We start from the raw sequence: 121,896 nt of genomic DNA, 5'->3' as shown, positions 1-121,896 counted from the left end.
CGTTGACTTCGGAGAACGATGGCAACAAATCCGGGGGATAACACCTGAGCTTGACCCTTGACAGTTTCCCATTTGTAATCGTAGAGTGACTCTCGAGGTCTAGTCCCTCCTCGGTTCGGTTCGGCACATCTGTCCAGATCATTCCCTGAGCAAACATAAACCATGATTAAAGAGTCGCCACCGAACAGCAGCCAAGGACCGGTTGTCTCGGGGTTTCCGTATTTGGAAGTATTGCCAGATCAATGAGTGAACAAGATCGTTTGCTCGGATCCAGGATGAAGACTGATTGGTTCATCGTCTAGCATCAGACTGGTGTAGATTGCGACGCAGTGTGGCGGGCATAGATGGCATCGTGTCTTTCGAGTTTTGCGGAACCGGGAAGTTGAGTGTATACTCTCGCTTCGTCAATGGCGATACTTTGCAGGTGGATTCGGCAGGGCTGATCATATCGTGTGCGAGAGCAACTTTGACGAGCCAGAGAAGGTCCATATGCGGCTTTCGGACTGATAAAGTATCAGCGTAGCTGCAGTCTGCTGTAGCTTTGATGTCAAGCCTGCAAACAGTCATTCTATTTCGCCTCGTAGAATCACAATTGACTTGCTCTTGATCCCGTGGCAATCATGTCGCCGCCCAAAGATATTCTTGCCAACGGCCCTCCTGCTCTTTCGTTGAAACCTCAAATGGTGAATGGTACCGCGATAACAATTAACTCTGCCAAAGAACATGAAAACGAATGGTATCGCTCGAGTTTCTCGGCCAACGGCTACACAATCAACGAACAACCACTGCATACACGAAGACCAATTCGGATGCTGATTGTCGGTGCTGGAGCCGCCGGCCTACAGATTGCATACAAGGCCATGAGACAATTGCAGGATGTCAGCTTCACCATCTACGAGAAGAACGCAGATGTTGGAGGGACATGGTTGGAGAATCGATACCCTGGTTGCACGTGCGATATCCCGAGCCACTCATACCAGTTTTGTTTCTGGAGAAATCCAAACTGGAAGAGCTACTATGCCAGTGCCGAAGAAATCAGACAATATCTCAAAAGCTTTGCCGTGGAGAATGACTTGGAGAAGTTCGTCAACTTTGGACACAAGATCGAGGATGCCAGGTGGGACCAGAACGCTGGCCTCTGGCGAGTAAAAGGCCGCAAGGAAGACGGAACCGAGTTTTTTGATGAAGGGGAAATACTGGCTTCTTGTCATGGGGTACTGAAGTAAGTTAGACAAGGCCTCGGATATCGGTGATGGCCATTGCTAATACAGTCCTTAAAGCTCGTGGAAGTATCCAGACGTTCCTGGAATACAAAGTTTCAAGGGCAGAATCCTTCACAGTGCAGCCTGGGATGACAAGGTTGAACTGAAAGGCAAAAGAGTCGCAGTTGTCGGAGGCGGTTCTTCTGCGGTTCAAATCATCCCATCCATCCAATCCGAGGTCAAAAAGCTGTATCCCTTCCTGAGATCTCCAGTATGGATCACTGCTGGGTTCGGGGCAAAACATGCTGCACCCGGGGGAGTCAATTTCGACTGTGAGTAGAGTGGTGTTCTGTAAATCGTGACAATCAACTAATTCTGATGATTTCAAGATACCCAAGAACAAAAAGCAGAGTTTGCAAAGAATCCCACGGCGTTGGACAAATATTGTCGCGAGGTTGAAGGTGAGCTCAACAAACGATTTACTCTGGTACGATTGGCCCTGGCCTCGTTGTAACGATTTCCCACGATTGACGTCCTTAGATGCACCTCGAAAGCGAAGATCAGAGACAGTCTCGAGAGTTTGTGGCCGACAGCATGTTCAACAAACTCGAAGGCGACGAAAAGTTCACCAGCCGTCTCATCCCCAAGTTTGCTCTTGGATGCCGGCGGATGACTCCCGGCTCCGACTATCTTCAATCACTGAAGGCGCCCAACGTCGAAGTGGTCTTCGATTCTGTGGCTGAGGTGACGTCGACCGGTCTGATCGACTCTTCCGGCAATCTCACAGAAGTGGACGTGATTATTTTTGCCACAGGTTTCGATACTTCGTTCAGTCCTGCTTATTCCGTGACTGGGCAGAATGGCCGCAATTTGAGAGACGAGTGGAAGGAGATCCCCAAAGCATACATGAGTATCATGGCTGACGGATTTCCAAACATGTTTCGTAAGTACTTTGGCGGACGTCATACCAAGTTGAAGCTGACCGAGCGGCCAAAAGACTTTCCAGGACCCAACGGTCCTGCTTCGCACGGGTCTGTTTTGCCCGTCCTGGAGTGGCACACCCGCTACATGTTCAAACTTGTTTCGTACATGCAACGCATGGCCATCAAATCGCTTGTGCCGTCTTCTCGATCAGTGTCGGACTTTTACGTCCATAGTCATGAGTTACTCAAGCGGACGGCATGGTCTTCGTAAGAACTCTTGGTCCGAAGTCAGATTGGCGACCTTTGATGCTGATTGATGATAGTGCATGCCGGTCGTGGTTCAAGAATGGAAAAGTCCACGGACCAGTGACGGCGATCTGGCCCGGGAGTCGCCTGCATTACTTCGAGGCATTAAAAGAACCTCGATTCGAAGATTTTGAGATTGATTACTTGGGAGATGGAAATAGATTCCAATACCTAGGAAATGGCTACACCCAGACCGAGCTCGACTCTGAAGGAAACGCCGTCTGGTACTTCGATGTGTTGAAAGAGGAACTTGACCTTGGCTTCAAGGCATTCTCGTCCATGCCTCACGGACAGTGAGTGGCTTGGACTGATGGGATAGACCGACCAATGAGTTGCTTCATCGTGCGTCGCCAGTCGCCAGCGGCATGTCAAACATGTTTTGGAGCTCGTTGAGGCTCCAGGGGTCCGCGATTGTCGGATCTGGTATCTCCGAGTATCTATACCAAGGGTCAGCTCAAGGTTTAGGCCGGGCCAGCAGGGAACAAAGTACAAAGGGTCATTGTAGACTTGATCAAGATACATGCTCGACGCATCTGCGAGAAACAAGTCATCGAATGAAAATGGCCCTTGGTCCTGACATGCAGCGTCCTCAGAGTCTTTGGGCAGATTTATCGTGCTGCTTCGTTCGTCTCTTGCCGGAAGGCTCTCTTCTCCCGAGATTTGACTGTCAAGTATCGCTTGTGCCGTTTCGAACAGCCTCCAGGTAAAGTCTGCGCCCCAATAAGTGTTGCGTAGCTCGGAAACAATCATCATGCATTCTGAAAGTTTGGAACGAGCAAATTTCCGGACAAGTTGGCGGGTGGATTTGCAGTCATACAAGTGCAACTGCATGGCTGGAATCATCGCCGTGAGGCTACGAGAATCAGTATTGTCGCGGCTTGTACTAGGAGGAGCAAGTCAACTTACTTCATAGGCCGCAAGTAGTGCACCATGTCAGACTCAACGAGCTTCTCTATGATATGATTTACTCTGGCTGCCGCAGCGCGGGCGTTATGCAAGCCCTTCAGCTCCTCAGGCTGTTTGGAGTCAGAGTCATCTGGGCATGTTTGGAAATTGATTGCAGGGCGGTAAAGAACGATGACCGTTGCCCTGTTTGTGTCAGTGAATTTCGACAATGAGCACCACGAGTTTTGGGGTAGGGGTGGGGAAGGTATACTCGAGAAGCATCTCATACTGAAGCCGATTCAGGGCAATGGAATAGGCTTCCTGGTGTAATGACTGATTGACCGTAAGTCGGCAGGCGTTCAATTCTGCTTCGAATGCTTGAACATGGCCGCGTGCGTCGTCGTTGGTGGTCAAGCGATAATCCATCCTTATAATTCTCCCTAGGACATGACTCAGATTGATCAGCTTAATCCAAATTTCTGCATGTCGGTCCATCGATTTTGGGAGATATCTATTAGCGGTCTCAGGAGCGAGTTGTTCGAGCTCCGCCGTGACATCAAGGGTATCAGGCATCTCGACGTCACAATCATCGAGGTTGATGCGAATAGGCCTTCCTAGACCAAGGGACAGCCATCGATCCCTGATGAAGCATGACCACCAGATCCTGCGGTAGAGTCGTTGACGGGATTTTGCCGAGGGATTGGACAGTGAGACACGAGGTCGTCGATGGAGACCCATGACTTGACATAGACCGATGGCAATGCCTAGCCAGTGCCAGGGACCATTGCGGTCTTCGGCATCAGCATACCAGAAGCCCAGGAGGATGACAGACTGGACGATGCAGATCTTGTCGTCCTCGTAATCGCTGTCATATAATGCCTGACCAGAAATGAGTGAGCGACATGTGTACACAAGGTCGACGAAGAGGTTTACCTTGACCCGAGCATACATGGCACGTTTCATAGCCTTCCGGGATGAATACCCAGCTGCTTGTAGTGTTTCGGGGGAGGCAAACTAGGACTTGTCAACGTTGAATGAAGAAGGAGGGGGGGAAGCAATGGGTACATTTGCCGCAGCCAGCAGGACGCTCCACAACAAGAGAAGGTTGGTGCTTGGAGCGCCACCAAGGGTGAATTGTGACAGGAAATGGCTGGCATCAATGATGGGAAGCAGGGAATGGACGTGAGTAAAGTATTTGGCGACCAGAGTTTCGCAGAGTGAGGTGTTGGGGAGGTCAAAGACTCCTTTGCTCTGGAGATAGGTCCAGTCGTGAGTGTGCCACTTCTTTTTGCGCTCGGGGCTTCTTATCGAGGGCCAAAGGGTACGTTCTGTATGGGGTCTTTGTCCCGAGCAGATGTCCATGACAGAATGAACCAGGCCTTGTCGGTCGCCTTGAATAGGATCAGCACGAGTCTGAGAACAGTCACATAATACCCAATACCTGAATAAAAGAGTCGTTCGTTGTTGAATGGACTATTAGCTTGCAAGGCTTCGGCGAAACTGGTTGGATTGTGTCCTTCGTCTGTAGCATTGTCGCTTGACTGTGTTGACTGGAGCTGTCGTATATCAGGGCCGGGCAGACCATCAGCCATGTTCTGAGGAACATGAGGAACAGCGAGATCATGTCCTTGGGGTAGGCTTCCTTGTGCCCAAAAATCTAGCGGTTGTGAAGGAATGCCATCACTTTCTCGAGGGCTTGCGGCGTCTGTCCTGGGCAATGGTCGAAGTTCTCTTCTGTATTTGCTACTAGAAAGTATGTCAGTGGACTCAACCGACCTCATACATGGGATACAGACATGTGTTTCTTCCTTGGGATAACTTGGCATCCATTGGCATCAAGACCTTCTCGCCGACAGCTGGTGCAAGGTTTGCCGGTAGATGTAACACTGCAGCGAACCTTTCTGGCCTTGCATTGTAAGCAGGCGACGGCAGACCGATGGCGGCCCTCTGCATGTACAAAGGTCAATATGCCCTCGCTTTCCATTAGTCTTGGTGGAACAGATCTGGACCAAGTACACATGCACCTCCAGTGGGCGTGGCTGTGTGGAGAGAGATGATTTGTCAAGAGAGGGAGGAGGGAGGAGGGAGGAGGGAGAGAGAAGGTGATGGTGGATCCAGGCTTTAGCTGTACTAAGTTATACATACCTAGATAAGTACTTAACTTAAGGATATGAGCGCCCCTCAGCCCCAGAGGCCCCAGCAGCACACCCGAGGGTTGAGGGGTCTCCTCGGTCCTCCTTGGCCACGAAAGTCATCCGCCTCCATGTTCTTGGCATTAGGGGCGGCTGATGGGCCTCTCGGGTGCCCTCGGCGTCCTCACGAGGTGGTACTTTAAGCACGAAGGCCTGGCCACACCTACGGCCAGCTACGCACCTTTGTGCACGACCAATCGCTTATACCACGGACACCATGGAAGGTATCCCGACGACTTGGCATAGATGCTAGGGATTACAAGAGATGGCTGAGTCGCGTGATATGGAAGTGACCTGTGCTGACCTGTGGCCTGTCCAGCAGGTCACTACAGGTCACAGATCAAGCAACATTTCATAGCGACATTCACTACTATATAGTAGGGCCTTATGCCCGTACCTTTGGCTACGGCTCGTAGTCAACTTCAGTCTTGAATACAGAGATACCATTTGTATTCCTCTTGATCATTACTCGGTTTACTTGCATACAGCCCACTGTCCCACTTATCAGTAAACACTGACAAGTATCGTGAGCCATCCGGATCAGGATCTTGACATTAATCACGACACGCGTTAAACAGCGAGATACTTAGGTTTAGAAACGGAAATAGACTTTAGAGAGGCTAAGATTCGCCGCTAAGTATAGTGGTGGAGGCTCATCGTGGAGGCCTAAAGGGGGCCCCTAAGCCCGAACTAGCTTCTAAGAACAGGCATTAGATAGTACTCCGTATAGCTCCCCCGTACTCTACCGTGGCTCCCACGGCGCTCCCCCGTGCTCGGCTGGGTATCCGTCACGTGTCCGAGTAAAGCGGCGGCGATCCTTTTCCTAAACGAGAATGGTAAGGGACAAAGCATAGTTCGGGATGAACTTGATCACACGTCAAAGATATAGCTCTTATACCAGTCTAGTCTACATGGAAGGAATGATTGTGGAATTCGCATACATTGATTATGTGATGGGATATCTTAGTACCTACTTTTCTACCTTTGACGATCCAACAGACCAACAAATTCCAGATCTTGTCTTGTCCCTAAGGAGTTATAGTGATCAGACCGCAACACCGAGCTGCTCACGAGCCGCCTTCCAGTACGCAACACGGGAGTCATCAATTGTGGTCTCAACACATCCAGTGATAAACGCCTCCTCCCAGCCCTTCTGACCACCATTGATGACCTGCTGCTTCTGCTCCTCCGTGCACTTTGTACCATAAAACCAAGCCGCGGATCCAAAGGAGTATTTATCCGATTGAACTGTAGCCAGGATCTTATCGAGATCAGTTCCCGCGGCAGTGATTTGATCCTGAATCTCTGGAATACTCTTGGCATACTCGCCGACGAAGTTGGGCATCAACATCGCACGTGTCCCTTGACCTGGTCGTCCCGGTTCAGGGAAGTGATTGCGATTGTACTTGAATTCGCCGGATTCGTAGACCATCCACGAGATGAGGGCGGCTTGTTCGGCGGCGGTGTCGACTCCATATTTGGCGAATGATTCGATCATTGCAGCGGCGACTTCTAGGGACGAGGCTGCGCATTCCGCGGCGAAGGTGGCGCCGTTGCAGTTGGCTGATTTGGGTGCGATGGCGATAAGTTGTTGAACGGGGTCGTGGACCGTAGAAGAACTGTCGGTGGTGGTGGGGATGATGGTGTTGTTGTTGTTGTCTCCTTCATTACGGCGTGCGAATTGGGTTGGTTGCTCATCTGGCTTTGGAAGAGCAGTTGCTGTTGTTGCTGCCATGAGAAGCATGGCGATCATGTGTGGGACTTTCATCTTTTCCTGTTTGAAATTTAAGGGTCCTAGAGTTGATTGATAGGGATGAGATGAGCTAGGTTAGAATAGGACACGATGGTATGTCAGTTGCGGTGATGTATGGTGTATGTTCACGGTTTGTGGTAGAGAATTTTGTTGGAGGATTGGATTTCCACCCGGACCCGGCGCGCATGGCTGCCTTACTTCAATATATGTGTGGCATTGCTTGCGGATAGGATGGACAATGAAACCAAACACCTCGTTTGGGCGTCCTCAACTTTCTTTGTGAAGTCAAGGATTAAAAGGCAAACAAAGAAAATTCTGAGCGGACATTGGACCAGCCACAAAGAGACACCGACTCCTTTCAGGCGAGAGATACTAAGGAAGAAATGTCTGCTCACAGGTTGCGCTGCTGCGAGTCTCACAAGTCAGTCATGTCCCAATCAAGTCTCTGTAGTCTCGTGTTGTCGGTAGTCTTGTGTAATGTAATATGTTATCTCATGTAAAGTTGCAGCTGTAACCAACGGAAAGGAGATTGAATATCATTAACTTGCTCCAGCCCAGCAATATCATAACCCTGGACAAGTCCAATGTCCTCCACAGGCGCACATTATATATGGGTATCATTATTTCCGAATCTGTGTTTTTTGTTGCAAGGCTCGCTCAGCACAAGTGTTCACGCATATCCGACACCAGTGGACAACTAACACCCCTTGCAAGCTGAATAGTGCTCTGTACGCCTTAATCCGAACCGTCATTCATCCTCACCTTCTGCATCTTCATCATCTGTCTCCGCTTCTGCGTCTTGGTCGAACGTAGTGCCAACTTTGCCATCTTGTCCGGCATCTTCGAGGTCGGTGTCAGGGTCTTCTGCCTCATCGCTGGCATGGCCATCTTCGTCGTCGGCCTCTTCGTCGTGTTCAATTCTTCTACTCCGACGATTTCCTCCCTGCGTCTTCCCGTGGGCAACAGGCTCAAGGCCGGTGAGGTGATATTGTCCTTTGTGCTTGCGTATCAGTCCTTCTTTGATCGCCCAGGCTTTCAAGCCAGTATCGATCTCTTCCTGGCTCGCAGTGAAACCGTCACGCTCCAGGTGTCGACCAACATGTTCCATTCTATCCTCCCAAGACTTTTTATCTGGGCTGTTGGTAAACACCTGGCCGCAGAATCCACAGCTGCTTTCTGAAGGTGCATCTCTGTTCTCAATCCAGCAGCGAATTCGGATTGCTTCGAGCTCTCGTTCGAACATGTCTTTATCCTTCTTTGAGGCTCCCTCCTCACCCTTCCTGGTGTTGACCCAAGGTGCATGCATACGTCGACAATGTTGGGTAAACAAATCTTTTCTGTTAAAGTCATTAAAGCCACGATGATGACCCTGAGCATTCTTCGGCGAGCATGCCCCGAGGTCACACCTGAAAAACCCCAGCTGCAGGTGTTGGGATGAGACGTGACGCTTCCACTCATTCTTGTTCGCAAATGTAGATGCACAGCCGTAGTGGTGGAATGTACAGGGAAAGGACTTGGATCCGGATTGGCGTTTCTTCGCCGAAGGTTTCTTTGCCTTTTGCCGAGAGATGGTCTGCGAGTCTCTGACATGACGTTGGTTATGCTTGGTGATTCTCGGTGAACCCAGGACTTCTCGCAAGGACGGGTTGGCTTGTGCTCTGGAAGCTGACAGCGACATACTGTCGCCCTGGCGAGCCTTGGTGGTGGATCTCCGGGTTGATCTACGTCTGCCAGGAGTGAACTCTGAGTCGTTATCACTTTCTCTCGCTCCACTGTCCTTTTCATCGTCTACTGCCATGTCGTCGTCCGAGTTTGACATGCCAATGCCCGAGTCAACAGGGCTAGCGACGACCTCGGAGAGCTCCAGCTCTTCTGGATGGAGATTAGATTGAAGACTGTCAATCTCCTCTCCTTGGTCTTCTTCGGCAATTGGATCTGGCGCCATTTGAAAGTCTCTCAATCTCACCGGGGTGTGACTCATCGAGGGACCATTGAGAGAGGCGGGAGGTGCAAAGTGGGTTGCAGATGACCAACAAGAAGTAAAACCGTGTGACAAACCCGAGCCCACTGAAAGAGGATCTTGGATGGTAGATGAGGATGGCATGGTATATGGGCTGCGAACGACATCTGGGCTCAGGCCGTATTCGCTTAAACAGGAGTCGTTGCTTGAAAGTGCCACACCGGTAGGGTCGGTTGGCGACAGATAGCGTAGGTGTCTATACAGTTCCGGATCCTCGTATGTCGGCGCTGAAGTTGCAAGATGGTGAAGCTGGATTGGTGGGGGGCTTTGCAAAAGGGTCAGACCAAAGTCGTGTATGTGAGGGCCAGGTGCAGTCATATGGTGGGGTGGGGTAAGAGGGAGATGGTATTGCTGGGTCATGTAGGCTTCTTGGACTGTTAGAGCATCGAGTTGTGGATCGATACTGGCAACATCTCTATTGAGGGCAAGGTAATGATGTTGGGTATTGTAGATATACTGATCCTCAGTATACTCTGGTCCTCTGGTGCCCACTAGGTCTTGGTACTGTGCGAAGGAAGCCATAGTTGGCTCACACCCAACAGAAGGAGTGCAGTTGAAGATTGGGTTTGGAGGAGGGTCAATGCAAGGAACACTGAGAGAATTGAAAGTGGTTGACGCGGACAGTGGGATGTGGTCACACCAACTGGCAGATGAGGTAGGAAATCAGAGACGGAGGAACCAAGACTTTGTATGAAGCGGAGCGTTCTCTATTGCGAACAGCATGGGAGGGTGTTCCACGTCTGGCACACCACCATTGAAACAAGCCCAGAAGGAAAGCACGTTCTCTATTTGTTTCCCACTGTCTGAGAGGCGGAAAAGGGGCGGAGACCTTTTGACGGTATTGGGCATTATGGATGAGACCTGGTCGAAGAAATGGAGAGTGGCAGGTCAAGGATCAGGCCTCGACGACCACGGTGGTACAGCTCGAATATTGTCGAGAGTGTCAATGCAGAGCCGCATCGAGCTGCACGGCGAGCATGGGTGTACTAGTGGGCTCCTCTTAGTGTGCCAGAGTGCCAAATTCCATGCAATCGTGGTGAACAGTAAGAGGATCTTGTGGTGGGTACCACGAGAGAATCACACCGATGGACATGGGGTCTTCCACCGGCATGCATGACAAGCGAGATCTGATTGGGGCAGCGCGCGACCGGTGTAGCGTCTTAGTGCGATCAGGCGTCACTAAGCTGGTATTCGTAGTGGCACTTTTGATGCCTTCCGGCACTGCAAACCTTATACTGCTGTCCCAGGAGCAATCAAGAGTTGAATAGGTGCCGAGTCTAGTGCTTCTGTAAGGCGTTGTGGATGCGCAGCCGCGACCTCATTGATGTCGGTCGAACCCCGCCCCCTGCATCGCCCCATCCCCAGTGACAGGACTGCATGACAGAAGTCCATGAAAGATGGATGATGATTGGCCACAGTGCCATCAACAAGAAAGGAATTGGTAGTCTCGTGGTCGCGAGACGCCTCGATGGTCGATCGATGGCTACGCAGTTCTCCACAAACATGTGTAGAGGAAGGTGGTATGGCCCGAAGGCGTACCGAGTGTCCTGGCGTACCTGGTCTAGAAATGGTAGATGGAATCCCGTCCTCTTGTCGTCAAAAGCTCGCCTGTAATGGGCAAGTGCAACGATGGCTATGTAATCTGGGCAAAAGGCCCATTGAATTCAAAAAAGACATGGGACCCGAAGTAAAGGTTCGGAGTCGGTACGGCTCTTGAGCAACGTGAAAGTTGTGGCTTTTCGGGGAGCGCCAGCCCAAGCGAGGGTCTACCCCCTCACCCCTTCCAGCGCGAGCAATGGAAATATAGCAGGGATTGGGTGCTAAGAATACCCTGGGCCAGCCGACAATGGCGTCTGGATACGAGAGAACATTGAGGGAGTGGTGGGTCGACTGTGCGTCTTTTGTTCTCTAGCCTCTGGGTGGCTGCTCAGAGGGACATTGTCATATTCCTATTTGTTCTTAAAGCTTTATTACTGAAGAAGATGGTGATGTATGTAGTTGGCAAGTCGTCACAGAAGACCGGGGGTGGTGTTCTTAATTGTATCTAGACTCGACTGAGTGCCTGTTGCCTGTGACCCCAGTACGCTTTGTCGAAGTGTTTTAGATGGGAACAAGGACAAGCAGGCAAAAAAGGCAAAAGAGGTCAAAGCAAGCGTGGGAGCGGCGGACGGTGGACCGGACCTGGCTGTCAGTTGCGGTACAGTAATTCCTAGACCCAGGCACGCCAGGGTGGCCGACCTCGCACCCAAAGCTCGATGAAATCACCTGTCCTATTCTGTACGTTGACAGCACCAAGGGGACCAAGATCTGGCGATCATTGCCGGCAGGGGCAAGTGTGTGGGGCCAAGGGGCCGAGGGGCGGGTGAAGATGCCCTCGGCCCCAGGCTGCTGGGGCCTGATTGTGCGCATCTTGAACCTGGTTGTAAACTCGCGAAAGCGGAGGAAAAATTGGACCTCGCGGCATGATAGCCTGGGACTAAGGACGGTGGCATGGCACCATGGTCATTGAAGAACGATGGTGAAAGATTGGGGGCGGTTTAAAGTAGCCTGCCCCGAGATGGTGGAAAGTAGTGTGGTTGGTCAGTAGATGGGACACGTAAGAGAACAAGGGACAACGAGAGAAGATGTTGAGATAGTGGGGACAAGTTGATGAGGTTGACGAGATGGACGAGGTGGTGTGAAGATAGTTTGACGTTTGACTGCATCTATCGAGTGTCGAATGTTGCGGCAAGTACGCCCCCCAACATTACTACTTGGCTCTTAGTGTAGAACGTGCCTTCCTCTTGTCAAAATACCTCTGAGCAGCAACAACAAAGAACATCTCATCTAGGCATCCAAACAGGTTACATATGTCAAATAATGGCAAGGCCGACGCCGACGCCGACGCCGACGCCATCTGCTCGATCCACCTAATTACCAATTGATTACCACTTAGAAATGGCACCAAAAACGCTTCAAGCTCCCAGGTTGGTCCTGGTAGTACATAGGCGAGGGACAGTACTCCGTACGCATACTTCCGGAGTACACCGTAGAGAGCGTGGATGGTGGGTAAGGTCTGGGGTAACTACGCGTGGTTAGAAGCCTGAACGCCTGTCGGCCTGTGTTTGTGTCCAGAGGCCCATTGGCTTCCGGCCCTGGGGGCTTGCGCTCGCATCGGCCGTGGCCGCCTACGACGATTATGAACTAAGCAGGCCTACCTTATTAGGTACTCACACGCATAATGGTATGCGAATTGGACTTTGTGGTCGAGGCTTCCCCAAGCCCCTCCACCTTACCTCCTTGAGACTACACAGATCTATCTCCCGCCAAAGTTGATGAGAAATTTAGTAGATGGCCGGGGTCCTCAACTTCAACCATCATTAAGAATACAATGCCTGCCCAAAAGGCACATTGTAAGCCCTCCTGTCACGTTTGCTGGGAATTTGTGGTTGTAGATCACAAGAAAACGTGGGCGATAGTGGAGCAATTTCTAGCCGGTCTGCCGCTACTCAAGTACATACCCATACGGAGTAAGTAAGCGCACCCTCTGGCCTAGCCCCCGGCCGCCTCGGCCCATCAAGGCTCCCAGCGGGACTTCGGGCCCACTGGGAACCTGTGACAAGTCTCACTGATCCTCGTGCCCTCTCCGCTGTCTGTAGCCTTCGGCTTTTGCCGGTCCTAGACCTGAGCCAGGTGTCCACACATCAAACTGTGTGATCCACAGACCACGATCCCAGACGCTTGGGTAAAATCATGATTGCATGGCAGAAAATGTCTCCAGATTGTTGATTCGAATGCGCTAAACCCCTAACTACTTTTGTAAAGGACCAATAATTCTGTTGGATGTGAACGTCATCTACGAAAGAGAGAAGATCTCTCGGTCCTTTAAGCCCCCAGCTGGCCAGCGCCCTCCCCAGCCAACAGCTCTTGGCAACCGGGTCGCGGCAATCACTGGGTACCTTAGGCATCTGTGGCACCTATCAAGCAACTGTCACTGCTTCCAAAGACCCGACATACTGCTGCTGTACCTACCTGATAAGGCACGTAGGCACCTACTTTTACCCAGTACCTACTAGTGATGCTCTGTTTTACAAAGATACCTAGGTACCTGAGGTAAGTACCTAACCTAGGTAGAGATAAATTTAATCCCTGTGGCCACGCCTGGATCTGTATTGACCATGATCGATGCGATCCAGAACCATACGAGTAAATGCAGTCTTTGAGGAGATCATGTTTCACTAACTGAAGACTACCCAAAATCGTGTCCCTGAATCAGACTTGTACATACTTGTACATACAGTATCATGGCACGCATGGATCCCAGGACTCCAGCAGCCTGTCGCAATGCATCCATCGACCACTCTGGATCTATCCACACATCCCACCTGTCTCCCAGTGGTCACTCACCCCCTCCTAGGCGGTGGGTGAGCTCTCACACCTGCGTGACCTGCTGTCTTCCCCCGGCTGCCCACCCACGCCACCCTTAGGTATGTCGCGACCTGCATGACGCTAATCACTCTGTGTCCTTTTCCCTCCTCTTTGACGCCCGTTTGGGCCACCGCTTTGACTGATCTAAACTGCATTGCTTGCACAATTGGCCGTCAGTGTGGACGGGCAGGGTCTCCAGACGCCAAGGCAGTCCCCCCAGTCAAATATCCTCGTTGTTAACTGGCCCATTCGTAACTCATCATCTCCTGATCACCCTTGAAAGTGCCAATCGACCAGGTACAACCCAATGTTGACAAGAGCCACAGAGCCAGAGTGACTCCAGGGCACATGCCCAAACTCTTGCCAGCGCCGTGCAATCATCTTCTTCTGCATGGTCACTGCTCTGACGCATTGTTGCCTTTTCTTCAGCACCAATTCTGCCTTTCGAGATGTTGGCTACATAAAGAGGAATCACATGGGCCAAACGAACACAGTTAATCAATCAATCCCAATCTCTTATAATCTCCTACCATGAATTTTGAGCATGGGTGTTGAGCAGGCCAAGGGTGCATTGGGCGCTACGAGCCAGCAGGTGTTCGAGTGTGAATGGATCAACTAACCAACCACTTTCTTGCCACCTTTTCTTCCATATTGTTGAGCGCATCCGAAAAAAACATCCATCCATCCATCCCTCCCTCCCTCCCTCCCTCCCTCGCTTCGACTACTCACACATACTCTGCATTTCCCCACCACTCGTATGCGTAGCGGAGGGCTAGCTAAGATCGACTGCAAAATTCCACGTGTCTCCAGGGGTCTGATCCATCCGACTTGGGACCTTGGAACCTGCCTTCAAGCCACCAAGTGCCCCTTTGGGTCCTCGACAGTGACTGAGACTCGTCATGCACCCTCCAGCTGTCGACCTCACTCCATCCAACTCGCGCATCGATCAAATTTGGCGAGGGACGGATGCGAGCTGCATCATCCCTCCCTTGCTAGACCCTGTCATCCAGCTCATCACCCATGCTTACAGTACTTCTTCCCACAACTACGGTTTCCTCTTGCCTTTAGCCTTTTAATGTGGCGGTCTACTGTCCTCTTTGGTCTCGACTGGATCATGAACTGCGTTGATCTTGCTCGAAGAAGCCCTTCGCCCATCCATTTGGGTCTAGATCCTCTCTATGCTCATCTCATTCAATTTTCGCTCGCTACCATCGCTCCCATTGCCCCTGCAAGCCAAAATCTCTGTCCACGTCCAGTAGCAGCAAATCTGTCTTCCATGCCATCCACCACCTCAAGACATCTTGTTTCACCAAGACTTCATGCCAACCCCGGTCGTTGCACAGCGCTGGCATGTCGAGTCCCCTATCAAGTCCCCTATCTCCAACCTCCCGTTTGTCTGGTCACATATGCGCGCGTTAGTGCTCAACCGGCTCATTTCCCCCATGTTGGACCAAAGTTGTATGCCTCCTTCAAATCTCGCGCACACGAACTCGAATGCCATCCTCGTCGTACCAATGATAGTCGTCGGAACTAGTGGGGTTGATAGTGTGCCTCTGCTCAACAATGATTTCATCGCCGGCTCTCATGCCTAAGCCCTCGGACGCTAATGATTCTGAGCTGGACCGGGGTCGCCGATGATTTCTGGCTCTCCCCAGTGCATCACCATCGTTACGAATATCCCCCTCTCGTGCTAGACCATGGCCCAGAGATGATGAATGAAAGGATTGTGGGCTGTAGCGGCCACTGCGGTGTATTGCACCCTGTCTTTGATGGCTTTCAGCTGTATGGACCAGGTTAGATTCCATCTCAACAACTGTGGGGCCCTCTTCGAGGTTCACAAGCCTACCAGCGTCACCAACATACCCCATGTTGTTTCTGCTTCGCCCTCGACGGCCCGATCTTGGTCTTTGTTTGCACCGATTCTCATGCATCCGCTCTTTCTCAAAATGGCCCGCAACATCATGTGGGTCTTGTTGTGTTGAACGACCCCTTGCCAAATGACCAGGTTCTTCCTCATGGTCACCAGGGTGTATCTTTGATTCTTGTCGCCTTGGGGCAGGCGATGCCCTGGTTTTGGGTCGTGAATGATCTGGGCCATACCGCTCTTGGTTCTGTCGATATGAACCTGGCTCATGCTCGAGAACGGAAGGATCTGGAGACTGGTGTCGAAGAAGCAGGGCCTTTCGTTCTCGGCTACCAGAACGAGGAAAGGATTGTCTGGTCAGTTTTGTTAGCACGCGAGATTTTCATGTGACAAGCGAAGCACTCCAGCCTACCTTCGATACCGTATGTGATCATTCTCATGGTAAGCAGGTCCATCTCGTTGAGCTATCCGTGGTGTTTTACGGTCATCGTCGAAGTATATTGCATGATCCACAGGGGACAGCCGCAGGTGATGGATACGTCTCGATAAGTCTATGCGAGATGTGTCCGCTCGGCGATATCTCCCTGAACGATGCCGGTCATGAAGGTCATCGGAGGTCAAGGAATCAGAATCTGAAGGCGAGAACTCATCATAGCCATCAAAGGGCCTGTCTCGTTGGGGAGAATAACGACGAGCTCGGGCCGGCGGGCCCCTCTTCGAAGCTGATCTTCTTGAACGAGTTCTCGATCTGCTTGATGGTCGAGGACGATGGTGACGCGACCTATTTAAGTCGACGCCATCCAATGAACTGTCATCATCACTGTCTGTAGCCTCTGCCTGACACTTGCGGCATATTGTCTTTACAGGGAGCTGTCCTGCTGGAATGGGATGTCTGTAATGATAACGAGCCGATCTATAACGACCGCATATCTCGCACTTGTACCTCATTTCTTGCGTTGTAGGTAGTGGGAGATGTCGTTGGATCGAACTTGGCACTACCGGAGGCATTCCAGCATGCGGTGGGATGGGAATCGTACCTGGAGGACCGACGGCAAAGGGGTTTGGATGCCCAAAGATAGGCTGCTGTGACGAGAAAGGGGGAGGATGGAAATTAGGCACAGTAGCGTTTGCTGGGACGGGGAACATGGCAGGATGATGAAATGGCCAAAATTGTTGCTCGGGTGGTCTCATCAAGCTCTGCGAGTTCTTGTCTGCGAATTGGCCAGGATGATACTGGTAGGGCTGGCTATGCTGACTGAGTGGAAGAGGTAGGGCGTACTGGGTGGTGGATTGAGGCAAAGACTCGGATTGCGAATGCGGCACATTGGGCGATGGCGAATAGCCTGGAGCAGACGTCAGACCGGAAGGGTGAGACGGAGGCATGATCAGTGGATGTTCAGCTGTCGTGGACTGCTGTTGGTCTTGGTTGGATGGGTTCCTAGAGAAGAATGAGCGAGCGGTTAGGGGTAGAACCATCTTTGATAGCATCTCCCTCAAGGACGGTCGTTGAGATTTGTCTCTGACGAAACAAGGGCGGCCATCAGGACCCCGTTGAATCCAGACAGATCCGGGCATAATACAGGTGAACAATGATTATCGAGAAAGTGAGGGTGAAAAGGGTAAAGGAAATGGCAAGGTCAAACGCAAGAACTGACCTAGGTTGCTCCTGGGATCGGTCGACGAACCCGTGATAAGCATCATATGAGGCGTAGTAGACGCTGCCGTTGACCGGATTGTAGATGGCTGGAGGAGGCCACATCTCAGTGAAGCAGACGGTGCAGTGATAGTGAACAGTTAGAATGGCAAGGGAACACGCTAACCATGAACCTAGTCAAGGAAGGCGCGACTTCTTGGACGCTTTACATGACATCGGCCGAAGCTGGTGGATTAACAGTAAATTTGGTGGCATTCTGATGGCCGTGGTGCTGCCAATTCCGTCACCAAATCATGGAACAACATCTAACGAATTCAGCGAGCCGATCTCGAGCAAATGCCAACAGCTAGATCAGAGATCAATTCGCAAGGGAAGTAAGGAAAAAGTCTTTGCCTCAAAGCGCGGTGACGTCTGGTCACAGAAATCAGATCACAGAGTAACACGTGGAGCTCATTCCAACACGTGTGATATCAAGTAACTTGTAACCAATTCCAAAATAAGCATGATTTCGATATCGTGACCTACTATGCCACAGGTTTCTGAGATTTATACCTTTGATTCAACACGATACCCAAAATCTCATCACTGTGGTCCAGTCGCGACCATGGAACGAAGCTCACAATCGACATCATGAACGGTATGTATTGCCTTTCACCATTCAAGGCAATGGGTAAAAATAGTAGCGTGATGCACTGTTACATTTCACCAGTGTGGCAATATCTGTGCCATGCTGAAAGTTTCATACACTTCAAGTGGCATCTCTCTCAAGCCCAGGAAAACCTCAAGAATCATGTACCCTCTTGACACCGCATAGAGTAGTACAACGGGCAGTATTAGTCCCACCTCCCATACTAGGATAGGCTTTGCCCTCTCTTGGTCCTTCTCAAATGCGTCTAAACGCTTGACGGTAGCCCGGTGTGCTACTGTCTTTTTAGGACTCCCATAGGCATCTTGGGTTTCGCGGGCATTTTCACTGGTAACTCCAATCTCTTCGTCGGCCATTGGCTGGGGCAGTTGTTTCGTCAAGTGCAGCAGTATTAGGTATTTATCCCATCTGCCATATCGCTGGCGAGCTGCTATAGTCTCAAAAACCCAAAAGAGAACGGTTGTGCCCGTGACAATCAGGCTTGAAACGCGCCATAATAATGCTTCGGTTCGCGATGGAAAGGTGAATCGCCATCCGACCAAGTGGATTGAGGCGTAGGCCGTTGTCATACAGAAAAGGACAAACTTCTCAAGGGTGCTAATATCGGGGAATCGATCGTTGGGGAAACGTCTTAGTGGCCTCTCGCGGTTATCGCAACGGAGATTGAAGAATCCCATAACATCGTAACCACATGTGAACGACTGCTTAGCAGGGGTATGTCGGTATGCGGCTGCGGCTACGTCGCCAGCTTTGATCAAGATCTCCTTGGTAGCAGCCTCCGTAGTAATGATAATGCCCTTTTGGATATCACTCGGCTTATGAAGCCAACAGATAAATGTACCGAAGGTGCAGAAGACTATGGCGCCAGCGGATAGCTCTAGAGTTGATGTAGGGAGACGTAAGATTGCTCGACCAAGAAGCTGGCAGAGAAGCCAACTGGCTTGTGTCAATGTGAGGATTTTGCTGAGCGTATCGGCCTTGGACTTATCCCAGATTTCTTCTGCAGTAATGTTGGGGTATTCCAGGTATTTATTCTGCACCAAGTACACCAATTGGCGGCTGTTGATAACAAATGGTGTGCTGTCCTTAGGCTGGAGTAGAATACCACCCATATCGACGAAGAAAGCGTGTCTGAGAGTCCATTGCGGATAGCCAAGGTTACGAAATCGTTTAACTGACCGTCTCGCCGAAGCAAATTGGCCAATTGCAACCGACAGAACCAGCTCTGGGCCTACAATGGCCCAAGCCATCCATTTCACCTTCCTGCTTAGGACTTGAAGCTTGGTATCTTGTGGATGGGCAATGTTGAGACACATAGCCGTCCATGTACAGAGGAAAATGGTCATAAAAGATCCCCAAACTATGTCAATGGTGCCTCTGCCATCGGGGCCTGATACCCATCCGGCAACCAGTGCAGTCGCATTGCTGACAGTGGTGATGTTAACGGATGAATTTGGGGGAACAGCTATATGATCAGAACTTAGCATGGCGGACGCTCTTGGGGGCGAGTTGGTGTGCTCATCGCCTTCAATCAGGGCTAATATATTGAACACAGGCCATACGGACGCAAATCAGTCTGACACTGTCTATGTCTCGCGGGAACGCAGTAAAGAGGCTGTCTGATGGGCGGTACAGTCTTACTACACAAGCCAACCGTGGATCATGTCGCAGTCTAATCCTGGGGGTCATGTTGGACGGTAAAGGTGGTGAAGCACATAGAACAGACCTTAGCATGGCGCAGCCTCATAGCCAACATGTGGATTTACAATCAGACTACTCAGTAGATTCACTAGAGTTTTCTCACTTTCAGCTCTTGAACGAGATTAAATTGGAGTGCTATAACTTAGCACCGATTTTTGCCGCACTGCGGCTCAGCTGAGACTGAAGAATTGGGAATATAGGTATGACCACTGTGATTTCAAAGTGAGAACACCTAGGTACTTGGTATGCGTCTATCTATAAAATTAAAATGAGAGCCGCTTTATATCACTTCTTGTTTAGTACCAGCCCACTTAGCGCTTAGATACCCGACCATCAACGTTGCGGCTACGGGGCAGGCCGAAAAGGAAAGCTTAAACAAACACATGCTAATTACAGTACTCCGTACAGCGAGTGTGCGTGAATGAGTTAGCAGGGATTAGAAGTGATAGGGCTATCAACACTCCTTGTCAATATCTACGGAGTAGCTAGATAGAGCTAAGATGGATATGTTTCAGATGTTTTACAGTGTTCTAATTGAATCTGATCGAGCAGCAGGCTTGCGCAAGGTCCCATGTTTTACTAAATTACACACGTCTACTTTAGGTAATGTGATACTGTAGGACCTGCTGAATAGCACTGCAGTGCCGCATTCCCAGATGACATCTTCTCTTGGCGGGTGGTTGTCGTTGTTTTAAGGACGACATGTCCACGTTCAACTCAAGCTGCTCGCGTCACCATGCTCTCCAACCCCATCGTCCGTGTCCACGCTCACACCACCTGAACCAATTCGTTTACAACAACTGCTCAAGTTCCTCGCAAATGGTGAGACATTCAGCTCCGTCTCAGCCGCCGACTGTTGCGCAGGCTTCCCCCCTTGACGCCGACAAGCCAAAGAACGAGGCGTACTGGCCCATAATCGCGACCAAAGATCAGCTACCAGGATGGCTTCGAGATAACGACTTTATTGTCGGAGGGCACCCAATGCCAACATACTCTTACAGGCGGTCCTTTCGTCTTTGGGGCTGCTTGCACATGGAGACCATGAACATATGGACTCATACTGTCGGATCTGCGGCTTCTGTGGCCACGGGATTCGCTGTCTATGTCTATTCTGACCAAGGGCCCCCAACTCTCGACGTCAGCGTGGGCGACCGATTGGCTTTTGGCTCTTTAATAATTGCAGCTGCAATTTGTTTTGGGCTCAGCACCATATTCCATACGCTCAGGAGCCATTCCTACAACGTACATCACTTTTGGGGTAAGCTGGACATTCTCGGCATCTGCGTCCTAGCACTCGGTGGAGGTGCATCGTCGACCTATTTTGCATTTTATTGCAACAAAACTATCCAACACGTCTACTGGGTGCTCAATCTGTGCGCCGGTGTAGCTGCAGCCATCACACTCTTCGACACCGGTGGTGGGGGTAGCAAGATGCGAACTCTGCGCGGCAGCGTTTTCTCCCTGCTTGTAATCTCGGCAATGCTACCAATATTGCATCGCGTGGGTTCCCTCGGTTGGACTGAAGCTCGTACTCAGATTGGTGCGCAATGGTACCTCGCCGAAGCATTGTCTTTGCTGCTTGGTGTTGGCTTGTTCGTTGGTCGAATTCCTGAAAGGCTAAGCCCAGGCTCTTTCGACATCTGGGGCCATTCACATCAACTGTTCCACACCAGCGCAGTCGTCGGTACTGCCTTCCACCTTGTTGCTCTTATTGTGGGGTTCCAATACCGCCAGACGCATCTATATTGTTAGACCTGTGGGTTACCCAGTGCGGAGGCCACTCTCTGTGAGAACTGACGGTCTTCCGCGAGTCTTCTGGCGCTGTAGACTATTTTCTAGCCGCCGAGGGTCTCTCTCTTTTAAAATTCGCTGTCCTGTTGAGTTTAGCACGCGATTTTGTATCACTAACTGGCGGTGATTGCGGAATGGTACATGCGGGTGCGAAGCGCGGAAATCATCGATCAACTTTGCCTGGCTGCGGAGGCGCGATTTCATTGGCGTATGCCAATATTTTGGGGGGCATGTTCCATAGGACTAGGAGAGTTTCCACGCTTATTTGAAAGAGAAAAGAATGCATTTTGATGGAGTGAGAGTAGCTACAGGTAATAGGTAGATGTTGAGGTGTCAGATAATTTGTCGTGGCCGTGGTCTATGTAGGTTCCCAAGTCGCGGGCCCACTCTCGATTATTACATATTGCCGAGCACTGCGAGGCACTTTTTGGGGCCCGGCTGCCCCCTTCCCTTGGGCACTGAACACGTACGGAAAACTCCGTCCCACACCAAAAAATAAACTCAGTTATGGATTATTATGGCCAAAATATGTCCCACATTGCCCTGGTGGTCTAGGTATGATCTTCTGTCTACACAATCTTTAGTTCACAAGCTAACTTTGTTCAAAGTCGGTTATGACGTCGGTCTCATAAATAAAATATGATCCTGTGCAACACACAGGGGCTATCCGAAGGTCACGAGTTCGATTCTCGTCCGAGGCATATCTTCCTTTTTGCCGCTTATTATGATGCCTGCTTTCTGTCCTCTGAGATCTTATCAATATAGCAGTTTTCAAAAGTTTTTGGTTTTTGAGGTGAGGAGAGGTGGTGGTGAGACTACGACCTCTATCTGTACACACTAAGCCCTAGTCACCTGATTGGTCGGTTGATCTGAGATTTCTCAAGGTACGCACACTATGATTTCAGGGTCACTGGGAATTGCTTGCAGCTGGAAGGCCAGCGGTAGCTTCGATTCTAGCGTCGTCTAGGCACTGTTATGACTGGTGTTGCGTTTCGAAGCTAGTGAACTCGCGGATGGACATGACCATATGGATCTCCTTGACAAGCGCCGTGGCTTGATTCGAACCTCATCGCCGTGGTTTTGTGTAGACGTGCGACTACCGCATCCTCAGTTGTATGCTCTTTCCTCTCTTCTGCCTGCGCGGTGGCCTGTGCTATCTCCTACCTCCTTAATCTCCTTCGTTTCCGCAGGCTATATAAGGCTGTCTACCCTTATCGCTGAAGTAGGTTTCGTCGAGCAATGCATTTACTATTGGGTTGTTGAGATAGGATGGATAGCCTTACCTGCCACTTGAATACTTCTCGCGGCGTTGCTGCGCCAACCAGTATTGTGGTGTGCATAGAATAGCTGGCTATAATGACAGAATAATCAGAACTCCGTTGATGTGGACAGAATTACAGTGATTAATGGGGTGCGTACCTGTACCTAGGTATAGAACAGCCAAATGGTTTGTCCAGTGTAGCCGGTGCCGAAGAAAAATCGCAGGTACGCGGTTACTCATGACTAACTTGTCCAGTGAGGTCGCCTCGGATACATGGTGATGCTTTCATTATGACTGAAGACAAATGCCTAGTAGAAATATTACTGAAAAAAGAGATGTATGGTCAAAAACCTTGCGTTCATCCGTAGGTGCTACACTTAGATATATTGAGACATGAAATACTTCAATAAACTGAATAGCAAGACCAGCACGATCTGTCGCCTGCTCAACCCTCTGTTAGGATGACATCGTTGGATGATGGATTTGGGCCCGATCAGCCATCGCTTGCTCCCATAGCCACTTAATGTTCTCGGCGAAATCATCGAGTCGGTCGATGGGAATGCTGACGCCAACTTTATCGCTATCTTCAGAGTAGAGCACTTGGCCATGCTCGTTCTTGATACTTATTCCATCGTGGTGAAACTCAAGCATACGTCTGCAGAATTGCGATTTACGTCGAAATAAGCTGCGGTTATTGGAACAGCTGATCTTCCGCACGGATCCATCAATCCCTTCGCATTTGAAAATTGACCTGCCAGTCCAGGTACCGAGGTCAATTTTGTGTAGCGTGTTGATGCTGTAGACTTGAGTTTTTCGCCTTTTGATCTTTCTAAAACGCTCTCTGCCTTGTACCATATCCTCCGCAATACTTTGGAGGATTTCGCGTCTTGATTCAGTCGCCAATAGCGCCATGTCAATATTCTTTGCCGCAGCCTTCTCCAGAAAGAGACCGTGGATGGCCTGAGGGAGATTGGCAACATCCTCTGATGCATCAAAACAAACGGCAAGATTGTACCCAGTCGGTAGAATTGCGGCGTATGTAGTCCACTCTGACTTAGTGAACTTCCTCAAGGCATCTTGTAGTGGTTCATTCTTGTTTGCGATCCATTGGTTGTGTGCCCATAACCGACGTTGTTGACTGAGTGGTTCTCCCCATGTCTTGGGGAACCGGTCCAGTCGACTGAGGTGCGCACTTTTCTCAGCAATAAGTGCCACCGACATAGCATCTGTCGATTCTGTTTTGGAAAATGAGCGCTTCACTTGTGCTCTAGCTTCGAGGCTTTGTTTCTTTTGCTCCGCGAATTCTTCCTTAGCATTGCGCAAAGCGTTTTTGAACCCCGCAGCTTCGAGTCTCGTTTCAGCACTTGCCATTATATCTTGACAGAGAGTGTGTCGACCTTTCGTCGGGTCTAGCTCAGAGGTAAGAACTTTCAAGGTGGTATCAATGTAGACCCAGACTTGTATCCAGCAGAGGAAGTATAGGCGACGGAGTCTTGTAAGTTGACCTGTGTGTGCATCGTAGCCGGGATGATATTGTGGTAGTATAATGGTATGTGAACTTTCTGTATCATTGCCGACAAACTCAATTCGGGCAATGCCAATCTTGTCCAGAAGATCCCGAGTAGCTCGAGTGAGGGTATGTGATAATGTTCGCTCACTAAGCGTAATTGTCAACAGCGGCGCAACCGTGGCTAAGTAGGTTTGTAGAATGTTCTTCACATCTAGATCAATCTTGTGCGATGTTTGACTGGGCCAATACAGGACATTGGTGAAGGATACCAAACGCATCAGATCATCCAAGTTGCTCGACAGAGAAAGGTTTGACTCGCAAGTAAGACATTCTTGAAGATACCCGATGATCAAGTCACGAGTTGCTGAGTTTCCATCAAAAAACCCTGTGTCCTCTCGAATAGACTGCTCTGTGACGGCTTCCCCTATGACTGCGACTATGCAGTGACCATGGAGAGTTTCGCAAACAGCTTGCTTAAGATGATGTGATCCAATGTACCGAATGTTTTCCTGTGTCGTCTCGTCAATCGGGAATCTCTTACGTATTGCGTCGTAGATAGTCTCGGTAATTGCGGATAGCCGGAGCTTAACCTGTAAATCCATATACTGAAACACTGACTGTGCGAGCGTACGCATCACAGTGGTGTCGATAGTGCTCAACATGTCGGTGTCTCTTGTGCTTGGGATACAAGATGGTCCGCGGCCTCCAGCTTGCTGATTGAGCAATGACAAAGATCCGAACTGTGCGATCAGGAAGCGTTCAAAAGAGTCTGTAATTCTTCGACTGCTTCTCGTTAAACGATTTGAGCTGTATGTCTCGAATAGCCAGCCGGTGGCGGTGTCAAAGAGGGCAAAAACTCGGATTCTCCGGGAGGCCTCTAGGTCAAGGACCTCATATCGTCGCTTAAACTCATTCAACAAAGTACCTCGGGCCTTGGGACCTTTTGTTGATTTGGCGCATCGTTGGAAGGGAGTAACGGAGGTGGTCTGCCCAACGTACCGAACCCAGACTCTTTGGTGATTGTCCATCCCTCTGAGCTGGAACGTCCAGCTTTCAAGTTGTGGGAAATCACATCCATCTCGTTGTAGGTCCTTGATGATGTTTTGAAGCTGTTCTTTAGTGAGAGACCATGATCGGTAGTAACACATCGACCCTTTCTGCACTTCATCTGAGTCGCAAGATCTCTTGATCAGGAAGATTTGAGCTAATTCATGATCAGAGACGGTGATGGGCATCGATAGGAAGCGCTCAAATATATCTCTCTGCGCCCCACTGTCGTGCAATTTGGGGAGGAAAGCGTCGAATGAGGATATAGACATTGTTCTGGTTTCCACTCCCCGGAGGTCCAACTGACCCTTTACATCTTGAAAGGTCCTCACACGGAAGGCCTCGGAAGATTCAAGATTTGCGTCTCGGTTTCGCAGGGCCGATGCTCTAGCAGAAGAAGAGCGAGGAGCTCGCCGGTGGTCAGGGGTCCGAATTAGCTCAACAGATCGGGAACGGCCATGTCGACGCCTGCGAATGAACGTTAGGTCATTGAAAGGCGAGGTGGAAAGATGGGCACAGGCTATTAACAAGGGGAAAGATTATCACCTACCGAGATTGCCCCATTGTATCGTAGAATTGTATTTATCCTAGCCAGACTTCGATGAAGTGTAACCTTGTCCGTGTGGAAAGCTACGATGCTTCCTAAAGGACTTCTATGCGGGGCCACGAGCGTCGGGAGTGAATAGGGAAGGCAGCAATGTAGTAACTTACTAGGTAGATACGTACAATGGAACAATGGGTGCATTCTGCGCATAAGGGTAACTTCGTCTCATCGACAAAGTCGGCGCCTCCTGCACCGTGACTATGTGCTGTAGTTAAAGCTTCCAGTCGAGTAATTCGCTGAATAATAAAGTTCCCTCTTGCAGGTTCTCACCCTTTCTGTGTCATCAATCACTCCATTAATAGGCCCCATCCGGATTTCACATTTGAAGTGGTTAAATTCTTTGGGTTGGCATGCTAACAGTAAAAGACTGTCCGGTCTCTTGAATACTAAACCGTTATGCTGAGGATTTAGACCTGCATACTAATGGTATCAATGATACTCTGACCGCGGCTGGGTACCAGTGTCAGCCAGTCAATCAGGGTCCTGGCCTAGAAGTGTTTGCTCTGGCTCCTCACGGTGTGTTATTGATATTCCGAAATCCACCAAGATACTCAGCCTTGTTAAATTTCAGCCTCGTGCCAAGAATTGATTGGTCCTGCTTCCAACACAACGACATAGTTGAGAGTCACAGCCATCTTACAACAGCCGTTTCTGTTCGAGAGGATCACTAGTCTGCTTTTCTATCCTGTCACACTGCCAGAAGTCCAGAATATTCTTGATTACGCAGTCGCAGCTCGTGAAGGAGTTGACAGGACGCAAAGACGGTGTGAGTTTGCTTGTGTATCGAACAAATATTCGCCGCGGGAATTGCATGGACAAAATACGATCGCTTACATACACGGGATAAAAAAGTTGCGATAGGAACAATAGATTTATATCTACGTCCTTGTTCAAGCTGAGTGCTTCGCGGCTGACGTGTCGTGCAGGCTGTAGATTAGGACAAACTGGTCGAGGAAGCGATGAAATTTCCACATTCGAGAGAGAGTGGTGCAGAGAGAGAGATCCTTACAAGGAGGGCAAAAAAGAGAGGGGTGCCTTCCTTGGCTCCACAATGTGCTGGTCTACAGTATGTTCCCCGCCTCTTTAATCATGACTATGCCTAGACTTCAGTATGACCAACCTCCCCAGGTATAGGCTGAGGGTCAGCCTTCCATTCTTGCTCTCCTCCTTGTTCCTCCTTTCAGATTCAATTTGAGACACCGCGTCAGCGTCGATGGAGTCATCTCTGAGATTAATATCCTTGGGCAAAAGTTTTCTGAGGATATAACACTTCTTCTGCAACTTGGAAAGCTAGACTGTTGATGACGAGGCACAGTGGCTACTTAGTGCAGCCGGCCGGTCGGACAAAGGCACAACAGTAACAGTAGCAGATCGCTACTTCCTTGAACTTTTTGTGGGGTTCCTGCCAACTTGGACTCCAACTGCGCCTCCAGAAATTTGGCGACACACGTCTTCAGTAACATCCGAGTAGACATTCGTCCATTCAGGTGCCTTGGGCACAGTCGAAACGTGGCTTTTCGCCTTGACCTGTTTGTTTTCTGTTGCCTCAATTGCATGATTTCAGCACAAGTCGGACCATCTTCACCCTCCTTCGCCCTCCGAACCTTCTTCCCAACCATTTAACGAACAAAGAACCCTCTTGACACCGCTCTACACTCGCCCTGCTTTGCACGCTTTGCTAGCACAATATCATGCCTAGCAAGAGAGCACAAGATACCGCGTTATATCGCAAAGATGTAGCCCTGAAAGGCGAGGCCCTCACACCTGCTGAGAGAGAGAGAATTCTCAAACAGTATCTACCGGACCTATCCTTCTCCTCAACCACCGCCGAAAGCACAGCACACCCCAACGACGTGTCGCAGAAGCCACGAAGCCATAAACGCAGGCTGAGGCCCTTTCTCAAAGCCAAACTACACTTCTTTGTCTATTTCATCATTCAGTTGATTTTTGGAATCTACATCCGACTGCGTCAGATCTATCATGCCACCGTCGACAGGTTAATCGCCATCCGACACTACCATCATCGAACACCAGAGTATATCCAAAGAGATGTCAAGAACTTGGACCGAATCCCCGAACACCTCAGTGTGATTCTCAAGTTCAAGTCTGAGCAAGATGGGGGACTAGAGGCGCTGATGGATGAGGTGGCAGAGTTGACTGTCTGGTCAGCTTCTGCAGGCATTCCTGTATTAAGTATATACGAGAAGTCTGGCATCCTGAAGACATACATCTCCTCCCTGGAAACACTCGTGAATCAGAAGTTGGTCTCATACTATGGAGCCCCGCCAGCAACCCCGACCCTGCGAGTTCTGGCACCCAATCACCCGTCGATGGCCGCCTCTCCAGCACCCTCGCCGCGTCTCCCAGCACAGACAAATGGTGCAGGTTCAACACAACCGAGTAGACCGCACATTGATCTTCTCCTCCTCTCCGCTACTGACGGCCGCGAGACTCTTGTCGATCTGACCAAGACCCTGGCAGAGATGGCTCAGTCGCGTAAACTCAATCCCAAGGATATAACCTCGAATTTGATCAACACAGAAATCAGCGCAACCACGTCTCTGACGGATTCGAGACCAGATTCCAAGAAAGACGGCTTGACGGGAGAGCCCGACCTAGTTATCATATTTGGGCCACTGGTCAAACTCGATGGCTATCCACCATGGCAGATTCGACTGAGTGAGATATTCTGCGTGGGTGATTCAGGGGCCGATGTGAGTGGGAGTGAGAGCACCAGAGTGGAGTATCAAGGTTTCCTGAGGGGTCTGTGGAGATATGCTGGAGCAGAAATGAGATTTGGGAGATAGTACCGGTAGTGGTAGTAATCACATCTCTTGGAGTTATGCACCTTCTGTTGTGCATCTGCCGAGAAGGCAGTGCTATTGATACATGGTCAGTTCTTCTACGCGCTGGCAAGGGAAATGTCACATACCTCGCGAAGCACATAGCTTTCGAAAACGTATGCAGGTTTAAGGTGCCGTCCGTGAGTGCTGAGGACTCCTTAATCGAACTTTCGGAGGCAACACTGTCTGACTGCCCGGGCCGCCAACCCGTCCTTGCATAATTTGTAGGAGTCGAAGATCGCATAGGTATCATTTTAATGTCTGCTAGGTCTCAGTCATCAAGATCGTCGTCAAAGCCAGTATACATTTCCCACATCTCGTCATTTCGGTCGGAATTTATGAGCGAATGTAAAACCCTTTCATAGGTCCACATGGTAACCGCCGAAGCTGGTGCTGCCTGTCGCGACCAACATCAGTAAACCCAGCAATGTGCAAAGGCAACCGCGATCGTAAAAAGATCTCTTTCCTTACCTTTAGAAGACTGACGGTTAAACCACGGTACCAGCCACGGTAGCCTTCTCGTTTCCAGATGGCCGCAAGCCCACGAATAACACCTTGATACTCTGGGATGTTGGTGTGAATGTATCTAGTTCGAGTTGGTCCCTGGACCTGCAACCGTTTTCGGACCAGGTCAAGCGGAAAAACCGCAGTCTTTGCGAAAACGCTGGCAAATACTCCAGCAGTTGCATCTCCAGAGCCAAATGGCAAGGTCTTGCCCCCAATGTATTGATGTAGAAACTCGTAGCTTGTGAAAAAAAGGCCCATGTAGGGAACAATCTGCCCGAGAGCAGCGCTCAGACCGCGAAAAAAGCCTTTGGGGCCTTCATAACGAGAAATGTCCCGAACCGAATGCCAAAGACCCGCATAAATGCGCTCCTGACCCTGAGCAGCAAATCTGGTGCGAAGAAGATCCAACGGGTAAGTGGCTGCAGTAGCAACGGCGCCGGCACCGGCGCCACTGATAAAAGATTCCACGGATGGAGGAGCTCTCAGAGGTAGGAGCCCTTGAGCTTGCGTGATGGAACGATACGCAGTGAATTGGATTCCACCATACGCGACATACATAGCCTCGGCGGGGATGTTGCCTTTCCATAAGGCCCGAATGCCCTCTTGCCGGGCGATTTTGGCTAAGGTCCGAAAGGCACCCTTATAGATTGGGCCTTTGATGCCATCACAAGACAGTGGATCCGATAGAGAGTGTGGTTGTAGCTGAAGTCGGATCTTGACCACGTCAAGGGGTGCGATGCAGAATCGGGACACGAGTCCTGCTACACCTCCCGCAATGACGACTTGTTGTCTCGTGCCCTAGTGGGAAGAATTAGTGACCGAGGACGGACTTGGGTAGGTGGTCAGGGGGTTTGTTTTGGGTTCACGAACCTCATCTTTGAGTCGCTCGATCTGCTGCACCGACATATGCTCGGATATGTGGTAGTAGATTGTTGCAAGGGTCACATAGAGATATTCCAAGGTGACAACGACGAGCTGCTTGGGGCAAAGTCGGCGGGGGATTTCGAGATAGTGAGTTGGCCTCAGATCGCTCGCTCTTTCCCAATTAGAGTTGGCGACAACGCCAGGCAAAAGTTGGCGATGAAGGAAGGAGCGTCGACACGTGACCATCCCCCCACCGAGGGCCTGGACGCGACACTTCAGCGCGTCATTCCCAGGCATATATTGCACTTTAATTAGACGGCGATTGTGGATCAACCGTGGATCTGAATGAAAGCCATCTTCAGGTGCACGCCACATACCATTCCTCCTGTCGATTCGTCTTGATGCTAACCATCTCTGCCTGTATCTCATCATGTATGAGTAAAATGCAGCAGTCATGTTCAGAAACCCTCGGGAGAATGCCACACTTGACGCTACAACCTCCATCCTCCCTTCGGTCGGTCGCCCGCCTACTCCCCCAGCACTGAATGCCCGCCCTCGACCACTTACCTCCTCGCACTTCCCATCCTCGAACACACCTGGCCGGTCCCAGCAACCATCAATGTCCAAGACCCCCGTGCTAGGCCGACAAGTAGGGTCCAAGATTCCCAGCGCCAAAAAGGGTAGTTCCCGTCCAAACCAGAGCATTCTCAATTTCTTCGCAAAATCCGACAAAAGCGAGATAAATGGAACCAATTCTGCCACCGAGGCTCCTCTTTTCTACAAGGATGTAAAGAATACGTCGGATGAACATGAAATCCTTGCAGATCCTCTGCCTCAGACACACGAAGAAATAAACGGCAGATTCAATGAAGTTGAAACTCCTGTCAAGCGAAGGCGGATTGAAGATTGGGACCTTGATACTGAGATCCGCACACCTTCACCGCAAAGAAAGCCATTGAACAATGACGAAAATGTCGACATAACAGAGTCTCGGCCATCCGAACACTCTAGGCTCAAGACTCCGAAACGCCGAGGTGGGTTTGTGGACGATTCGAGCGATGACGAAGGCGAAGTGGCTGTCAAAGCGCCTACAGAACATGGAACTAGCGTTGAAACGCCTGCTCAAGAGCAAGACAATTATACGAATGACTCACCAACTATTCCAGACAAATTTACAACCAAACGTTCTATCGGCAAATCACCAGACACCCTTGATCCTAGCACCATTGAAGAATTGCATAATCTTACCGAGACGTCAGAGCAAGTCCCTAGCCTTGTTCGCGAAGGTACAAGCATATACCACGCAGGAGATTTTGGGGACGATGATTTTGAGAACGATGAATTTTTCGAAGAGGGTGAAGAGTACATGGAACGAAAATGGATGGAAGAACAACGAGATATGGAGACAGGCTTGGATGAAGACTCAAAATCGGAAAGTGAGGATGAGAGCGTACAAACGCCGCAAAGTCATCTTGACGTTGAGACGCCTATTCAACATTCCCCCAATGATTCCATTTCTGTTTGTCCAATCTGCAGTGGTACTTTAAAAGGGCTGTCCGAAACGCAGGCCTCGAGCCATGTTAACGCCTGCATCGACGGAACTGCTTCGCCATTGCCCTTGACCCCTGCAGAGAGGCAGTTGGAACCAACGGGCTCAGATGGACCAAGCCTGAAACCACATACCGGAGGTTTAATGTCTAGGCGATTCCAACGATCCGCTATTGCACGCCCGGCTCAAGCGAATCCCTTTGCCTTGAGCAAGGAATCGAAAGGCAACTCTGCGTTCTCCCGACTCATGTCTGGTCATGCCGAAGATGCTGCATGGGCAGAAGCGGCTTCAAACGAAAACCAGTCCAGGGGCAAACCGGCATATCAACGCACCTGTCCTTTCTACAAGATCATGCCTGGCATGTACATTTGTGTGGATGCCTTCCGCTATGGAAAAGTGGAGAATCAAAGCGCTTACTTTCTCAGCCACTTTCACAGTGACCACTATATTGGTCTTACATCCTCCTGGTGCCATGGCCCGATTTATGCAAGTAAGGTGACCTGTAATTTGATGGTACAGCAGCTCAAGGTTGACCCGAAATGGGTCGTTCCTCTAGAGTTTGAGAAGAAAACTGAAGTCCCAAACACCAAAGGTGTCTTTGTCACCATGATCCCAGCAAATCATTGTCCTGGCTCATCGCTTTATCTTTTTGAGAAGGTGATTGGCAAGAACTTTGACGGCTCTCCAAAATCAACTCGCATCTTACACTGCGGGGACTTTCGCGCTTGTCCAGCCCATGTCAGTCATCCTCTCCTGCGACCAGAGGTTGTCGACAGCGTCACGGGCCAAACAAAGGAACAGATCATCGATACTTGTTACCTGGACACCACATATCTCACACCCAAGTATGCGTTTCCCAGTCAGCACGATGTCATAGATGCCTGTGCAAACATGTGTGTTAGCCTGTCCAAGGAGATCATCGACACGGGAGATGGGTGGGAGAAAGCCAAGGCTGAAAGAGCTGGAAGCAGCATGAAGAAGTTTCTGGAGCAGGGTGAGCACAGTGCTGTCAAAGACGAAGACGCCGACGCCGACGCGTCAGATAAGAAGCCAAAGGCGCGGGGCCGGCTTCTCGTGGTGATTGGCACTTACTCGATAGGCAAAGAGAGAATTTGCCTGGGAATTGCCAAAGCACTAAATTCGAAGATCTACGCACCGCCTGCCAAGATGCGAATCTGTGCTTGTCTAGAGGATGAGGAGTTGAACAGCCGACTAACGAAAAACCCGTTGGAAGCACAGGTCCACATGCAGACCCTGATGGAAATCCGAGCAGAGACGCTTCATGATTACATGATGACCTACAATGGACATTTTGCCCGAGTGGTGGGTTTTCGACCAACAGGATGGTCATACCGCCCCCCAACATCACGCTTTACAGAAAATCCTGCCGTCAACTCAGTGCTACACTCAGAAGGCTGGAAGACACGATATTCGATGCGAGACCTAGCACCACAGCGAGGTAGCACACGAGAATCCAACTGCTTTGGGGTGCCATATTCAGAGCATAGCTCATTTCGGGAGTTGACCATGTTCTGTTGCGCATTACGAATCAAGCGGATCATCCCCACCGTCAATGTTGGAAGTGCCAAAAGTCGTGAGAAAATGAAGGGATGGATTGAAAAGTGGGACTTGGAGAAACGTAAAAATGGACTGTACAAGGTCGAGGTTGGAGCTGAAGGCTGGGGTTCGGGCGATGGTGCTCTTCGCTACGGCGTTTGAGATGGCCCTGACTAATCGTGGTTGTATATATAATAACACTCAGTCAACGCTCTTAGATGAGTAGATACAAGCACACGGTCGATTGAGACTGTCGTGTGATGGATCCTTCCCAACCCAACCTCCATTTCCTGTAGCTGACCGCTTAGAGGATATCAAATTTGGGCGTGAGCAATTCCACGCATATGAGGCCATGGCACAGCACAAACTTCTAGTGTGATTCCCAGCAAGGGAGAGCTGAAGTCGTGGAGGCGGCGGCGCATCGGAGTAGTAGTAGCTGCTCCTCATAGCTCGCACAGTTGCCTGTCTATGTTGAGCGGTCTGCTGGGTCGGTATACAGGAGGAGGCGCAGGAGATCGCTCGATTTAAGACGGCGCCGTGGCGGTTCTGTGATGGAGACCGGGAATAGAGATGACCCTTGATCCTCTCTCCATCCGACGTCGTTCACGATCCTTTACTCTTTTGTGCCGCAGCTTCTCTCCGACAAGCATCCTCTAACAACGAGCGATCGACCTTATCCGGGGGCAGATGAATGTAACGCACGACGGAGCCACGAATGAAAATGTTCTTGACCGAGCTGAGATGGGGGTATTTCAATTCATCCAGAACCACCACATCATCAAGTTTTATGTTCAGGTACTGGTCGACAGATTTGAGGGTTCCACGGATCGAGATGTCGTTTTTCAACTCAACGGTGACGGTCTGTTGAGTCAGGGTCTTGAAGAAGCTGTAGGCGAGAGGAGAGACAAAGATGTTAGTGGACTAGGCTTGCAAGGGATCGTGGTGGGTGAGATTTGTTTGCGACTTACCTGAAAAAGAGCATCTTGAATGACTGGGGTCGTTGCGAGTTTCAAGACTGAATCAACAGGAGAGGCTGACGCCAGACGTAGTCGAATTACTTGACGCTGTTGTGATGTCGCGTCGTTTGGGGCTTGTCGGCGCAACGTTCAGAGAAACATAGATGTGGGGGACGAGATTCGATATCACGGGACTTGCCAAGGAGAATTTACTACGTTGAATCAATAAGAAAATATGATGCACATATCTACGGTGGTCCAGAGGCGCACATGCCAGATCTGGGGCGATGACATAGAATCTCATTTCTGGCAGAGGCTTGCATGTGATTGCGCGTCGTCTATGCATGCAATCCAGGGCTTCATGACTATTCGTTCAACCACTCCAGAGCGATCCGCGGTAACAAGAAACTTGATCAAGTTGGTCTGTATGCCCAAAGGTGGCTGATGTCGCTTTTGTCTGCCGAAAGGCTACTGGCTCGGCTTAAAGATAACCGAATTTCAACGCCATGACTCTGTGGCAAGCAGGCCTTGTTGGCTACATCATCGACGGACCTTGCGAACGAATCACGAACGATCAAAGCAACGCCGTCCCCCAAGCAGACCGACGATCACTGGGATGATCTTAATCACATCTCACTGGAACTCCATCAACGCAATCTAGATATGATTCGAATCTGCCAAACTTGCCACGGGTCGCCAGGTTCCACCCTGACAAGCCAGCTGGAATGCTGCGACTTCTGCGCAATTGTGTGCAAGATCGTCTATGATTCATGTGAACCAGACCATACTTAGACTACATACAAGGGCCTGATCCAGGATCTTGGGCCATGCCAGACTTGGCCGTGCCCAAGCACATGTCTGGATGACATGTATGATATTTAGCACTTGCCTCTGGTCACTCTATCTCTCACTCTGTTCGCATTCGCTATTGCCTTCTGGGTCGATTGATTGCTTCGCTTGGAAGATACCCTGAAACCACTGAATTCCCCCAGGGACTTACTGTTCACAAGACAACCGTTGCCCATAGGCAACATCGTCCTGTCGTTTTGTTTCCAATCCATGTCGCAGACGCAATTGCGCGCGCGTGCACATGCATGTGTTGAGTATGCCGACCAAGTGGAGAAGCTGTCTCTCGACGCGCCTAATCTAGCAGACGACAATGATCTTCATGGAGTCGCAGTGGCCGCCAAATTCATAACACCGTTGGACCCAGTGATTGAGACTATCGATGGAAACAGATTGCCTGCGGTGCCTGTGCAGGAAGCGCATCGCATCAACATACTCAAGGATAAGAGCGAAGGGCGACCGAGTCGAGACCACACACCACCTCATGGGCTGAGTCGATTCCAGCGCCCCGAAACACCCACCTCTGAAGTCAACGGCGACGACATTCTCGAGGCTGATAAGGAGAGTCAATCGAATCGTCTAGACGAGGCTCTTCCGCCGGCTCACACTCATCCACTATTTCCCCCACTACCCTTGTACGGGCCTCCTTCTCTACTTCGAAACCTCCAATGCTATTTTTTCCGAGTTACCTCCTTCTTCCTCTCGACCGGATTCTTGGCCGTAATTGTCCTTGGATCCATCTTCACATCCATCACTAGCCTGCTGCAGTACATCTGGTGGTGGATGACGTTTCGTGACCCTGACTCTAGACGGCCCCATTACGAGGAAGAGCAACGGCGAGCCAAGATTAGGGAAGAACAAGATGCTGAATGGAGAGAGAGCACACAAAGAGAAGATGCGGATAGACCGAATCGCAAGAGGCCGAGAGCGTCGTCATCAGTGGATGAGTATGAGCCCCTTGAGGGTGGGCCTGATAAGCTGGTGTGCGATGTGCAATACTATGCACGGAGAGTGGGCCTTGACATGGAGGAGTTCAAGGTTCAGACCGAGGATGGCTTCATTATTTCACTTTGGCACGTGTACAATCCGAAGGAGTACACACCAGCTCCGGGGCAGCGACGTCGGGCGACTTCACCCCAGATCTTCACTGACGAAAATGACCATGTATACCATAATGTCCAACAGCAATATCGTGACGGATCAAGAAGATACCCGGTCCTTCTGATTCACGGTCTTCTACAAAGCGCCGGTGCTTACTGTGCAAATGACGATGAGAGCCTGGCGTTTTTCCTTTGCAAGTCTGGCTATGATGTTTGGTTGGGAAACAACCGATGTGGGTTTACACCAGAGCATAGCCTCCTCAAATATCACGACCCACGGATGTGGGCGTGGAACATTCGGCAAATGGGGGTGATGGATTTGCCTGCTCTGATCTCACGCGTCTTACGCGAAACTGGGTTCGAGAAACTGGGATTGGTGTGTCACAGCCAGGGTACGACTGAGACCTTTGTCGCACTGGCCAAAGAGCAGCGGCCGGACCTGGGGGACAAGATCAGCGTGTTTTGTGCGCTTGCCCCTGCCGTCTACGCAGGACCCCTTATTGGAAAGATGTACTTCAAGTTTATGCGTGTCATCTCACCAGCCATGTTCCGAATCTTTTTTGGAATACACAGCTTCATCCCGCTCATGATGACGATGCATCGAACGTTACCAGGAAAGATATACGGGGCAATGGGATATCGGGTCTTTTCGTTCTTATTCAATTGGACAGACGATCGGTGGGATTTGGGACTGCGAAATCGTCTTTTCCAGTTTTCGCCTGTGTATGTGAGTTCGGAGAGCATGCGGTGGTGGTTGGGACGGGAGTGTTTTGCCAAACACCGGTGTATTCTGGCGACACGAGAGGAATGGCAGAAGGAGGAAGTCGAGGACGAGGCAGAAGAGGAGAAGCGTGAGGATGCCATGTCTCACGACTCCGAAAGAGGACAAAGGGCTTGGTATGATGAGCACGTGCCTCCTTTCGCACTCTGGGTCGGGGGACGGGACGAATTGGTCGATGGACGACGTCTGCTGCGACGGTTTGAGAGAGGACGGGAACCTCATGTCAAGCTGGTTCATTCCAAGATCATAGAGGAATACGAACACCTTGACGTGCTATGGGCGATCGATGCAATGGAGCAGGTTGGAAAGGAAGTTAGGCATATCCTATGCCAGACGATGCCCGAGAGTGCACGAACGATCTGCAGAGAAATCAAAGGGGTCGAGGATGCATTGGAAGATGGTTCAGGAATTGGTGTCCAAGAGCGATGATTTGGAGAGTGGTTGTCAACTTGTGGAAGGCGCCACGTCATGGGACGTCAGGCAGGACATGGTTGATCCGTTGCAGGGGAGGCAGTCATGCACATGGTCGGATAGACTAGAAACCCTGTATATGACAAGGGCAGAAAGAATAATGAACGGATAGAAGATGTAATGAAACTCGACAAGACTCGACAAGATGAAGGAAGTTGTCTGCGAGGACGTCTTGCATAAAGATTATAATGCCAGACTGTTGCTCTTTTACCTAAATCAGAAGCCTATGCGGGGGCGGGAGATACCTTGGTGCCCGTGGTGGACTTGTCCGGAATTTGCTTTTGGCGGGAAGATTCGTGCTGCTAAGGAAGTAGGTAGGCACCTAAGATATACCAAGAAAGCCTTGGCCTAGGCACGCTTAGGGGAGTTTCGATATCGTGAGGTGGAAATTAAGTAGTAGGCATGTCCCTTAACTACTGCGATGCTGGAAGTTGCACAGGTCGCCCTACTTGCTTGGCCGGGTGTGACTTTCTCTTCTCGATGCCTAGATGCGGTATGGGAGGGATGGGTAGGCGCTGTTGGCAATTAGTAGGTACCTACCAAGGTAAACTGTCTCTGTCACTACATGACCCTGAATCAGCATCAGCATCAGCCTCAGCCATTCGCTGGAGCAAAGTCTGAATGTGGATGGCTTCCCATCCAGCCAACGAGAATCGTTATCGCCGTGCAGCAACCTGATAGTCTATTTGACCTTGATGTGGTGCCTGACAACGCCAATCAGGACATGTTGGCACGCCGTCCAGTCTTGAGTTTGTTGTGGCTACGGACTCTATCTACGACTACGGAGTAGGCTGCACAGAGACCCCTGATGGTTGTTTCAAGAAGGAATACTGACAATGCGGAGGATCATGTCGCTGACTCTGACTGTTCCTAGCAACAACTGGCAAGTTGATGAATGGAGTCAGTGACGTGTCTAGGTTACAGTCGTAATCAGCAACTGGCAAGAGGACGAGTCCATCGAGGGTGGCCACTATTTGCCTACATGCTTACGGAGTACGCATACCACTGTCGCTCGCCCTGGCCCTGGGCTCGACCCCAACCTCGGAAGGAAATGTATAGAAAACGTGGATGCCAATAATAAATCTCGACCTTGTGGCATTTCAGGTGCAGCTACAAGAATGAGAGTGTGTCGAGGAGATAACATACCTACAGTGGTCCAGTATCCTACCAATCCACCTACTGGAGTCTAGGGCCTGGCCCGTCGGCGGCCAACTTTAGGTAATGATCTTGTGCATCCAAGACCCCCGCTAATCGACCTTGGCGGGTAGGAAGCATTGCCTTTGGTTCTCTTCCTTCTGGGCATCGTGTGGGCGATTCTCTTCTCTGTAATATTTAATAATAATACCTACGGAGTATTATGTCTTCCCCATCCCCGTCTCGTATGTCCAAGCTTGCCCCTCTCAAAAGATCGAAGCCCCCGGGGCGCTTCTTATCTTTTGCTTCGCTAAACTCCAGCCAGTTACAGCTTTCCTCAACGCCTCCATAATTCCTCGATGCCTCTGTCAGTTGATCGCATCGCCTAGTCGGTCCCTTTTACCCTGTCGTTTCCCACCCTCACTACGCAACCTAAATCAATGATCCATCTCCACCCGTGTGAGATAACCAGCTTCAACTTTCCAAACTCGTTCTAGCATTTTGACTTTCAGCACAGGTAATGCTATTGAATCCCGCGTGGTGATGATCTTGATCCTGGTCCTGGTAACCAACGCTTGAGAACTTGGACCACTCGACTCGGTCCATCACGACCTTCCCCCCCTGTCGCTTCACAAATCGTCCCTCGACCTTGTGTCCACACTACGGTCGAGCTAACCGTGGTCCTTCATCATGGAGTCGATCCTGTCATGCGGTCCATGCGATCGACCTCACGTCCAAATCCCATTTATCAGTCCGGTATGACCATCTTACAAGATTTCTAATCTTTCATTCACCGACCTCAACCTCCACTTGACTTGTCGCCCACTGTGTGAGAGCCATACATTTTTATCCAACACTGCGACACACACTCACATCTCACCCGACTCTTCTTTACTATAGTCGAGCGTTTACAATACCCCAGACGTCTACCTTAGCTTGTTCCTTTTCATGACCAAGTCTGCGCCTTCATCATGGCCGCAGAGCGCAAAAGCAGCGTCGTCTCTGCTGTGCACCGCAGGTCGGTAGCTGAGGAGCATGTCACTTCCGTCCTTGCCCCAGGCGAGGTTCCTCTTCACGATCGAGAATACGACGCCGATGAAGCTGCTCTTGCCGCCCTAGGTTATATGTATGACAACGCTCCTGCCAACATTCACAATCCCCTCCAGCTTTGCTAATATCTATGCCAGTCCTGAATTCAAGCGTGAATTTTCCCTATGGACCACCTTCTGCGTGTCTTTCGCCGTCTTGGGCCTTCTACCTTCATTCGCCTCCACCCTTTGGTTTGGTATGGGATATGCTGGCACTCCTGGGATGACCTGGGGATGGGTGATTGCCATGTGCTTCATTCAATGTGTGGCCTTGGGTATGGGTATGTTTGGATCGCTCCGCCTAGCTTACATGGCTTACTTCAGTTACTAACCATGCTCCCTCAGCCGAACTTTGTTCAAGTATGCCTACTTCCGGCGGTCTCTACTATGCCGCAGCCGTCCTCGCACCACCTGGATACGGCCCTCTTGCTGCTTGGATCACCGGCTGGTCCAATTGGTTCGTCCAAGTCACTGGCGCTCCCTCGGTTGACTACGCTCTGGCTTCCATGATTCTGGCTGCTGCGTCTATCAACGATCCCAGCTATGTCCCTGAGAACTATCAAGTGTTCCTCCTCACCACCCTGCTGATGATCATCCATGGCTGTATCTCCTCCATGCCCACACGTTGGGTTGCCACCTTCAACTCTTATGGTAGTAGTTTCAACATCATGGCTTTGATAATTGTCATCATCACCATCCCTGCCGCCACCACACGGGAGGACCAGGGTCTACCTCGTTTCACCAAAAGCAGTACCGTCTGGGGCAACTTTTACCCAGGCACCGATTTCCCCAACGGTGTCGCCCTCCTCATGTCGTTCATCTCCGTCATTTGGACCATGTCTGGCTATGATGCTCCATTCCATTTGGCCGAGGAATGTAGCAACGCAGCTATTGCCGCCCCTCGCGCAATTGTCCTGACATCAGCCGTGGGCGGCATCATGGGTTGGTTCCTCCAGCTTGTCGTCGCCTACACTGTCATCGACATTGACGAAGTCCTGGCCTCCGAACTCGGCCAACCATGGGCATCTTATCTCATTGAAGTCCTCCCGCAAAAAACCGCCCTGGCCCTACTCTCCCTGACCATCGTGTGCGGCTTCTCCATGGGCCAAGGCTGTATGGTGGCAGCATCACGAGTCACGTTCGCATACGCACGAGACGACTGTTTCCCATTCTCCAACCTCTGGAAACAAGTCAACCCGGTGACCAAGACGCCCGTCAATGCCGTGTGGTTCAACTGCGTGATCGGCATTCTTCTGGACTTACTCCTCTTCGGCGGTACAGCCATCGACGCCATCTTCAGTATCGGTGCCATTGCCGCCTTCGTTGCCTTCACCATCCCCATTACCATCCGCACCTTTTTCGTCGGAGACCGATTCCGTCAAGGCCCGTGGCATCTAGGGAAATGGTATTTTCCCATTGGATGTGCCGCGACGTGCTTCACCGTTCTGATGATCCCGATTCTATGTCTCCCGCCCGTGACAGGAAGCAATCTCGATGCCTCTTTGATGAACTGGACCTGTCTCGTCTGGGGTGGGCCCATGCTGATGGTTTTGATCTGGTGGGTGGTCGACGCGCATAAGTGGTTCAAGGGCCCCAAGGTCAATATTCAGCATCAAATGCTAGGAGCCGAAGGGAATGTCATCGACGCCAAGGATGCCAGTTCCGATTCTGGTATCGATACCAATCCTGGGCCCAAGGATATTGAGGCCAGTAAGTTGGTTTGAAGCGTGGTACAGTTCAAGTTGGATGATGAATCTATGGTCTTAGGAGAATAGTCTAACCACCTACCCGTTAGGGGGGCTGCATGTAGTTGAATTACTATCACAAGTGATAACATAAGAATGTCTTTGGTGCGCCTCAAAAGTATGACTTTTGTTCCATGGTGATATCATTCTCTTTGCAATTGGCCCTACATGGGCTAGGACTCATTCATAGCGCACTGAGCCTGCAACTGCATGGCACAATTCGACTTTCACACCGGCGCCTAATAGCACCGAAATCCACAATCGCTGGGTGTCGCTAAGTCGGTCGTTTGCTGACTTGACCTCGGCGAAGAGGATCTCGCCTTTTGCTTGCGGCAGATCCGCAGCTGTCGTGTTGTTGGCCGTAGCTGTAGCTTGAGGTGCTTTGTGTTTGTTGCGGTCGTTGTTCTTGTTGTCACCGACATGATTCTCGTCGTTGTCGTTATCGTTTCTATCATTGTTGCTGTCATGGTCGTCATCGTTGCCATGCTCATTTCCTTGTCCGTCACCGTCGTCGAATTTCTTCCACAGCATCAAATCCGGAACCCCTCCACCTCTTGCCTGATATTCTTGGGCCATGACCAGCATGACAGTACCCAATGCACTTGGGTCCCAACACTCGATCAACTCAAACAAGTCATCACGATCAAACTCATCCCATCTCACTCCGACAATACAGGTCCGGGCCTCGAAGTGATGATTCCACACTCGTCTGACAATCTCGAGGCCATCACCATTGGAGATCTCATTGACGCGCCGTGTGATCTCATGTACCCGCGAACTATAGAACGAATCCGTGTGTAGATCTAGTGGACATGTTTGATATGGGGTTTGGAATACATTGGGGATGTAGGGCTCGAAGAAGAGGATGTCGTAGAAGAGTAGGCCGAACAAAGTTCGTAAGATTCCGCCTTCACAGTGGTAGCCTTTATAGCCCATGATCTTGCGATAGTGGGATAGACACATGGCTTCTACCGATACGGGGAGACTCGTGTCTTGTTCGTCGAGCCAGATCGTTTTGGCTCCCATGGTGCTGGTTTGGGGAATGAGTCGAGGTACGGTAGACGCTGGTCTCTCAGGATCGTTTTCGGTGCTGATCTTGCCATCCGAGGTGTTTGTGGAGTTGGTCTTCTGATTGTGGTTGTCGGTGCTGGTGCCGACACTGTCTTTGCGACCCAAACTCGTCCTGCGCATAGGCGGGTCATGGTGTTGTTGTTTTTCGATCTTGATCCCCACAACAGTTCTCTCGACGGCTTTGCTGAGTCTCACATGTCCGAAATCATGTTGTTCTCGCATTGGCAGGCGGAGTTGTTTTTCCAACTTCTTAATACGTTTCTGAAGGTCGTAGTGATAGATGAGATGGCACTCTTTGTCCTGAAGACCTTGCTCACATGTCCGCAAAGCAATCCTTTTCCAGTGCTTCTTGTTCGCTTCGACTGTCCTTCCGTTGGCATCCACCAATGCATGCATGTAATGCTCTTCCAATAGAGCTTTACGTTGATACCAAGCACCTCGTCTTGCGGCGTGAAAGAGTCTTTGGTCGAGTAGTTCAGTCAAGACGTTGTGTTCTCTCAGATGTTCTTTGAATCTTCCAAGTGGATGAAGACCTTTGTGTACAATACGGGTGTAGACCCAAGCGGGACTGAATCGTCGAAGATAAGCACCTTCACCACTTTCATACACCCTGTCTTCTTTCTCTTGCTCTGACTTGACCAATGCTTTCCAGCGTGGGTAGACAGCTTCGAAGATATCTCGAATTTCTTGCAGTGTCAATGGACTGGGTGTGCCGTTGAACTCGAGAACATTGTCCACTCTGAATTGGGTCCGAAGTCCGGCCTCGAACTCGAGGAGCAGAGCTCTGGATTCAAAGATTGTTGCGGATCGGCTCACGATATAGTCTGGGAATGTGCGTCGTGAAATCTTAGCCAGAATCAAAGTGGTCAAACTCTTTTCGGTCCATTCAGTACTTCGATAGAAGACGAGGTGTACTCGTTCAAAGAGTTTGAGGGGCGACAATGCCAACCTAATGCATCTTCCAGTTCGGTCGAGGATTTTCCTGGTAAAATGTGCATCACGATTTGTGATAGGGGTGCGGGAGCCACTGCTCTCATCCTCGTCCTCGTCGACAGATCTTGCGTCTTCGGACATGACACTTCCGGTTGAATCGTCGGTTTCGGTGCGTTTCAGCTCCTTGAATCCCAAGCCAGATTGCTTGCCACTCGTCCTCCGAAAATTTCGTAATAATTCGGTCTTGTTCTTGCCTTGTACCTTGACTTCCCGAGCAAGAGTCTTCAATTCGTCCAGCAACAACAGTCCACTTGCTTCATCCAAGGTGGTAATATGCTCTGATGAGCACTCAGCAAAGGCATACGTCAGTCCCAGCGTTGTACCTTCTGGTCGCTCCGCCTCGCCCGGATGGAGTTCCTCTTCAGAAGTGACGAGAGGCAGAGGTCGATCCCTTTGCAACTCGAGTGTTGCAGCGTCTATGTTGGAGACGTCACTGTAGTAAGGAAGATCCTTCACTCTGAACCACTTACTAGTTTTGCGTAGAAATAGTCTCACGTAGAGGTACTGGGCTTCGTAATCGAGAAGCCTCCAGTCGGAGAACAAGGCCATTTCGGCTTCATTGAAGAGATGGCCTTCGTCTTCCAAGACTGTATCAAGGGCGAGGTTAAATGCGTCGACGTAGAGAGAACTTCGACCTCGGACCCAAGACCGTGATTCTAGACGGGATCGTGTTGTGGTTGGGCTTCCATCGGGGGTTTTGGTGGGTTCGACGATTTGTTCATATTCACCAGATTTGTAGGCCTCGTAGGCCTCAATTGCGTCCTGATCGCTCTGGATTGGAGGGAGAGCCGTTTCCAATTGTGTAGCTTGAACATGGCCAATCTCTTGCTCGCCGTCGCCGTCTCTCAAGTCGTTGTCATCCTCTGAATCCGAGATTTCGGTTTTCACTGTCCTTCTGGAAGGGAATGCCTTCGCAGTTGAGGCCAATTTCGAGCCACGGGTGCCATTAGATGAGGAAGCTGCAGTGGTCTTTGCTCTTTTGGCAGGAGGAGTGGAAAAGTCGTTGCTGGACTGGGTGTCATCGTCATAGAAATTGGTCGAAGGAGGGTGCGGGATGCGGGATCCCATTAACTTGTTGTGTATCGATGGTGACTTTAGGTCAAGGGGCATTTGTATAGAGAAGCTATAGCAGTTGACGAATCGAGCCCAGTACCCAGGTGGTTGATTGGGGCCCTTTGCCTATGTTGTGTCTAGTTCTGTCGGGGATTCTCCAGGCAGTGATGCATTTTCAACCCAAGAAGCGGGGAGATCCTCGAGGAGAGGTCAGCGCGTCGCGTAACGACGCGAGGTCACGGGATCTGATAAAGTGCACGCAGGCCACACGTGATTTTGATGTCGATCTGGACTATGGGAGAATATCACCGTTTTTTGTGATAGATCCGCAAATCATCGCAGTCTTGCATTTTTGGTTGTGTCTCCCTTCACATGCCTTGAAATGATATGCTGTGAAGGGTTGAGGATGGGCTAAACGACTACTTAGAATGAGCATTCACACTTATGGGTTCATTATGTGCACCGCTGTTCCATCCAGGTGAAAAGCAGAAGCCATCGACCATTGAACCGGTTCCACCGCTCATGCGTATGCTATGCAACATGCAAAAATCTCAAGGCCGCGGGACTTCGCGGGAAAATCGGCTGCAATCTTGCTTTGTGACGTGATCTGACCTGATCATACCGTGCTCAAGATTGAAGCCCCTCAACGCCGATCATGATGGCTGATATGAAACAGATGCCATCCCGCATAACTCAATTTAGCGCGGTCAGTTATGATTTGCCAAACCCAGGCAAGCCCTTCCACACCCTGCCTTCACCAAGGCCCTGTGGAAGTCTTACCCTGCCGAAATTGTTGTCGAGATCCAACAAAATCTTCAGGGCATTTCTTGACCTAAGGTATGGGAGAGGAGCCTTAGCCTCTCTAAGACCCACGCCAGGTTCCATCCTGCCCGCAGTAGACTTTTGCAACTCGGACTCTTCAGAGCCTGGGAAGGGGAGAAGGGTGCTTAGAACCTCGTAGGCGGCGAGAGTGAAGCCGAACTGTGGCGAAGACCGGAGGATACGAGCCGGTCCACCTTTGAAAAAAGCCTTGAAGCCTTCGTCACGGTAGACCTTCTTGGCACAATCGATCAATCCGTTGTATGTGGCATCGCCCTTTCGAGCCTCAACTTGCAATCTTGTCTTGACCACGTCACACGGGGTGGTGAGATAGGCGGCTGGCATGCCGGCGATGGCACCTGCGGTCAGGAGCTGGACGACGCCGAGCTTCTTGGTTGGGGATTCGCCAAACATGTCTTTCTTCAGATGGGAGTAGGTGGGGAAGTAGATGGCGGAGAAAGGAACGTCACGGAGCAGACAAGCCGTGACACCCTTGTAGAGACCGATAATACCAAGATTGCGAACGATCCACATTGCGCTACGCTTGGGAACGTCGGCCTTCTTGGCCAATTCACCTTGGACTTGTAGACGAATCTTGACGATTTCAAGGGGGTTGGTGAAGACCTATGAAGGGGGAGAGAATTAGCTGTCAAAGGCGGGTGCAAAAAGGAGAAGGGAAACGTACCACTTGACAGCCACCGGCAGAAGCACCAGCCAGGATCTCTGCGGAAAGGCGGATGGAGCCAGTCTGCTTGTCTGTAAAGTGGCCTCGAACCAGGTCGTTTACAGTGAGCTTGATCGCCTTTTCTGGCGCCACACCGACGAGCTGAGGCAGAACACCGGAATACAGACCACGGAAGCCTTCATTCTTGATGACCTTGCGGGCACAATCGATTGAGTTCTCGTAGAGTCGCTCGCCGGGTCTCACACTTCTCTGGTTCTGCATTCGGGTCTTGACCAGATCGATGGGGTAGACCATAAAGGCACCAAAGGCACCTGCGACGCTGCCCAGACCAAAATGGTGGGCGGACTCAAGAAGGCTGTGGAAGAACTGTTGAGACTTGCTGACAGCTCGGTCCGCGACGTCGGAGATGGCACCAAGTTTGGCACCGGCGGATTGGTAGCTTGCGTCGAGGACCTTTGCAAAGTCGTCAAGGGCCAATCTTCCCGAAGGAGAATCGAGGCCGGCAAAGTGGAAGAGGATGTCGGCTTCCATGGGAGTGTAGAGGGAGAAACGGGTCAATCTGGCGGCCTCATTGAGGAAGTCAGTCCGGTCAATCCTGCCATCGGCAGCCTTGGCAGTGGCATTGCGAATGATGAGATCGAGGAGATCCATCTCACGGATGACATTCTGGAAGGCGCGGACATTGGCATAGGAGATTTTGGTACCCGTGGAAATGTTGCATAAGGTGGGAAGATTCTCGAGGAGATGGTCGGACAACTTGTGACCCGCGGTTGCTCGAATAATGCGTTCAAAATCCTCAGGGTCGATGTAGCCGTCCTTGTCCTTGTCGTAAAGGTGGAAGGCTTGACGGATGCGCTCACCCTGCAAACCTCGCATCATCTGGGCAAACTGAGGGTATGTCATTTCGTGTCTCTTTTGCTTTCCACCGATGTAGAGAGAAGCCCACTCTGAGTTGAAGTCAAAGGGGATGCTGTCCTGGCCGCGGTTCTGTTCGTAGATCTTCTGAAAGGTGTCTGATTTGATGGAGCCGGTGCCGTCGACGTCAAAGAGACGGAAGGCAATCTCATACTCTGCATCGGATTTGGCAAGCAGATTGTCAAAAGCAGCCCACTCGGACATTGTGACTTTTCCTCGCTTGTGGCGGTCGGCGACTCCAAAGAGGATGCCATATTGTTCTCGTTTGATTTTGTGCTAGATGGAATTGACACGTCAGTAGGGTTGATGTGATATGTGCAAGGACAAGATGGGCATACATAATCTTCTTCTGGAGGAGCAATAGCATTGATAAAGTCCTCTTCGGTCATGTACAAGACACCGTCATCGGAGGGCGTTGCATGCTTGAGGAACGTTGCGCGTGATTCGGTGGAGAGATTATCCGGTGCGGTAGATCCTAATAAGGACTCCTTGACCGCTTCTGTGACAGTCGCCATGACTGAGAATGGGATAGAGGAGGTTTACTCTAGGAAGGGATGTAGGTTGGAAGAACAAGGTGAGAGAGGGTGGTTGATAGGATGATTGGGGGCTTCGAGAGGTCGAGAAGGCAAGGGCGGGCGCTGCGTATGCGGAGATGGGCAAGACGAGCCAGGCGCGAAGGAAAGAAAACGAAGGTGGAAAGACGTGAAGTCAAGTCTATCAGTCTATCAAACTGTTGATACAGGTGAGGAAAAATGATATGAAAGGAGGTGGAGAGCAAAGAAGGCGGGCTGTAAAGGGACGATGGTGGACACGATAATAGATGGAATTGGAGAAGTGCTTGGGAAAAAAAGTTGAGCGCAGTCTGGGGAAAAGGAAAACCGTCGACTGTCGACGGAGCGTCGGTAAGCATCCAGCATCCAGCATCCACGATCCAGGCATCCCACAAAAAGTCACAGGGTGCGGGTGCATCTGATCGTCTAGCAGCTAAGTTAGCTGTGACCCTGTGGAGCTTCAGGGTTTCTCGGCCGCGCTTGGAAAGCTCTGCTGCTTCTGCTGCTTCTGGTTCTTGAAAGATGATGTCTGAGACACACCGCACACATGAAATTTCTTATGGCTCTCGAATTAAATTGAGAATTAGAATGACAGCTACAGCTATAGTGAGGGCTTGGAGACATGGTCTGGCAGGGGACTTTCAGGGATAATTATGCCTAAGCATGGATGAAGCGTGGGTGTCGAGTGGTGAATTGCAGGTCCCATCCCACGCCGGAGCACAGGCACAACAGGGTATGGGGAAGGCTCCCTCGGGCTATATGCATACCTGCCATCGCATCCTAAGGAACCTTAGGTATGCATGTCGGCGGATGTCACCGACTGTTGCCTCGTGCCCACTGGCCTTGCATCCGGAAGAAAGACTCCTTGAACCCGAGGCGAGAAAGATGCCAGGCTTGTGACTGACTCGTTACCGATTAGCACCGTCTCATCTTACTTATCAATGCGCCGCTAATACTTACGATCAAGAAACTTTGTTCCACAGCCATGGTTCCAGCGGTGAGGGTATGTTACAGCAAGTTAGACTTCCTTATAGTGCCACCACAATTAACGGATGACTCTGGCAGTAATGGAAACACGCACAGCAGTAGGTACCTAGTACATACCTTCCAACTTTGTATTTATTCATGCCAAAGGACTGTAAGGAAGGTGCTAGGGACATTGACTACGCGTGCCTGCTCAAGAGCCTCGGTACTCTTGAGGCAAGAGCGAAGGAAGTAATGTGGGTATAAGATGGCACGATGGGCAAGAACGCGTACGGAGTACGGAGTAGAGAGAAGCCACCGCCAATATTTTCTACAATAGGCATGCTCCCAGTGTACACAAGATACTTGACCTCAGATCGGACGCAATTGACAACGTCAAACCCCCAGACACCATAACATCCACCCACTGGAAGCATCTTTATCCGAGGGGAACACCGTATTGGGAAAATCCGATGCACCATTTAGCCGGCCACTACCCGGGGCAGCCACTCACCTGAGGTTACAAGGATATCCACAAGGTGACATGCCCGACCAACACCGACGAGGCCCAGTCCAGCCATAGAGCCTCCTCAAGGACATGAAGCTCCTTTTTTATTATTTAAAGCCGGGTACCTGCCTACCAGTATGGCAGGCACAGCTCCAGGGGTAAATATATACCAACTCTCCGTGGAGGTACAGTCTTTGGTAAATATTTAGTTCGTGATAACTCTTTTGAACATCGTCCACGTCCTCGTTCTGGCACCGTATCGAATGTCCCGGTACCCACTCTCCCACCGTAAGTGACCGGCAATGCTCCGAGGTCGCCCCAGATAAAAGACTGTGCTTTCGTTCCTCATTATTATTATGATCCAGGGGCAGCCGACCACCCGATCCCACGCGTCACTCTTCGGCCCTTCCGACCGCTGGACCTACTTGTACCTACGGAGTAGCTTTCAAAGTAGACGAGCTCCGATCGCAGGACTGACTTGGGACCTAGGTACTCAAGGAAATAGGCATCATCAATCAAGCCTTATCTCCATCCATCGTGTCACATGTCGCCTATCCCCCAATCTCGGACCAAAGGACGAGGGAACGCTTGTCTTTTCGAGTTCGAGTCACCCATCCATCCCCAGGATTGGAGTAAACCATCTCAGGTACCAAAGCTTCGTGTCTTTGGAATCGTTTCTTCTTACATACATCTTGGTCGTAGATCTTGATCGATACTGTACAATCTGATACATCATACATGTTACAAGTTCGCCCAAAAACGCCGTGTCATGGAGCCGCTCTGCTCGATAGACTTGCATGATAATGCCACTCGTCGTCATACATCCCTCCCGTTCCAATTGCAAGTCTTTCAGTAACAAAAAAGCAAATTCGTCAACGCTTCATCGCCACACCCTTTGTCTATTGTCCCTAAACCGGAGAAGACTTTTGTCTCCTGGCTTATCCCGTCCGCCTCGTGGCTTTTATACCCAATCCCGCAGTTGGCTGTTCGGGTGTGTTACACCGCCGTACCCATTCACCCCTTGTGTCTCGGACCCGTAACTGCCCGTCATGTGCTGGTGGGCCAAGATGTGGTCAACCCCAGGAAGACTGGACGGCGGCACCATTGTGGTGAGTTCGCTGCTTCTTCGACTGTGACCTCCTGGGCCCAGTCCAATCCCACTGTCGTCTGTGTTGTCGTACTCTGAATGTGAAGATCCTCGCTCGAACTCGTTGACCGCCGCTGCATTCGAGCTCGTGCGAGATTGGGTGCGACTATGTCGAACACGTTGTCCTGCTCGGAGGCTTCGAAGGCCTTGTTGAAACAGCTAAGTAAGCAAGCAAGCACCAATCGTTAGCAAATGCCATCATTTGGCCTCTTGAATCCCATGCATGACCACTCACCACTTTTTCCACGTCTTCCCATCTCTCTCCCAACGTCTTGGCTAGTGGAGCCCAGATGGTCTCACGTTGACTGTGATACACGTTGAGTAGATTGGAGATTCTCGTGTCATCCCAGTCAGACTCCCGAGCCTTGACCATCAACCTCTCATGTCGCTTGCGACATGCATTGCCCGACTTGGTTGGAAAGTGTCGGTTGTGGATGTCGTCCCATGCCAAACCTCGACTTCTTTCATCCACCAGGATAGAATCTTCCTCCGCCGTCCATGGGCCACTCGTCCCTGGCCGGATGAGAGAGTCGTTATGCATGGCCGGCGCCTGAATTGGAGGAGGAGGGCGCACAGGCTGCATCTCCATATACCCATTCGTCAACATAGGTTGTTGGGGATACTGCATCGAGGCATCCCATCCCAGGTGATGGTTGGTGTGGGGAGCTGGCCATGACTGCATAGGCCGATTCATGATCGTGGCCATATTGGTCGTTGTTGATGGACGTCTTTCGTAGGGCCCTACTCGTGCTGAAGCTCGACGAGGAATGGCTTGCTTTTTGGGCATGCTATCCGGAACAAGGCGCCGAGTCATGCCCTGTCAAGGTGAGGGCAATTTAAAGGTCTGAACGCCAGGTTCAGGCCGGTAAGAAAAATACTGGGTTGCCACCGAACAACAACACAGATGAAATTATGATAAGAAAGGACGCTGGACAACGAGTGTGCAGATTTGAGATGCAACAAATGAGCAATGAGAGCAATGACTGAAATGAACCCTTGCTGGGCCGTAGGACTGGACAAAGGAAGAACTTGGATGCCTGGATGATTTGAGGTTGACCACCATCTTATGAATGTTGATATCCAGCCCAATGCCACCATGCAAGAGATCTCAAACTTGGAGGCGTCAGGTGCGGCGTCAATTTCAAAAAGTTTTGAAACACAAAGTCGGAAAGATCAGAGGAGATTTCATACTCATCATAAAACTGGCGATGACTCTTGTCGTGCACGCGCGGTCCCTCGGTGTCGGCGCCTCCATGACCATGCAAGAGATGGAGCGCAATCTATCGCCGCGTGCTCTCGTGACTGGACGAACCATTATAGCAAAGCTCGTGAAACTCGAGCCTTGCTCAGAAGAGCCTGTGCGGGTGGCCCTCCCACCCTGTCAGCCACGGCAAAATTGGCAACGACATTACTCGGCTTCCAAAGCGAGCCATTGACGGATCGGCATGTTGGCGGCTGTCCATCGAGCGTCATCTCAGTAGCCGCTCGAATACAACGAGGGGGCCAGGATGAGACAGGCTATATCTGGACATTTGAGCCTGGTGTGGTGTGGGTGCCATGAACCATTGTCGCCTTGACTCTCGACTGTAACCAGTGTTGCCACAGATGATCCATGATTCCAGAAGCGGTATTGGTCAAGAGGCAGATTGGGTCGACACCCATTCTGGCTCAGAGTCTATAGCCGCCGCCTGGCTACCAGTTTGCCCAGAGCGCGAGGGCCGTGGGCCACTCCGGCCACTCACACGTGTCATGGTTTCCCGGAGGAACAAGAGTATAACACTCTCTTGTCGAAATGCGCCAGCAAGCTCAAACCAACTGCGTTGGTCTCAAAAGAAAGTCATGCCAATGGCTTGTTGTTGGACGTGTAGGATGCTCCTCTGAATGATGTCGATGCATCTGAAACCGCGCATTACCCACAAGGCGCTTAATGGACTCGGCTCTAATTATAGCTTATGGCGCGTTGCATAACCCCGTCATTGATTCGGCGATTTAGCATCTCTCGGCTCGGCTGCATATTCTACCATTTTAGTCTGAGAAAGTCTTGCTAAGTCTTGAATTATGCCTGCATCTGGTGAGAAGAGCATTGAGGTTGGCTACTTGCCGAAGTGTAGAGGATTCGAGGTGGCCGGTCTGTTTGAAATTGCATCATTGCCATCCTCGCCCTGACATGGGCAGGGTCCCTGCTTCTTTCAAGGCGATTCACCTCAAACCTGCACACTTTGCCCTTCCATCTGTTTAGCACAATGAACTGTCAAGTCTCCTGGTCTTGCTCCATTACCCCCAGTTTGTCGCGAAGGTTTCACGGAGCTTGAAGGGTATTATGCGGTTCATACAACATCACCGTCCCTTGAGCACAGGTGTCGAGAACAGAGACATTGTCACAATTGTAGCAAGTTACAAGATCATCTCACATTGGAATAGAGCACATGTCATGACATAGTATTTCTGTGCACGCATTTGTGGAATGCAGGACATCAATCGCAAGGATGTGTCTGATCATAATGGTTCAATCTCCATCATATATATCATAAAACCCAAGCCTGGAATCTTGAATCATTGGCCTCGTAAAAAACCTTTTGGGTCAACATCATCTGCGGAGCCATCTCCGTTCATCCCTGGACATTCTTTGATGTGTGCCATAATAATCCGGTTCTTCAATTGGTGTCACCGTGTACACGATAGGTGACTCTGTGAAGGACAATTGTCTCCGAGAAGATATTGAAGTGATTGAGCTCGGTGACGTCGAAGCTTCAGATGAAGCAGGCGATTGGCATAATGAATTTGATGATGACGACGACGACGAGGATGACGAAGACCTCTTCAGAATGCTTCTTGAGGAGCTGGTGTTGGTGTATGCATATGTTGGCTGTTGCATCGTTGAGTAGAAACCATTTCGGTTCAGCCTTGTGTTGCGGGCAGTGGGGCTTGTAGGTGTTGGTGAGGCTGGCATAGGTGACGATGGTGACCGAAGTGGGGTCAATGTCAATGGGGATTTGATCGTCAGACTCGGCCGTGTGGCTTGAACTGTGCTTGTTGAGATGCTCAACGAAAGCTTAGGCTTTGCGACTCTGGAAGCGAGCATTGTGATGAGGTTGGGTTGATGAGTTGATGATGATGGTGATGATAATGATGGACGATGATACGTCAATGGCTGGGTAGTTGCTACCTTTGTTTGCTCAATGATTCTTGGAATGTTGTTGAGAGGTGATGATATGAAGTGTCCAAGACCAGAATCCAAGGACGTTTTCGTGGTGTTTAATATATCAGAGATGATACCCTGTTCAACAGACGATCTGGAAGTGCGGGGAGTGATAAGAATAGCACACGATAGATTGCAAAAATAGAATCTGTGGGCCAGCCACACGGTACGCAAGGAGCAAGGATAACAGACGTAGGCAAGGAGTATGAACAGAGCGAACAATTGATGATTGAAAATGGAAAGGAACATGAGTGTGAGGCCGCAGAAAAGGTTGACCGGGCGGGTAGATATATCTTGAAACACCTCCTTCCCATCGAAGGGACCAACCGGTTGCTGTGAGGCTGCTCATTGGCTGCCATTAGACCAGCACTAACCCATTTGTCACCCTGTCGACCAATCAAGGCTGCGACCCTGGCGCTCATCCTCTGTGACTTGCTGGACCACGACCTCATCGAACCAATGATCTTGGCCAGGTTCAAAAGGGCACACCGTCCATGCAGTGCTGCCCTGTGTGATATTGAATTCTGAGAAAGGCAACGTTGCCATCGTATGTGCCTACCTCGTCGACAGGCATTCTCGGCCACTCGTGCCGCTTCAACTCTCACTATTGGAAATGGTGATAGGCTCGATCATTATGCATTGCATGCCACTATTGCCTGACTATTGCGTCTTGCCAGTCATGCCAGAGCCGAATTAGGATGAGCAACCTGGTGACAGCACCTGTTATACAGAGCATCAACAGGTTACCTGCGGAGCATCCCGGTGCCATTGCCGAGTCATCAGGCTTGTCAAGTAACTCTCACCATAGCGTAAGGTAAGGAGTGTTCTCATGTGAACAAAAATAGATTCAAGTCGAGATCTAGACTATTTCTTTATGCATGTGTCCGTCCATCGCCGGCAGTATCGCCAATTAAAGACAAGGCCACACTCACAGTAATCTTCCACCTTGCTGCTGTCACGTTTGTGACAATATCCGATTCCGTCCGATACGGACTGCCCCGATGTCGGTCTCAACCGGCTTCCAGACGTCAATCACACGTGATGGCGAGTTGCAGAAGCGGTCACGCAAGCAACAATATCCAACCTACCAAGAGAGCAAGGCAATGCCTTGGGTGCATCATCAAGAATGGTCTAACATGTGCCAAAGAGCAAGAAGACTCCCACAGTGCCAGGTTGAGCAATCATGCCCGCGTCACACCACAGTCACCAGGTCGAAATGACTTTGTTGTTTGCTCAGCATCTTGGCCCCAAAGAATGATGAACCGTGTTCGTAAGGTTCCTATTAATCAATATCGAAAGGCACTGTTTTCAAGGTAAATCGGCGAACAAGAGGGTACAAAATCCGCACTTGGGCATGCGGTTGAACGTTGTCAGATGGCCTGCGGGTCAGTGCTCCAGCAAAGACAGGTTTTATACGTACCTGGGATCAGGATCGCAACATTGTTCGAGGAGCTTTACATGCCAAAATGGTGGGTATCGGTAGTAGGGTCCGTGCGGGTGTACATATCTTTCTTGCGGATAAAACAGCGTTGACGTGAGCTGGCGACAATGATTGCCGGCGAAGAATTTTAGTGGATTGCGGGCGGACTACTGGCGTCAAAGACAAATGGTGTGTACGGCGCGTCATTGTTTGATGTCTCGACTGCAAAGAGCGGAAAGCAAGTATCTGAATCGAAGCTGATGCGGGGGTTGTGCGACAGAAGGCCAACTATCGAGGCTGGATGAAGGCAAGTCAGGCGCGGAATGAAAGTATGTTGTCTGCCGTAATGGCCTTAAGATGATTCAGAGTCGAGCATCAGAAAGTAGTCCCAGCCGCACCCGTTGTAGTACATTTTGCCGTCAATCATGAGCAATGCTTGGCATTCCCCATGGGACTTTGTTGCTTAACCACGAAATCGATTTCTGCTGCGCCGAAAAGAAAAATAAATGGACCATGACCCTTCCGACTCGTCATACCAGTGATGCTTTTGTAGACGCCACAACCGAGGAGTGCGAGACGGCGATACAAGTGAAAGAATCGACAACAACGTCATCCGAGGGTTGCATTTGCCTTGTTCGTGCGCAAAAGAGTTTGCGAATAGAGCCCTAGAGTCAACCAGCTTACCTGCCACCGTAACGATCTTCCCGTGAGTACTCGCGATGACCGCCATAATCGCGAGGAGGCTCATCACGAGGTGCTCCGTAGCCACGATCTTCACCACGGTCCTGACCCCGGTCTTGATAGCCACGACGGTCCCCGCGAGGAGCACCATAGCCATCTTCACGTCTGCTTTCGTAGCGATCGATCCCACGGCCACCGTAGCCATCGTCACGATCTCTTCGGCCGCCGCCACCGTAGCCTCGTCGATCGTTATCGTCGAAGCGGGAGCCGCCGCGATACTCTTCACGGCGAGGAGGATAACCACCCCGTCGATCATCATAGCGATCACGATAACCACCTCCGCGGGGAGGACCACGGAAATCACCTGTGTCGTGTTAGAAAGGGACCTGAAAACAGAAACAGTACATACCACGTTTAGGAGGACCGAAGTATTTGCCAGGAGTGGGAGTACGAGGGCGAGCTCGGCGAGCCTTTTCAATGCTCAAGGTTCGACCTTCAATAACCTCGCCTTGGAGACCTTCCTTGGCAGCCTCAGCTTGCTCTGTGGTGACCATTTTGACGAAGCCAAACCCGCGTGATTCCTTGGTATGAGGATCCAACATGATGGAACAGTTCTCGACCTCACCATACTTTTCAAAGAGACGAGAGACGTCAGCCTCGGTGAGGCGAGGGTGGATGCCAGTCACGAAAAGGTTGGACCCAGTGTTGGTCGCACCCTCTTCATCATCCAACTTCATTCTGCTATCGACGGGGGGCTGAGGGCTGGTAATGGAGTCAGAGATATGGCTGGACAGCTTCATTGAAGTTCGAAAACATACGGTCGATCTCTGCCGTTTGGTGAACGGCTGCGGTTGCGTTCTTCGCGGTCACCACGAGGGGACGCAGATCTATCCCGTCTCTCGTAGCCACGGTCATCTATAGGACTCACGTTAGATACCAAGCATTTGAAGGCAAAGGGCGATAGACTTACCCTCATAGCGAGCAGCAGAATCTTCAAAATCGGCCATTGTGATGAGATTTCAAGTAGATGATATGATGGCGAAGGAGTGAAGACTTTGAGCAGGCAAGATCTAGGCAATCACCGATAAGATTGCTTGCAGATGGAAAGAAAGAAGATGCGGGAGCGAAGATGGGTTGAATGAAACACAATCCAAGAAGTGGATAGGTTCCAGATGATGATGATGAAAGTGGTAGTGATGAAGCTGCGGTGGCGATGGAAGAGAAGAAAGGCAAAAGATTCAGAGGGAGTGGGCGACACTAGGCAGAAAAAGAGGAAAGAGCAAGGCGCGCCTTGCCTGTTGAGTTTAAAACAATTGAAACTCGGAATCCCAAAGGCCAGATGAGTGGCTAATGCTTTCACGCTAGTACGTACTAGTGGAGGATTTGGTGCCTTCCTTCGCCTGCCAAATGCTTGGCGAGTGAGGAGAAATGCGCGCTAGTCTCGATTGCAAATGCCATCCACAATACCATCTTTGACGTGTCTTGGATGCTGACGAGTCGAGTATCACCTTGGAGATATACATTAAGTAGCCAACACAATACTGTTATTCCTTTGTACCTGGGGTTCCATTTCGTTCACACATACGAGAGGTTCATACTTCTATTTTGTATAGGTCACAGTAAAATCAAGCTCGATAGCTACATGTGAACCAGGATGTTGCCAAGGCTGACACTTCCAGCTCCATGGGGATAGTGTAAGCCACGGATCTGTCAGAATCAGGGGAAAATCGGCCTCAAACACCAGCACCCCTTCGTGATTACTGCCGTCACACCTCCTCTGGCTTGGAACATATCCTGGGCATTCTGATCCGTTGCTATTCTCATCCAGAACAGATTCCGGGCTCCATGCCAACGGACCCCTCATAACCAGGGGTGCTAAAGGCACAGGAGTGATGCATATTACTGTACTTCGTAGTACCTACGCCCAAGTTATCAGGCTCTAACAGTTCGGACATCAAACAACAACTTCAGCTTCATTGGCCCTGTCTTGAGTGGATCCGACTGATCGATGAGCTTGTCTCGTCCCAAGACTACAGGCATGCTAATCAAGAATACACCCGTGTAACCCAACGAAACCGACTCACCGTCGTGTTCGGAATGATCGCGTACCCCAATCAGTCGAGGGCTTTCCTCTCCTGGCTCCCCGTCGACCAGCCTTCTTCGTGCTTGAGTTAGCGTTGTAAAAGTGACCATCCTCCACCACAATTGTACTGTTGGCCCCATCGGACATATCATCGCTCGGGCCTAGACCTTCAAGTTCTTCTTCGTCCATCTCACTAAGTTCCTCGCTCATGTCACGAAGTATGTCCGGTCCTGTCCAGCGTTCTTCAAACACCGTGATTCCTTCCGGATCGAATTGAGCCACATACCACGGAATGCCTCCCTGGCTGGGCAGTGTCTGGACATGACCTTCCAGACTCATAGGTGGTGTGGGGGGCTCCAACGGTTGCCTTTGCATGGCCATATCTTCAGCGTGTTGTTCTGCCTTGAAGCCATTAGTCGATGCCGGTGGAGTGTTGACGGAAAGAAGGCCATGCTCAGCGACCACATTGTCATGTTTGATTCCAAGTGGTTTCCCAGGGTTTGCATCCAGTAAAGTTGGGACCGGCAAGCTAGATGCCACGTCACCCACGACAACCATTGATTCGCCCATCTCGATATCCCCGTCAGCAGGGCTCGCAATCCCGTTTTCGTGTTTTGCCTCCACAGTGTCCATGGTCGGCATCGTCAGGAATTCAGGCAACGAGCCTCGGCGTGAAATCAAGGCTTCGTCCATCTCGCGCATCTGTTGTGCAAATGGCCGCCCATTCAACTCAGCCTCCTTGCGTGCCGCATCTTCGATCAGCGGTTCGATAGCTTTGACTATGCGACGCGCCAAAGTGCGGCGGTCTCTTTCCTCCGGTTTCATGTCTTCAGCACGGCCACTGACCAGTGTTATCAGTTCGGCTATGCTGGATGCACTGTTGCCGAACTGAGCATTGATGACCTGTACCATTTCGCTGGAAAAGCTTGCCACTGATAGATGCTGCTTCTGGAGCACTAGTGAGCGGAGGCGGAGAAGACCCTCACGGAAAAGCCCCTTATCAAATCTGTGGCTATGTCAACAACAAAACCGTATATACTGAAAGCTGAACTTACTTGAGCGCTTTCTCGATGATCGGCTCCAGTAGATGGGGCACGGGAAAGTAGACAGTGTCGATGACATCTTTGAGGAGAAGAGCATCCTTCCACTTCATTTCTTCACGCTCCTTTACCAGCGCACATAATTGCACAAGCCTCTCCATGTCCTTTGCCAGCTTTTCGGCAAACTCAATCCGTCGCTCTAGCCTCGCCCGACCAGCTGCACCTTGCGCTTTGTAGTCGCGACGAGTGACTTCAAAGGAGCTGAATGTGTCCATTTGCAGCTGCAAACGTTTGAGTAAAGCAGCGCCTCTGCGTGCCTCTCTTTTCAAGGTCCAGTATTTGCACACTTCCGATACGTACTCTTTCTTCTTTTGCACGGTGAAACGGACCAACGACTCTTCGATCGATTTGAGGATGACTTCTGGTATTACTGGAGCGCCCGAAGGAAGTCGCCAGATTGTTTTCGGCTTCTGACCCTTTTTGTTGGTCAGGATTATCTTCTGAGGGCCTTTGTCTGCAGCAGGAATTTCTGACACATCGTTGATAGCGAGCGCCGAGGCCCGGCTGTCAGCCCAAATCTGGCCACGGAAGTGTTCTTTGAAGTACTTGGTAGCCTCTTCAAAGGCCCGGTCAGTGTTGTGTTCTTGCTTCCAATCTGATGGCGTGTGGCGATGGCAGTATGCCCTCAGATGCGATGGGTCCATCAAGGTGTTCGAACCTCCGCCAGTCTTCATCTTCAGGTAAAGACCACCTTGCCGAGCGCATGTGAGGTGGAATGCTTCGTAACATCGGCCGTCACTACATTGGATAGACGCACCCATCCCTTGCTTGCATATATAGCACGTGAGCCGCCATCGGCTCGACGGTACTTTCTCGACATCAGTTATTGGCTCCATCAGCGAAGGGTTCCCAATAGTAACTTCAGGTATCCATGTCGCACAGAACAAGTGTGCCCATTTGGAGTTATTGGTTTGTTTGAAAGCGCCTCCCTCGTTGGGGCAGAATATACAGCTTGGTCGCGAATTGCCCACCAATTGACATTTGCGGCACAACCACTGCCCCTCTGGAATGTAAGGCACGCCATAACACTCTTGATGAACTGCAAGGTCACAACCATCGCAGAAGACAATAGCGTTGGCATTCTCGCAGTCACCGTCGTCACAGATGGCGCATTTGCTGTCAGGCTCTTCACCAGCAGGCTCTCCATTAACAGCTGCGGCAGAGCTGGAGCGGGGACGCTGCGTTTGCGGTGCCTTTGGGTTGGGCTTGGGAATTCTCTTTTCGAGCGCATGCCATTCCTTCTCGATCTTGGTCATGGTGATCTCAAAAATCGCGGGTTTGATGATTTGGATTCCGTCTCTAGAACGGCCTTTGTTGAAATTATCCAACCACTTCACATCTTGCTCGTCCATGTCATACTCAACACGACCAACACCGCTGCTCCCGATTGCCGAATTCTCACCGTTAGTGATGAGGTCCGGGCTGAGGTCGAGATCTTCTTCGGCGGATCCTTCTGTTTGTCTGATGTGTGTCCGTTCCGGTCGTGTGAAGATTTCGCTTTCTTGGTATCCAACATTGGCCATAGATTTGTCCACAAAATCCATCTGCGCGGTTTCGCCTTGTTCATAGGTCAAAAATGCATCCAGGCTTCTGTATGAAGGCTTCGGTAGCGTCAGACGCTCCCTAGGGTTGGGTCCAGGCGGCGGAACATATTTAGGGGCCTCCGGTGTGAGAAGGGCGTGTACCATAGCATTTGGGTTGCGGACGGGCCTTCCAGCCTTCCTGCGAGGAGGTGTAGCGATTGGAGCGACTTGGGGTTGACTCGACACCGACACAGCTTCAGAGCCAAGGCCATTGTCTATTGACGTCTTGTTCGTACCGTCCACGTCCTCGGAAGGAATGACTGCGAAATCTGCTTCTAGATCTAGATCAGGGTGAAACTCCTCCCACCCTCTCTCCTCTCTAGGTTTGTAGCCGTCACCATGCGTGACAGCGGCGGAAGCAGCCGCAGCTGTGCTGTAACGAGGCCGTGTTCCACCACGGGTTGTACTCCTCGCGGACGTTCTGGCACCTGTGCCCGTTGTTCTTCTTCGATCTGTTCTCACACGTCGACTGCGTGGAGTTGTGAATTCGATGTTGGCACGGGGTGTTCTGGTGCGCTCATTTTCTGCATGCCTTCCATCTTCCCCTCGGCCACCAGGAGTCCACTTGGGAGAGTCTTGTACTCTTCGCACCGTTCGAATTCGTTTGGCAGGGGGTTCGACATCGTGAAAGTCGGCCAACTCGTCAAGATCAGAATCGAGGAACACGGAAGAGGGTCTGGCAGCATCTCTGCGCGGACGCGTCCTTGCTTGCGCGTTTCTTAGAGGGCCCATCTTGTCACTCTGAAAGTGGGAGAACGCGCTGGATGATAGGTCACCAAAGGATTAGGAGTACCAGGGTAGGCATAGGATCGGGTTCATGGGTGTGGGATGCCATTCAGCCCGTCTATCAATGATTTGGATAAACACACGAGGCTCGACAGAATATGAGATAAGTGTCGGACCACGAAATTGAGGTGTCAGGCGCTGGAACTGCGTGAACATCGACTCAAGTGTAGTTGCAACAACGACGAGAACATGTCCCAATGTAGTTAAGCGCAGTCCTGGCTTTTGTTCGCGATTGCCACTCTTTAGTAAGCGGGAGCGGGCTAGTGTCCCGCGAGCACCACCAGCTGCTCTTAGAGACAGTTTAATTGGCAAGGTAGCATGTATTTAGTGACGGTCAATTGCACTAGCACTCCCTCCACGAATCCGCGTGCAGATGCCACGCTAGTGTTCATCTAGCCTTGGCGTCTCAATGCTTTTGCTGAAATAGCATCTCTTGAGAGTCATTGTCATCTTGCATCAAAGATTCAACCCTGACATTCATTTTCCTATCTATTGTCCTTGTATCAAAAGGTTTCCTTCATGAGTGCCGCAGTCGAAGAGTAAGTCCTTCTCCACCTGTCGGACGTCCTTCACCACCAGTCCGTACTGACAAAAGGCTCCTTCTGGTGCGCAGTTCTCGCAGTAGCCGCCGAGGAAATGACATAAGACCAAGCAACCAGTCCCGCCAAAGTGTGACCCCCAAAGATGTAGCAACAAGCGCAACACAGTCAAGAAGAGGTGGAAAAGCAGGGGCACCAGTCATGAGCCGGTCAACAGACAATTCTCGGAACGGTTCTTCGTCGCAGGCGACATCTTCATTTGATGAGGGCCCAGCCATTCCAGGTTCAGATGCCGGTGCTGTCGATGCTGCTTTGAAGCAAGGCTTCGATGCAAACGCTCCAGTCTACAAACCAGAGGCTAAGCCCCAGCCAGGAAGATCCGAAAGTCCATGGGGAACCAAGGGTGCGCCGCTCCGTTTTGCTCGCATAGCAGGACCAGTAGCTGACTTTTCTACAGCTGGAACAATGGCAAATGGCAAGGATTTTTGGCTTGAGTTGCGCAAGCAGGTCTTCGCACTACAGCAATCGGGCGGCACTAGTCAAGGAGGATAAGTAGGCTCTCTCGGCCTTGGTTCTGCACATCAATTGTTTTCCAGCGGCATCTACGAGGCTTATCTACCATATGATTCACGATACCCCACGCATTATAGCATAGCGCACATGTTGGGTTGGGACTTGGGGCAAGGTGAGACGAAGAGTCCGCTTCCTTGGTGCCCCTGATGGCCCTCATCGCATTAGGATCAGCTCGAAGCGAGGTTTTAACCCTCATTGATCTCATCTTCTGGATTGCGACCACTCGGGTTTGTTTAGAGATCTCAGCAGTCCACCGGCATGGGTCCTCAAGCCGGTGAGCCGTGGCACTTTGCGCTGTTGGTAGGTCCTCCTCGACTGAAACTGTGCACGGCTACGCGATGATTATATTTATATACATACGCAGCGAATGACCTTTGATCATTTCTCGACGTTCCTCTTTATCCACGCCGAACCCTTTGACGGCTCAGCCACCTTTGTTCAGAAATACACAGAAAGACTTGTATTCTCCTACTTTGTCTGACGCTCTCAGTGAAAGAAACAGACATCAGTATACAATAGATTGCCTCCGCATTGCATTCTATGCCGGTTCACCATGGCCTGCGATATTCTTTTACTCAAAAGTTCTTGTTACCGGCTCTAAGTCTCACGACAAAACTTCATTGTGAAACCCACCAAGCAACATGTCGCGAGGATCAGTTCATATTTTACTTTAATATGGCTTGTATTTATCATGATCTGATCTCAAATTCTTCATCACAACCACATCATATCGTCGACTTATGGAACAATCGATCACAATCGTGAGAGCGATTTCGGAAGTCGACACACAGAACGAGGACAACTGAACCTGTATATGCAAGAGGCGAAATCCTCCGCGATTGTGGCAATGTCTTCTAACAAGTTTGCTATTATCTTTCCCGAGCACAATGGCTACTTGTTCTGCCAGGCCTTAGGTAAGGGTATCCAAGCTTCTACCATGATTGTACGTTCAATTGACAACAAGAAGGACTATGTGCGAAAGAAGACCAGGCCGACCAACCCTAACAACAGAGCCAACGGAGGGGTCGACAAGCCTGATGTGTCACTTCATAAGAAGCATCAGCGGATCCCTGACCTCCGCTCGTGGGAGCAATTTGCTGTTTTGCCTGAGGGTCACAAGGACCACCAGGACTTCAAATCTCTCTCACTTGTCACTCAGTATTGCAATGGGGGTACTGTTGGACGCTTCGTACACGTGCTAAAAACGGCGAAGGTCATGCCATGCGAGGTCCTGCTGTGGCGAATGATGGATCAATTGCTTGAAGTAGTTGAGGCCTTGCACCATGAGCCCACCCCGTTGGTTCACAAGGACCTGCACGCACACAACATCTTCTTGAACTTTGATCAAGAAGATTCCCCACTCCCCGACTTCTATGTAGGAGACTTCGGATTGGCTACTCCCCTTCAGAACTTGGGGCGCGATAATGGGCCTGTTGTCGAGGATCCTTTCGAGGCCGAAGACATTTACAGAGATTGGATCGGCATTGGCAATGTCATGCAGAGCTTGATCTTTTGTGGGTATTCCGGCGACGCATGGGGGTCGGCCACCCAGGCCAGCATGACAGCACATCTGTCACGGTTCTCGTCTGAGTTCCAGCAATGCTGGACCAGCTTTGAAGATGTCATCTGCGCTGCATCAAAGCACCATCTTGAGGTCGCACAGCTCCGAGACCTCCATAAGACTGTAGAGAAGCACGCGCAGCTCTCTCGTAGTTCCATGGACCCGAACAACAGCTATCAGTGGACTCGTCAAGATAGATACACCCATCCGGAGCTTTCGGAGGACGACCAATGTCAAGGAAAACACGATGTTGTTTTCTTCGACTCTCGGCATGAATTGCTGCAGCACGCCAAGTCAATCCCTGGCCCATGGCACATCGCACGAGTTGATCCACAGACAATGCATGTCACTGGCATTGAGAAGCTGTCGTTCAACCTGCACTTGCCTGCAATCAAGCTGCAGAAGGCAGATCATCCTAGGGGTGCTTGGGGAGCGTTGAACCGAAATCGGGAAGACCATGACAAGGTAGACCAGCTTGTCAAGACTGAGGTCGATCACATCGGTCTCGATAAAATCCTGACGGCTGCTGAAGCCTTGGGGCGTCCCGGTAACGATGAGGTCCAAGCCTTTTTTGAGCTTGATGTTGCCTTGACCGACAAGATCCTGCACGCATAGCTGCTATGGATCCCTTCAAAATCCTAGTAGCCATGAACACATGGAACTAACCGTGTCGTTGATCACCGGGTGGCGGTACCCAATCTGGGTCGGGGGTTTGAGAACATGTGCTGCATTTCATAAGGAATCTGATCCCGAACCAGCTAGCCCCATTAAAAGAAGCATTATAATAAAAATAATCAGAATCAAAATGAGTGTCCAACTTGTCGCTTCCTTCCATGTTGTGATTATCGTACGATGGTGGATCCTGGATCTCAAAAGAGAGTCCATTTCTAACTACTCCCGATTGTTGACTATAAAAGTATCAGGATGAGAATTTGAAGACCTAGGATATCGTCTTGTAGCGGAGTAATGTGCTCGAGTGGTAGGGTGGTATGCGTAAGTAACAAGGTCTACTGCTACCAGGTAAATATGTGAACATGTCCAAGCATATGTGGATGAGCGCATCTTAAATTGTCTCGGTGTGCTGAGGACTGACCAGAGAAGAGTTCCCGGATGTGGTCGAGGACGAGGTGAGGTCTCACACGAGGGGAGAAGCAAGGGGAGGTAAGGAGGAGGAAAAGAATGATCGACACCAATGCAACTATCTAGGCCGAGGGGAAAAATGCCTTGCGCAGAATTGATTGGCATGCTAAATCTGAGAACCAGGAGTATTCTGATTCAAGATGAATCTTCATCTTTTCTTTTCATCGACTAAAATGAGATCCGCTTGCAAGCGCCTAATGTAGGCCTGCCCGCCCTTCTTGTCACTTCAACGTGGCGGGATGCCTCGATTGAGATTCAAGAGTCATGTTGATCTCTCAAACATGTCCTGTGATAATCTTGAAGTTTTCCTGAACCATATTCACGTGATTGGAGCCTTTGGACGCGAATGGTTTATGCGACCAAGGTGCTGGCAGTGGCGCTCTCGTATTTCCAGTTGGGCTGCAGAACACCGACGGTCTTGTAGTATCTGCTAAGGCGGTGGATTCTGGATTCGATGAGAATGAGGCGGAACTTGGAGTCCTTGTCCTTTCGGTTGCGCTCGAGATGCTTTCGGACAGCGACAGCCTGCATGACCGGTCAGCGACCAGAAATATGGAAATATGGAACGTCAATATAACTGACCTTCTTGATCAACATGTAGAGATCTTCTGGGATTTCGGGTGCAAGTCCTATGTCACTCTGTCAGTCACATGGACCAATTCAGAGGCTGTGCCGAGATGATTCCCAATGGACGAATCTGGCTAGATGAATGGGTATTGGAGCACAAAGCTCATCTTCCTCGGACCATTCATGTTGTAATGAAATCGATTGGATGCATACCGTTGGATTTGAGGATTCTCAGAATCTTGTTACCTGGGCGACCAGTCAGTACTTTGAAGATGTCGGACTTATGCAGAGTTTTTCATACCAGTAACGACCTTGACCTGGGCGACACCATGGCTATCACGGAGGACAACACCAATCTGCGAGGGAGTTGCACCCTTTCTGGCGAGTTTGCAGATGTTCTCCTCGACGGTCTCGGGGGTGCTCTTGAACCACGTGGGCACTGTTCGCGAATATGGGATGGCCGAGGCGCTGATACCCTTTCCTTTGCTGTGAAGACGACCCATGGCTCCGGTTCTGAGTGGTTGTCAGGAAGTGTGTGGTTGTCGATGAAGCGATGCAGTCTTCGAAGAGAAAGTTGCTCAACATCCGCACTCATGGTCGCAGGTTGTGTGCCAAGAGAGAAAATCTTGGCATAAGAGCGGAGTATGTGGCCTTCAAGACGCGCTCGATCCACCATATCTCGCCGCTGCTTTAAATCAAGGCCCGTTCGTCAATCCAGCTTTAGAGCTTTATGCCCTGAGGGATCTGCAGTCGATTATTGGACTCCGATATTGTATAGGATTTTTGAAATGGTCCCCGTACCTAAGAGTTCAATGCGACAGAGACAAATGTGACACAAATAATATGGCCTCGAAGTTCGCTAGCAAAACGGCGTCATCTCTCTCCTGAAGTAGAATGGTACCATCTGATTTCCCCTTTCTTGGCACCTTTAATAATTCTTCGAGCCTTCTGGACTTGTGACTTCCAAGAGAACTTTTTCCGTGAGCAGCAACTCTTCCACTGGTAATTCCACTTCACAAGTCATGTTTACACGCAGAATTATACTGTACCAGCCTGAATGAATACCTGCTCGGTGAGTATAGTTACACTTATTTTATGATCGACTTGCAAGATGTATTTCTGGATACCGCCATGTCACAGAATGCCAGGTTCCTCAAGGTAAGCAAGCATCTTTCCGCAAATCCCCAAATATCTTCCCACATGATGAACACCACATATACTTTTTTTTCTGGTACCTCTTGATTGCAGAAGGGATTCGGGCGCAAGCTCGTTTTCTTCGATGATCTCAATGGACTTCTGATTTTTCTTCGCTGCACGAATCTACAATGATATCAAATCCGCAAATTCACACACTGACCTTTGTGGCAGCTAGCGATCAGATCATGTCAAGGATCTACACAAGAGTGACAAGGCAAACTTGATTTGACGACTTTGGACCCTCCGACTTCTTGCCATTATCTAGGTTGTGAAGTGATCCCTGCCATCTCTCTGTTCCTCTTTCCACCCCGCTTGTGAACTCGCGCTACTTCTCCACCACTATCGCTCTACAGTAGAAGTTCGATCTTTGAGACTTTGAACTGTTGAACAGAGCTTCAGTCTAAGCACGACGAGGATTCCTTCATTTGCCTGGATGTGCACATGTCTTGAGGCACAACAATTCGTGTTATGGCGGTGCGAGGAGGAAGATGTGCGCTATGCAGCTAATCCTGCGAATTGGCTGGGTAAACGTGTAGAGGCTGGTTAGGACATTCGATGCCGTATCAGTCGAGCTCTGGGCCTTCTAGATTTCGTATACGTGAAAGGTCGTGAATGAAATCTCTGGGGCATGTACTCCGGCTTTGCAGTTGTAAGTGTGATAATGCAATCCTTATTCGACATAGCTCCAGCCGCTGCTCAACTGTGCCATTTCCCCTGACGGTGGGGTTCAACCGCGAAAGTCGCGACACCGGAGTGCGGCAATGTTGGTTGCCTTCAAGACGTGCCGCCCATTTCAGTATCATCGTCTTTGGGTACGTTTGTGTTGGCAGGTGCCTCTTCATTGGTGATACCATTCACCACGGCTTCGTTAGGACCGGGGCCGGACTCGGGCATGGGAGGAACTGTAGACGACGAGGGTGCAGGATCTGCTTGCGCTGCTTCGTTCCTTGAGGTGTCTGATGACGGCTCCACAGCGGGATGTATCGATTCTGGCTGGCTTTGCACGGAATCTGTCTGCACAGGCTCGCCCTCAGCTGGTGCAGGTGATGGCTGCTTTTCTTGAGGTTTTGGATCTTCAAATTTGTAGGCGAATCGTTCACGGATGTTTGTAGCGTCGGGGTTGCCTTCGTAGAGTATCGATTGGTGGATGAGGCATTCTCCCAGCCATTGCAGAGGGAATTCGGCCCTGTTGGAGCAGAAAGAGGTCAGCTAAAATCTCTGATGTCAGAGGCAACACGGGCTCGCTGAGGTGCTCATGAAGCTTATAAAACTCACTCGACACCTAGGCTTTCCGTTATAGCCTTTTTAAGAAATGGCGCCACTCTGGCGTTGAGGTAGTCCCTGAGTGGAACTTGTTGTCTGTTGCCCGCAGCGTTCATTATGACCAGCGGCTGGGCTGGTGTTGATTGGGACATGACGATCCCACCACGAGAACTTGTCTCCTCGTACAAGACACGGGAATGTGGTTCAAGATCTTTGAGTGGCAGGGGGTGTCGCAAAAATGAAAGTTCCTCCGGAATGGAGGCGATCCCCAATACTTGTTGTTTACTACCATAGCGCAGCAGCGTGCGCAGGTTACAGGCGCATCACGATCACGATCACGTGACAATTGAAAGGGAAGAAATGCCAGGGGAAGAATTTTGGAGTTTTGTTTTTGCGAACAACACACAATTACACGATCACAGATCACACGATTGGGAAAAAGGAATCTGCGTCAGATAGTCTGCATGAAGGTGTATGAAATGCCTCGAAACCCGGTAATGAAAGCATAGTAGAGCACCATGTACACATGTACAGCTTGTGGTGCTCCTCCAATCTTTCCTGAGCGCCAGAGAAATCAACAAAGACATTCTCACATCAAACAGGCGGGGTGATCAAACGATGGATTGATCAAGCTAGCCATGGTATTGTTCATGCTGAACATTTGCCCACCATGTGCCGTCATCACCACTAGGAGCATCGTCTTTGTTCCACCAACGTCTGCGCGCCACTTACCTTCACCCCATGTGGCCCCTTCAAATGGTCCAACATATTCCGCTTAGCTCTGAGTTCATCAAATCTGGCTTCTGGGCAAACTTGCTTTACTCCCTTGGATACCGTCAGAAGTACTGAGTGTGTCAAGAACTCACGAGTCGTAACACAATCACCCCCTTTCAGTTTCAGAGATCGAGTCCGAAACCACCGCAGAAGTTGTTGCTTTTCGTTTCAAGAGACGGCGAGCAAGCTGGGCGGCGTACAAGCCACTAGATTTATGCCACGTGTGGCTTCGGTTGTAGATGAACAAATTCGTAAGTCCAGGGTACACTATGATTGTATCCGCCTCAAGGCCGGGAAGATCCATCTAGCGAGATGGCGACAACACATGACGTGACTCTCATGCGAGATGAAGAATCGATCATTCTAGCGAACACTTGGGAACGAATTGATCAAAGTGAGGCAAATTTTTGTTAGCTTCGGCAGTCATTAGAATGAAGGGTCTGTACGGGGCAACGTGGCTTTGCACGAGACTACCAGACAGCGTCATTGATGTGCTGGCGCGAATTGGCAAAAGTTGGAGACAAACGGGAAACGGCGGTCAATGCGTCGGGGTCGAATATATAAGAAGGCGAGTGTAGTCGCTTGGCCAGCGGAAGACAAAAAATGTGTGTGATGTTGGTAAAAGCTGAAGTCTCGTGAGGAAGAAAAAGGACCCCCAACCTGGGGAAGGCAAGTGCAACTGATGATGCTCCGGGGAGTGCACATGCGCAGCGCGTGGCTTCCTGATTTGGGACCCTCGTTGCTTCCACGTGAAGCTCCCACGCGGCAGAAAATTTCAGGCCTTACAGACAATGCCATATCTCTTCCAAAGGCCAGAATCTCCATCGAGACATCATCTGTGAGTTTGAAACGTCTGGAATACAATAAAAGACGATCCGACGAGGCTGCGACATCGACATCGACAGGGCCGTATTCTTCATCCATTCATGAACACGATCTGGAGGTAGGCAGTTGTGATTGAGATTCAGATGGCTGCATGGATGGGGGGCAAAGGCGAGAGATCACGCCCAGCTAACGAAGCTTAGGCGACTTTTGTCTTCTCATTTGGTGGCTGGCTTCGCCCCAAACACGCAATTGCGGCTTACCATTCGAGCAGCCAGGCTTCACGCGGGATGCGCCGCCATTGGAGCAATCTCCCATGGCGCAATCCACTCTCTCTATCAAAAAAACCTTCAAAAGCATCAATATCGACGAGCTAGTTACACAGGTTCAGCAAACCTCTCAAGAGTCGCGGAGCTCTTCTCATTTCACCGGTCGACAAGTTGGAACTTAGAGCATTTCAATTTGCGGCAACATGCAGGGGAACGGGGCCTCCGTCGCCTGGATCACGAGCGAGCTGCTGCGTTTATAATTACCCTAATCTTGTTCGCATGAACCAGCATGACCAAGACTAGCCCGGCTAAACCTGAAAGACAATCGCCTGCTGCAGGAGACAGGATCTCCCAGATCTCCCACCATTCACGATCCCCTCCATCATGTCCAGCTCCATTCCAACCACTACCCTCCCGCGACCAACCTCCACCAGCCCACTCTAGCTTTGCATAGCTTTGGTTGTTGCACCTACAACAGCTCAGCAATGCAGTTCAGGCCTCGAGGTCGCTCGCTGGCCGTGCTGCTGTTGACGCTGCCAAATGGAGATGGACCACACGGCCAGCTCCTACGGAACCTTCCAAACCATCCAACCCTACCACAGGTCACCCTCGATCAAGACAACATGCCCACCACTCACAGCGCGCCGTTGTATGTTCTGCAGCAGCAGCTGTTGTGTTGGCCAACCCGCGCCTCCCTGATCATCTGCCTCTGCTCTTGCCATCGTCAACTGTCGTTGTTATTCGTTCTTTCTATTGCTGTCCCGTGGCTAATGACTCTGTTTGACCCAAGCGCCTCGCGACCAAGCCAACAGACCTTCAAACCGACGACAGACTCTCTGCATTCCATACGCCTCTGACTTCTCTCACCTGACCAGGCTATACACTCTCTTTTAGCTGCCTGCTTTTCTTTACCCATTTACTTGCCTATATTCTGCATCATTCATCTCTTGATCGGACCTCGATGACTTGCTCCGGCCTTCCACATGCCGCCCGTTCTCGCGCTTGATGAGAGACACATGCAGCTCTCTTTTTCCCCCAGCCCATTCGCGCGACTCGGCGACCCTTCCCCATGTCCAACTTGTTGCAACAATCATGGACAGAATCGGAGAAAATCACCCTGCTGATCAACATTCTTCAAGGCGCCGTTCGTGACGTTCCTGCCTATCTTCTGCAGGGAATTGTACAGAATGGCTTGCAACCTAGATGGGAGGACATTGCACTTCCTGAAGGTACGTATCTGGCATTGTGCACATTAGCATGTCCTGTGACTGTTCGATCGGGCAGACATTGACATGTCAGCACCCTCGCAAACGCTCTACTAACGTTGACAGGTCGTTCGCTCAATGCTTGCCGCCATACCTACGAGGATCTCAAGCTTGCCATGCAACCCACCGGCTCCTTACACTCGCCTAGGCATTTCGCGCCCTTTCACCACATGAGAATGGGAGCGAATCCAACTCCCACGCGAGCAGCCTCCGATCATGACATCCGCGCGGCTCCTCAAAGAGCAATCCAGCCTCGTCCCCCGCGCACTTCAAATTCTCCACGACCTCCCGCAACCAACGGCGAATCATTCACCATAATCAGTGCATATACACCAGACCAAATGCCAGAGCGTCGACGGAAGCGTGGCCGCCCGACAAAAGAGGAAGCAGAAGAACGCGATCGAAGGCTCGCTGCATCGGGACAAACCTACGAACGTAAAAAGCGACCAGCCAAAAAAGCCCGACCATCAGAGACTCCCGGATCGCTTTCAGAATTCGCCGCAACTACCTCTCCCCAGCCACACACCCCATTCTTGCAGCTGGAGACAGGACATGAGGTTTCGAGCGGCAGGAGGTCGATGCGACCGCAGGACGATGACGAGTCATCACTCCCTGCGCAACCTAGATCTCCTCCCGATGACTCTGGAAACGAGCGCAGCCTTGATGTTGTCCCAAGTCCTTCGGATAGACTGCTCTTGAGATCGAACCTTCCTCAGGCTATCCCTGCTGTCACTAGAGACATGCCTCTCGACCGAAGCCCAACTTTGCGGCAAGATCGGCCCCCGGTCCTACCATCAGATGAACCGCCTCCTGGACCATCGTCCGCATGACCCGTCGATCGACAAAACTGTTTTGTGCCACCTGTTTTCGCTTTCAAAAGTATAATAATTCTCCGCCATCACCATACCGCACCCAGAATACCATCAATAACAGTACCTCGCAAACCAACAAATGAGCCACGAATATAGAAAAAAGGAGAATTAGTGCATGATACCCATGTTTACGACGACGCATTGCCGAGGGAGGAGGATGGATGGTTTTGACTCTCGCGCTGCTCTGCTCTGTTGGCTTGCTCTCCTCCATTCTAGTCCGGTTTATCATTTGACACTACACCCTTGACACAAACAAAACACACCTTCTCCACACAAATCGACGATGATTCAACAGCAATCCACCTTTTCTGTTTACACCTTTGGAGTTCTATCAGACCAGGCAAGCGTCGACCAATGTTGCGCGGCTCGTGGTGACTTGACCATCAATCCGCATGAGCAGGTCTCTCTTGTTGTTCTGAAATATAACATACCTAATAACCACAATACAATCGTGATCTGCGGGTCAGGTCTACTGCCGGGAAAATCGGAATCGTGAAGATGACCCCAGCAGTTCAAAAACGAACATGCAAACCAGGAATCAAGGACATGGTGGGGAATAGGGCTTGCAACGAAAGCATCCCGTCAAACCTACAAGTCCGGAGATCTCTACAAGACATTTTAGACTTCTTGATTCTTCGACGTTAGTATTTCTAGCCAGGTAAAACGAACGCCAATTTTATGGCCTTGTTAAAGGCCCATCTTCGTCACATTTGAATTTTTCGTCTTTGAAATCTGTATGTATTATGGTGACCGTAGAGAGTTCTATACTGTATGCAAGTGTGTTGAAAGGAGTGTGTTAAGGCGACACAACAGAGTGTAAATCCTTGATAATAGATCCATCGACTTTGTGGTCAATACTCATCGCACGAGATCCATCTGAGGGTGATAGATAGTATGGGACGGGAATGTCAGCGTTGATATTGTATACTACCTAGTATTGTTGTTAAGAGCAAACCCTAAAGCCGTTCCTGTTTAGATATATACGGAGTAATAGCCTTTGCTCCGTCCATCACAGAGGCTATGCAGCTGTGCGTGTCTAGCAAACACAGGTACATATCATGAAAGACTCTTTTATATGTCAGGTTGAGAGCTCAGAGAACTAAGTAGATACAATGGTCAGTACTATATAGGAGCGAAAATGACCAGTCGACTCCATATGGATACGGTCCTCCACCGAATCTTGAAACTGGAGCAGATGCAACGGTTTTGCCCAGACTTGACAATGAGCCTCTATGGTATACCAAATAAGTTAGTATCCAAGGAGTAACTTCAACATGCGATCGTCGTATGGCGTTTTGGACCTCTGTTACGACAAGGGTACCTAATATAGATTGTGACACGGAGGGAAGGTCGGGTGCCTATATTGCGTATTTTGCATGTCAAGTTACGAATAGTACCAGAGAGCAAGGCCAAAAAGACAGATGTTCGACAGAAGACCAGTGCATCGAAAAGTTGAAGTTATAAAATTTAAGGAAACTGTGCATAGGTGGTCATTGTGCATTATACACGTTGTATCTTTGGATGTAAATAGAGTGATTGCCGACCTAATCATCGTAAAGACCTTCGTCGTCTCCTTCCACATCATCGACAAAGCCATCAATAACAGGTTCTGTATGGGCATGTACAGGCGCCGTAGCGTTTGCTTTTCCCTTGCCTTTGAGTTTTTCCGACCCGACGCCGTTCACTGCTGTGCCATTCAATTGATGCATGCTGACTCCATAATCATCATCACCGTCCGACGAGGCCCCAGAATCGGGGTTGCCGATCCGTGTAGGTTGTTTGAAGTGATTGGAGACGGGTGTAGAAACAGTTGGGCTCCCAGCCCTCGCTTTACCTTTACCTTTACTGTGTAGTGAATGCGAACTAGAATTTTGACGAGAGGATGGAAGGGGTCTTGTTGGTGCTCGAGATGGGACAGACGGAGCTGTCGAATCCTCCAACGTGGCTGGAGACGAGAGCGGTGAAGATGTTGGGATAGGTGGGGGCGGTCGGATGGGTAATTTCGCTTCAGCCTTGTTGAACGTAACGCCCGCATCGATATTGTTGGCATTTGTGGGGCTCCGGCTTTTGGTTTCTGTCGCAGTGATGTCCTGTTCTTCAAACAGGCCTCGAATTCTCTCAAAGTGCTCCAGTTCCTTCTTACTAACACTGCCAACCAGTTCCGTTTGTGCTGCGGTGAAGTCTTCCTCCGCGACCACAACCTGGATATCTTCTTCTGTGGCAAGATGATCAAAGAAATAGCCAGTGCTGATCTCCTCTCCTCGTGCTTTGCTAATTGCTTGGACCTTTTCATCAACAGATCGGGTTTTCCTTGTGATTGCTTTGAGCATAGCGTCACTGCAAAGGGCGTACAAGTCGGCGCCGGTATATGTGAACGGGAGACGACTGGCGACACGGTTCAGATCGACATCTGACGCGAGGGTGAATTTACGAGTGAGGGCCTTGAGAATTGTGAGCTGTTGATCGTGGCTGTCGGCAACCCCGAGGTAGAGCATCTTGTCGAATCGACCTGGGCGGAGTAGTGCCGGGTCAAGGAGATCTGGTCTATTTGTAGCGCCGATCACAAAAACACCGCCTCCATTGGAAGCAGAGCCGTCGGAAGACTCGCCGCTGCCTCCTCCCGACATACCATCCAGTTCAGCTAAAAGCTGGGACACGATCCGATCCATGACGCCACCGCTGTCTCCTTGATTGCCACGTTTTGGTGCCACCGAGTCCAACTCGTCGAAGAAGACGACACAAGGCCTAGCATCTCGCGCCCGCTGAAAAACACGTCTGACATTGGCCTCGGATTCACCGATGTACATGTTGAGCAGCTCCGGGCCTTTGACACTGAAAAAGTTCAAGCTGAACTCTGTGGCAATGGCTTTGGCCAGTAAAGTCTTACCTGTCCCTGGAGGTCCGTAGAACAAGATGCCCGAGCGCTTCCTGATGCCGTTTGCAAACAGTTCTGGATGGGTGAGAGGGAGAGAAATGGTCTCCATGATTGCATCCTTTTGTGACGAAAGTCCGCCCACATCCTGCCATGTAACGGTGGGGATTTTGGGTGCGCCTATGGCATCGGAAAATGTAGAACGTGCTGCAGCGATGGCTTGATTAATGTCCGTAGGAAGAAGATGCGTCGCAGGGGGTCCCCCTGACACGTAGATGTCAGAGAGTTGGCACGACTGTGATTCGGCCAAAGACTCCAGTCGCTCAATTCGAGCGAGAGAAGCTCGGTTGATCACATCGACAAGATCTCCAGCCACAAGAGCAGCTGTCTGGAGGGCGACTGATTTCAGGTTGATGCTTGGAGACAGCGGGATAGACGCAGAAACACAGGCGTTGGCCAGGATCAATTCTCGAGCCTTTTCGTCTGGAGCTGAAATCTCAAGTTCATGTGAGAACAAACTCCTCAAGCCAGCAGGGATATCATCCAGCTTGGTCGTAGTGGCAAAGAACACCCGGGAAGATGAAATAATCTCTTGTAGAACCGGAATCATCCTGTCAGCAGTCAAAGCATCAACATGCTGAATCATTAGGGCCGTCTGCTGAGCTCCCCCGGAAAGAGCACGCTCGGCGCGTGTTTTTAGGAGTGCCTCTGTCTTGACATCGCCGCCACCAGTGGTGGAAGCGTTCTCTGAGAGCAGGTCATGGGCTGATATTGCGAAAGTGTGAACGCCGACGGTTGAGCAGGCAGAGGTTGCTATGTAAGACTTTCCGATTTGCCTTTGCGTCGAATAGAGGAGGATGGCTAGTGGAGGAAGGCCGAGACTAATGGCGCGATTGCTCACCGCAGCTTCAATAAGTCCAGAGAGTTTCTTCTCAGCGGGCAGTTTCGACAGAGCTGGCAGGTCAGAGGCTGTTGCAATGTGATCGGGTCTCCCAACTTGTTGTTGTGGGGGTTTTTTCGTGCCAGACCAATACTGGGTCCACAATTTGGTTGAGTGCGAGATTGGCTGAATGCTACTCCCACTTTGAGATACTCTTGCCTGGGTACTGTCGAGAATAGCAACACCGCCCCAAGGATTCTGATCCGCGTCTCGATCGACAGAAATGTCGACGTCGACCTGTTGAACGGAAAACCAAGCGGTGACAAAGCGATGGGCGTCCCGCGGATTAGGCACGTTGAGCTTGGTCACGGCTTCATCGTCTCCCCTTTCTTCCGCAGGCCCCTGCGACGCGACAGCCTTGCCCAACTCTTGGTCAATAGAAAGAGCAAGGAGATCCCCCTTCTTGAGAGCTCGTTTCTTGCTTTCCAGATAGCTTTTGAGGGCGGAAAATAGAGTGGACTGTAGGGCCGGATTTGTGGTGACAGGATCCGCGATCTTGGACAGAACGACCTCTTTAGCAAACGGAGGAGTCTTGAGGATGTTGTTTCGGGGCAGATGCAAGGACTTTGGCTCGGGCCGCGGAGGAGATGGTAACGCGCCCAATTTGACGTATTGTGCGTTGTCTAGATTGGCGAGCAAAAGTGGAGAGATCAGTAGGACTGGTGACATGGGCGTCATGAGGTCTCGTTGGGAAAAGCTCGTTCGGCGGTCACCTGTTTTGTCGACGGCATATCGTGGACCTTGATTTGTTAGACCAGATAGACCAAAAACCCTGACGGCTCTCCAGTCGGAGTCTTCGTCCTCTCCAAATCCGCTTAGATTTCGTATGGCTAATGCCGAAAAGCCTTGAGCGCTGACGTTTTTGGAGACTTCTATTCTAACCCAGTCGCCAGAGAAGCAGCCGATTTTGGCGAGGGTACTGGTGTCAATGAAGACAAAAGATTGATCGTCATCCTCCAAACTTGGTCTAGGATGCAACAAGTCTATGGGAACTTTCTGGAGTAATGGCTGGGTTCGGAACACCTTTCCCGGCCTACCACCGTTGCGAGCGGTGGCAGAGGAGAAGCTGGAGTACAAGGAGCCCGGAGTGTGGGTTCCTGTTGCCCTTTTACCACCTGGACGCGGAGTGGCTGCAGTCATAGCAGACAAAGTACCTGCCTGTTGAGGAGGAAGCCCTGGGGCACTCAAGGAGATCATGTCGTCCATCGAATCGGAGTCTTCGTCACTGTCTGAAGGGGCAGATTCATCACTTTCGGAATCAGCATCGGAGTGGTCGTCTCCATCGGAGCCAGTTTCAATGTTTCCATCCTCGGCTGCAGAATAGAATTGGTCGTTGGAGGTGTCTTCTGCAGTGTCTTCGAGAGACTCTTCGATGATTGGTTGGACCGGGGCAAGCTTCTTCAAAGCCTTTTCTTGCGAGGAGCCGGTCTGAATCAAAATAACCTTGGTCTGAGCAGTGATGCGGCCCTGGGAGACAGGTTCGCATTCGATGACTATTGCGGGTGGTGATCGAGCATGAGTTATGGGATGTGCAGGAAGTGGCAGAGGAAAGACGTCGCCGGAATGAACGATGGGCAAATGAGACAGGCCATCACGAACCAGAGCAGTCAGGCGATTGACGGCTGCGGGGATATTCTGGAGGCTCCCGTTCGGCAAAGAAGGCCTCTTGTCGAATCTGGGGCTCTTGATGGATTGAAAGCCTCCACCAAATCTACTCTGTATATCATCAACTCGGTCGAGGAGACCCTTTTCGACCGAAACATAGATGGTTTCTAGAGCCAAGGGCTTGGTGCAGACGAAACGGACTTCGATGGATTTGGGGATATGGCCTGGGTGACGGTCCCGTTCGACATTAGAATATGTTCTTAGCAACGACTGGCAGGCCGCAGCTGAAGGGGAGATTCTGATGGTGTCGGCCTGTTCTGGTGGGTCGACCGAAGACGTGGGTGAGGTGTGAGGAACGGCAGTGAGGATAGTCCAAGTGGAATCTTGAATTTCGAGATGTAGAGCTGAACGAGGTGTGATGGCAACATAAACCTGGTCTTGGTCGGAATGAAGGTCCTTGTGAGCTAGGTAGGTGTTAGCGACCGAAGAATCGAAGCGTCCGAGGTAAATTCTCAAAACCTACCGTCACTTAAGCCGATCCTGTCCCAAAGGCCGTGGGCAAAGACGGCAGCGTCGCCTTTTATTGTCTCATCAAACAGCAGTCGAGCTGTGAGTGGTCTGAGGGCGATCTCACGCCTGCGCCGCTTTTTGGGATGCTCGAGGTTGTGGTCGAGTTGGTCCATGTTGGCTCAGAGTGAGGGAGAATGTACTATCATGTCCAAGCAATGAGACTGGATGGGTCCAACCTGCGATGCTTGTGCTGTTCTGAAAGAGCTTTCTCCCCTAGCTGCGGTTTTCAGCAATTATATGGACTGCGCTGGGTTGTAGTGGATGAATTGGAGGTTATGAGGAGAGACGAAAAGGAATAAGCAGTGCCGAACCAGACGCAGGCGGATGCAGACACAGACCCCAGACTCACGGGCACACGCAGGCGTGGCAGGCAAAATTCTGGCAATAATCGATTCGCCCGATGTGCCGAGGCACAAACAACTTCACTGGGACTGGTCAAAATCTGTAACCAAGACGCCGAGGCGGAGGGATGGGCTCGAGGAAGGGCTTTCTTGATGTGTTTGACGGCCGAGAAGATATGTGCAGTCTGCAGACTCGCAGGCCATGTCTCTGATTTGAATTCCCGGGATGAGCAACGATAGGCATCTCTGCTTATTTCTGGCTTGTCATGATTATTGGGTCGTCGGCAGTGGAGGATTGAAGATGGTCCTGGCCACTTCAACGACAGTAGATTGGCTTGAAGATTTCGAATTTTCCTGGCAATGAGGGGGAAAGTGCAAGGGTGTCGAGGGTCCCCTCGTGTTTACGCGTGCTTTCCCCAGTCAAGACTTAAGACCTGGGATCGAGGGAAGGTGCTACGGGTGCTGGTGCAGGTGCAGGTGCGTCCTTGGTATATGTTCGTGCTTGCTCATTGTAGCATTTTTTGAGATTCGTTGATGACTCAGCCATCCAAATCAAACTGGCATCCAAACCATACCTTAGGTAGGGTATGTAGAGGCACTCCTAGAGATGATTAGGCATATGTAGACGCCGAAACACATTACCAACCATTTGTATCTATATGTCAACTAGAGCTCAAGACAGATTACAATTTACTCCGAACCTCAAACGATGCCTCGCCTCTTGTAGGACCCGCCTGCTGCGTAACAATTTCTCTCTCCTTTCTGAACATGGACCGCACAAGTTCACCGCTCCTCGTAGCCAGAATGGAGAGCAACGAGTCGGACAGTCCATGTGTGGCTTCGTTGCATCCCTGTAGCCACAACCCCGCCCCGTTTTGCACCGAACCTGGTTGCAGTGCAAGGCTGTAGTCACGTCTGGGATGCCAAAGTCCGTTCGGGCTGTTGTTGATGATCTGGCAGTCTTTGAGCATTTGGATATGGGCGTCTCGACGATAACCTGTAGCAAGCACGACCGCGTCCACATCCAATCTCTCATGCCCCTTGCCGCTGGACGGATCCACGTGAGCTAGGGTCAACGCGACACCCTTGGCCGTGGTATCGACTGAGATAATATTTCGTAGGGGTAGAATCTGGTGCTGCCAACGATGGCTGTCTGGCTCTTTGATTTTCTGAATATACATGTCATCGTAGAGCTTCTCGATTAACTCCAGCCGCACTACGCTGTAGTTGGTTGCCTTGTTCTTTACCAGATTCCTAGACCTCAGCTGTTCGGGTTGTTGGAAGAATCCATCCACAGCCTCCGGGTCAAAAACCTCGTTGACAAACGGCGAATCGTCACTCGGCCGCAGGGCTGAGTCGCGGAACACGAGCTTTGTCGTCGCATTAGGGTATCGTGTATGGAGGTTACTGAACACCTCGGCCCCACTCTGACCGCCACCGATGACTGCAATATTGTATGCTTTATTCTTGTCTGGCAGCACTTGCTCAATCCGGGTGTGGTATTCTGACGAATGGAGGATCCGGTCGTGGTACGTAGGAAATATCGCTGGCTTCGCAGGCTGGCCTCCAGCTGCAATCACCACATTGCGACTCAAGATCGATGTCAACTCGCCAGTGGTGGTGTTGCGGAAAAACACCTCAAAGCAGTCGTATTTTTCGTTTCCATCAAGGCGACGGGGCTGGATTGTTTCCACATTTTGACCGTATTCGACGACGTTGTCGAAATGAGCCGCTGCCCACTGCAAATAATCGTCAAACTCGAGGCGAGATGGCAGAAAGGTGCCCAGATTGGTAAATGGAACCAGCCGGTCGTGTTCTTTGAGGTAGTTGAGGAAAGTGAAATGTGAGCGGGGGTCTCGCAGGGTAGCCAGATCTTTGATGAATGATATTTGCATCTTTGCTCCCGGCAGGAGCATGCCCGCATGCCATTTGAAGGCCGTTTGTCTCTCGAGGAAGCGAATCTTGGGAGGGTCTATTGGGTTTGCAGCATCATTGTTGTTGTTCTGGAGAAAGTCGCTGAGGGCTACGGCAATGGCGAGCGAGGCAGGACCGAAGCCAACACCAACAAGGTCGTGGACCTGATCAAGGGAAGGAGCCGAGAGTCGGAATGAATGGTCCGTCGCTCTTCCTTGGCCATCAACCGATGGAAGTGAATGCCATGCGTTACCACCATTGTGCGAGCGTAGTCCCATGGATGCTGTGGCCGCAGCAACAGGTGCCATGATGGACAAGTGCCAAGGAAGTCGCTCAGGTCTGGACGAGAAGGATAGAGGGTGACGAACAAAAGATTAAAGGAAGTCAAGCTTTATCAAAGGTTCTGGCAGAGGAATGGGAATCGTACAAATGTCCGAGCATGTGCGGTAAAAGAGAGAGAAATGAGATGTAGCAGTAGAAGCGACTAACTAAGACTCTAGATCGAAATGTATATCCATTCAAGATGGGTCCGTCGGCGTGGCAGGGAACGGAAGTGTCGGTCTTCCCTGAAAGACTGGCACAATTGACTGGTGGTACGAGCGATGAACTAGGTAGGTACCCAAGTAAGAAGACAGATTCCAAGACCGACTAAGAGGGAAAAAACCGACAAGAGGCACAAGACGATAAAATATGATTGACCTGCAATGACATGTACAAAGTAAAGTTGCTCCGAGGGAAGGCGGTTGACTGAACTTGACTGGAGATGAAGTCATGTCGCGTTTTACAGCCAAACTAAATGGCAAGTGGGTGCCCATAGTGGCTTCCCATGGCGGCTGCCCATCCCTGCGGCCGATGACGGAGCAGGCGCGACCCAGACAAGCTCCGGTAAGAAGTCGGAGGCAAAGGATAATCAGATCAAAGATTATCAGATAATCTCAGTCACGCCACGGGCTAGCAACCAATCGAGGCAGGCTCGAGTTCTTAGCGAAGTGCGCCCCTCGGCCACCCAGACTCCACTGCTGCTCCTGCCTGCGTTCTGAGGGTCCCTTGACTCTTCAACCCCCGCCCCAAATGCCACCAACGCCCGTTGACTGCGGTACTACTGTTGAACAACCTATTCATCGCCAACCCACGTCCAAGCGTGTTTCCATGCATTCCCTGACACTTCCCTGTGGGACGGAAAAGTGAAAATTTGTGAAAAAAACCATGTCGATGGTTGCAGGGAGTCTCGGACCCGCTACCCACTCTCTTCCACAGGTGCGCTGTCCCAAAGTCCCCCAAGCTTCTCTTCCTTCACATTGGCACCCATCATTCACCAACCATTTACCACCAAACCAGACGCCTGTGACACATGCAGATCTCACCACCTGTTTCGTGTGGGGGTTATGCTAACGACAACATGAGTCGGTCTTCTAGAATTGCAGATTTGCAAAGTTCCACAGCCAAATTGCACGGCATTGCTTCATCTCACCCTCCTAAGTATTTTGATTCCTTCATCGGCATTCCCTCTGGGTACCTGACGGAGGACATTAAATTTGAATCCATGACGTCAAGTTCTCCATATCAACGTGGACTCAATCATCCTGGGTGATACATTTCTGGTCTTTTATACAAAACAGTCTCGCCCCAAAATTGCTCAAGAGGATGAATAACAAGGCCCTCTTGTCTGTGTTGCCTGTTCTAGCCATTCTCTGGAACGGTTCAACGACACATATACTATCGTCAGGAGTTGTATCATGGCTTCCGCCGACCTAAACCCCGACAATGTCCAAGGTCTCTCGATCGTCAACCCACAGCGCCGGGTACTCCCAGGCCCATCGCTTCTCCATGATCTGGTGGCCAAGCCTGCAAATGATACCCTCATGCTCGACTTTCTTCAGCCAGACGATACTCGTGTCAAGATCAGTTATCATCGCTTTCAACTTTTGACTGATCTTTTGGCTAGACATATTCGATCACGCATAGCCCAATTGCCCGCTCGACAAGTCATTGTTCCTGCAATCATACCCCAATGTCCAGAACTATATATTGCTTGGGTCGGCGTGTTGAAGGCCGGGGCTGGCTATTGTCCTGTCAATCCAGATATCCCCGACGAACGCTTGAAATTTATTGTCAAAGACGTTGAAGCCCCTTTTGTGCTGACGACTAGCGTAAGCCATCGCCAGGCTCAAAGTATCCTGGTCGGCGTCGATTGTATCACTGTCTCTCTCCAGTCATTGGAACAGGAGCTTCTTGTTGCAACCGATGGCCGAGTTCAAGATGCGTCGTTTCTGGACATCGATCCAAAGGGGCCAGCATATGTTATGTACACCTCAGGGTCCACTGGACTCCCAAAAGGCGTCAAAGTCTCTCATTTTTCAGCTACTCAGTCTTTACTGGCACATCAGGAGCACATTCCCAACTTCAAGCGTTTTTTACAGTTCGCTGCGCCGACATTTGACGTTTCTATATTCGAAATCTTCTTCCCCTTCTACCGGGGTGCAACTCTGGTGGGTTGTGACCGGGAGCGAATGCTTGCGGACCTCCCTGGCACAATGACAGCATTGGACATCGATGCTGCCGAGCTCACTCCAACGGTAGCCGGAACTCTACTGTGCACAAGAGAAGCCGCACCATGCTTAAAGACTCTCCTCACCATTGGAGAAATGTTGACCCCTCAAGTGGTCACTGAATTTGGGGGCACTGATGATCGACAAAGTATGCTGTTCGCCATGTATGGTCCAACAGAAGCGGCCATCCATTGCACCATTGCTCCCAAATTGGCTGCATCGGCATCCGTTCGAAGCATAGGCATCCCATTTTCCACCGTAACTGCCTTTGTTCTAAAGGAAGACTCTCTTCTCGAGATTGCGCCAATTGGACAAGTTGGCGAGCTTTCCATAGCCGGACAGCTGGCAGATGGCTATCTCAACCGCCCAGATCAAAGTGCAGCTGCCTTTGTATACCTGCCTGGTCACGGAAACGTGTACAAGACGGGCGATCGTGCTATGTGCCACCCGGATGGACGTCTCGAAATTCTAGGCCGAATTTCCGCTGGACAAGTAAAGATTCGTGGCCAGCGAGTTGAACTGGGAGAAATAGAACAGGTCGCTGCAAAGGTTCCCAACCTCACCATCGCCGTGGCGAGTGTGATAGATGATGTTCTTGTCTTGTTCTGCGCAGGCAATCAAGCTCTTGCCCATGGTGATGTCGCAGCCACCTGCAAGTCGTGGCTCCCACCTTTCATGCGGCCCGGCGAGATCTTCCACGTTGAAGAAGTCCCTCGCCTCCCCTCTGGGAAAATTGATCGTAAATCCCTTGAGAGTACTTACCGACAGTCTCGAAACTTGAGCATCCAAGACGAGTATTTTGAGGATGAGCTCGAACGAAACATTGCATCAATCTTGAGGGATGAGCTAAGTAGTCGACCACAACGACTGACATCCCTTTGGTCATCTGGACTTGATTCGCTTCATGCAATCAAAGTTGCCTCAAAACTTCGCCAAAAATATCCAAACGTCTCTGCTGCCATGGTTCTGGAAGCCGAAAACATCCCTGAGCTTGCGATCCTGATTCGCAAGACTGATGGTCTGGAAAAGAAATCCGACAAAAGCAAGGAGGGATTAAACGCTGAATGGGCTGCGATTGAACAGGAACTCCAAAACCATTCCCAGCTCCGCAAACCGGGACAGCCTTACGATAGACTTCTACCATGCAGTCCGATGCAAATCGCTATGCTGGTAGAAACTTGTACCGATGAGCGTTTGAATTTCAATGATATACTGGTCAAGCTGGATACCACTGTATCTTTCCAAGACTTCGAGGAGGCTTTCCAGCTTCTCGCCCACCACAATGAGATCTTACGCTCGGGGTTTATCGCGACTGGGCGAGAGGCTATCCCCTTCGCCCAAGTCGTATGGCAAGATCTTGGTGGCTCAGAGCTTTCCTTACTACACCCAATCAAATTAAGCAGTAAAGGAGAGGACAAGAGTGAAGTCCTCGTGCGCATTCATCACGCTATTTACGATGGGTGGTCTTGGGACTTAATCCTAGACGACTTGAACTCGATACTCTCCGGGAAGTCTTGTCCAGAGCGCATCCAATACACCGATTTCTACGATTCTCAATTAAGCCAGACAAGCTTACAGGCGCAAGAACACATCGAGTATTGGCGTCACACATTCAACTCCTTCATTCCCACTCCATTTCCCAATCTGTCGTCCAACGAAGCCGCTGCTCCTGGCCGAAGAACGTTGAAAACGACACTGTCGATTTCACCGTCAAAGCTATCTGAGGCATCTCGTTCGCTGAGATGCAGTCGCGCAACCATTTTGGAAGCTTCTTGGCTTTTCTTACTATCTACTTACCTTGATAGCCAGGATGTTAGCATTGGCACCGTTCTGGCCGGCCGCCACATTACTCTGCCAGGAGTGGAAACCATCATCGGACCTTGTCTGGCTACATTGCCAGTGAGGGCTGACCTGGATGCTTTAAGAACCGCCCATGACGTTCTGCATCACATACAAAGACAGCACATGGCTTGTCTTAAGCACGGCAATCTAAGCCTGCATGATGTTATGCGAGCCATTGGAAACACTGAGAGGGTCAGATTGTTCGATTCTCTATGTGTATGGCAGGAGGACGGTTTTGCCAAAACGAGAGATCGATCCAAGGTCATAACTTTGGATACCTGTGATGCACTGGACTATGCTGCTGTGCTCGAGTTTGAGCCGCGCGAAGAGTCCATCCTTCTCAGACTGACTTTTGATACTGGTCTGATTTCGAATCGACAGGCCAACATACTCGCCTCACAATTGGACCGCATTTCAAACAATATTCTTGATCATCCAGATGCTGACTTGCAGTCTCTTTGCAAAGGTATGAATACCGAATCGCTATCGGTGTCTAACATTTCCTACCGATCTTTCACGAAAGACTTTGATCTTGCCTCGACAATCTCGCACTTGGCAATGGAGTCGCCAAACAAAATAGCCGTTGAGTTTGTACAAGACTTCGACATTTCACGAGAACCGACCATATCTACGCTGACCTACAAACAATTGTATGCCGATGCGTCTGCTGTAGCATCTGCTCTCAAAGTCAAATACAATGTCGTGCAAGACGATTTAGTCTGTGTACTTGCGTCAAAGTCTTTGGACTTGTATGTCGGTATACTCGGTGTTGTCTTAGCGGGCGCTGGCTACCTCTGCATTGATGTGCGAACGCCTGCTGAAAGAACAAGGCAGATTCTCCATGAATCAAAGGCTTCGATTATCCTAACGAATGGACAAGACAACAGTGTTCTTCATGGTACAGAAGAGCGCCAATTCCTCCCGATCAGTGACCTTGTAAAGCAGTCAAACTACTCTAAATGGTCTCGGCCACCCAGCTACCCTCTAGACAGCCTTGCGTATGCAGTTTTCACTTCAGGCAGCACAGGTATACCAAAGGGGGTCCTCATAACACGACAAAATTTACTCAGCAATATTGAGGAGCTTTCGCACATCTATCCAACCGATCCTAGCGTGGATAAACTACTTCAAGCATGCTCTCCTGCCTTTGATGTCTCCGTCTTTGAGATCTTCTGGACGTGGCACATGGGAATGACACTGTGTTTTTCATCAAATGATATTCTCTTCAGAGACATCGAGCAGTTTATCAACGCCATGGAAATTACCCATCTTAGCTTGACACCTTCCGTCGCCGCCCTCGTCAACCGTGATAGCGTTCCTGGAGTAAAAATGCTAGTCACGGCTGGCGAACCCATGAATTCGAAAGTCTTTGATGATTGGAAGGGTCGAGGTCTGTTTCAAGGCTATGGTCCAAGTGAGACTACAAACATCTGCAACGTTCGTCCTCGAGTCTCCAAACTTGATGATCTACATAATGTGGGACCACCATTTGCCAACACCTCGGTGTTCATTTGTCGGAGATGGAAATCAAATAACGGCACGGACCAAGAAAGCATTCTCAACGCTCCTTCGGACGACTCATTACAAATTCTACCAAAGGGTGCCGTTGGTGAGATTTGGATTGGTGGCGAACAAGTAGGGAAAGGCTACATCGATGCGTCTCTGACCGAGAAGAGCTTTCTCAACCACCCCCACTATGGTCGACTGTATCGCTCTGGAGATATTGGGAGACTTCTGGCAGACGAATCACTGGTCATCCTCGGTCGAGAAGATGACCAAGTCAAATTGAGGGGTCAGCGTATCGAGCTTGGAGAGATCAATTCATCTGTTCTCAAGTGTGATGGTGTCAAAGACGCAGTGTCGATGATAGTCAAGGACACCACTGATCATGACCGGCTTGTCACATTCTGGTCACCCGAACACACCAAAAACGAAGGATCTCTTGCTCTCACAACTCGAGAGTATTATGATAAACTGCACAGTCTGCTGCCCACTTATATGATTCCAGATACACTTGTTCACGTGGGCAAGATGCCACTAACAGGGCAAGGGAAGATTGACCGTCGATCAATGTTTGATATCTATCGCAACTTGACAAAGTCTCAACTCCAGGCAAGCTCGCGGAACAGCGATGACACCCATCTTTCGGAGCCCCTCTCTGAGCAAGAACATGGCATCGCATGGGCATTGTCTGAAGTTCTTGGCGTCAGTGTAACGGATATTGGCCGTAACAGTTCATTCTATGGCTTGGGATTGGACTCGATCAGTGCCATACGACTTTCTCGTTTGATGAAATCGCGGGGCCATTCATCCATGGAGGTCTCCATAATCTTACAAAATCCTTCGATTGGTAAGCTCATGTCCGCTATTCGTACACTCGACGCGAATCACGAATCGCACCATAAAACCCACTCCAAAGACCTCTCGGGTAGCTGGCAGACGAAACTGAAAGACCTTTATGGAGGGGAAGGGTATCAAATCGACAGATTCCTGCGTTGTACGCCTTTGCAAGAGTCTATGATATCTAGCTCGATCATTTCTCCCAACAACGCATATTCCAACAAACTTGTCTTCAAAGTTTCGGGACACCTTTCAGCGCTACGTGGCGCTTGGAGTACAGCCATGCAGAGACATCAACTACTTCGAACAGGCTTTGCTTCAATACACTCAGCAAACAACCCGTATGTGCAAGTTGTCTTGGAAGAATACCACCTCCCGTGGCAGGAAGGTGACTCCAAGAAGAGCACGGAGACCAGTTTGGACCATCTCATGCTACCTCCTTGGAACCTTCAGGTGATTGTCGAAGGTGGTGAGCATTATCTTATTCTGCACATCCACCACGCTCTTTACGATGCTGAAGCTATGTCTTTACTTTTGAACGAGATCGAGAGTTCATATTTTGGTTGTGAACTTGCAGAGCCAGTCCCTTTCGATCGATATTTGGACTACATGCTTCTGCAAGAAGGCGAACATATGAACACATTTTGGAAAAGTCAACTACATGACGTTGTACCTAGTAGGCTGGCCGAGGTCCTCCCCAACGATGCAAGGTCGCAACAGCCTACGACAGCAGCTCGTAACTCCTCCGTTCGCCTGTCTACCCTGAAAACTCGGGTGAAGAAGCTCTCAACAACCACTATTGCTGTACTTCAAGCAACATGGTGCCGACTGCTGTCCAAACTATTGAAATCGCAAGATGTTTGCTTCGGCAATGTCCTCAGCGGCCGCAATCTTCCCATTGATGGAGTGGAAAGGATTATCGCACCATGTTTTAACACTCTTCCAACGAGAGTATATGTAAAACAAAACTCGTCCATTGAGGATTTGTGCCACACCATACAACGCACAAATCTAAGTATCCTGCCATTCCAGCCTAGTTCTCTCAGGCAGATTCAGCGTCAGAGTGTGCATGACGGACGAGGCCTGTTCGACACTCTTGTTTTACTCCAGAATAAGCAGCCCAAGCTTGATGAGAGAATTTGGACGCTGAACCAGGAATCTGGCGACATGTCGTTCCCGTTCATTCTGGAAGTCGTGCTCGATGCTGAGGCTGATACTGTCCAACTTCAACTGCACTCCGAAGTTGCAAACCAGGTGTTCTTGGAGAAGCTCTTGCTGTGTTTCGATTTGTTACTAAACCATTCAATTTCGTTTCCTCAGGCTCGAGCTGCAGACTATTACACCATTGCAGATGTTTTACCTTCAGTCGTCGATGTGGTTCCTCCGAAAGGGCTCACAAATTCGCGCCACCCTGCGGGAACGATCTCTCCCGAAGACCTATCTATCGCAGAGAGGGAAATCGTCGAAATCATCACAAGCCTGAAACCTGAAGCACGCACAGGAATTTCAAAACATACCACGATATTCCACCTTGGTCTGGACAGCCTCAACACCGTGCAAATTGCTTCGCAACTTCGCAAGCATGGATACAAAGTCACCAGCGCCAGCATCCTAGAAGCTGCCAGCATCGAGAAGATAGCTCTATTATGCTCGAAGGATGCAACATACAACGACCTTCCTGGTTTCGACTTTGAGGCATTTGAAAAGGTGCAAAAGACGTTGATTTGTCATGAGAATAATATCGACCTGAATCGCGTGCAGACTGTGAGACCATGTACAGCGACGCAATCTGGAATTCTGTCTGAATGGTTACGCTCGAACGGCCGACTCTACGTCAACTCTACACGCTTCTCACTCCGACGTCAAATCAACATTTCACAACTCTGCCGTAGTTGGGATGCAGCCATCTCACGGCACGAGATGCTCCGGACCGGATTTGTTGAATTCGAAGACTCCACATATCCTTTCGTAATGATCACATACCGTCCAGGTGCCACAAAATTACCTTGGATCGAGCAGGACAAGTCGCATAACGAGAAGGTGATGGTGCAAAAGCAATTCTCTGCCCTAGGAGATCCTCCTTGGCAACTACGCCTGTCGAGCGAAAACGGAGCACAAATCCTTGAACTACGTATGTTACACGCTCTTTACGATGCTCATTCCATGAACATAATACTTAATGACGTGGCGGGCATCTACCGCGACAATTATATACCTCCCCCGCTGCCATTGAGTCCCACGATTTCGAAGTTGCTTACCATGGGTCGAGATGAGAACTCGCGGCATTTCTGGTCGAGCATTGCACCTAAAATGTGCCCCACTTTATTTCCAGATATGAGAATATTCAACGACGAAGAGAGGCTTCCCGGTGTTGTTGAACGATGGTGTAGCAATCCACGGTCACGAGTTGAGAGGCTTTGTGCTAATGGAGGAGCAAACCTACAAGCTCTCTTTGTAGCTGCATGGTCTATGATACTGTCGGCATACACTGCTCAACCACAAGTTACTGTTGGAATAGTACTTGCGGGCCGAGATCTAGGCGATGAGGAAACCACGAATGTGGCATTTCCGTGCATCAACACAGTTCCCTTCCCAGTCGAGATAGGAGACGACCATGCAGCACTTCTCGAGAGATGCTCCAAGCGAAATGCCAAAGTTACAAGGTATCAACAGACTCATCTCAATCTGATCAAACAATGGACTGGTATTGAAGAAACCTTCTTTGATACCATCATTGCGTTCCAGAAATACGACGCATCATCAGAAGTCAATGGCGTTTGGTCACGCCTAGATGAACATGCCACCGCGGAGTATGCGGTCTCTCTGGAGATATTCGCCGAAGACGATGACAGACTCCGCTTCCAGCTCACCCACCGGACCAACGTATTGCCTACAAGACAAGCTTCAATTGTTCTTCAGGAGTTCGACGCAGCGATAAACAAGATCATGTCTACTATCGACGGCAACGAGCTGAACGTTCCTGACGAGCTGCTATCAATTGTCCCTTGCAAAGATGTCAAAATTGCCACCAACGTCAGTTTTCTACATGAATTTGTTGAGCTATCGGCAAAAGAAATACCAGACAACACAGCTTTAGAATTCGTCACAGCCTCACATAATGGCCAAGTTTCAAAGCGAGCCTGGTCCTACAAGGAGTTGGATTGCGCCGGAAATAAAATTGCCAACTTGATCACCTCTTATAGGCCAAAACCGGGTGGTCTTGTGGCTGTTTGTTTTGACAAATGCCCTGAGGCATCTTTCGCCATATTGGGTGTCTTAAAGGCTGGTTTTGGTTATCTAGCCATTGATCCTACAGCGCCAGAAGCCAGAAAGTTGTTCATCCTGAAAGACTCTGATTGCCAACTTGTGCTAACAACACAAGACAAATTGGGAGACTTTTGTGATGCTGAGAGGGTCACGACTGTCGCAGTCAGTGAAGATCTATTGCAAAACTTGTCAGAAGAAAAGGCGTCAGTTGCCACTGTTAATCCAGAAGACACTTGCTATTGTCTGTACACTTCTGGTACCACTGGAACGCCCAAAGGATGCCTGATCAGTCATGATAGTGCTGTTCAAGCGATGTTGTCATTCCAACGAATATTTCATGGTCGGTGGAATTCTTCTTCCCGTTGGCTCCAATTCGCCTCATTTCATTTCGATGTCAGTGTACTGGAACAGTATTGGAGCTGGAGTGTGGGCATCTGTGTGACTTCTGTCCCACGCGATCTGTTGTTCGAAGACTTCCCGGGAACCATCAATACCCTCAAGATAACACATCTTGATCTCACACCTAGTCTCGCGAGGCTGTTGACCCCCCAAGAAGTCCCAAACCTGTCTCGAGGTGTCTTCATCGTTGGAGGCGAGCAGGTCCGACAGGATATTCTGGATACCTGGGGCGATGTTGGTTGTCTGTATAACTTTTATGGACCGAGCGAGGTTACAATTGGTTGTACTGTTCATCGAAACGTTTCTAAACTTGCGAAACCAACCAACATTGGTCAACAGTGGGACAATGTTGGCTCATTTGTACTTGAGCCAGGGACACAGATACCCGTCCTTCGTGGTGCCGTTGGTGAGCTCTGCCTCTCCGGGCCACTTGTTGGAAAAGGATACCTCAACAGGGAAGATTTGACTCGGGAGAAATTTGTAACACTACACAAGTATGGCGTTCGAGTCTATCGAACTGGTGACCTGGTTCGGTTACTGGAGGACCAAAGTTTTGAATTCCTCGGAAGAATGGATGATCAGGTCAAACTGCGAGGACAGAGGCTTGAAATTGGCGAGATCAATCACGTGGTCATGGGCTCCGAGCCTAGTCTGCAAGATGCAACGACAATGGTATTGAAGCACCCCGTACAACATAAGGATCAATTGGTTACCTTCTTCTCAACCTCCAATCGACGGAGCAAAGATGACAAGCCACGATTGATACCTATATCTGAGGTTGAGGCTATTGTTGAGAAGATCAAACAACACTGCTCTGCTCATCTACCATCATATATGGTGCCAACTCATTACTTTGCAGTGTCATCGATTCCTCTCACTGTAAACAACAAGGTTGATCATAAGTCCTTGAGAGAACTCTTCGCTCAGAGCTTTAGGATTTCAGAAGCGTCACGAAATGCGCCCCGCATACCGAATGAGGAAGTGGCCGGACTGCATGAAGTTATCAGAGTGTTGTCATCATTCCTACGGATCTCACCGACCGCTATTCAGCCCTCTTCGAGGTTGTTTGAGCTTGGGTTGGACTCCGTGTCTGCAATCGCCCTATCTAGGTCTCTTCGGAAGAATGGTTTTAAGAATGCTGAAGTTGGGACAATATTGAAGAACTCTGTTGTGACCGAGCTCGCCTTTGCACTTCGCCAGGACGATCAGCAAAAACCCAAGCAGACATATCAAGAGGCACAAAAGGCAATTTTGGCATTTGCTGACGCTCATCATGACTCTGTGGCTCGAGATTTAGGACTCGACAAGAATAGCACACTCTATCTTGCGCCTTGCACTCCGATACAGGAAGGTATGATATCAAAAACCATGCAGAAGGAACTCGATGGCAAAGCCTATCTGTCTGCATTCTACTACCAACTAGCTGAAAACATTGACATCAGCGTGTTGCGAGATGCATGGGTCGCTACTCAGAGGACAACGCCTATACTAAGGACCTTATTTGTTTCCACCGTCGATGGCAACGCCCAGATTGCTCTTCGAACTTGTTCTACGCCTCCAGTGAATGTCCGCGCTCTACAAAATGGCGAAAAGAATCCATCGATTCCCTGGACCCGTTACTTCAATGATTGGATAACATCTGTACGATCATTTGGAAAAGAATTACCATGGAAAGTCGAACTTGTTACCCTTGGGAAGAGGAAATATATGTCATTGTTTATGTTCCACGGATTGTACGATGGCATCAGCCTACAACTTCTCTTGAAGAAAATAGAGGACGTTTATCTTGGGATCGACGCAGGTTCAGAAGCGGAGCGAGGATTTTTTGAAGCACTCCCACATGGGCCTCTGACTGTACATCCTGAAGAGAAATCCTTCTGGAAAGATAAGATTCCTGAGGTCAGGCGGCTGGGCTTGCCCAAACAACAACAAAACGAAGATATCAGCTCTCAAAAATCTTCACTTCTACGGAAAATTCTGAACACCAAGAAATTATCGAACCTTTGCACCAGGTTAAACGTAACCGCTCCGGCGGTCTTCCAAGCTGCCTGGCTTTATGTACTGGCGAAGGCTTACGACGTTAATCCAACCATAGGCGTTGTTGTTTCTGGGCGAGCTATATCGTTGGATGGAGCCGATAACATTATTGGGCCAATGTTCAACACAATACCCTTCAGTATTCAATATTTGCCGAAAGGTGCCTCCTTTGCAGATCTTGTTCGGGCTTGTCACCAATACAACGTGGAAGTTATCCCTTTCCAACATACAGCCCTGCGACGAATTGCTCGATATATTGGGCACGATATGGCAGAGCCAATGTTCGAAACCCTGTTTGTCTTTAACAAGGCCCAGCAACAAGACAAGGAAGTAACTCTGTGGAAAGAAATACATACTGAAGGATCGTCCGACTATCCACTGAACATTGAGGTTGAACAGAAAGACCCTGATATCTTTCTGGTGACTTTAGCGACAAGACCGGATTGTGTCATTGATGGAGATCCTGAGTCGCTGTTTGATGCCTATTGCAACCACATGATGACTCTTGAGGACCTAGAACTTCCGCTTGCGGATGCATTCTGCAGAGCAACTAATTCGCAAAATACCAAGCATGATTCACAGCTAACTCGGACCCAATCATTGAAGGATGTCAATGGTGTCAACAACGATTCCGATTTGACCTGGCAAGAACTGAAGATACGGACTCAACTTGCTAATCTTGCTTCGGTTCCCGAATGGAGGATTCATCGGAATCAACCAACAATCTTCGAGCTAGGTCTGGACAGCATAGAGGCAATGAAATTGGTAGCACGGCTGAAGGACATTGCACCAAACATTGCCGTGAGCATGATCATGAGATCTCCGACGCTGGGTGGAATTGCTAGAGAAATCGACCGGGGCCTTCGAAATGGTCAGAGAACTATGGACGTCTCATCGCGTCGCATTGCTGATGATCAGGAATCTTGGCGGGCTCTTCTCGAAAGACAAGGAATAGAAGTTAGTGAAGTGCAGCGAGTATTGCCCGTCACATCCATGCAAGAAGGTCTGCTTATGGATCCACAAAATTACTTCAACATTTTGGTGTACAAGCTAAGATCTGGCTTGGACATTGAGAAGCTGAAAGACATGTGGGACGGTGTGATCAGAAAAGAGCCTGTTCTAAGAACGCGGTTTGTCTCCATCGACACGAACGGAGAAAACAACACTTTCCTCCAATATATCACGAGAAACTTCAATGGCGCTGAACTCAGTCGGCAGCAATCGCTTACCTCCGTCACTCGAAATCTAATGGATGACGGCAAGCTTTCTGGACTCGAGAAACAAACATTCCAGATCAGACTTGTGGACAATGGGAAAGAGGATCGCTATTTGGTTCTGGGAGCTCCTCATGCACTCTATGATGCCTGGTCGTTGAATCTTCTCCACCAGGAGGTGGGCAAGCAATTGTCACTCACCGAGCCCAATGCTATGAGCATTGAGTCTGTCCCCTATGAAGATCATCTCCAAGAGGTTAGTTACCAGGCACGAAGTTCCGATGCTCGCAGCTTCTGGAGCCAGATGGTCCAGGATATTCAACCAAATGTCTGTATAGGTCATCTAGATAACGGGAACACGTCAGAACAGCCCATCCTTGTTCAAAGGCTTGCAGCAATCAATCTCGACAAAGCCTCAAAATTCTGCAGACATCATGGCGTTACACTGCAATGCCTAGCGCTCTTGTGCTGGACCACTACATTGGCGAATATCACGAAGTCGCTCGATGTATGTTTCGGCATGGTACTATCCGGCAGGACGACAAGCAGCTCGGAGCAGCTGGTCTTTCCAACATTCAATACGGTGCTCTTTAGGAACCGTCTTGACCGATCTGCATCGAAAATCCAGGCATTGAGGGATGTACAAAACACGTATCTGGGCATCGCCGAGAACCAGCATTATCCTCTCCGAGAAACACTTCGACTCGCAAGAGCACAATCAGGAACCTCGAACTTGTTCGACACTCTGTTCACTTTTCAGAAGTTACCAAGTCCAGACAAGTCAGAACCTTGCGTCACCTTATATGACGAGTGTCATGAAGGTCCGATGGAGATCAAACCACCATACCCTGTGAACGTTGAATTTGAAAGTCATGGAGTGGACCTGAAGTGGACCATTGCCCTTCAGGGTGGAGTTGCCGATCAAGGTCTTGCAGAAAACTTGATTCATCAACTTGATCACGTTCTTGTATCAGTTGTTGAAGCTCCTGAAGCGGCTCTTGTTCAATCTCTGAATGATCTTGTCTCTATTTGTGGCTTTCCGAATATAGAGCTGAGAACCTCATGCCAATCGCTCACCAATGGGAGCCAAAGATATTCGAATGAGCCTCAAGGCAGCACACGAGAAACCGACCACTGGACCGCTCTGGAAACCGAGTTAAGGACTGTACTGGCAAAAGTTTCAAGGCTGAGTGATGATGAGATTACCAAAAAAGCGAGCATCTTTCATCTTGGCCTCGACAGTGTGAGTGCGATTAAAGTTTCCAATCTCTTCAAGAAAAAGGGTATCAAGCTGCCTGTCAGCGACATCATCAAAGCACAGACAATCGAGGCAATGGCACAGATGATTTCACAGAGCAATAATAAAGACACTTCTGTCAGCAATGCAATACACTCAGAAGAGAAGTTGTTGGCTCCAATGTTGGATCATCTGGACATCAACTCAACTGATGTTGAAGCCATACTCCCCGCCACCGCAGGACAGAGGTATATGCTGGATATGTGGAAAGCGAGTCGAGGACGACTCTTCTATCCAACATTTTGGCTTCATATGAGTGGAACCACGCGATCTAGAATACATGACGCGTTTTCGACAATTATTGCTGAGCTTCCAATGTTCAGGACACGATTTGCACTCCACCAGAACGTACAGGTTACATCCATGTGGCAAATTGTTCTGAAAGCTTCTTCAAATAACAAATATGACCTACCATGGTCATTGGATATCGAAGAGGGTCCGAAAGGGCAACTGGTAACCTTGAAAATTCACCATGCACTCTACGACGCAGTGTCCTTACAGTTGATTTTCTCGGAGCTCAAAAGATTGTGTCAAAGCGGGCATGACAAAGTTCAGCTCAACAGTAATATCAAAAATCTCAATGTTGAGTTTCAGAGATATTCTGGCCAAGCAGAAAAGTTCTGGTCGGCATACTTTGCAGAATCTGGGACAATTCTCCCAGTCTTGGACACTGGAACTTTTGCTGTGCAACGGGTGGAACGATTTAATCCAAAGGTTCTACTGCTATCTAAAACCTCTCCCTTCTTAAGGAAGAACGGAATCACTATTCAAGCACTTTTGTTCGCAGTTTACTCCAAGATCTATTTTCGGTTCAAGCAAACTCGGTTTCAAGATCAGCGCTCACCAACCCACAAGACTGATGTCGTGATTGGAATCTACTTGGCAAATCGATCGCTAGATCTTGAGGGCTTAGTGGACTGTGTTGCACCAACATTCAATATTGTCCCTCTCAGGGTCCGTGTCGAGGGTCGGTCGTTGTTTGAGAGTGCAGCAATGATTCAGCAAGACCTTGCAGACGTCACGAAATTCGAAAATTGTTGTACTAGCATACATGATATACATGCCTGGACAGGTGTGAAGATTGATACCTATGTCAACTTCCTCTCGCTTCCAGGGTCTGAAAATGAAGACGACGGAGCTGTTGATGGGGCTTGGCAGAACGGAGTAAAGGAAGACGAAGACAGAGAAGAAGTTGCCATTACGCATGCTGAGCTCGAAGACAAAGAGAAGCTCAGACTCGAGACTCCGAACCCTACTTCGCCTTTCTTCGATGCCAAAACCTCAGAGCTCTGTGAGGTTGAGTGGTGCATGGTAAGATCACTGACAACCCTCTTGTATGGCGATGCTAACATTCATATCTCCAGCCATCCATCGACATCGAAGCCAAAGTTGAGAATGGCCATTTGGGTGTTGGAGTCTTTGCGCCTTCGGACATGCTTTCGGAGGAGGAGGCTGACAGTATGATTGCTGCTATTGGGAGCAGCATAGAGAGCGAAACTTCTGCGGTCTTGGGTGCAAGGGGATCTCAAGGAGAATCTGGGTGATTCAGTTCATTTGAGGTAGATGAAACGCTTTGTCCCGCGGAGATGGACTACAATTAGTATATAAACTTGCTAGATTCTGTGAAGTATCATATAGATGTTGATGATGCCCTCCTTTTTGTGGATGTTTTTGGTCAAAAATGATGGGCTCCAACTTGAAAAGGAGTCTCAGCCTTGCCCCACTCGGCGAGGTTCCGCCAATCCATGTTAGGCTTGGCTTTGAAGGACTCTGGGCATTTGATCAGCAGCACTGTTCTTATAGCATTTGTTTTTACCTTGAGACATTGCAAAATATGACAGGCTTTCGAGTGAAATTATCATTCCAACGGAGAAAGCAGACCTTAATGTGTACCATGGCTGTGGTAGATTGATTGGGTTTTCCTCGAATGCGTAGTCAGCGCCAAGCAAATCTACTCAGGCGCATGCTCTGAAACCACTAACAATCTTTACTCTTGGTCAGCCCTATATGTTCTTCTCTCTTTCCATTTCAGAGTGCTTGGGTGATTTATTTGGAGGTTAAAGCCAAAAGTGATACACCAAGCCATCAATCGCCCCTCCCAGCCAGGCGATGTAACATGACCCCGCAGAGAAACCAGCAAATGAAGAAAGCCTGACATGGAGGTAGGATCTTAAGCTGAAGACGACGACATCAGCACTAGCCACCACCTGTGTCACGGTATATCTACCTACCTAAGTAATAATATAAATACGATGTATGCACCGTGAAAAGGGTAATAGGAGGCCTTGTCTGAAATCTATAATGGAGCGGCATTCCGGCTCCTCCATTTCCGTGCTTGGATGGTAGCCTTTCGCTTGACAAATAATCGAATACTCGAGTAGACGAGAGTGGTCTGTACTCTGGACACAGCAGCAGTGTACATAGTTAGTTCTTCGGCCGCGACGCAAACCATGTCGTATGCACAAAGAATACCTACCTGTGGATGAGCAGTCCCTGCAGCAAAGGCAGCAAAATGTTAGGAGACAATGCCGGATTTGACCACGTGATACGACAAATCCGCCTCCCAAGAATAAGGCCTTCTATCTAGCAAAGCAACTACTTAGTCAGGAGTGTTGCAGCCTTTACTCCGGCAGTCTGGACGCCGACGCCGTCTTACAGGTTTAGATTAGTTGTATCGTATCAGTGTTTCCTCAAGTAAATAACAATGTGAAGCTTGTACGAATATGTTGCATCGTATTGTCGCCACTTAGCTCCATGATGCCCAGCCATACCAGCTTACGTAGGACACAGAGTCTGCATCATATAAAATCCTGGTTGGTTCTTGATTGAAGTTGTTGGGAAAGTTTTTCCGTCTTCTATTCAAGTGACAGCACGTATCTTGACTTCAAATTCCCTCTTCCACCCCCTCTAGACCACTCGTCTCCCTGGTTTCATTGGCTGGAGAATCCCTTCGTTGGGAAGACGATCCAACGTAACAGGGATGGCCAGCCCAGCACCGGAAATCTCAGCCGAGGAGCCCGTCATCGCAGGGCCTTTCTCGTTATTCGACAATTCATTCATCATTCAGTTCTTGGAACCCGCCAAGGAGAGGGAAGCATCGTGAGTCTCGCCCCCACGGTCAGGATCCCTCAATCATGGACAAGAGGTAGACTTCTGCGCCAATGCATCAAGGGAGCAGGTAAAGGTCGCCCGGCTGCTTCCTCATGTCATGTCTGATGGGATCACGGGACTTGGGTAGTCACCACTGACAATTCGATCTGCTCTTGCAGTGTTCTCATGCGTTGCGTTTACAAACATGATCATCCTCTAGTCAAGAAAGAAGCTGGGCATCCACAGGTACGTAGATAAAAGTGTCTCATAATCTCTTTGAAGTGCATTTGAGTGCATCATGGGGTGTCTTTCTCCCGTAGATGCAGAATGTCGCCTAGAGCCTCTTAGGTCAGAGGACCAGATTGTCAGTCAAAGGGAATCCAGCAGACACATACCTCGGATAAGATACCTAGCACCTTACCATATCCCAGAAGAACTCTCTGCTCTGACCTCTCCGGCTTTTTAGAGTCCACCACTTCACCTCCACCTCCAACAATCCGAAAGCTTCTGTGTGTTGAGTGGGGAAGTCGGCACGACCACGGGCTGGTCTGTGACCAAGACAATTCATACACCAGAGACGACAGGCCCATCGAATCCGTATTTGATTCCGCCATGGGAACCACATTGCTTCTGGCCCAGCGCAAACGCCAAAGAAGATACCACAATGTTGGTATGGGCTCATCCCAATCCGGACGACATGGAAGGCAAGTTGGATCGATTGTTTTTCCAGAATGTCATGATATATATGAGCGATGCTTTCGAAGGAAAGGAGAAGATGAGTCTGAGCCACGTGATGCTCATGCAGTAAGTGTTGTTTTCGATGTTTTCTTCACAGGGGCGATGCCTTCACCGTCGATATGGGATGGGATGGCGTGTCATGAGATCAGATGAGGATCGCGAAACAGCGGTATGATGACATTGTCATTGACAATCATCAGCCTTGATGCCACAACACTGCTTCAGACCAGTGCTAACCTCTTCACCAACTGCACAGACACGTCACCGAGACAGCGTTGATCATGTTCCCAAAATTGTGGTTGCTGGGTCCTTTGAGATGGTGGATTCCATTGCAGCTTCAGGCTCTCGGCTCAGCGATCGCCAGATGGAGTGGGAAGAAGCCGCTAATGGAAAAGTATTCCTCCAAAGAGGAGTGGGAAAGCATTCAGGATCGCATAGGTGGTAAACCAAAACGCGCTTGATCGATTGCTTGGAACATTGTCAAGGTGAATCCTAGAGGTAACTGAAGAATGATCTGACAGATGGGAGTATCTGATGGTGGTGTTGAGGTATTGCAAAGGTGCTTAGGTCTTCTTGGTGGCGTCACGTGGTACAGCTTGAAGACACGTAGAATCCATCTTGGGTGCGGTGCGGCGTTACGTCTTGAGGAGGTGACACCAGAGGAATCCTAGTTTTGCAAACTGCTCTCGCTCCGGTACGTTGGGTTGGACATGTTTGTTGCCGTGGGCGAAAGAGGTATGGTGGTCGAGAATCTGAAAAACACCATCCGCTTAGCACGTTGCGCACGTGGACTCATGTTGAACTCATCAAGGAATTAGGCAAACAGGACTTCTGCCCGCCGCCAATAAATCAAAGAGTACTACCTAGACAGATAGGATCCACGATTGAGCATCTACTACACTGTCTGAACTCAAGTGAAACCCCTCTGTACCTGTACCCTCTGCGCAGACTTCCTCATGAGGGGCCATCCGAAGTGGGGAGAATTGTGTCTTGTCTTCCAAGAAAATCACCTTCACATTACTGCACGTCAGTCCACGCGAAGTTGACTCGAGCGTCCCCTCGGCCATTCAAAAAGCCCAGTGAGGTGATGCAACATTTGACAGTTGAGTCCGCTAATGTGTGGAGAGACAAGAGAGAGTCATGGCGAAAGGCAAACAAACAAGTAACGATGGAGACGAAAGAGTTACACGAAAGGTCATCCTGATTACCACAGAATTGATTGGCCCACGACACCTAGAGTCTATGCCTCCACGGCCTGCTTCAGCACATCCTCAGAGTTTCCCCCACCTCTGTCCAACAGCTTGACGCCTATTGTTCATCGTAACTCGATGACAAACCCACAAATAAAGCCCTATCGTTGGCTAGAATCATGCACATGCTTTTCTCCGGTCGTGATATTTAGTTGTGAAACATACTTTTTGGGCATCTATTGACAGGTTCTGGCTCCAGTGGATTCTGGGTTTTCGATCTAGGTGTTTTAGTTGACAGCGACCAGAGACTCATGCCTGCCCCTCAACCGTCCACGTCGAATGGTAACACAAAGATTCAAGTTTCTGCTGACAATGTCCTCTGTCGCTATAGGTTGGTTGCTAGTCTTGCGTAGTCGAGGTTGGGCCGTCGGTAGTGATGATATGATGATGCGTTCACTTTTCTTCGGATGACGACCTTCACCAGGATCGTGCATGCATGCATGGTGCATGTCGCATGGTGGGACACTAGGCGCATGGGTACTAGGGTACATATAGTGACACACTACGCCACGGCCCCTCGGGCATATATGTATATCTAATCTGATCCCACCATGGCACTGTGACAATACTCTTATCAGATCCGGTATCGGAGTAGTTAAGGTGACGTGCTTTCAACATGATGTGTTTGATTAACATTGCAAGCAGATATCTATCGTCGACAATAAATGGGAATGTTGAGTATTCAAGGTCTTGCCCAAATAGTTGGTGTGCGGGTCCTTGGTTCGTCTTCCACGGCCATGAGTAGTATCGCCATCATCATCGGCCACGACTACCTTGTTTCGAACGGTCAGATATATGCCTACGACTTTACCCTGCCCCTTACTGGCTCTCTCTTTCCTCTTCACCTCACAGACTGTAGACGAACTCTGGGTTTTCCTTGTCGGTCAGATCAAGCCACCTAATCGTCAGAGACCGTTAGTGTCAGATGTACAAGGCTTCAACAACTGTTCGAGGCACCCAAGAAATAACGAGTGCCTGATATAAACACGACCGCACTGCTTCTTCGCATGGGCAGGATAAGTCGACTTACTCTTGATTTTCCAACTTAACATAACCCGGCTCGGCTCTGACGAGAGCCTTCTTCTTGTTCTGTCGTTGACAATACCACCAGATAAAGTACAGGTCAATCAGACAAACTCCCCAGCAGACAATGATGGTGATCTCAGCTGGTTTATACCTCGGTGCATCCTTTGGTCGGAATGTTTGAGGTCCTATAAGATCAGGATCAGCTGACACCGCACGAGAATTCGTATGGGTGTTCGAATACCTATGATATTTCCAGTGCAGTATGCGATCAAGTATGCGGCAGCGACTGTACTCATATAAGTCATTTTGGCAGGCTTTTGAGGGGTTTGGAGTGCTCCTACCGGTGGTCTTCTTGGTATATCCCGCCACATTCGTCGAGATGAGGGACAACAGTGCCACGAATGGAGTTGGGCTTGCCTGTGTCAGGTAATATCCCGCTAAACGACCAGAGTTGTTGTCAAGTGGCAGTGCGACAATCAATATCATGCCAACGAGGGCCAACACGAGGCCTCCCATCGACACGAGAAGTCGTTGGCCGAGACGGTCTCCAAGCCAGCCACAAAAAATCAATGCAACCACTTCGACCGCACCACCTGGGGTACCGTCTATCAGAGTTTATGATTAGTATTGGTTTCATCCTTGCACTGGTGAGCATCGAGGTGACTTACATAACAGGGATTCTTCTGGAGTATAACCAAAGGATACGATCTGCACGGTAAAATACGTCAGGATTTGAGACAGGTGTTGAAGAACGAATGGATGGATAACGCACCAACTGGGAGAAGAAATTGCTAATTCCACCGTTAGGAATATCAGCGGCCAGAGCATAAAATGCAAAAGCCCATGTCAACGGGTCCAGCAGTGCTTCCTTAAGTTGGTACATTTTGAAATGTTTGTTTCCAATACCTTGTTGATTGACACGGACTCTCTCAATGGCCAGAATCCTGTCTCGTGGCTTCAACCACCAAGCTCCGAGCTGATTGTCCGGTACGACAAACCAGAAGATCACACCCAGCACGGCAGTCAAGCAGCCATTGACGAGGAACACGATTTTCCAAGGAGCGATTGCCGTGCCGTGCTTTCGAGAGCCAACGGCGATTCCATAGGCTACCAACCCACCGAAAATCTGGCCGAAGCCATTGAATGAGAACCAGATTCCAGTTCGCGTGCCTTGTTCTTTCTTGGTCCACCATTGAGAGGTGATGAGGGCCCAGCCGGGAGTGACGCTGGCTTCGAAGACCCCCAGTAAGACTGGAAATCAATTGTCAGAGCGGTCAAAATCAAATGAGCACAAGGGACGATGAGAATGGAGAGCAACTGACATCGAATAGCGACCGCACCGCTAAAATCGGAGACCACAGCAAACAGGGCTAGAATAGTCCCCCATACGACAATGCAGAATGCCGAGTATTTAGCCAACGGCAGTCTCTGCAGAAGACGATTGGTAGGATACTCCCAGGCCAGATACCCGAAATAGAACATGGATCTAGACAGCTCACAGAGTCAGAAACAGTGAAGAACAGACAAGGGGTATAATTCATATCAGACATGAAACCCACCCAAGCCACTGATAATCATCACCTTCAAGGCCAATATCAGTCTTGATGCCCATGATCGAAGCATATGAAAGAGTCGTCTTGTCGAGGTAATTCATGCCATAGATGACACACATCAAAGGCATCATTCGAAAATCAATGATTCGGAGTAATCGTTTGTTGGTGGCATGGTCAATTTCGACCACTTCGCCATTGACGAATGCTTTCATTGCCTCGTCAGCATCGTGACTATGTGCAAGGATCTTTTGCGCTGCTGCGGTGGATGAGGCAGAGTGGCGCTTTTCGTCGATATTGACGGGCGATGGCGCTCGACCGTCAGGGAGGGTCTGGTGTTTTTCGCCATCGAGGATCTCGATGTTGGACATGATGGGTTACTTTGGTCCTGAGAGGGCTTAAGTAGGAGGTTAGGTCAACGTCGTTTCCGACTCTGCAAGTGTAGGTAGTCTGTGACGATGGGACGGTCGCACATCAACAAGACAGATGATCACATGTGTAACAACGATAGAAACCTCAAGTACCAGACGACATGGAAAGAAGAGCCTCAATTATATCACTGATAGAGAGATGGAAGGAATGGAATTGACAGATTTCGAGAAACAGCAGCAGAAGGTGAGTGAAGTCATTCCTCCTTCGCGAGGGGTTCATTACGGCTTCTACTTGAGGTCGCGTGCGGTGACATCCGTCACCATGAACCCCCAAAGTCGATACCACGGACATCTCTCCACGGAGAATATCCGTTTCAGCGGTACAGTAGGCACAAGGAGAGTTACATGAGGGAGGAGATTCACACCGAGCATCGACCAGTTGCATCATCAAGGGCAAGCATTAGGCTTAGCGGGATAAGACATCCTGGCATTGCTTAAGTTGAGTAGATAGCAATGATATCAACGTCGAATCATGTCTACAATGTCATGGGGAAAGGCAGGGGGTTTACTCTATTAAGACGGGAAAGTCCATGGAGTTGAGCGAGGGGACGCCATGATCGACGTCAGTCGTTGGAGTACCAATCGTGCCCTCCCACCAATGAGTGATTAGCCAGTCGGACATAGAAACTTGGTGCAAGATACGATCACCCTGTAGAATGACGTGCTCATGCGTGGTCTACTTCCCACTGGATCGCAGGAATAAATTTACTCCGTAACGGCGCAGAATCTGGAGGTCGTGGAGTGTCAGAAGACTACATCAAAGCATAAAGCACGTATAGCACCTCCCAGCATCACATCGTAGTGTAGATAGTCTAGAGTCAGTAGGTCCTTACGATATCCTGCTATGTCAAAATCAGTTAGAACACTCCAAAGCAGCGCCTGAAATCTATATACATCTCATCCCTATTACTTTCGACAGTGTAGAGAGGTGCCGGCGGCCTATCGCTTCTGAAGCCTGTCAGTTGCACTTTCTACTCTCGTTCTTGCACACTGACTGTATAGATAGCCACGCCCTCCCCTCCCTGTGTGCAACGAGGAGGGACAGTCATGCTTTTCACCTCTCATCTAATATGGTGCTCTAGGCATGGGCAAAAGTATGGTTTCACTCCGAGGCTGGAAACAAACCAGTCGACAAGTCACGGCTGTGTCCAGGACATGTCTTGTTTCTGGGCACCCTTCACAAGAGCTGGGGGAAAAGGCGAGTCCCAGTTTTCGACGGAGACTGAAGGGGGACAACAGTGTGAATTAGGGTTGTTTGTGGGGGATGAGAAAAGGATATATGAGTATGTTGCCCCCTTCTTCGCAGCCTGGGAGGCCTCACATTGGAAATCCGTTGCCCTGTGAAGAGGACGGCGGGATCTCAAGGTCCTGTAACGGAGGTGCGGTGGCCAATCCTGTACTTAACTCGACTCTCCTTCGTACTTTGTTTCTTATGTTCGAGAAACTCGATGATGCCAAGTCCTACCCTAGGGGCCAAGACAACGAGAGGGAGGTGTGCCACTTGTGTGGCGTGAATTCTGTCACCGAAGGTTTGGAAGTTATCTATTGGACCTGAGAAGACGACGAGGTACTCCGTAGAGGCAGTTAGTGGAGCAAAGGCGCAGAGGCACAAAGCGGCCGAGTAGCGCCTCGGGCCACTCGGGCCTCATTAAGTAGAATTCCAACCCGGGGTGGATTTGAATGCACCTTGGCAATGACGTTCTATTGCCATCAAGAAGCTTGGGACGATGAAATAGATTTTGGAAATCCTTGCACATGAGGCATTCTAGCAGTAAAAGAACTCCAAGAACCGACGCTCAAGATTGCAGCGTCGCATCCATCGGCTTGGCCATTTTTATCAACTACATCTATATACTTTGACTATGAGCTCCCCCAAAAATACATACTTTGATGATCGTGCTTGGGTGACGAGTCTTCCGCACTCTTCTTCCTTCAATAATATACAAACATGGTGTCGCTGAAAACGTCTCTGATAGCTTACTTGGTCGCCTCTGCGACCGCTCAAACCAACTTCACTGGTGATACCGTCAGTGGATATCCCGTCATCACGACCCTCGATCTGTCCGATGTCCCAGCAAATACCGTCAGTCGGTACTGGCTCTACACGGCCACAGCCCAAGGAGGAATTCCCTATTTCCTGCCCGTCTTGGTTGCTCGTGGTTCCAACGAGTCGCTTGAAAACGGTCGCAAACTGTCTCTATCGGCGTCTGTCCATGGTGACGAGCTGAATGGAATTCCCGTGGTTCAAAGGGTCTTTGCTTACTTGAATGAGACCGTGGCTTCAGGTGAATTCAACGGCACAGTCATCGGAGTTCCCACCATGAATCTAAACGGGAATCAAATGAATCAGCGGAATTTCTGGACATCTAGCTCGAATGGATTCTACACAAATTTGAATCGGATTTTCCCAGGTCAAGATGCTTCGTCCATTACGAATTCCTATGTGCATGCCATCTGGAACAACCTCTGGGGCAACACCTCCAACGTCGATGTGGCTGTCGACTTGCATACCCTGTCGACCGGATCCGATGGGCCAATGTGGGCATATGCTGATTACCGACTCGACTATGTGCAACGCCTGGCCGAGCTTGCGCAACCTGACATCATCAAAATCGACCCAGGTGAACCTGGATCGGTGGAAACCACCTTCGTCGACAATTCTGTCCCGGCCATCACACTCGAAATTGGACCGGCCAAACGTTGGAACAACGATTTGATCGATCGGTCTGAGGAGTTCATCTACCGACTTCTCGCTGATCTGCAAATGTTGCCCAACTCCACCACGCCAGAAGTTGATCTGAGCCAGACCTACGTGGGTAATAATTTCAGCAGTGTCTCAGTCACCCAGACTGGATGGGTCAATGTTTCCGTATCTCCCTTGGATGATGTCGAGGAGGGACAGGAAGTTGGGGTGGTGTACAACAGCTGGGGAGATGTTCTGGAAGTATTGACAGCTTCAGTCAGTGGGAGAGCCAACCAAGTCAGAGTCGACCCTGCCGTAGAGCAAGGTGCTTCCGTCATGGTGATCGCGTACAACGCCACAAGTGACTCATGAGATCACAATATGAGCAGTGGCAGTTAAGGGGTGGTCACCATTCTAGATCTGTGCTATCAATAATATCTACAAAAGCAATAAACCAAAAACAACAGCTCATAAGAAGTCTTTAATCCCTTTCCACAAGTGCGGGAGTTCGTGCCTGTAGATCTTTCGCCAAGTATCAATCTGGCTGGATACCAATGTCCATCTCCCGAAGCGATCCCGTCACTCGGGAACGCGAAGCATCAAGCAGATTCTCCTTGTCATCGCTGGTGGACAGCTTCGACAGTCTTGAAGAGCTCCTGCGTGAGACATGGCGTCAGGATGATGAGGGAGTATGTGAAGTCTTCTGGATGGACATGATGATTGAAAAAGGATGGAAGTTTCTCATGGGAGAGCTTGAAGTTAAGGGATAGGCCTGGCTCTGTCGAGACGATACTTGATGAAGAATGAATGAATGTGCGGTGGTTGAACTTCCTATCCCTGTTAGTCGGACAAAACCATGGATGTTACGACTAGGATGAAAGTCCCTGCGACTCGCCCCAAACGAGTGCCAACGACAGGTGTAGATTCCCGCTGAATACTCGTAGTGATCGACAGTGGGTAAATGCACGAGCTGAACATACAAAGAAAGTCGGCAATAGCTTTTCCCACTGGACGTCTAGCAAAGGACAAACAAATACCTGATATCAAGGGCAGTCCCGAGAGTGGGTCATATATAACATGTACACAAGAATAAACAACAGGCGCTTGTGGGTGAATTCATTCGGCAATTTGTGGTAGACTATCATCCTCCGGGCATATAAGTCGCAATGGAGTAACTCATCAGCAGGTAAATCACTCGGTCTACAATAGGCAGAATATGGCTTCTCTGGACACCCTAATGTCACGTCAATCTCTATACTACATGGATCTCTTGCCATATGGCTCAAAGGGCATGAGCGCAGCAACGACCGCCTGTTTCGAGTCGTTAGTAAATATGGCTACAGACCAAAGAGGAACGATCAGCTTACCATTGCTATATAGAGCACTGCACAAATATAGATGGGAGCGCTCGTTGCCGTGTTGGCGTAGGTTGCAACGAATGCACTGACCTATGGGGGTTAAGGTCAGTATTGTGCAGGATGGCTTGCCAAGAGTATTGTAGACAGGGATTTTGTGAAGATATGAATAAACTTACCAGACCCATGACTCGGTTGCATCCGATTGCGATACCGTTACCAGTCGCGCGATGAGCGGAGGGAAGACTCTATGTCAGAGTTAATGCTAGTCAAGATGAAGAAGAACCAAACTTATGATTTGGTGGAAAGAACCGACCTCGGGACTGTATGCATATAAAGTACCATAATATACATTCACGGTGAAGTAGATGCTGCAAGTAAATGCCAGGTTCTGCGCAGGGGTTCGGACAGCTGTGTATGCAAAGAAGAAAGCCATGCTCGCCAGGGCACCGATCGCCATAGTATATCGTCGACCCAACAGTTTGGTGTTACACATGAAACCAGCCAGCACGGGGCCGAAGATTCCTACAGTGTTGGTGATCATGTAGTTTCTCCAGGTATAGTAGGGGCTGTCCTCGCCGGTCTCGGCGCCACGTGCGGCGAGATATTCAGGCAGAAAGACGTAAAAGAGAGGATATGCAAGACCAATGAGGGTCCATGAGAGCCAGATCAATGCGGTGGACAAGCCGAGTTGTTTGGTGGCAAAAAGACCGCGGAGATGAGCCATGAGCTCCGAAAGTCCATACCGGCTTTTTCCATAGGTGGACTTGATGGGGCCGCACTCTTCTAGCTTGTCCAACGTCAAAGAACATGGCCGATTATATTTGTTGGCAATGTCGTGGAAGATCTTGACGACTTCCTCGTCTTGTCCCTTGGCGATGAGGTACTTTGGGGTTTCAGTCATTCGGATGACGGTGATTCGCAGAACACTCAGGACGAAGACGAGAGCACCATTGCCGTACCAGATGTAGCGCCAACCCATATTACTCGCCTTCGTACAAGTCTCGGCGTCGGTGCAGATGAAGCGGTCAATAGATAGGAGTGGCCATGCAAAAGAGGCAGCAATAACCGGGGCGAGACCCCACCAACAGGCCATGAGGGTGATCAGCCATTGCTTGTTGCCTGGCAAGAACTCGAGAAAGATGGTTGTATCGAGGACAAGATTACCACCAGAGCCGAAAGATGCCAGAGCGGTAAAGAGGCCCAGAACATACCAGTTTGGAGAGGCTCCGGCACAAATGGCAAAGATGGAGCAGGTGAACAGAGTCAGGTTAAAGGCTAGCTTGCGACCGATCACGTCGGCACTTAAGCCCCAAAATAGAGCACCAACCAGCATACCGGCATAAGCAGCGACGGTCAGACCTCTGGTGAAGGAGGGGCGGAACTCTAGGGCGGCCTGGCCCGCAGTAACGGACTGCAGAAGCAGGATGAGGGAATCTGCAGCATAGCCAAAGCCATTAAGAAAGAAGAGCTTGAGGTGCAAGCCAGTCCAGCCAATTTCATCGATGGTCTAGACAAGTCAGGAAGAAGTGGGGATAGATATGGCAGAGCAAACGAACAGCATTGACCAACCTCAACTTTGCGTCGAGGGCTGGGTCGACCTCGGCCATAGAGTAAATCTGGTCTTCCAGAGGCTCGACATTGGCCGAGGAAATGCTATGGCGCATTCGTTCGGCAAATCCCTCATGGTTCTGCCTTGGCTGGTCATCCGTAAGGATGGTCTTTGGTTCGTCGGACATTGTCAAGCTGCCAGGGGCCGAGTCTCAGAACTGGACTGGAGCGATTTAAAAGCAAAAAGCTGAACAGAGGCAGGCGAACCTGACTGTGGGCACAAAAAGGTTATTCTGCGTGGTAGATTGATAGACGCACGAGACAACGAGAGGGGACAGATGGGGGATCTGACCAATTCTTATGTCGATCCATCATGGCGGCGACGTGGGGAGTATTTTTGCATGCACAGTCGTTGTAGAGTTAGACCTTGTAAAATAGACCTTGAGCATCTACAGTAAAAGACGACGTCAGAGGGTGAGAAAAGACTTGTCGTATAGTAGACAATTGACAGAGACGATGCTGGGGCGCCAGTTAGGAAGACGCCAGCGTGAGTCTTGGGTCCTGCCACAGTGCTTGTTTGGAGTGGTGTGGGCGCCATGGCGGATGGAGCAGCTGGGGAGGAAGTTTAGCATCACGTTCGATCAGGACAATGCGTTCCCTCATTCGACAAGTATGGATCGGCGTCTTGGTACGCAGGAGATAAGAGGGCGCTCCCGCTGTGGATGCTGAGCTCGAGCGCCGAGGAATCGTAAAGAGACTAGCATACAGATTGATTGTAACGTTAGATCAAGCTAAGGACGACGAATTGACCAAGCTGAGAGTGACGACATGGCTCGAGAGTGGGCAAGGTGGCAAGATACTTTGAGTGGACATGGGGAAGACAGAAACGTGAATATCAAGAAACGATTTCCGACGACGTTGAACGCAGACATTTTCGAAGGAGTGGGGAGAACTGATGTAGGCAGGTACGTACCCAGCCACGGCAGGTGCCACTAACGTCTACGAGTACTTGTGAAGCCAAGTACGGAGTACTCCGTAGGTAGGTACCTTGCCTAATAATAATTAAATAGGCTAGGAAGGAGCCAGTACCTATTACCTGGACAGTAAGTAATTAATAGTGCCTAGCCAAGTGCCTGTCTCTACCTAAGTAGCTGAGAACCTGTCCTTCAGGTACTTCTTTTACTTAGTGCAGTACCCATTAGTGACTGAAGACCGTACTCCGTACTTGTACGCCTATTGTTATACCTAGAAAAGTACCTAGTACTTAGGTACATTTATCCTGAGTACCTCTTAGTCCCTCCCCTATACCTAGGTAGCTACCTCCGAGTATGTCTTAACTAGGAGTAAGAAGCAGTACCTGCGCCCCTGGCTTCTCTGGCCATGGACGATGAGGCCTGGATTGCGTTGCTGAATGACTTTATTATGACACCATATTCTTACTCTGGAGGCCTTCGCCAACCCTTAAAACTCGCAAAGCATGTCCATGTTCAGCTCTCCACTTCGACCGGGTGACGGTGGTCTATAACGTGTACAGTATACTCGTTTTTTGATTACTTGATCTAGTCGAGCGTCAACAGCCGACCTCTCTCCCCTGGTCACTTCTCCTCCATCCTTCATCTTGCTTGGCTCCATCCCAAGTGCCAGTCAGTCGGCCTCCGTCCAGTCACTGCATGGTTATCTGTGTTCTTGTTGGTCTTAATATTACCACATCTGCACATACACGCTTTGGTCTTGGGGATATCTTGGGGCCAAGACGCCTCGCCTCGTCTTGTTCGCGACATGCGCCTATTCATATCAAATATCGCCTGTACTGGCAGGGGTATCATGAGATCGAGCATCCTTATCAACGCCTCCTCTCGTTCTTCTCCGTCTCTGGTCTCATCTCTCAACCTCGCACCACTTCCAGTTGGCCACTCCCTGGGTCTATCCAAGGACCAATTCGAATAAAACTTCCCAAACGCTACTGCGCCAATCTTCATATTTCATAGTAGTAGTCGTCATCAAGCCCTTCCCTGCTGGGGATCGGTGGACCGTCCATGCCATCCATGCCCTCCACGATGCCCTCCTCGTCATTGTACCGCACATTCAATAGCCGTACCTTCAGCCCATAATTGCTGATCAGGTGCATTAGACGGTTGGTTTCCGCCGTGATTGGTTGTTGGTCCAACAGCATCAAAAGCCCATCAAGCCATTCCGACGCTATGGCATGGTTGGTCGGTTGGAACGTGAGCAACACGGACTCCTTATTTGTCCCCCGCGCCGACGATGTCTTGGACGATGTTCGCGAATGCCCATCCCGGTTGCCGCGTGACTTGGGCAGATAGCCGTGAATGGTGATTTTGTTGGTGGTGAATTTATCGTGAATCAACCCCTTCATCGTCGCCCCCGAGTCGATCGATGACCGGTCGTTCGCCGTCACGTTCGAAACCACTGATGAAACAATCGACAAGTCGATCTTGTCTCGCAGGCTGGACGCTGATGGCCAAAACTCTTCTTGTTCGTCAAAGTCGCCCCAGTGTAAGTATCTTCGGTCGTCCGAAAGGCGAATGAATCGATGGCTGGTAGGACTTCCTTGTGACAGTGTTGCCTCCGTCACTGGTCCGCCGGTCTCCTGGTCCGTATAGCGAAATCCGCTGGGAAACCACGCTCCTGCCAACAGACAGCGAATTCTCTGTTCTTTCACAAACTGAAGCGCTTCACTCTGCAGCTCTTCTTTGACGCCTCCCAAGTGTTGTCCCCACACGTCTTCGTACGTCAAGTCCAGCAACTCCATCTGCAATTCTCGAAGCTTGCTGTATTCGAATGCCGCCATTTCTCTTTCCACTTCATCGATTCCCTTGGTGCGGTCCGCTCCTCCCACCACGCTTTCCACCAAGATCCGAGTCAACTCGACAATCTTGGCAAAGTCGACCGTCTCAGCACCAGTTGACTTCCACAGTTGCAGAAATGCGTGAAGTCCGGCCACGTGCAAGCGACTCCAATGCAGCAGAAGAGGTCTGAACACCTTGTCGAAATTTGTCCGGCTTTCTAGGGCCAAGTAGCTCTTTGAGTCCTCAAGGTCCATCTTGTCCACTTCGAAATGTTCAAATAGGATTGCGGTCATGGTCAGACTGGCGCGAGCCAATGGACACGCCTTCTGCTCCGGAGACACTGATTGCTCTAGGAGAATGTTTTGGAATTCTTCTTGATGCTTTCGCACGTAGTCGGAGAGATCCATCATTCCTAGGAATCCCATCTCAACGAACTCGGGTTCCGGGTTTTCCGACGAGAAACCCAGCCGTCGCCATTTGTAGGGATTGTGTTTTGATTTCGTTTCTCCGTTGGCCTGCTCAGTTGCTTTTTCGGGGTTGCTCGATAGGTGGATGGCCTTGATGGTCCGACGATGCTCCGGTTTCACCAAGTCGACTGGCACGTCTTTCCATCTTCTGAGCAGAATCTTGGTCAATGCCTGGAATTCCAGAAGAGGATGTGCAAGGTCCTGCAGTGCTGAGCTCTGCATCAATACATAGACGGCCTTGATCACACCAAGATCCTGTATTCTCTTGATAAATTTCGGCCATTCCGTCTCGTTATCGTTGGTGATTGCATCGCGCATCAGAGAATTGATCAGTTGCAAGGCATTCGCACACAGTGCATGGTCTGCCGAGGACAATCTCGTCACAAGCATTTCCAAGAACTGCGGGTATACCGCAATTGCAGGCTTCAATGCTTGGAAACCTCCTGCGCTATTTGAGCTCTTGACATGCGACGTTCGATCGGCGTGGTAGGGTCGGGAAACGATGGAGACAAGGATGGCCATGGCGCCTCGAAGAATATTGACCAGGGGCTGGCAGACGACGAGTTCGACAACCTGAAAGCAGAATTAGCATCAGCCGCATGCACGGCAAGCACCGTAGAAACGGAATCGGTCTCTTACCTTTTCTACCACTTTGTTGTTGACAGCCTCCCATCCTTGATCGACTTCCAGGAGTCTCGCAAAACTAGCCAGACTATAGGCCAGCGTATTTCCATTGGACTCGAGGATCAAAGCCCGGAGGCGGGGAAGACCTCCAGAGAGGACAAAGTGCTCGGCGAAAGAAGGATCGTTGATGAGAGACTGCAGCTTAAAAGCCGCCATCTTTCGACTGGCATCTTCGGGGCTCGACAGACTGGTCAGGAGGTCGGCCAAGTTGGGACTCTGAGCAGGGTTGGTGGTATCCATTCTCGTCATGTTTCGCCAGGCATGAGGGACGACTGGAGTGGCGGTCAGCGACGGTGGAGGCAGGTGGTCGAGTGCTGCTGTCTTCTTGCCGTGGACTTCATCTTGTCGTTTGAGAGTGAGCTCAAGCAGTGAAGGCACGCGTTGGTCGCGACCAGATCGAGCAAAAGTGCGGACGAGAGTGCTGGTGCCCGAAAATAATTGGCTGCTGCGGTACCAATTCTGTAACAGCCCGCGAACGCCAGGTCGACGTGGCACTGGCTGCGCAAACACGGCTGCTGATGATCCCGCTGCTGCGTCACGCCCGAGGGGGTACGGGGGTCCATTTCCGGGCACCCTTATGCCTGCGGTAGAGCCCCTAGAGCCCAGAGCCTCCCCCGCATCAGCATTGACAATTTCGTCAATCAGCCCCTGTGCCCCTCGCTCATCTGGTCTGTTGGTTCCGCGTCGATCAATCCAATCAATATGCGTCGTGGCTTGCCTCTGGCATGACGAATCATCTGTGGCTTCAGATGCCGAACGTATCGACAATGTCGTTGACCATGATTTTCTCTCTCGCGTCAAAGGTGTCTCTTGTCTGACTGAAACGCTTGTTCTGGATCTCTGACAAGACGAGTTGCTGCTACATGATTCCCAGTCGCCGTCATCTCCATCCAAATCCAACTGCGAGACCTGATCCATGTCATCTGGCCAATGAACAGGCGTCGTCATTTAGGCGAGGCTCTGAAACGCTCGGCGAGCGGAACACTACTCCTAACTGTCCTGGTAAAAAGTACGAGAATGATGAGACAAATGGTGGGAATGTGATTGTGACTGGATTGGAAGCGTGGGGAGATTTTTGATTGCCATAAAAAATCTAATTGTGACCTTGCGACAATTGACCAAAGTCTGGAGGCGAAGGGTTTGCGTTGCACAAACACACCCATCGCTCACTTGATATTCATCGACCTGACGCCAGCTAGCTGCGTCTCAGTTCAATGCCATGATCTAAGCTGAACATGACGCGCAACTCAGATCTGCTGATTGTGCCAGACAGAGACGCATGTTCAGCTTGCGCTCTTCTTCTTGGTCTCATCCTTCATATCCAAGTTGTCCTCTGGTATCTCGGGGTATTTTTCTTGTAACCAGTCATAAAGATCATCACTCACATCTCCTTGCACGGTGATTTCTTCGCCACCAGCCGCTGTCTTGGTCACGCTGCTGCCAGTTGCAAACTTCTTGCCCAGCTCTTTGGCCACCTTTTTCAGATCTAGGCCATGCTCTTCCAATCCTGATACCACTGTGACGTATTTTCGCTTGTTTCGCTCAACCCGCTTGATGAGAACAATCGCCTCCGCTTTCCTCTCGGCTTCACGTTGCTCAGCGGCGGCCGCCTTTGCAGTCTTTTTGGCTGCGTCTTTATCGGCTCGTTTCTGGGCGTCAACGGACAACGCGGCCATATTGGCACTCAGGGCCTCTGTAGTGGTCGCCATCTCGTCAGTCAAACCCAGAGAGAGTAGATAGCTCATTGGTTGGGTACCTTCTGAGTAGATCTGTTTGTGCAAGTCTGCATGGTGTTTGGCCAGCCATTCTTCACATTTTTTAGCGGTGCCTCCGAACTCGCAGTACTGTGGTTCACTAGGTCAGACGTTTCGTGAGATTCTCGCATGTTATTCTTTTGCAAGGCCGGCTTACCTCTGGAGGGAGTGTGCACACTGTTTGAGTCGAGGTCAGCCGTGGTCATCATACTCTGCCCCGCCTAGGGAACATACCGCCACAATAGACAATCTGTCTCGCAGGAGGGCCCGTAGGCTCTGTGGCGACTTCTGCGGACATGGATGGGGTAATTCAGGCTGAATTCCACCAGCTTCTAGGTTACACCTGTGGATAGAGAATGCCCTTTCATACAAACCTGTTGCATGTGGCTTCTCGAGTCTGTGGTAGTGGCGAGTTCCAGGTCCGATATTGCGTGGTGTCACTTTGGATGGAGGCACTCACTTCGCCAAGGCGTAGAAAGCGCAGCCAGCGGCCAGCGCAGCCCACCGAAGCAAAGCAAAGCGGATCATCTTCACTTGTACGCCATTCGTCCTCTCGCCAACCTCAATGTCAGAGAAAATTCACCTTCTCCTATCTCCACCTTCACGTGCTGAAGATGACACTCTCAAACACTTGCAGCATCCCGCAGAAGCTGTGCAGTCCAATCCGCTGTTCGAGGCTGTTCGAGGGATTCCTTACTTCTACGCATGCGTACAGCTGGGAGCCTTTGACAGATACATCTTGGCTAGGTAGGTCTAGACCATTAATTACTCGAGCAACAGGAATGTAAACCCTGAATCAAGACCGGCTGCTCGGCTGCATATCGTGTACATCACTACCCATGATCCTCGTCGTTGCCCCGAATTGCGACAACTGCTACAACAGGACAAGACCTGCGACCCCGCTGCCGCTGCATAAAGACCTGGTTCAGGCAAGAAAGACAAGGCTATCCCGGACGACCGTGCATCGTTTTGCCATATGCTGTTCTATTCTGCACTTGTTCGCCTGTCCTTGCTGTTTGTGTGCAACCGCTGTCAATTCCCCCACCTGTTGATAATCATGCGCTCTGTGGCTATCCCAGGTTCGGGCTTGCTGAGAGATAATGCATTCCCCAGATGCTCTAGATCATCGAGATTGCTCAGACTGTGGAATCCCCCGGGGTCATGACAGTTCATCAGTACCCACGTTATTTGATGAACCGCCCAGCTGGTCTTTGACATGTGAAAATATGCACGCTAGGCAGGACATCACTACAAGTACAGGATCGACAATAGGATGGAATCTCCCCAACCTTCCCCGTAGGTCTCTGCAGACAAGTAGCTCACGCCTACAGCCATCCCCTCGTCGATTTTGGCCATTCAGGAGCTGCAAGGAAAGGCCAGATGCCCTCCTTGCCTACTCGCACTGCTGTCGCTCCTCCACTTAAAGTCTGGTTTTGAGGTTAGTGATGTAGTACATGCGTGTTGTGGCTCTATACCTTTATATCAAGGAGCAGAGGCTGACCAGTGGACATGGAAACTTCACAGACGAATCGATTCGAAATGTCATGCGACGCCATGTCCCATCGTTGGACCTGACCATTGCCCTGAGAAGTGCTGCTTCAACCTGAGATGTCCCGGCACGTGACCGAGCATAGATTGCTTGAATGACTGTTCCCATCGGAAGGCATGGCGCCCTGAAAGAATCTGCTGACATCTTACTTGTCTCATGCTGGGAGAATCAAGTCATGATGACTTGAGGTATGTAATAATGTAGATATAGTTAGAGATTCATTCACTCTACAGTGTGTTGTCGTGCTCTGTTCCAGTCCACCGTGATCCATTACACTAATGTCTTGCCTGCATACGTCTCCTTCTTCTGACCTACTTGCTTTTCGGTATTGCTTTCCCTATGTCCGCTCCTGCAACAATAGCAGGTGGGCAACACACAATCATCCGCGTGTTCTCGGTGCTTGATTCGCGACCTTCCACTCTGCAACCTGCTGCGAGAGCTCGTCCTGAAACTCTTCGGTCCATAACAAGATCTTCCTCAACGAGTCTGCGTCCAAGTCTCCCCTGACGCCCTTGGATTTCGCTAAAGACTGGGCGCTCGAGATGAGGTTGCGGATCTCTCTGCCGTTGATCCGCTTGCGCGCTGCTTCGTTCTGGAACCACCTTTGTAGCTCTGGTCGGTATTCTTCCGCTATCCCGACCTTCTCCAAGAAATTTGCAAAGACGGTTTTGCGCTGCTCTATGTTCAAGTCGTCGTAGCGGATGGCTAAGTGTATCCGTGACAGGACGGCCGGGTCCAGAGAGGTGATTCGATTGGTGGTCAGAATGATTGTTCCGGCGTAATACTCGAGCACCCGCAGGAGTACCGAGACCAGGGCATTTCTATTGGGTGTAGTTAGTTGAGATCGAGACTCGAGAAACACGTCGGCTTCGTCGACCAGCAGAATTGCATCCCACTTCTGTGCAAGGCTGAAGACTTTCTCGAGTTTGGCCTCAGCTCCCTCGGCCTCCAGCCCGATTTCAGCCACGCTCACGACGAAAAGAGGCTTGCATGTGGCCAGAGAAAGGGTCTCTGCAGTCAGTGTCTTGCCGACGCCGGGAGGACCGTGCAACAAGATCACTAGACTCCTTCCCTTGTTAGCAACAAAGTCCGCGCTGTCAGACTTGCTTCGTTGCTCTTGTTGCTGAATGAGCCCGAGCAAAATGTCCTTTTGGTCGACACGGAGTTGAAGCTCTTTGTCGTACGGGTCTCGTATCTTTTCAGTGATGGATCTGGCTGCAGATACCTTGAACTGGGCAAATTGTTTCTGCTTGAGTGCCAAGCCGAGAAATCTTGGAGGACACAGAGCTGCCCATTCGCCGTCAGGCGTCTGAGGGATCCGGTCGTCATTGAAGACGACTCCAGGGTCATAGGTTGCATGTGGTGCCTTGTCACCAAGGAAGAGCGCACTCGCTGGTAATTCTTGTTAGTAGGTTCAACGGAACTGATGTTCGAGAACAGTGTCAAAAGATACATACGTCGCTGATACCATGTCTCCGCATCAACAATAACACGGTCTTTGATCTAATGGCTTTCAGCTCTAGACAGACCTCGATCGCTCAGAGGCGGTTCTCACCTTTTGACGCCTGAATATGGCCTCCGAGCGCGAATCACGCCCTGAATTGGAGTTCTCATTCTAATTGAGACTGTTAGTAAGAAGCCACTTTCGATGGGAAGCAAAGCTACCATGAACAGAGATTCGGATCCAGAAGTTTCAACCGCGATGGCAAAGTCATCGTACTCGACCATCCTCGCCGCCCCTTGAAACTCGCAGAAAGCTTTGAAGTTCTCTCCCGCTTTTACCGCTGCGGCACGAAATTGCTCAGGGGTAGTTTTCTTCTCGTCCTGGTAGTATGCCAGCGGATAGAATTCGAGTTCAAGAATCTCCTTTTCCCGCTCGTAATAAGGGACCGAAAATTTGAAATCTGACTTTACCCAGTCGATTCCAGTCCAATCATATCACCAAATTGTTATCTTCCAGGTCTGTCGTTCGTCAGTGTTGAAGTCGGGCATGAAATCGGTTCGAAAGATCTGTGGCTGGTTGAAGAAAGGCTTTGCGACGACCTCGATTCCAGGCGGGAAAAGGGTCCAGAGGTAACGGAAAGCGATCGTCTTAGGGGACTCCTTACGCATCTTGAAGTAATTCACTAATTCCTTGGTGTTTCGGACATATTCTAGAAGCAAGCGAACGTCTTCTTTGCGCCCCTGCGTCGCCGGGTCGTCATCGGGATCTGGTACAGAATCCTGTTCCAACTTGTCATAACAGTGAACAAGGGGTTTTAACGGCCTGCTGATCACCCAGGGTACCGTTTGCCACGCCGAGTAGAAGCGCGGGGGATAAACTTGTCGAGCAGCTTCATGGATGGTGTTGTTCAACGCCCCATCTTCAATCACAATCTCATACGACTCTGTCCCTGGTTCGTCTTTGTCAATTATCTTGCGGTATGTAAATGCTCTTGCTTCCTTCTCTTCGGACGCTTTTGGAGAGCTCTGTGGTGGCGCGTCAATGTCTGTGTATTCATTACTGTTCTCGTCCCATTTTCGAAAAACGGTACGGGCGCGGGATTTCTTCTGCGTCTCCACCTCAGCAGGCACTATGCTGTCGCCAGATGTCTTAGCCTCAGGAGATTTGGATGAGGGCTCCTTTCCGTCCACACTGGCTGTGGAGATGTCGGCTTCCTTTTTGTCCGTAGAAATTGCCCCATTGGTCTTCTCAACCCCATCTTTGTCGGCAGAGGACTGGCTCTGCTTGAGTAAAGCTTCAAGGGTCGCGACCCGAGATTCCAGAGCTCTGATCGTGTCGGTGAGGTTATTTTCTTTATCTCCGATACCGTCCGGGGCCAGCGCTGATGCACTCATAGTTTGTGAGGCCAAAGATGACTGTTGACACGGCGATGGTCTCGAGATAAACACGACCAGGTTTTCGACCACCCAAAAATACAGTGTAAGTCGAGATGCGAGGCTGAAAAAGAGAATGACAGTCAGAACGGGAAAACCCCAGGAGAGTATCACGAACCTCTTTATTGAGAAAAACCGCCCTCAAAGCGTGCGGCTGACGAGGTACTCTTCCTGAGAGTGCCACAGCCTCACCAATGCTAGTATCGCAGTTCTTCATATTTATTGCCCGATTAATATAGATTTGTGTACGTGCAACTTCGGTTAGTTGGCGGGGAAGTCGGCGTGTCAATCAATTACTGGAGGTGCCCGCGCCCCTGTAGATTGTCTCACCGTGATTGTGTTACCTGGACTCGCTTGAGACCGCAATCAATCCGCCTGGCAACTTCCAAATGTATCATGTTGCATCAACTAGCGGTTCTGTAAGTTACCTATTAGAAGCAAAGAACCCCTCTTGTCACCAGGTCTAATGTACTCGGCAGTGGTCGTATGGGGCCAAATCCTTCCAGGCCACATGTTTCACTTTGCTATATTGTCCTTTGATAGAGTATCAGTGTGACAAAATTGTCTGAGTACATGCTTTCTGAAGTGACCCATTCCTGAAACGATGGCAACACCAGCAGATGAAGCTTCGATGAGGGAGAGGTGGTTTGCAAATGTTAATATGTACAGCCTTACGAAGTCTTGAACCAGCGCCGTGAACTGACCACTGATCGTAGTGACTTCGAGGCGCGGAACAAAGAAGAGAATGAGGCTATGGAAGAACTTAGGCAGCTCGTCCATAAGAAGGTTACCTGGGGGAACATGAAACCAGAGATCTGCGAGTCCAAAAAAGCTCTTGAGCTTCAAATCAACAATACACTACGCAGGCTCACTGATGCTGCCGACAATGCCTTACACATGGGCACCGCCGCAAAACAGGAGCTCGACCTACACCGCTCTCACGGTATCAACAAGGCATCTGCAGGAATTCAAAAGTTTGCGACCAACCTTGCCAAAGTGTTGACAGAGTACTCAGGCATTGCCGAAGTTGTCGAGAAAGCTGGGGGTCTATATGGAACTGCCGGTTATTCGGCGTTATCATGTTTGTTGGTTGTGAGTACACGCACGACCAAGCTCCTGGCCGTACTTGCTAAGCTTTAGGAACAGATTGCGGTCAATAAGAGCAAATATGACAGTTTAATCACAGACCAGCTAGAATACATGCATGCTTTCTTCCCAAAAATCAATCTTTTGGCCGAGATCTACAAGCCCGACCAGAAAATTGCGGAGCTCGTCATTGACGTACACCATGAGATAATCCTGTTTGCCAGGGACGCCGCGGAGTACTTTCTGAAGAGATCGCGTGCGTGGACTTCAGGTCTATTCTGTGTTGCAAGGTCTAATCTAACAAAGGACGTTTCCGGATGTCTCTTCGCGCGGAGAATAGAGCGATTGATGAAAGAGTGGAAAGGATTAGAAAATCGCTGAAGGACATCAACGAGTGGTGCATGGTGTTCCTCCAAAGGAGCGTGGCCGAGCTGGCACAACAACATCGTGATGCTCGGAAAGAGCATGACAAATTACTCAACGGTTGATTTCTACTCAAATAATGCATTGTGGAGTGACTGACCAGATCCAGAACTGGTAGCACTCGAGCACCGGAAGCAAAAGAAACAAGCGCTGGTTGAGCTCTCAAAGTTCAGGGAGCAGATCGACCATCCCTTGGAATGCTCAAACTGCAATTTGAACAGAATTCATGGACAATTGCAAAGTACGTTCAAGCATCATCCTGGTTCAATAAAAGCATTAGTGAACTTCTCGAGAATGACACTGGATGTCTTGAAGGAGAAGGAATGCTACCAACTTTGGGAGAATTGGCCTTCGACAAAGCTACTCCTGTTGGGTGGCAAGACCGACCCGGAAAGTCGATCTCGCAGGAACGGGTATTCGTGGCTATCACCCATAGCCGCAGAACTATGTACCGCTTGGAAGAGTCAGCTCGTGTCGTTCTTTAGCTGTCACCCAGACAGTTGGTGGATAGAGAAACCAACGCTACAGCAGGCGATCACTTGCAGCTTATACCAGATGGCTGAACAAGATCCTGCGCTGCTAGAACAAGATTTCTTTCAGCTTCCGAACGTCAAATGGCAACCCGAGGAAGATGAAGATATGAAATCCTTGATCAAATTCACCCGTGAGTGCGTGAAGATTGCCAGCAAAAAGAGACCTGTCATGTGGATCTTTGACAGAGTGGATATTTGCAAGCAGCACCCATCGGAAATCCTCACATTTCTGAAAAACGTTGCGAATTGCGATTGCAATCTGAAAATCATTACCATCTGGGATACTACATCTCCGTCAGTTAAAGGCTATTGCGAACATTTCATACAGTACACCGACCTAGCGGCAGGGGACATTGGATTGGATCAGAAGAGATGATTCTCGGTACTAACAACTTTGAGATGGCCTCGGGCTAGTTTACTGAGAGGGTTTTATCAGGCCTGAGAGCTGGAACGGGTTTCATGTCCGATCAAGGTTGATGTCAGATTGACTTGGTATGTTTATTCCGTGGTTTCCAGCTCTGATGGGGAGAGCAGACCCGAGGCTCGAGGTATATCGAGTACATTGGCCGGAGAGGACTGACCGAGGTCATACTTGGACAGGAGGGTGTCGGGAAGCATTTAGGTAGGGGGGATCGCAACAAGACGTTTTGTAAGTTTTGCCTGAGCGGCTTTCTGCCACGTTGGAGCGAACAGAACCTATACTGAAATCTTTACTTTGAACAAAGAGGTCTTGATTCTGGAAGAGAACGACAAGGGAGGAAGTTGGCGTTCGAAGCACATAAGCGGCTTAGATATGCCAATTGCCCCTGCGAACAGAGCAAGCCAGGACGAGTTCTCCTCCGCTGTCACCGCTGTCGCCAACATCATCTCAGGCGTAATCGCATATGGGATTGGCAACATCTCGAGCTCTAGCCTTGAGAAATGGAGAATGCTTTTTCTCATTCTGGGAGGTGTCACGGTGGCATACTGGATCCTCCTCCCCTTCCTCCTGCCAGCCTCGCCGTCGAACACTCGACTCCTCTCAATTCATGAAAGAGAAATTGCTCTGCGTCGAACGCTCGCGACGAGAGAATTTAAGTTCTTGAGGCCTTTCTCGACCCACAAGCCTGAATTATGTGCCTCTACATGTTGTGTACCAACATTCCTAATGGCGCTTTGACCTCGGTATGTCGCTCTCTACCCTGATCACAGACCGCCATGCTAACAAGATATGAAAGTTCTCGAGTCTTATTGTCAATGGATTTGG

At 50.1% G+C, this 121,896-nt stretch overlaps 27 protein-coding genes across 30 annotated transcripts; 10 read left to right on the top strand and 17 right to left on the bottom strand.

Annotated features, from left to right (window-relative positions):
* Positions 1–2,768: 2,768 nt before the first annotated feature.
* On the bottom strand, positions 2,769–5,269 carry PV10_03296 (uncharacterized protein; the record flags this gene model as incomplete). Its single annotated transcript, XM_016367728.1, has 8 exons — positions 2,769–2,868; positions 2,922–3,284; positions 3,338–3,520; positions 3,588–4,195; positions 4,250–4,330; positions 4,382–4,707; positions 4,758–5,062; positions 5,100–5,269. The coding sequence occupies 8 exons, from the start codon at positions 5,267–5,269 to the stop codon at positions 2,769–2,771; spliced, it is 2,136 nt and encodes a 711-aa protein (XP_016227246.1).
* A 9,888-nt stretch (positions 5,270–15,157) lies between these two features.
* Positions 15,158–19,339, bottom strand: PV10_03295 (uncharacterized protein; the record flags this gene model as incomplete). The annotated part of the gene is made up of 4 exons (XM_016367727.1): positions 15,158–15,468; positions 15,552–15,905; positions 16,590–16,990; positions 17,952–19,339. The coding sequence occupies 4 exons, from the start codon at positions 19,337–19,339 to the stop codon at positions 15,158–15,160; spliced, it is 2,454 nt and encodes an 817-aa protein (XP_016227245.1).
* Positions 19,340–23,043: 3,704 nt separating this feature from the next.
* PV10_03294 (uncharacterized protein) lies at positions 23,044–25,434 on the bottom strand (the record flags this gene model as incomplete). Its single annotated transcript, XM_016367726.1, has 1 exon — positions 23,044–25,434. One exon carries the CDS (start codon positions 25,432–25,434, stop codon positions 23,062–23,064), a length of 2,373 nt encoding a protein of 790 aa, XP_016227244.1. The 3' UTR covers positions 23,044–23,061.
* A 1,466-nt stretch (positions 25,435–26,900) lies between these two features.
* Positions 26,901–28,580, top strand: PV10_03293 (uncharacterized protein). The gene has a single exon (XM_016367725.1). The coding sequence runs from the start codon at positions 27,458–27,460 to the stop codon at positions 28,571–28,573; it is 1,116 nt and encodes a 371-aa protein (XP_016227243.1). The 5' UTR covers positions 26,901–27,457; the 3' UTR covers positions 28,574–28,580.
* Positions 27,913–30,137, bottom strand: PV10_03292. 2 transcript variants are annotated; one of them, XM_016367724.1, is made up of 5 exons: positions 29,987–30,137; positions 29,081–29,914; positions 28,924–29,006; positions 28,699–28,870; positions 27,913–28,645 (listed from the first exon to the last, which is right to left on the bottom strand). In XM_016367724.1, the coding sequence occupies exons 1-4, from the start codon at positions 30,020–30,022 to the stop codon at positions 28,864–28,866; spliced, it is 960 nt and encodes a 319-aa protein (XP_016227242.1). In that variant the 5' UTR covers positions 30,023–30,137; the 3' UTR covers positions 27,913–28,645; positions 28,699–28,863. The 2 variants fall into 2 exon arrangements, with proteins under 2 accessions (XP_016227242.1, XP_016227241.1); XM_016367723.1 differs by having other exon boundaries at positions 28,699–29,006.
* A 211-nt stretch (positions 30,138–30,348) lies between these two features.
* On the top strand, positions 30,349–33,309 carry PV10_03291 (uncharacterized protein). The gene has a single exon (XM_016367722.1). It carries the CDS (start codon positions 30,435–30,437, stop codon positions 33,246–33,248), a length of 2,814 nt encoding a protein of 937 aa, XP_016227240.1. The 5' UTR covers positions 30,349–30,434; the 3' UTR covers positions 33,249–33,309.
* Positions 33,226–34,176, bottom strand: PV10_03290 (uncharacterized protein). Its single transcript, XM_016367721.1, has 2 exons — positions 34,055–34,176; positions 33,226–33,972 (listed from the first exon to the last, which is right to left on the bottom strand). Exons 1-2 carry the CDS (start codon positions 34,066–34,068, stop codon positions 33,690–33,692), a joined length of 297 nt encoding a protein of 98 aa, XP_016227239.1. The 5' UTR covers positions 34,069–34,176; the 3' UTR covers positions 33,226–33,689.
* Positions 34,177–35,101: 925 nt separating this feature from the next.
* On the top strand, positions 35,102–37,198 carry PV10_03289 (uncharacterized protein; the record flags this gene model as incomplete). The annotated part of the gene is made up of 1 exon (XM_016367720.1): positions 35,102–37,198. The coding sequence occupies one exon, from the start codon at positions 35,102–35,104 to the stop codon at positions 37,196–37,198; it is 2,097 nt and encodes a 698-aa protein (XP_016227238.1).
* Positions 37,199–38,722: 1,524 nt separating this feature from the next.
* Positions 38,723–41,304, top strand: PV10_03288 (uncharacterized protein). Its single transcript, XM_016367719.1, has 3 exons — positions 38,723–39,500; positions 39,562–39,743; positions 39,808–41,304. The coding sequence occupies exons 1-3, from the start codon at positions 39,346–39,348 to the stop codon at positions 41,184–41,186; spliced, it is 1,716 nt and encodes a 571-aa protein (XP_016227237.1). The 5' UTR covers positions 38,723–39,345; the 3' UTR covers positions 41,187–41,304.
* Positions 41,305–41,387: 83 nt separating this feature from the next.
* Positions 41,388–44,381, bottom strand: PV10_03287 (uncharacterized protein; the record flags this gene model as incomplete). Its single annotated transcript, XM_016367718.1, has 1 exon — positions 41,388–44,381. One exon carries the CDS (start codon positions 44,379–44,381, stop codon positions 41,388–41,390), a length of 2,994 nt encoding a protein of 997 aa, XP_016227236.1.
* Positions 44,382–44,650: 269 nt separating this feature from the next.
* Positions 44,651–47,586, bottom strand: PV10_03286 (uncharacterized protein). The gene is made up of 3 exons (XM_016367717.1): positions 47,082–47,586; positions 45,829–47,019; positions 44,651–45,767 (listed from the first exon to the last, which is right to left on the bottom strand). Exons 1-3 carry the CDS (start codon positions 47,256–47,258, stop codon positions 45,036–45,038), a joined length of 2,100 nt encoding a protein of 699 aa, XP_016227235.1. The 5' UTR covers positions 47,259–47,586; the 3' UTR covers positions 44,651–45,035.
* A 1,852-nt stretch (positions 47,587–49,438) lies between these two features.
* On the bottom strand, positions 49,439–51,122 carry PV10_03285 (uncharacterized protein). The gene is made up of 2 exons (XM_016367716.1): positions 50,148–51,122; positions 49,439–50,071 (listed from the first exon to the last, which is right to left on the bottom strand). The coding sequence occupies exons 1-2, from the start codon at positions 50,724–50,726 to the stop codon at positions 49,727–49,729; spliced, it is 924 nt and encodes a 307-aa protein (XP_016227234.1). The 5' UTR covers positions 50,727–51,122; the 3' UTR covers positions 49,439–49,726.
* A 2,875-nt stretch (positions 51,123–53,997) lies between these two features.
* On the bottom strand, positions 53,998–56,460 carry PV10_03284 (uncharacterized protein). The gene is made up of 4 exons (XM_016367715.1): positions 56,183–56,460; positions 56,031–56,127; positions 55,622–55,974; positions 53,998–55,576 (listed from the first exon to the last, which is right to left on the bottom strand). The coding sequence occupies exons 1-4, from the start codon at positions 56,217–56,219 to the stop codon at positions 55,212–55,214; spliced, it is 852 nt and encodes a 283-aa protein (XP_016227233.1). The 5' UTR covers positions 56,220–56,460; the 3' UTR covers positions 53,998–55,211.
* Positions 56,461–57,034: 574 nt separating this feature from the next.
* PV10_03283 (uncharacterized protein) lies at positions 57,035–60,918 on the bottom strand. Its single transcript, XM_016367714.1, has 2 exons — positions 58,351–60,918; positions 57,035–58,301 (listed from the first exon to the last, which is right to left on the bottom strand). Exons 1-2 carry the CDS (start codon positions 60,708–60,710, stop codon positions 57,293–57,295), a joined length of 3,369 nt encoding a protein of 1,122 aa, XP_016227232.1. The 5' UTR covers positions 60,711–60,918; the 3' UTR covers positions 57,035–57,292.
* A 308-nt stretch (positions 60,919–61,226) lies between these two features.
* On the top strand, positions 61,227–62,478 carry PV10_03282. 2 transcript variants are annotated; one of them, XM_016367713.1, is made up of 4 exons: positions 61,227–61,303; positions 61,378–61,706; positions 61,761–62,176; positions 62,241–62,478. In XM_016367713.1, exons 1-3 carry the CDS (start codon positions 61,284–61,286, stop codon positions 61,853–61,855), a joined length of 444 nt encoding a protein of 147 aa, XP_016227231.1. In that variant the 5' UTR covers positions 61,227–61,283; the 3' UTR covers positions 61,856–62,176; positions 62,241–62,478. The 2 variants fall into 2 exon arrangements, with proteins under 2 accessions (XP_016227231.1, XP_016227230.1); XM_016367712.1 differs by having other exon boundaries at positions 61,761–62,478.
* A 102-nt stretch (positions 62,479–62,580) lies between these two features.
* PV10_03281 (uncharacterized protein) lies at positions 62,581–64,064 on the top strand. Its single transcript, XM_016367711.1, has 2 exons — positions 62,581–62,790; positions 62,844–64,064. The coding sequence occupies exon 2, from the start codon at positions 63,093–63,095 to the stop codon at positions 64,050–64,052; it is 960 nt and encodes a 319-aa protein (XP_016227229.1). The 5' UTR covers positions 62,581–62,790; positions 62,844–63,092; the 3' UTR covers positions 64,053–64,064.
* A 522-nt stretch (positions 64,065–64,586) lies between these two features.
* On the bottom strand, positions 64,587–65,704 carry PV10_03280 (40S ribosomal protein S13). Its single transcript, XM_016367710.1, has 4 exons — positions 65,446–65,704; positions 65,358–65,390; positions 65,160–65,206; positions 64,587–65,102 (listed from the first exon to the last, which is right to left on the bottom strand). The coding sequence occupies exons 1-4, from the start codon at positions 65,645–65,647 to the stop codon at positions 64,929–64,931; spliced, it is 456 nt and encodes a 151-aa protein (XP_016227228.1). The 5' UTR covers positions 65,648–65,704; the 3' UTR covers positions 64,587–64,928.
* Positions 65,705–66,422: 718 nt separating this feature from the next.
* Positions 66,423–67,822, bottom strand: PV10_03279 (uncharacterized protein). Its single transcript, XM_016367709.1, has 2 exons — positions 67,617–67,822; positions 66,423–67,527 (listed from the first exon to the last, which is right to left on the bottom strand). Exons 1-2 carry the CDS (start codon positions 67,754–67,756, stop codon positions 67,116–67,118), a joined length of 552 nt encoding a protein of 183 aa, XP_016227227.1. The 5' UTR covers positions 67,757–67,822; the 3' UTR covers positions 66,423–67,115.
* A 2,194-nt stretch (positions 67,823–70,016) lies between these two features.
* PV10_03278 (uncharacterized protein) lies at positions 70,017–72,315 on the top strand. Its single transcript, XM_016367708.1, has 2 exons — positions 70,017–70,698; positions 70,801–72,315. The coding sequence occupies exons 1-2, from the start codon at positions 70,539–70,541 to the stop codon at positions 71,562–71,564; spliced, it is 924 nt and encodes a 307-aa protein (XP_016227226.1). The 5' UTR covers positions 70,017–70,538; the 3' UTR covers positions 71,565–72,315.
* An 835-nt stretch (positions 72,316–73,150) lies between these two features.
* PV10_03277 (uncharacterized protein) lies at positions 73,151–77,706 on the bottom strand (the record flags this gene model as incomplete). Its single annotated transcript, XM_016367707.1, has 2 exons — positions 73,151–77,487; positions 77,547–77,706. The coding sequence occupies 2 exons, from the start codon at positions 77,704–77,706 to the stop codon at positions 73,151–73,153; spliced, it is 4,497 nt and encodes a 1,498-aa protein (XP_016227225.1).
* A 911-nt stretch (positions 77,707–78,617) lies between these two features.
* PV10_03276 (uncharacterized protein) lies at positions 78,618–80,156 on the bottom strand (the record flags this gene model as incomplete). The annotated part of the gene is made up of 1 exon (XM_016367706.1): positions 78,618–80,156. The coding sequence occupies one exon, from the start codon at positions 80,154–80,156 to the stop codon at positions 78,618–78,620; it is 1,539 nt and encodes a 512-aa protein (XP_016227224.1).
* An 810-nt stretch (positions 80,157–80,966) lies between these two features.
* PV10_03275 (uncharacterized protein) lies at positions 80,967–96,500 on the top strand. Its single transcript, XM_016367705.1, has 2 exons — positions 80,967–96,104; positions 96,158–96,500. The coding sequence occupies exons 1-2, from the start codon at positions 81,585–81,587 to the stop codon at positions 96,335–96,337; spliced, it is 14,700 nt and encodes a 4,899-aa protein (XP_016227223.1). The 5' UTR covers positions 80,967–81,584; the 3' UTR covers positions 96,338–96,500.
* A 2,047-nt stretch (positions 96,501–98,547) lies between these two features.
* On the top strand, positions 98,548–99,082 carry PV10_03274 (uncharacterized protein; the record flags this gene model as incomplete). Its single annotated transcript, XM_016367704.1, has 2 exons — positions 98,548–98,687; positions 98,878–99,082. The coding sequence occupies 2 exons, from the start codon at positions 98,548–98,550 to the stop codon at positions 99,080–99,082; spliced, it is 345 nt and encodes a 114-aa protein (XP_016227222.1).
* Positions 99,083–106,818: 7,736 nt separating this feature from the next.
* PV10_03273 (uncharacterized protein) lies at positions 106,819–108,655 on the bottom strand (the record flags this gene model as incomplete). Its single annotated transcript, XM_016367703.1, has 5 exons — positions 106,819–106,872; positions 106,929–107,009; positions 107,096–107,164; positions 107,233–108,426; positions 108,476–108,655. 5 exons carry the CDS (start codon positions 108,653–108,655, stop codon positions 106,819–106,821), a joined length of 1,578 nt encoding a protein of 525 aa, XP_016227221.1.
* Positions 108,656–110,043: 1,388 nt separating this feature from the next.
* Positions 110,044–113,346, bottom strand: PV10_03272 (uncharacterized protein; the record flags this gene model as incomplete). Its single annotated transcript, XM_016367702.1, has 2 exons — positions 110,044–112,317; positions 112,384–113,346. 2 exons carry the CDS (start codon positions 113,344–113,346, stop codon positions 110,443–110,445), a joined length of 2,838 nt encoding a protein of 945 aa, XP_016227220.1. The 3' UTR covers positions 110,044–110,442.
* Positions 113,347–113,483: 137 nt separating this feature from the next.
* On the bottom strand, positions 113,484–114,593 carry PV10_03271. 2 transcript variants are annotated; one of them, XM_016367700.1, is made up of 4 exons: positions 114,417–114,593; positions 114,340–114,359; positions 114,185–114,272; positions 113,484–114,121 (listed from the first exon to the last, which is right to left on the bottom strand). In XM_016367700.1, the coding sequence occupies exons 1-4, from the start codon at positions 114,478–114,480 to the stop codon at positions 113,712–113,714; spliced, it is 582 nt and encodes a 193-aa protein (XP_016227218.1). In that variant the 5' UTR covers positions 114,481–114,593; the 3' UTR covers positions 113,484–113,711. The 2 variants fall into 2 exon arrangements, with proteins under 2 accessions (XP_016227218.1, XP_016227219.1); XM_016367701.1 differs by having other exon boundaries at positions 114,340–114,593.
* Positions 114,594–119,212: 4,619 nt separating this feature from the next.
* PV10_03270 (uncharacterized protein) lies at positions 119,213–121,026 on the top strand (the record flags this gene model as incomplete). Its single annotated transcript, XM_016367699.1, has 5 exons — positions 119,213–119,271; positions 119,325–119,700; positions 119,755–119,950; positions 120,001–120,177; positions 120,227–121,026. 5 exons carry the CDS (start codon positions 119,213–119,215, stop codon positions 121,024–121,026), a joined length of 1,608 nt encoding a protein of 535 aa, XP_016227217.1.
* Between the last annotated feature and the right edge of the window lie 870 nt (positions 121,027–121,896).

This window comes from Exophiala mesophila, assembly GCF_000836275.1.
Source record: "Exophiala mesophila strain CBS 40295 unplaced genomic scaffold supercont1.2, whole genome shotgun sequence".
NCBI classification, from domain to species: domain Eukaryota; kingdom Fungi; phylum Ascomycota; class Eurotiomycetes; order Chaetothyriales; family Herpotrichiellaceae; genus Exophiala; species Exophiala mesophila.
This window is presented reverse-complemented; position numbering and strand designations above follow the sequence as displayed.

Bases quoted from the DNA above. Each gene is read 5' to 3' on its own strand.
- PV10_03279 (XM_016367709.1), bottom strand. From the start codon at position 67,756: ATGTCCCAATCAACACCAGCCCAGCCGCTGGTCATAATGAACGCTGCG. The intron at 67,528-67,616 runs GTGAGTTTTATA...CTGCTCCAACAG, and splicing joins ACGGAAAGCCTAGGTGTCGA to GGCCGAATTCCCTCTGCAAT.
- PV10_03280 (XM_016367710.1), bottom strand. From the start codon at position 65,647: ATGGGTCGTCTTCACAGCAAAGGAAAGGGTATCAGCGCCTCGGCCATC. The intron at 65,391-65,445 runs GTATGAAAAACT...CTGGTCGCCCAG, and splicing joins CCAGGTCAAGGTCGTTACTG to GTAACAAGATTCTGAGAATC. The intron at 65,207-65,357 runs GTATGCATCCAA...AGAGTGACATAG, and splicing joins GAGAATCCTCAAATCCAACG to GACTTGCACCCGAAATCCCA.
- PV10_03281 (XM_016367711.1), top strand. From the start codon at position 63,093: ATGCCATGCGAGGTCCTGCTGTGGCGAATGATGGATCAATTGCTTGAA.
- PV10_03271 (XM_016367700.1), bottom strand. From the start codon at position 114,480: ATGTCCGCAGAAGTCGCCACAGAGCCTACGGGCCCTCCTGCGAGACAG. The intron at 114,360-114,416 runs GTATGTTCCCTA...CGACTCAAACAG, and splicing joins ACAGATTGTCTATTGTGGCG to TGTGCACACTCCCTCCAGAG. The intron at 114,273-114,339 runs GTAAGCCGGCCT...AGTGAACCACAG, and splicing joins TGTGCACACTCCCTCCAGAG to TACTGCGAGTTCGGAGGCAC.
- PV10_03293 (XM_016367725.1), top strand. From the start codon at position 27,458: ATGCCTAGCAAGAGAGCACAAGATACCGCGTTATATCGCAAAGATGTA.
- PV10_03284 (XM_016367715.1), bottom strand. From the start codon at position 56,219: ATGGCCGATTTTGAAGATTCTGCTGCTCGCTATGAGG. The intron at 56,128-56,182 runs GTAAGTCTATCG...TGAGTCCTATAG, and splicing joins TTCTGCTGCTCGCTATGAGG to ATGACCGTGGCTACGAGAGA. The intron at 55,577-55,621 runs GTATGTACTGTT...AACACGACACAG, and splicing joins CTTCGGTCCTCCTAAACGTG to GTGATTTCCGTGGTCCTCCC.
- PV10_03275 (XM_016367705.1), top strand. From the start codon at position 81,585: ATGGCTTCCGCCGACCTAAACCCCGACAATGTCCAAGGTCTCTCGATC. The intron at 96,105-96,157 runs GTAAGATCACTG...TCATATCTCCAG, and splicing joins GTGAGGTTGAGTGGTGCATG to CCATCCATCGACATCGAAGC.
- PV10_03291 (XM_016367722.1), top strand. From the start codon at position 30,435: ATGTTCAGAAACCCTCGGGAGAATGCCACACTTGACGCTACAACCTCC.
- PV10_03278 (XM_016367708.1), top strand. From the start codon at position 70,539: ATGTCCAACTTGTTGCAACAATCATGGACAGAATCGGAGAAAATCACC. The intron at 70,699-70,800 runs GTACGTATCTGG...TAACGTTGACAG, and splicing joins GGACATTGCACTTCCTGAAG to GTCGTTCGCTCAATGCTTGC.
- PV10_03286 (XM_016367717.1), bottom strand. From the start codon at position 47,258: ATGGCGACTGTCACAGAAGCGGTCAAGGAGTCCTTATTAGGATCTACC. The intron at 47,020-47,081 runs GTATGCCCATCT...AATTCCATCTAG, and splicing joins CTCCTCCAGAAGAAGATTAT to CACAAAATCAAACGAGAACA. The intron at 45,768-45,828 runs GTACGTTTCCCT...CCCCCTTCATAG, and splicing joins CTGCCGGTGGCTGTCAAGTG to GTCTTCACCAACCCCCTTGA.
- PV10_03282 (XM_016367713.1), top strand. From the start codon at position 61,284: ATGAGTGCCGCAGTCGAAGA. The intron at 61,304-61,377 runs GTAAGTCCTTCT...TCTGGTGCGCAG, and splicing joins ATGAGTGCCGCAGTCGAAGA to TTCTCGCAGTAGCCGCCGAG. The intron at 61,707-61,760 runs GTGCGCCGCTCC...ACTTTTCTACAG, and splicing joins AAGTCCATGGGGAACCAAGG to CTGGAACAATGGCAAATGGC.
- PV10_03288 (XM_016367719.1), top strand. From the start codon at position 39,346: ATGGCCGCAGAGCGCAAAAGCAGCGTCGTCTCTGCTGTGCACCGCAGG. The intron at 39,501-39,561 runs GTATGACAACGC...TATCTATGCCAG, and splicing joins CTTGCCGCCCTAGGTTATAT to TCCTGAATTCAAGCGTGAAT. The intron at 39,744-39,807 runs GTATGTTTGGAT...ATGCTCCCTCAG, and splicing joins ATGTGTGGCCTTGGGTATGG to CCGAACTTTGTTCAAGTATG.
- PV10_03292 (XM_016367723.1), bottom strand. From the start codon at position 30,022: ATGTCGGTGCAGCAGATCGAGCGACTCAAAGATGAG. The intron at 29,915-29,986 runs GTTCGTGAACCC...TCTTCCCACTAG, and splicing joins TCGAGCGACTCAAAGATGAG to GGCACGAGACAACAAGTCGT. The intron at 29,007-29,080 runs GTAAGGAAAGAG...TGGTCGCGACAG, and splicing joins TAACCGTCAGTCTTCTAAAG to GCAGCACCAGCTTCGGCGGT.
- PV10_03283 (XM_016367714.1), bottom strand. From the start codon at position 60,710: ATGGGCCCTCTAAGAAACGCGCAAGCAAGGACGCGTCCGCGCAGAGAT. The intron at 58,302-58,350 runs GTAAGTTCAGCT...ACATAGCCACAG, and splicing joins ATCATCGAGAAAGCGCTCAA to ATTTGATAAGGGGCTTTTCC.
- PV10_03285 (XM_016367716.1), bottom strand. From the start codon at position 50,726: ATGACTCGGCGCCTTGTTCCGGATAGCATGCCCAAAAAGCAAGCCATT. The intron at 50,072-50,147 runs GTGAGTGGTCAT...TTGCTTACTTAG, and splicing joins GGGAAGACGTGGAAAAAGTG to CTGTTTCAACAAGGCCTTCG.